At 47.6% G+C, this 106,025-nt stretch overlaps 3 protein-coding genes across 3 annotated transcripts; all 3 read left to right on the top strand.

The window, feature by feature from the left end:
* The first annotated feature begins 3,645 nt into the window (after positions 1-3,645).
* CD300E (CD300e molecule) lies at positions 3,646-16,824 on the top strand. Its single transcript, XM_055579805.1, has 4 exons — positions 3,646-4,808; positions 11,776-12,123; positions 12,497-12,608; positions 13,691-16,824. The coding sequence occupies exons 1-4, from the start codon at positions 4,769-4,771 to the stop codon at positions 14,004-14,006; spliced, it is 816 nt and encodes a 271-aa protein (XP_055435780.1). The 5' UTR covers positions 3,646-4,768; the 3' UTR covers positions 14,007-16,824.
* A 27,873-nt stretch (positions 16,825-44,697) lies between these two features.
* Positions 44,698-50,403, top strand: LOC129650776 (CMRF35-like molecule 5). The gene is made up of 3 exons (XM_055579582.1): positions 44,698-44,848; positions 47,181-47,510; positions 49,553-50,403. Exons 1-3 carry the CDS (start codon positions 44,794-44,796, stop codon positions 50,029-50,031), a joined length of 864 nt encoding a protein of 287 aa, XP_055435557.1. The 5' UTR covers positions 44,698-44,793; the 3' UTR covers positions 50,032-50,403.
* Positions 50,404-74,784: 24,381 nt separating this feature from the next.
* On the top strand, positions 74,785-81,429 carry LOC129650775 (CMRF-35-like molecule 4). The gene is made up of 4 exons (XM_055579581.1): positions 74,785-74,839; positions 77,389-78,004; positions 78,940-79,071; positions 81,294-81,429. Exons 1-4 carry the CDS (start codon positions 74,785-74,787, stop codon positions 81,427-81,429), a joined length of 939 nt encoding a protein of 312 aa, XP_055435556.1.
* The last annotated feature ends 24,596 nt before the right edge of the window (positions 81,430-106,025 follow it).

Here is a 106,025-nt window from a genome sequence, read left to right as displayed (position 1 = left end):
GCCCCCTCAGTTTGCACCTAGTTAGTCACAAATGCTGATGCTTCTGCTTCCCGGACCCCCCGGGACCGCAGCCTTGGGTGAATCACTGCGTCAGGCCGCCGTCACTGCCCTCCCGGCTGACAGCAGAGCCGGGCTCCTCCCTGCTTCTCCTTTTCCCACGTCTGCACAGCAGAGTGGTTGTTATAATACATAAACCAGAGCCCACACTGCCCTGAGCCCTGTGGAGGTTTCCCACGGCTGTCCCTGAACATTCCAGCTCTTTACCGCGCTTGACAAGGGCACCTCTCAGACGCTTGCGTCTCTCTTCCCCATGCTGTGCCAGGCTCTCCTGGTTTCCTTCCTGTTCTTTGAATTCATCCAGTGGTTTCTCATCTCAGGCCCTTCGTGTCTGCTCTTCCCTCGGCCTGGGATGCTTCTCCCTTAGCCCCGGCCCTGCTGACACTCTGGGCTGGGTAGCTCCTGGTGGTGAGGCCATCCCGCACACTATGAATACAGCATCCTTGACCCCTGCCCACGGGGTGGGGGTAACACGTCCCCCACCCCGACTGTGACAACCACCACTGTCTCCAGGCTTTGCCAACTGTCCCCTGGGGGCAGAAATCCCTCTGCTGAAACCCACTGCCATAGCTCTTTATTTTTCATTTAGTTTTAAATTGTATTTTGGTTGCTGTGAGCGGGCTTTCTCTGGGTGCAGAGCGCGGGGGCAGGGTGCCCTTGGTGGAGGTGCACGGGCTTCACAGGGCGGCGGCCGAGCTGCTGGTTTTGAGGAAGCAAAGCCCTGACTCGAGTCTGGCTTGGTTCCTGCTTGGCTCTGCAGCTCTGGACACCCAGCTCGGGACCTGCTCCTTCGCCACACGTGGTGCTGTTTACTGTTCTAGGGTCAAGCAGGTGTGTTGCCTTAAAGGTCCGGGGGCGAAGAGAATGCAAACAGAACATGAAATCTGGTGCAATGGGTCAGGGCACCTTCAGCCTGTATTGGACTGGAGGTGTAGCATCCATTCTGAGTCCAGCTTTTATTCCTGATTGCAGACTACCAAACTTTCTTTGATCTGTCTTTCCCAAGACACTGCATTGACACAGTCCAGAGCTCCTGGTTTTTTGCCACAGGCTGTTCCTGATTGTCTCTGGAACAGTCAGGAAGTGTGTGGGTGGTGTTCATACCTGATGCTGACCCGGTGTTCCAAGGTCCATGCTTTCAGGATCCCTGTCATACTCTTTTCTGGGTCTGGCCTTGGGGTTTGTAACAAGGCTCCTATTCTAAGAAAAACATGAAGAATAATCATAACACAGTTTCTTAACATATGCTGTTCTTCCAAGTGCTGTTCCTGTGAAATTTCTCAAGGCTGTGAAAGCATGTTATTAGGAATTCTCACTCCACAGGTGGACGTCCCCTCTGCCCAGGGGACAGTCTCCTTGAGTTCCCAGGGCCCACCCCGTCCTTGACTTTGTCCCTTCTCCTCCTCCTTGGGCGTCCAGGCTCCTTGTTGCCTGCCCGCCTGACCCCCTGCTCCTCTCCTCACCCACAGGCATCGGCTTCTCTGGGTAATTCTTGCAGGACACAGTAGTCTCCTTCCTGCAGGCAGAGGGGCCAGGAGGGAACCAGCTCCTCCAGCTCTATGCCTGGGAAATAGAGTCCTTTCCCCACTCTTGGCAGAAATACACTCTAAATCTCCATAAATTGGCCTATTTAGGAGCTTTTAAAAACATTAATTATACACAGCATTTTTTGCATGAAATATATTAAGGAGACTACTTTTAATATTAAATGTATTTATAATTATATGCTCAGTTGCTTCAGTCGTGTCCGACTCTTTGCAACCCTATGGATTGTAGCCTGCCAGTCTCCTTTGTCTGTGAGATTCTCCAGGCAAGAATACTGGAATGGGTTGCCATGCCCTCCTTCCGGGGATCTTCTGGACCCAGGGATGGAACCTGTGTCTCCTGCATTGCAGGTGGATTCTTTACCCTCTGAGCCACCAGGGAAGCCCTAAGCATATTTTACATCTCATTATATGTTCTTTCTTTTGATTACCTGCAATTAGTCTATCTGTATGAGAAGTAAACTTCAAGCTAGTAAGAGTGGTTTTTTCCATTGGCTGATTTCCCTTTTCTATCAAAGAGGGTGTCTCCTGGGCTCAGGGCAGTTTGGGGCAGCAGCACTTAACAACAAACATAAAAACAGGAAGTGAAAGGTCAGGAGAGGGGACCCCAGGGAGTGGAGGAGGAAACGCAGGATGCTGGTGGTGGTGGTGGTGGTGGTGGTGGGCGAGCGAGGGAGAAGGGCTAGACTTCGGTTGTGTTGAGTTGGAGATGCCAGTGGAATCAGGGTGGAGCCGTCCCAAGGTCACGGGGCTCAGCTAGGCCCTGGGGGCGAGGAGCTAGAGACACCAGGCAGGAATGCCAGGTGTGACTAGAGCTGCTTAGGGGGCCAGGCGCTGTCCGTAGGTAAAGACCACCTGCTTCCTCCAGAGCCGCGTGGGGTTGTACCAAGTGAATGGAACCCAGAAGAGAGTGCCCACATCTCGGGCCATCGAAGGAAGACGGTGGGGGCCAGGAAGAAGCACCCAGGTCTCTAACTGGCCTGGACTGAGCTGGGCTGGACTTGGCCTGAACCCTCTCTCTGGCCTGAGGTCACTTTCTGGGTTTTTTGGACCCTGAAAAACCATCGCACCACCTAATGTAGCTCGTATTACCCACGTGATGACTATCCTAAGGGTGTTCTGCTCTCAGAGTTCCGCTTCTATGATAATCACGGGTAAGAATGACTGCTTATGTCATTCTTAAGGCACGCGTGGGGAGGGTTCCATCCTGAGAGCAGAGGACAGCAAGCTCTTTTTGTCAGGACCAGGCAGTACACATCTTAGACTTTGTGGACATGTGGTCTCTGCCACAACCACTCCACTCTGCTGTTGGAGCTGGAAAGCCACATAGAGAACATGTAAATGAAGCAGGGTAGCTGTGTTCCCACACAACTTATTTATGCAGGCTAAAATTTGGCTTCCATGAAATTTTCACGTCATGAAATATTTTTGCTTTCTATCTTCCCCTCAACTCTTTGTAAATGTCAAACTGTCTTTAGCCCATGGGCTGTGCAAAAAAAAGGGAGGGCTGGAGGTGTGGCTGTGGGTTTGTGTTCATCTCTTACAACCCTACAAGCCTCATCGATTGCCAGCGTGCTTTTATATTTCTTTCTTTTTCTTTTTTTTTGGGAGGGGGTGGGTGTTGCACTGTGTGGCTTGTGGGATCTTAGTTCCCTGACCTGGAATTGAACCTGGGCCCTCAGCAGTAAAACCATGGAGTCCTAACCACTGGATCGCCGGGAAGTTTATCTATATTACGTCTGTATTTGTCATGTCATGAGAAACTGGGACTTTGAAGCTCACATTTGTATGTGGTCCAACCTAGGTCTCCGTTTCTATGGGAGACTCTTTAATACGTGGCTGTAAGGGGTCAGGATGGTGTCATGATTCCACGAGGCTTCCCTTCACTCTGATTTGAGGCTGTAGGGTCTCTTTACGGATCCCAGATTTTGGCAGGGAGCTCCAGCTCCTGCCTAATATAGACCTGAGACATCAGCTTCTGGCCCTGAGTGGTTGTTTCTTCATTTATTTGGATATTTATTGATTTATTTGGCTGTGTGTGTCTTAGCTGTGGCATGTGGTCGAACCCAGACCCCCTGCACTGGGAATGCTACTGGACTTCCAGGTCCTGAGTGGCTGTTTAAATGCCAGCCACTCTCCTCCTGAAAGAGAGCTATCCATTTCTAATAGTTTCCATTAGCTGTTCGGTATCAGGTCCCACTCCTGGTCTTGGCCTTCAATTCCCTTTACATTTCTGGCACTTGAGGATGTTCTTTGCATGATTTTGACCTCAGTTATATATGACAACTTTCAGGGTTGTGTTTTATACAGAATTCCTATTTGGGTCTAGGAGGAAGTCTCTGTATTGACTCATCTACCACAGTGGGTGCACTTTCTTATTGGATTTTAGTGAAATGTGACCACATTAGTCATATTTTATATATATTTTAAGGCATCAGCACTTGATTTTGCTTACTCAAATTTCCTTTACTTTATAAACAACTCCAGGATCATATTGAGGAATTAAAAAAAAGAAAGCAGAATAAAACAACAGAAAAGCAAGACTGAAGGGACTGGAAATTTGTTTGATCCTCTTGGTGGATCAAATAACGTGAGACCCATAGCCTCCCTCCCGCTGTTATCAGTGTTGAAGGAATGACACAGGAGAAGGGACTTCCCTGATGGTCCAGTGGCTAAGGCTCTGCACTCCTGGTGCAGGGGCCTCAGAATCGATCCCTGGTCAGGGAACTAAGATCCCACATGTGATGTGGTGTGTCCAGAAACAAAACAAAACAACAGCAACAACAAAAGTAGGCAGCCAGAGAGGAGGGAAGAAAGGGAAAGGCGAGGGGCCAGGGGGTTCTCTGTTGCTTTATATCTAGAGATTGAGATCATGAAGGCTCAAGGTGTGACTCAAACCTTATATTGTCACTGAATGGACAAAAAAATTGGTAGATTTCTCTCGTTGATTTGTCTGTTCTCTGAAGTGTCTCTTGCCACCCTTCCCCTTTTTCTAAGTAAGGCTTCAAATTAGGAAGTAGCTAAGAAACTATAAAGGAAGTAGATGAGCAAGTAACACAAAGGAATGTTGAACAAGTGGAAGGCGGGTGACCCAGGCTCCGTTGTCGGCGCCTAGACTTCAGCCGGGACCTGGATCCTCTGGGGCCACCTGCCAGGGAGATAGGACCATGTGGCTGCCCTCAGCTCTTCTCCTTCTCTGCCTCCCAGGTGAGTGGGGCTGGGGCTTTTGGGAACTTGGTACTGCAGAGGGCAGGACCGTGGAAGGGTAGAAGGTCTGTCCTGGGTTCAAGCCAGAGGCAGAGCATCAGCAGAAATGGGAGGGACACATCAATTCATCTGTCTGTATATCCTCTGATACATTCAAACATTCATCTTATGATCCTACACACACTTGTTGAGCACCAACTGTGTGCCTACACACACTTATTGAGCACCAACTGTGTGCCAGGACTGTTCTGGATGCAGTAATTCAGAGCAATTTCTGCACTCAGGGACTCGTGATTGAATGAAGGTGTCAAGTTACTATGCTGCTGCATGAAACTCGGGCTTCCCTGGTGGCTCAGACAGTAAAGAATCTACCTGTAATGCAGGAGATGCGGATTCGATCCCTGGGTTAGGAAGATTTCCCCAGAGAAGGGAATGGCAACTTACTCCAGTATTCTTTTTAATTTTAAAAAAAGAATTTGTTTATGGCTGCACTGGGTCTTTGCCACTTTCTCTAGTTGCGGCGAGCAGGGGCTGCTCTGTGTGGTGCATGGCTTATCATTATGGTGGCTTCTCTTGTGCAGAGCACAGGCTCAAGCTGTGCAGCCTCAGTACTTGCCCTGCAGCATGTAGGATCTTCCCTACCCAGGACTGAATCCATGTCCCCTGTCTTAGCAGGCAGATTCTTAACCACTGGACCACCAGGGGAGTCCCCTGCTCCGGTATTCTTGCCTGGAGAATTCCCTGGACAGAGGAGCCTGGAGGGCTACAGTCAATGAGGTTGTAAAGAGTCAGACATGTGTGGAACTTGCTATAGAAGAGGTTTGCTCATATGGTGATGAGCATGCACACAGGGCCCCTGGTTCTGCTCCTGGAAGGATACAGGTCTCCCTAAAGCATCACTGAGAGTTAGTCTGGAAGGATGAATGAGTCAGCTGAGTGGAAAATCGGAGTAGCTGATGCAAAAGCGTGGAGACCATAGAAAGCTCAGGAAGGAGCAGCCGCTCTGTTTGTCAGGGCTCAGTTGAAAGGGGTACAAAAGATTTGTCAGGAGGGATGAACGAAGAGTCTAGAAGGGCAACCTCAGCTTCCACGTTAACTCCCTCCTGGAAGAACATGATCAAATTGTTCCTCAAAGGTTGAACTTTCAGAAGAGAAAATCTTTAAAGAGACATTCAAAGTGCATGAGAGCACATTTTTAACATTAATTGTTATTGGAGCAGAGCTGATTCACAGTGATGCATCAGCTTCCGCAGTGCAGTCAGGCGAGTCAGGCGTATGTACACATATATCCCCTCTTTTGTGGGTTTCCTTCCCATTTAGGTCACCATGGAGCACTGACTAGAGTTCCCTGAGCTATACAGTGGGTTCTCACATCTACTTTATACATAGTGATGTGTATATGACTGTCTCCATCTCCCAGTTCACCGCATCCTCCCCACTTTCCACCCTTGGTGTCCTTATGTTTGTTCCCAATATCTGCGGCTCCGCTTTGCAAATAAGATCGTCTATACCATTTTTTCTAGATTCCACATATATGCATTAGTATATGATATTTGTAAGTCTAGGATAAAAATTAGAGGGTTTTCTTCATGCTTTTAGAATAATTTTTTTGTTAGGTTCCCTCACAAAATGTAGAGCCTGCCCAATGTAATGACAGACTCTACTGGAAAAGTGGGTGGAAAAGAAGGAGATTTAAAGGATCTATTGAGCTATTCCAAATCCTGAAATATGATGCTGTGAAAGTGCTGCACTCAATATGCCAGCAAATTTGGAAGACTCAGCAGTGGCCACAGGACTGGAAAAGGTCAGTTTTCATTCCAATCCCAAAGAAAGGCAATGCCAAAGAATGCTCAAACTACCGCACAATTGCACTCATCTCACATGTTAGTCAAGTAATGCTCAAAATTCTCCAAGCCAGGCTTCAGCAATATGAACCGTGAGCTTCCTGATGTTCAAGCTGGTTTTAGAAAAGGCAGAGGAACCAGAGATCAAATTGCCAACATCCGCTGGATCATGGAAAAAGCAAGAGAGTTACAGAAAAGCATCTATTTCTGCTTTATTGACTATGCCAAAGCCTTTGACTGTGTGGATCACAATAAACTGTGGAAAATTCTGAAAGACATGGGAATACCAGACCACCTGATCTGCCTCTTGAGAAATTTGTATGCAGGTCAGGAAGCAACAGTTAGAACGGGACATGGAACAACAGACTGGTTCCAAATAGGAAAAGGAGTTCGTCAAGGCTGTATATTGTCACCCTGTTTATTTAACTTATATGCAGAGTACATCATGAGAAACGCTGGACTGGAAGAAACACATGCTGGAATCAAGATTGCTGGGAGAAATATCAATAACCTCAGACATGCAGATGATACCACCCTTATGGCAGAAAGTGAAGAGGAACTCAAAAGCCTCTTGATGAAAGTGAAAGTGGAGGGTGAAAAAGTTGCCTTAAAGCTCAACATTCAGAAAATGAAGATCATGGCATCTGGTCCCATCACTTCATGGGAAATAGATGGGGAAACAGTGGAAACAGTGTCAGACTTTATTTTTCTGGGCTCCAAAACCACTGCACATGGTGACTGCAGCCATGAAATTAAAAGACGCTTACTCCTTGGAAGGAAAGTTATGACCAACCTAGATAGCATATTCAAAAGCAGAGACATTACTTTGCCAACAAAGGTTCGCCTAGTCAAGGCTGTGGTTTTTCCTGTGGTCATGTATGGATGTGAGAGTTGGACTGTGAAGAAGGCTGAGCGCCAAAGAATTGATGCTTTTGAACTGTGGTGTTGGGGAAGACTCTTGAGAGTCCCTTGGACTGCAAGGAGATCCAACCAGTCCATTCTGGAGATCAGCCCTGGGATTTCTTTGGAAGGAATGATGCTAAAGCTCAAACTCCAGTACTTTGGCCACTTCATGTGAAGAGTTGACTCATTGGAAAGACTCTGATGCTGGGAGGGATTGGGGGCAAGAGGAGAAGGGGACGACAGAGGATGAGATGGCTGGATGGCATCATTGACTCAATGGACGTGAGTCTGAGTGAACTCCGGGAGTTGGTGATGGACAGGGAGTCCTGGCGTGCTGCAATTCATGGGGTCACAAAGAGTCGGACACGAATGAGCGACTGATCTGATCTGATCTGATTGTACAGCACAGGGAACTCTGTTCAATGTTCTGTTCAATATGTAACAATGTAATTAGGAAAATACTATATGTATAGAATGTATTACACATGTATAACTAAATCACTTTGTTGTACAGCCTGAAACGAATGCAACATTGTTCATCAACTGTACTCCAAAATAAAATAAAAAAGTTTAAAAAAAAATAAAAAAGGAGAAAGAAACCAGTCAAGGGCTAGAGTATTCATACCTTGGAAACTGGCAAACACCACAAATCAGGCTTCTCCCCTAGGGAGCTTGTTTACCAGCATATCAGTGCTTGTTTAAATCTTCTTAGTAAAATCTAATAAAATGTCTAAGTGCCCCAGCCTCAGTGCAGTTAAACTGAAGATGGAAACTTCTTCCCACCCCTTTCTGTGGAACTGGCTGAACTCTCCAGACCCACAGCCTCATTTTTCCATCTTGAGAACATTTGCAGCTGATGTTTCATGTGGGCTCAGATTGGAACTTTGAAGTCACTTGTAAAGATTTAAATTTCAGTTCTTCTTTTTCATCCCAGCTCCCTCCTCCACCCTGTGCACCCGTCTGGGGTTACAACCACGGTCTGGAAAAAAGTGATTACTTTAAATTTAAGGCGGGCATCCAAGAGGGTTGTAAGGGATATAAAGAAAGATGGCAAGGGCGATTCCAGAGCAGAGAGGAAAAGAATGAAGGCAGAGGAAGTGGATTCCGATATAAAATGAGCAAGAACAGAACTTATATTTATTAAGCCCTTTACAACCTACAGACACTTTCAAATCAATGGCACAATTCAGCCCCCTGAGCAACTTTTCAAAAAACTTTATTGAATTGCAGTTGATTTACAATGTTGTGTACACCATTCAGGTGTATAGCAAAGTGAATCAGTCATACGGATGAAAGTCAAAGTCGCTCAGTCGTGTGTGACTCTTTGTGACCCCATGGACTGTAGCCCACCAGGCTTCTCTGTCCATGGAATTCTCTAGGTGAGAATATTGGACTGGGTAGTAGCCTTTCCCTTCTCCAAGGAACCTTCCCAACCTAGGGATCGAGCCTGGGTCTCTTGCTTTGCAGGCTGCTTCCCTGGCGGTCAGCAGTAAAGAATCTGCCTGTAACACACATACATGTATCCCCCTTTTTTAGGTTCTTTTCCATATAGGCCATTACAGAGTATTGAGTAGGGTTCCCTGTGCTATACAGTAGGTTCTTATTAGCTATCTATTTTATATACGGTAGTGTGTATATTGGGAGAAGGCAATGGCACCCCACTCCAGTACTCTTGCCTGGAAAATCCCATGGATGGAGGAGCCTGGTGCGCTGCAGTCCATGGGGTCGCACAGAGTCAGACACGACTGATGTGACTTAGCAGCAGCAGCAGCAGCAGCAGCAGCAGCAGAAGTGTGTGTATTTCAACCCCAACCTCCCAATTTATCCTTTCCCCAACTTTTCCCCTGGTAACCATAATCCTGTTTCCTACCTCTGTGACTCTATAAGCAATATCTATGATATTTGTCTTTGTCTGACTGGCTTCACTCAGTATGACAAACTCTAGGTCCATCCATGTTGCTGCAAATGGCATTATTTCATTCTTTCCTATGGATGAGTAATACTCCATTGTGTGTCTATATATTTACTACATCTTTACCCATTCCTCTGTCGATGGACATTCAGGTTGCTTCCAGGTCTTGGCTGTTGTAAATACTGCTGTTGTGAACACCGGGGTGTGTGCATCTTTTTGAATTATGGTTTGCTCTGGACATATGCCCAGCAGTGGGATGGCTGGGTCACATGGTAGCTCTATTTTTAGTTTTTTAAGGAAGCTTCCTACTGTTCCCCTCTGAGTAACTTCATGCAGGGCAGTTAGTATCATTCCCACTTTACAGATAAGACCGTGAAGGGGTTAGTGACGTATCCAGTAAGTGAAATTACTGAAAATTAAATCCAGATGAGCCTCCTCCCCAGGGCTCTTTCTGACGCCCACAGGGTATCTAGAACAAAGCAAAGCCTGTGATAGTCACAAAACCACTCAAGGTGCGTCCTGCAGATTGCTCTGCTGACCACCTAGTGTTTCCATTATGAACTCATTGCTCTCCGACTTGAGCTCCTGTGAACTTCAAGCAACCAGCAAACACTTTCCTTAAAAAATGCACACACGAATTTATATGGTCCCATGTAAGACCTGCTAATCTTGCATCCAGGCACATTCTAGCAGGACAGAGGAGAGTACTCTCTTGGAATTAGTAGAATCTTTTTTTTCCTTAACTTTCAGTGTCCAGACTGGGTTGGTCTTGCCTGGATGCCTTCTCATCATTGGTCCATACAAGGCCCTCTTTTATGTTAATCATATATAATTTAGCAAACCTCTGTGAGCTCACTGGCCAACCCAAGAATTGGCATGCTACCTATAACTTAGACCTACCAGCTCCTTCCCAATCCAATTCGGCTTCCTCATTCAAACACCAGTAACCTGGTAGCATTTGTCAACATATTTCATGAACATTTTTGATATATTTGTGGGTTAGGTAGAAAATTGGGCTGAGATATTATAATCCACCTTCTAAATCTGAGGGTCTGTGATGAGAGCCAGAGATTTATTTTTTCTCCCTTGAGAACATGGGGAGAGCAGAGTAAACAAGAAGTTATACTCTTAAAAAAAATTGATTTGCTTCTTCAGGCCTTCGCTGTGGCGCGTGAGGTCTCTGGTTGTCAGGTGGTGTCTTTTGTCGTGTCTCATGGGCTCTCTTGCTGCAGGGCGTGGGTTCTTCAATGCTAATGCTAAAGCATTTGGGATATTAGTTCCCTGACCAAGGATCAAACCCATGTCCCCTGCATTACAAGGCAGATTCTTAACCAGTGGACCACCAGGGAAAGCCCAAGAAATTATACTCTTAAAGAAATAGTTTGAATTACAAAACACCCAGGATGTAGAAATCTTACTCCAAAGGAAAGTGTTTTGGTTACATGCCCAAACCTCATGCCTGGCAGAGGTTGCAGGGTTAAGGACAGGGCGGGATATTAAAGAGAATGAAATAAGGCCATTTGCAGCAGCATGGATGGACCTAAAGAGTGTCATACTGAGTGAAGTAAGTCAGAGAAGGAGAAATATTGCATGACATCCCTTATATGTGGAATCTAAAAAGAAATGATGCAAATGAACTTACAAAATAGAAAGAGACTCACAGGCTTTGAGAACAAACTTATGGTTGCCGAGGGGACGGATGGGAGGAGAGGATACTTGGGGAGTTTGGGATGGACATGTACACACTGCTGTATTTAAAATGGAGAACCAACAAGGACCTACTGTGTAGCACATGGAACTCTGCTCAATGTTATGGGGCAGCCTGGATGGGAGGGGAGTTTGGGGGAGAATGGATACCTGTGTATTTACAGTTGAGTCCCTTTCCTGTTCACATGAAACAAATTGTTCCTGTTCACCTATCATGATGTTGTTAATCAGCTATACCCCAATAGAAAATAAAAAGTTTAAATTAAAACAAAACAAGCAAACAACAAAAAAGAACAGGGCAGGACTGCCAGCCCTCTCTACTCCCACCTCCAACCGTGGCCCGACTCCCCTTGTTCTCAGGGACAGGGTGCCCGTGCAGCCAGGCAGCTTGTCTGGGCTCACGGGGCACGGGTCTGAGCTGGCCCTGCTGACCGCCGTCTCCAGACCCTCTGGCTTAGGTCTTAAATCCAGGTATCTCTCCAGGTCCCCGGCCCCGAGCCTGGAATGGTCCACGCCTCCCTAGTAACCTTCCCCTGGGGCTTCAAGCAAACAGATGGGGCCTCTTGGGACGGAGTCCTGGGATCTGACTTGTGTTTTCCAGGCTGTTTGTCACTGACGGGCCCCGGCTCTGTGGCGGGCACCATGGGGAGCTCTCTGCGTGTCCGGTGTCAGTATGAGAAGGCATACAAGGGGCATAATAAATACTGGTGCCGAGGAAAGTATGGCACAGTGTGTCGAAAGATTGTGGAGACCAAAGGAGAAGAGAAAGAAAGGAGGAATGGCCGCGTGTCCATCAGAGACCACGCGGACAACCTGACCTTCACAGTGATCATGGAGAACCTCAGCACGAACGACGCTGGGTCCTACTGGTGTCGAATTCAGACCATCTGGATCCTGGATGTGTTGTCCAGGGACCCCTCCGTCCAGGTTGAGGTGTCTGTTTCCCCAGGTAAGAGCTCCCTTTGGTCCAGCAGCAGAGCTTATGGGAAAAGAGTGGGCTTGGGGACAAGGATGGGCGACAAGGATGAACAGTGTCCTGGGTCTTGTCTTGTCCTCTGTCTCAGTAGTGTTGGGAGGAGCCTAGGGTATGGTCAGGGAGAAAGGCAGCTGACTCTTCAGCTTTGGCATGGGCTGGGGGCCATAGGTACCCCACACAGGGCACCATCCTTGCCCTTACAGAGAGGCAGAGACCCCTGAACATACTGATTCGCTTCAGTACAAAGTGGTGGTCACTGGATGATTCTATGTGACATCAGAGCCACATGGGTGCTTAGTGTGGGACTGGGGAAAGAGTGATGCCTGAGCCATGCTTTGATCTCCAGCACCAAGTACCACCCCAGGGAGCACCGCCTGTCTGGCTGTACCGGCCAGCCCCCTGACAGTGAATGACGGACAGAACCTCAGCACCAAGGAGATATCAACCGGCTGCCCAGGGTAAGGGCACCAGGCCTGGAGACTGTGAGGGAGGAGGGTCAGCAGCCTTAGGGGCCCTGGGGCGGGGCCTGGCAGCACGCCATGACCTTTGTACCTCACCCTCTGCTGGGTTTCCCTCCAGCTCTGGTTCTGATGTTTATATTCTCCAAAGCTGCATGCAGAGTGGAAGATAGCACCCATTTTGTGAACCCTCTCCCCTGAGGGGCAGCTGCAGGGACACAGATGGAGGCCGGTTTCAGGTGGACTTGAAGCCCCTCCTCACATCCCCACCCTCCCCGTCTCCCTTCTCACCAGGCTCTGGATGCAGGGGCCTGATTCTGCGGTCCCTAACCCAGGCTCGCATCTAAAGTTCTTTGCTGTACCAGAGATTCTGTTTCCAGGAGCTGCCTGTGGGGTCTGTGGGAGGTGCGCTGGTTCCAGGCTGACATTTGGGTCTGTCTCCTCCTTCCAAAGATACCCAGAAGGGCTGTGATGCTGCTCTCAGACCCTGAAGGGAATGGGGGGCGAGAGCTTTAAAGTGTGGGTGAGGACTGGTTTCAAGAAGCCAGCCGATAACAGGGAAAATTACGTGTGCGGGAAAGGGATGGAGAGGATGAGTTTGGACACACGCTTCTGGAAGGGGCACTGCCTCGTCCCTCTCCTCCCTCTGCTCCCTCCCCTCCCCTTAAGAAGAGTCCCAAGGGCAGTTCCTGAGGCAGGAATGATGACAGGAGTCCCAGAGAGGGGCTGCCCTGACTTGGGTCTCTTCTGGGTTTGATCCTGAGTTATCTAGGAACTTCCCTGGTGGCTCAGATGGTAAAGCATCTGCCTACAATCCAGGAGATCCAGGTTCTATCCCTGGGTCAGGAAGATCCCCTGGAGAAAGAAATGGCAACCCACTCCAGTACTCTTGCCTGGAAAATCCCATGGATGGAGAAGCCTGGTGGGCTATAGTCCACAGGGTTGCAAAGAGTTGGAGACAACTGAGTGACTTTACTTTATCTAGGCTTTAGTTTTGGGGTGCAGGGAGAAGTGGGGTGGGAAGGGTCCTGGGACCTCCTCCAGGGGAGGCAGCTCATTTCCAGTCACTGTGTCTCCCACAGGTCCGAGCTCAGCAATGTCCACTTCCTGCTCCTGGTCTTCCTGAAGCTGCCCCTGTTCCTGGGCATGGTTGGGGCTGTCCTCTGGGTGAACAGACCTCAGAGACGCCCTGGAGGAAGAGAGAGACAGCTTGACCAGGGAGGTCCACTGTGCAGGGTGCTGTCCCCAGGAATGCCCTGTCCAGGAATACAGCTCTTCAGACTGGAGAAGAGAGACCTTCAGATTCTGGGCTCCAGGGCAGGGGGACAGCAGTTGCTAGATTCTGGAAGGACTCAGGTCTTCTGGGGGCGCTGGTCCAGGGAGGGTCCTGGATCTTAGAAGACACTCGTTCTGAGTCCTCAGGTGAGGAAGGGCTCAGCCACCCCTGCCCTTGCTTGGGGGTTCTCTTTTCTCCTCCCCAGATCTCCTGATTCCTGGACTTCACACCCACGTCCCAAGGGCCAGAATTCTCTGGAAGTTGTGTGCTCAGAGGCCTGACATTTTACTCTTCTCCTTGGCACAAAAGCTTCTTGGTTCAGCATTGCCAGGGAAATGCCCACCTCCTCCCTGCAGACAGGAGGCTCCCTGAGGACACAACCCTCCCAGCTTCAGTCCTGGGCTCACAGGGCTCCATCTGCTTCTCTGGGACAATTCCAAGGGAGTTTAGTCCTGATAGAGTTTGCTCATGCAGCTGTCCTGTGAGCTCAGGGTTATTTCCTCTTTTCCAACGCCTCTTGGGCTTCAAACCTTCTTGTGTCCTTGTGACCGGTGTGTGACTTGGCTGAGTGCATCTCTGTCTAGCTCAGCCACAACTGAGCAGCTTCAAGTTAAAATTCTGGGGCTGTTTGGAGCAGTAATGGTAGAAGGAGGCAGTGGATACCTCTAATATAACTCTGGGAATTCACTAACTTGGAGGGTCTCCCGTGCATAGAGTCAATGGAGAGTCCAGGTTTATCCAGTTTAGGAGAAGTCTGGTTGAGACCATCCATCAACAATTAACCATTTTTGCAGAAGAGGCAGACATAGCTTCAAACACAGGGTAGAGGACCCAGAGGAAAGGAGATGTTTCACCACGTTGGGATCGTACGACACCACCATAACCACAGACACCCTTAGCCCAGGGGAGTTGTCAGTTGGTTCCTGGATGCATATCCAATACTCCCTCCCTGAAGTATGCAGGCAAGAGTTGCACAGTCTGTCAACATTTCCACTCACCTTTCTGCATCCATAGTGACCCTTTTCCTTTGAGAGCTCCTCTGAGCACTGAGTTCTCAGGCAGGGCTGCTGTTCTCTGAACCTGAGCTCTGATGTGGCTCCCATAAGGGTGCGTACATTCATGGCATCTCAGGGAGAGCTGGGGCTGGCCTCAGACTCGGCTGAAGGAAAACCTCATTCTAAAGAGGCACATACTAATCATGACCATAAAATATACACAGGGTGGTATAGGAAGCATAATAATGGGCAAGAGAAGAGCTTGCAATGCACCTCATAAGGAAGATAAACTCACACGTCAGTAGAGCACAGGCAGGGCTAGCAAGCTCCACGGGGCAGTCATAGGCAAAATGCTACATGATGTCAGAGGGGAAAATATTATGTCACACCGGCTGGATCAGTGGGAGGAGGTGATATTTGAGACTGACCTTCAAGGAGGTATATACTTTCATTCAAGTGGGGTGGTAAGGTGGGGTTGGGGAGCCGTGGGAAGGAACATATCCAAAGCAGCAACAGCAGAAGTGAAAACAGGGAGGCAGAAAATACTCATTGTAATAGTCAGTCAGAGAAGACCAATCAGCAGAGTGTGAGGTTCACACACAGTTTCGCATGGTGGAGGTGTGTTTAAGATTCCGGTGGGATGAAGTTGTGGCAGTGCAGTTTTAACTGCAAAACCTGGGAAGGCCCAGGAAAACTAAGGTTGGGGTGTGCTGAAGGGGTTTGGACTCCAACTTCTACTCAGGCTTTGACTGAGACGCTTGGATGAATTTGAGCAGATCAACATGGAGTCATGGATATGTTTTAGGAAGGTTTACCCAGCTGATGAGTAAGATAGTCTGATAGGAAGAGTCTGGATGTACAGAGATGTCAAGCCTGAAAGACCAGAAGGGTAGGGCATCATTGAGAGAAATAGGGAAGTCGGGAGCAGGCTAGAGGGATACAGAGCTTGGTTTTCTCCATGACACTGGGATTACAGGCATAGAGGAACAGTCGGAAGCTAGAGACGTGGGTTAGCAGAGTATTCATGCTGCAGTGAAGATGTGTGGGGTGGTAAACTGGAGCCCAGGGAGAGGGAGAATCGTCAAGGGAAGAGTTCAGGACCAAGGACAGAGTCTTTGAAGCGCCTGCAGTTAGGAGGGACTGGGAGCTTCCCAGGAAGTGCTAGTGGTAAAGAACCTCCTTGCCAATGCAGGAGACAGTAAGAGAGGCCGGTTAGATCCCCAGGTCAGAGAAGAGCCCCTGAGGAAGGGCCTGGCAACCCACTTCAGTATTTTTGCCTGGAGAATCCCATGGACAGGGGAGCCTGGGAGGCTACAATCCATAGGGTTGCAAAGAGTCGGTCATCACTGACCTGACTGAGCATGGACACATGCAAGACAATAAACAAGCAATTACATAGATCAGTATTGGGGAAATTGACATTTTACCACGTTGAGTCTTCCATCCACAAATGAGGTGTAGCTCTCAATTAATTTAAATATTCTTTGACCTCTGTCATCAGCATTTTGCAACTTTTAGCACACAGATGCTATGCAGGTTCCATTAGATTTTTACCCAGGTATTTCTTCTTTGGGGGGAAGCAGTTATGAATAGTGTTTTATTTTCTACCAACTTGTTGCTAGGATCTAGAAATATGATTCTTTTGTGTGTGTATTGATCTTGTATCCTGTGATCTGGTTGAACTCATTTATTGGTTGAGCAGTTTGTTTTTTTGGTAGATTCCATGGGATTTTCTACATAGACAATTATGTCATCTGAGAAAAGGAACACTTTTATGCTTCCTTTCCAATCTTTAAGTTTTAGTGGTGTCCTGGAGGCCCGGGGGAGCCCAGGGAAGGTTTAAAACACTCTGATGCCATGTAGAGGATGTGGCACTGTGGGTCCACTGCTTTCAGCCATTGCTACTTTTAAAAGAGAAGCTGGGGGACTTCCCTGGGGTCCGGTGGTTGAGACTCCATGCTTCCAAAGCAGGGGGTGTGGGTTTGATCCCTGGTCAGGGAATTAAGATCCCACAGGCTGCATGGCATGGCAAATAAAGAGAGAGAAGCTGGAGGTGAAATCTCTCATGTTTATGTATGGGCAAGAGAGTCCATTAATAAAATACCATGATCAAAACAAAACATGTCCGTAAATCCATGCAAGTTATGGATACAGTCTGATTTCTGAGAAAAGCAGAGAATTTCAGAACACTGTGTATCTGCCTGGTATTTATGCCTGGGGCCATATGGTGCCCTCAGCAGGCTTAGGAACTGACCTTCTCAAGAGCACAGATGGATCTGTGGGGATGGTGAGTGAGCCAGACGCATGCTGGTCCGGGGCAGATTCGACTCTGCTACCTGGCTCTGTGACTGGGCACCCAGGGCCCTCACCCTTCACATCTCCTTGTTCTTATATGTGATGTGAAGGTGCTGGATCAAGACTTGTGTGTGGCAGCTTTAAAGTGTGACTTCAAAGTTCCTTGGCGCTCCTCCTATCAAGGCTTGGGGCTCACTTCCCCTCCTTGAGTCTGGGTGCACTAGGGCTGCCTCGGTCACAGACTGGAGCAATGTTTCTCAAGGCTTTTCCCATTATCATCCTTCCAAAGATCCCCTGGGGAGGGGGGAAATGGCAGCCCCCTCCAGTATCCTTGCCTGCGAAATCCCATGGACAGGGGAGCGTGGCAGGCTACAGTCCATGGGGTGGCAAAGAGTCGGACACGACTGAGCGACTGAGCCTCCAGCACAACCGTCGCTTTCAGTTTGCGTCTACATGTAGGGAGTCCGATCATGACCTCCGTGAGGGCATAAAAAGGTGTCTTCCAGGTCTCTCCCCTCTATTTGCTGCCAACTCACCACTGCCAGATATAGTCTAACTCTTGTGTTTGATTTAGGGTCACTTCACACCCTCTGGAATATATGGGTCGTCCTCTCACACATAAAAAATGAAACTAGTGTCCCAACGAAACAGTCTCAGAGGAGCGCAGGAAACCCATAGACTTTAATAGGAAACGTACAGCACAAACGCACAGCTCACAAACACAGGAGCTGGGCTCTGCCCCGAGCCCATCTTCATTCTCTGTGTTCAGGCCAGTCTTCCTCGAGGAGGTATGGGTGAAACAGAAGGTGGGCTTGGTGGACCCCTGGACACCCGGCCCATGGTGGGGGGTCTTTGCCAATCTAGACACACTTTAAAGCTTTTAAAAAATAATTTTTGTTAGTTTATTTATTTTTGGCCGCACGTGGTCTCTGTTGCTGGGTATGGGCTTTCTCTAGTTGTGGCGAGCAAGGGGGCTGCTCTCCGTTGCAGCGCACGGGCTTCTCATCGCAGTGGCTTGCCTTGCTGGGGGCTCAGGCTCTGGAGCTCAGGGGTTGTGGTGCATGGGCCTAACTTCCCTGAGGCATGTGGGATCTTCTCGGGCCAGGGATTGAACCCGTGTCCCCCTGCATTGGCAGGCGGATTCCCAACTACTGGACCACCAGGGAAGTCCCAAATCTTTTTAGTTTAATTCCAGTTTTATGTAAACCTATGGGTCTAGAATTTTGAAACCCATTGTTGGGTGGGAGCCCTGAACAAGGTCTTAGTCAATTATCTTCAGAAGAGCCGCCCTCCCTCCAGAGTCACAGGGACGGAGGCATTGGAAGGACACTCTCAACTCCAGGTGAGATCACAGGGGCCTCTGAGGACCCCGTGTATAAGGGGAACGCCATCTCCTCTCCTTTCTTTGAGCCTGCAGTGGAGGCTGCAGGAGGCAGAGAGGCCCCATCAGTTTTCCAAGGCCAGGATGAAAGGGATCTTCACCGCAGCAGGGATGCTCATCTCCTTTGGGACTGAAATCACCACTCCTTCTCTGATAAGAAGCCGGGAGCTTCTTCTCCATCTGCTCGGCAGGCGGGCGGGTGGGTGGGAGGGTGTTGGTGGTGAGCGTGCTGTGGTTCTCCCGCTCAGCCCAGCTCATTGCCCCCTGGGCTGCTGCAGACTCCTGCTCAGCCATGGTGCAGCACACAGCAGGCTCCCAAGCAGGAGCACCTCCACAAAGGTCAAGAGCACCACATGGATGTTGCAGAGGAGGACGCTTACGAGGCACAGGTAACAGGAGTGAGCTGTGTCTTTAGGGGAGCCCCTGGCCCTACCTCTCTGCCCCCTCCCTGAGCTCAGACCTGGGTGACAGAGGGGCAAGCCTGCATCCCTGCTGGGGAAGTCTCCTCAAGGGGCACAGCCATTCTGCTCAAGGGCTAAGCCTTCAGGGCCTCCCTACCAACCCGGCCCGGGGGCCGGCACCCTTTGCCGTCTGTTACCATCCTGCCTTGTGACTGCTCCCCCATGATCCTCCTCAAACCCCCCGCAATCTAGACCCTCTCCTGTCTTTCTGATTCGGCCTCAGCTCGCCTGGCCACCTTGTATTGCCTTTGGTAAACTCTGCCTGTCTTTCAAGCTCAGATCTAATATCGCCTCTTAGAAGCAGAGAAAGGTTCCTCAACCCCATCAACCTGGCTATTTACCTGTTCGGTTCTCCTGGGAGGAGTCTGTCCCTGCTCTGACCCCCATCAGATAGTGCGTATAAGAAGGAATATCTCACATAACACACACGTGATTTTTAAATTGGAGGGTAATTGCTTTACAATGTTGTGTTGGTTTCTGCCATACAGCAATGTGAATCAGCCATAGATACACATATGTCCCCTCCCGCTTGAGCCTCCCTCCCACCCCCGACCCCATCCCGCCCCTCTTGGGTTGTCACAGAACCCTGGGCTGGGCTCACTGGCTATCTGTTTTACATACGGTGATGGGCTTCCCTGGTGGCTCAGATGGTGGTAAAGAATCTGCCTGCAATGTGGGAGACCTGGGTTCTGATTCGATCCCTGGGTCAAGAAGATCCCCTGGAGAAGGAAATGGCAACCCACTCCAGTATTCTTGCCTGGGATATCCCATGGATGGAGGAGCCTGGTGGGCTACAGTCCACGGGGTCGCAAAGAGTTGGACATGATCGAGTGACTAACACGCACAATGCTTCCACGCTGCTCCCTCGGTTTGTCCCTCTGCTTCCCCTGCTGTGTCCACAAGTCTGTTGTCTATATCTGTGTCTCTACTGCTGCCCTGCAAATAGGTTCAGCTGTACTATTTTTCTAGATTCTATATATATGCATAATATACAATATTTAACACAATAATATATTTGTGTTACATATATACACATAACACATATTTGACACTTGGTCTAGTCACACTGCTGGGCCCGTGGTTGTCTCTGCTCCCTGGATAGCCCCTCCTGGTACAGAAGGGAGTCTGATCCCCTCCCCCACAGGCAGGGCCAGGACCCCCCTCTCCCCGCAACACCACCCCCCCCCCCGACCCCGGGGCACACCAGCCTTGGTCTCTGCCTCCATCTGCCCTGAGTGTGGTGAGTCATGTTGTCACTACTCGCTTTCCTGAGAGAGAGAGCGGGCACACTGCGATGCCAGCCTTAAAATAGCCCTTCACCCACTGCGCTCTTCTCACCAGTCCCAGCACAGAGACTGCCCCACCCTCCCCTCCCTCCACCCCCTGCCCACTGCCCCTGGCTTCTCCAGCTTCTCTCGAAGTCCTGTGTTCTGTGGCTGCAAGGCACAACTCCCCCCACAGCAGCGAGCAAAGCAGAAGCGGGGCGTGAAGCATCTCCCATAATCTCGTCCTGTTCAGACTCATTATTGAACAAATGAGAGCCAGGGGCCCAGGTTCCAAGCAACAGGACCCTCGAGAAAGGAAGCTGGACCACAGCAGGGGAGGAAGATGAGGGAGGGCGATTCTGGGAGGCAGGACCCAGGGAGAAACTGGACCTTGACCGTGGGAGCTGGAGGGCACCAGGCTGCGCTGGGAGGAAACTGGGGCAGCCTGTGGGGGGGGAGGCTCCCCTTTGATGAGAGAGCTGACCTCTGAAGGGGGTGGGCTTCAGGCTGCTGTCACGCCTCTTTCCCATGTTGTGAATGTGAGAAAGCAGGGACCCTAGCTCCCCACTCCCTCCTGGAACGTCCTAACACCTGGGGAGAGGAGGGCCAGAATATACGCCTGTGACTGTCCTGAGCAGATTAATGACCCTCCCCTTTCCAGGTGGCTCAGTGGTACACAATCCACCTTCCAGTGCAGCAGACTAGGGCTCCATCGCTGGGTCAGGAAGATTCCCTGGGTCAGGAAAGGGCTACCCACTCCAATATTCTTGCCTGGGAAATCCCAAGGACAGAGGACCCTGGTGGGCTACAGTCCATGGGGCCACAGAGACTGGGACACGACTCAGCACGTGCACACACACAAAAGACATCCTGACCCCCAGAACCTGCGAATGTGCTATTTTACACAGCAAGGGGGGCTTCATCGTGTAGACAGGTTTAAGATTGGTGAGCCACTGACTTTGAGAGGGAAGCAGCACAATGTAGGGAAGACTTGAGGCGCTACAGCTGGCCTTGAAGCCGGAGTGGGCCAAACGCCAAGGAATGCAGAGGCTTCCTGTTGTTTAGTCTCCTTGCTGTGTCCGACTCTTTGTGACCCCATAGACCATAGCCCGCCAGGCTCCTCTGTCCACGGGGTTCTCCAGCCAAGAATACTGGAGTGGGTTGCCCGTTTCTTCCTCTAGGGGATCTTCTTGACCCAGGGATCGAACCTGTGTCTCCTGCATTGGCAGGCGGCTTCTTTACCGCTGAGCCCCTTGGCAAGCCCGCAGTGGCCTCTAGAAGCTGGAAAAGGCAAGGAGGTGGATGCTACACCAGAGCCCCTGAAGGAACTCAGTCCCGCCAGCCCCTTGATTATAGCCCAGTGAGACTTATTTCAGATTTCTGGTCTCCAGAGCTAGGAGACAATAACATTGTGATACTTTAAGCCACCAATGGACATGAGCTTGAGTAAACTCCGGGAGTTGGTGATGGACAGGGAGGCCTGGCGTGCTGCAGTCCATGGGGTCGCAAAGAGTTGGACACGACTGAGTGACTGAACTGAACGGAACTGAAGCCATCAATGTTGTGGCGATGTTACAGCAGCCACAGGAAACTCACAGAGTGCTTCCCTTCTGGCACACTCGGGGCTGAACCCCAGTATGCCTCCTTTTGCTTCTCTGGGCTGGCGGGGGCAGGTCAGAGGGAGACCATGGCCTTGCCTCCTGCAGCCCAGCTGGAGAGGTTTGTTCTGGTTCCTCGCAGGGAGTGGGCAGCTCTGTCAGTCCTTGGAGGCATAAATGGGGAGGAGGAAGCCCAGGACAGATGGCTGTTTCTTCTCTCTGCATAGGAGACATCAGAGGGGCCACATGAGGGTCCCTGACTGAGCGCCCCCTGGGAAGCAGCCACCGGGCAGCCGTGGGGAAGGTCTGCAGGAGGCTGTCTCTGCTTGCCTGGTGGGGACGCTGCTCAGGGCCGTGGGTTGGCTGCTGCTGACGCTCTGGGGGGCTGGAGGCGAGGAAGCCGGGCTGGCCGGTGTGTCTGCTGTCACAGGCTCAGTCAAGTCTGTTGTCATGGATTCAGCCGTGTCTGTGGTCACAGGTCCAGTCGTGAATGTTGTTGACGGGGAGGGTGTTGCTTTTCCTGCTGAACACACAGAGCAGAGCGTGGCTCCCAAGGTGACCCAGGCGCCTCCCCTTGACCTTCTCCACCCCTGCCTCCTGCCCCCGGGGATTAAGAACCTTTCTGTCTGAGCACCACTGATCAGCCACCTTGGCCTTCTCCTGCATCTTTTTGATTTTTATTCAAAACATAACCTTCCTTCATTTACAGAGAATCCACTTACCACCGTGTGAGGGATTTGAGGGTGGTGGGCCAGGTGGGCATTTTACAAATATTCCGAGTCATTGCAGAGTCCTGTTGACATAGCTGAGTGTGTCAGAACCAAGTTCCCGCCCCTTGGGATTGTTTTCCTCTTTTTCTTCGGCTGCATCAGGTTGCAGTTGCAGCACGCAGGTCTCAGGTTGTGGCATCGGGGCTTAGCTGCCCCACAGCACGTGGGATCTTGGTTCCCCGACCAGGGATGGAGCCTGCATCCTCTGCATGGGAAGGCTGATTCTTAACCACAACCACCAGGGAAGTCCCTCCTTGGGGTTTTAAATCAGGCCAAGATAGCTTTTCTCTGAGTCTCGGCCTTGGCTGCAGCGGGCTCTGGGCCTCCTGCCCTGATGCCATGTGACCCTAAGATCCCTCTCCTGCACCCGACTGAGCACCAGTGGCCTCTTCGTCCTTCCATCTCCAGTGGCTTCCTGTGTCACCACCCTGCCTGTGAGGACTGTTGGGCTTGGAGGGTCTCAGCCTCCGATTGTCCCAGTGCCAACTCCTCTTCCACATATCCACCCTAGCTTGGCTGCCTTTTTTCAGCTAACTTCTGGAACATTCTAGAACCAGCATACTTGCCCACTCTATATACCATATTTGCATATATTACCAAAATTGGAAAGACTTCTCTGCTTTCTAAGTGGGCTCAAGAATCACAGATAGGGACTTTCCTGGTGGTCCAGTGACTAAGACTCCAAGCTCCCAATGCAGCCGCCTGGGTTGGAGCCCTGGTCAGGGAACTAGATCTCACATGCTGCAACCAAGAGTTTGCATGCGGCAACAAAGATTGAAGATCCTGCATGCCGCACCTAAGACCTGGCACAGTTCAGTACAGTTCAGTTCAGTTCAGTTCAGTTGCTTAGTAGTGTCCGACTCTTCTCGACCCCATGGACTGCACCACTCCAGGCCTCCCTGTCCATCGCCAACTCCCAGAGTTTACTCAAACTCATGTCCATTGAGTCGGTGATGTCATGCAACCACCTCATCCTCTGTCGTCCCCTTCTCCCGCCTTCAAACTTTCCCAGCATCAGGGTCTGTTCCAATGAGTCAGTTCTTCACATCAAGTGGCCAGAGTATTGGAGTTTCAGCTTCAACATCAGTCCTTCCAATGAACACCCAGGACTGATTTCCTTTAGGATGGACTGGTTGGAACTCCTTGCAGTCCAAGCTACTCTCAAGAGTCTTCTCCAACACCACAGTTTAAAAACATCAATTCTTCACCACTCAGCTTTCTTTAGGAGAAAGCAATGGCACCCTACTCTAGTACTCTTGCCTGAAAAATCCCATGGACGGAGGAGCCTGGTAGGCCGCAGTCCATGGGGTCACGAAGAGTCGGACATGACTGAGCAACTTCACTTTCACTTTTCACTTTCATGCATTGGAGAAGGAAATGGCAACCCACTCCACTGTTCTTGCTTGGAGAATCCCAGGGACAGGGGAGCCTGGTGGGCTGCCATCTATGGGGTTGCACAGAGTCGGACACGACTGAAGAGACTTAGCAGCAGCAGTAGCAACTTTGTTTATAGTCCAACTCTCACATCCATACATGACACTGGAAAAACCATAGCCTTGACTAGATGGACCTTTGTTGGCAAAATAATGTCTCTGCTTTTTAATATGCTGTCTAGGTTGGTCATAACTTTTCTTTCAAGGAGCAAACGTCTTTTAATTTCATGGCTGCAGTCACCATCTGCAGTGATTTTGGAGCCCAAAAAATAAAGTCTGCCACTGTTTCCACTGTTTCCCCATCTATTTGCCATGAAATAATGGGACCAGGTGCCATGATCTTAGTTTTCTGAATGTTGAGCTTTAAGCCAACTTTTTCAGTCTCCTCTTTCACTTTCATGGAGAGGCTCTTTAGTTCTTCTTTGCTTTCTGCCATAAGGGTGGTGTCATCTGCATATCTAAGGTTATCGATATTTCTCCTGGCAATCTTGATTCCAGCTTGTGCTTCTTCCAGCCCAGCGTTTCTCATGATGTACTCTGCATATAAGTTAAATAAGCAGGGTGACAATATACAGGCTTGACGTACTCCTTTCCTGATTTGGAACCAGTCTGTTGTTCCATGTCCAGTTCTAACTGTTGCTTCCTGACCTGCATACAGATTTCTTAGGAGGCAGGTCAGGTGGTCAGGTGTTCCCATCTCTTTAAGAATTTCCCAGAGTTTGTTGTGATCCACACAGTCAAAGACCTGGCACAGCCAAATAAATAAATATATAAAAAAAAGAAACTGGCCATTAAAAAAAAAGAATAACAGAGATATTACCTACCTAGTATCTGTGTGTCTATGTGGATGCTATGGAGGGGTTTCCCTGGTGCTGGAAGTGGAGATAAAACCTCGGTGTGAAGGTTCTAGACGAGGAGCTCAGGGTGGGAGCTGAGTCTGACTGTCTTTCCAGGCCTCTGTTTGAACGAGGCCCTCGTGCCTCTGGGGCACATACGGCTGAGTTGAGAATCTCCTCCAGGGCTTGGAGGCAGCCAGAGGAGGCCGGTGGAGGCTCCTAGGTTACAGTGGGTCCTGCCTTTCCTTGTCCTAGTTCAGAGTCCCTCATCCTCCCCGCCCTCATGTTGCCAGAGAAGGAGGGGGTGGGGCTCACTTGTTCAGCTGAGACACCCAGGATTATGGCTTTCTGGCCCCCACCCCTCTCTGCACAATGACAAGGCCCCCGGTCAGGCTGGGGCTACTCTGAGGGTGGACACGATGCTTGATGACCTGGTAAAGAGCCCCTGCCTTCCTGGGACAAGCCTGTCTGAGTCTCCTCCCCCTGATGACAACAGATGGAGATGTGCAGAGATGCCAGGTTCACGCTTTCTTTCAGACTTTCTAGAAAATCTACACACCCCCTTCCATGCACGTGTGTGCACACACGTGCATGTGAAACCATGGGCACACATGTAGTCTCAGGTGAGTTTCAAGGTTCCCCCCCAACCCCTCAGGCAGATAGAGGAAGAGCTCTGCACCCTCCACGGGTCAGTACCAGGGCCTCGGAGGACAGGAGGGTAGCTCCTACCTGGGTGGATGGCCGCGTAGACTTGGTGCCCCAGGTCAGGCCCGGTTCTCTGGACCGCACACCAGTAGGGTCGGTGTCACCTCTCCTGAGCCCTTCCACGGTCATGGTGGGCATGCGCCCCCTATGATCGTCCCAGATGGACACTTGGCCCTTCCACACTGGTTTCTCTGAGCCGGTGGTCTTCACGAGGACCTGTCAGGAGCCCCAGTTCTCTCCGCGGCATCCCCACTTGAAGTAGATCTCCCACCCGGGTCATAGTGACACTCGATGGTCACCAGACCACCGTTGGGGCTGCTCACCGACACCACGGATGCAGAAGCAGCCTGGAAAACAGGAACCCAACTCGCATCTCCATCTTCCTGCAGCCCAGGGCGGGCCTGGGCGCTGCTCCAGGCTTCGGCACCTTCCTCAGGGACTGACCAGGAGCCTCTGCCCTCTGCCCCCGGGGTGCTCGGATCCCACGTCCTACCTGTTTCCTACTCCCCTGCAATGTTACCTTTGCTGTCGCCTCTCATCAAGCTCTGCTCTGGGGTCCTAACTGCCCAAATACAGAAGCATCTGCAGACTCCTCATCCCACGGACCACTAGCCACACCCTCGTTTCAGAAACTCTCCCACCCTTTGCTCTCAGGCAAACCGCCTTCCCCTCCAGCCCGCAGTCCACAGCCTCAGTCCCGAAGCCCAGAGCTGGGGAGGTCGTTCTGCTGAGTTCCTGGAGCTCTGCCTCCCCGACACACGGCACCCACAACTCACCCTCTGACGAACAAGACACATACACACCCCCACACTAAACACTGTGCTCTTTTGTGTCTCCACATCTCTGCACAAGCTGCTTCCCACACCTGGAACGTTCTCTCTTCTCCGATTGAAGGAGTCAGACCCTAACACCCATCCCCCCAGGCTTGGCTCAGATAGCATCTCTTCTGAGGGCTCTCTGGTTCCAAAGTTGACTGGGTCTCTTCCAGGGGCTGCCAGGCCTCTTCGTCCTGTCTTGTCTGTCACACTCGCCCCTCTGGACCATGGGCTGGTCTTTGGCTCATCTGGAGCAGAAACTCAGGCAGCTGACGTGCAGGGTTGAAGGACACCCCGAGACCCTGCCCCGCCCTGGTTTTGCTGCCTGTCTTCCTCCCCGCTCTCCGAGCTCTTTTTAGAGGAAGGGTTCTCAGCTCTGGCTCCAAGTCCAGACCAGCTGTGGAGGCTTTGAAATGACCCAGATGCTGAGTCTTACCTTGACTACGCGGGTCTGAGCATCTGTGCTCTTTAAAAGCACCTCAGGACTTCCCTGGTGGTCCAGTGGTTAAGAATCTGCCTGTCAATGCAGGGGATGAGAGTTCGATCCCTGGTGGGGACTAAGAGCTCATGTGCAGAGGGGCAACTAAGCCCGTGAGCCACAAATACAGAGCCTGCATTCCCTGGAGCCCCTGTGCCGCGATGAAAGATCCTGATGATGCAGTGAAGAGCCTTTGTGCTGCAGCTAAGACCCGATGCAGCCAGATTAATAAATAAATATTAAAAAATAAAGCTCAGAGATGTACACATTCAAGCACGCACGTATGCACGTATGCCTCTGTCTATCTACCTATCTGTCCACCCACCCTTCTGTCTTCTTACCAACTATCTGCCGGCATTGAGAAACGGTACCCTAGAAAACAGATCTTCATGTTATTCATTTTCATTTTTTCCCCCAACACCTATCTTAGAACCTGTCAGAGAACACAAACGTATTAACCTTTCTTTAAAAAAATAAGTGCATGGATGAATGGATAGTCCCTGCTCTTTACCCCAGCACAGACCCTCTCTGTGTCCCAGCCCAGCCTGGCAGGTCCCAGTTCCTGAAGCCCAGCCCCTCTCATCTGGAGGACTGGCAGGACTGGTCCTGCCCCCGGGTCCCCGCCCTGTGGATCATCAATGCCAGCTGCTCTCCAGAGACTTGACCTGAGCCCACAGGCAAACCGCCCCCTATGTGTCCAAATCATTAGTTTTTAGTTTCTCTCATTTACTTCCCTTATGTTTCTCTGCTCTTATTTCCCAATTTCATGAATTGCTGTCCTTTAGAGTGTGTGATGGGTGTGATTACATGTCCTCCGTGGCTGGGGAGACACAGAGCATCCCAGTTGCCCAAGATCTCCCTGCAAGTGTGTGTGAGGGTCTGAGGAGGTGGCCAGTTGAACAGCATGATGTGTGTGGTGGGGCAGGCAGGAGAGCGCTGAAGAGCCGGGGAGACGAGTGATGGAACGATGGTGGTCTGTGATCAGGAAGAATGTAGCGCTCAGGGCTCAGGCCCAGTAGTTGAGGTGCATAGGCTTAGCTGCTCCGCAGCACGTGGGATCTTCCTGGGTCAGGGATCAAACCCGTGTCTCCTGCACTGGGAGGCGGGTTCCTAACCGCTGAGCCACAAGGGAAGTCTCCTCTCTCTTGGCCAAGTCCCTCTTCTCGCTCTCGTGACCCTCACCCTGGCGTCTCCCAGACTCTGTCCTTGTTGCCCTCGTCTCTGAGCAGCATCCCCAGCGCTCTCTCCAGCGTCCCCTCCATGCACAGGGCCATCACACGCACATCTCCGCCCCCATCTCGACTAGGCTCTTGGCTTTCAAAGCCAGTGCACTTCTGCAGAGTTACCCGCCCATTCGGTGTTCAGATATGCTCAGAATGAAATTCCTTGAAAGTCCCTGTGACTCCAGTCCTCAGACTGATCTCTTTGCAGCTAAGGCTTCTCCCTCTGGATTAGCCTTCCAAAGACATAGCCCCACCGAGTCTTCTTCCTGCCTCCTGTCACCCTCCAAGTGCCTTGCAGGGGAGGGGGACTTGGAGGTGCAGTGGCAAGTCTTCAGGAGCAGGAGAGGGGTGGTGAGCCGGTTCTGGGGAGGGAGCCCTGAGGAGGAGGAGGCTGAGCCGCTTCTGTGTGCGTTTATGTCCCAGGACTGAGGGTTCTTCTGGGAGGATGCAGGGGCAGGGTGGGGAGCCCAGTGAGCCCAGATGCTTCTGCCTGCAGCCAAGAACTCATGAAGGATGGAGGTGGGCAGGACTGCAGGGAACACCAGCTCCCTGTCTCCTTCCCTTCAGTTCTCAGTGGTTTTATCGAGGTGTGCTACTGTTCAGTCACTAACTCATGCCCGACTCTTTGTGACCCCATGGACTGTAGCCCGCCAGGCTCCTCTGTCCATGGGATTCTCCAGGCAGGAATACTGGAGTGGGTGGCCATCTCAGGTGACTAGGTGGTAAGTATTCTTGCCTGGAGAGTCCCACGTACAGAATACTGGAGTGGGTTGCCATTTCTTTCTCCAGGGGGTTTTCCTGATCCAGGGATGGGGACTGCATGTCCTGCACTGACATGCGATTCTTACCATCTAGTCACCTGGGAAGCCCCTTATTGAGCTATAATTGCGATAAAATAAGCTGTGTACATTGAAAGTGCCGAGTTGAAAACGTTTTTCTTTCTCTCTTTTTTTTTTTAATTATTTTTCAAATCTTGCACAGAGTAAGACTCACTCTTTCGTGATGTATACTTTGATGAATTTTTAACGCAGGCATCATATCTTGCAAACAGCACCACAAACATACAGCAGAATTCCATCACTTTCCTCCAGGGTCTTTAACTGTGGACTCTGCTTCTTTAATGTCAGGCCATCAAGAGCTTCATGTGCCGAAGGCTTCCCAGGACTGGTGTTCCAACGGAGTTCAGCTTTCAGAGGCTTTGAGGTGCTTTTGGACCTGGCCCGTGTGCGCCACCCAGCGGCTAGTCCGTGACACAGGGGTGACCTTTCCCCAGTTCTCAGTCTGGGGTACTGTCTCAGGGTCCTGCCAGCTTGCACAGCTTGGAGGGTGAGCTGGCTGCCCAGGGTCCCTTTCTGGAGCTGCTTCCTCTTCTTCAACTCCCTGACCCCTTCCCCCTGCTTCCTGGTCCTGTGGTTGGAAAGCTGAGGCTTTTGTCTTCCCTGTTGGCTTGGGTCAGCCTCCAGGGCCAGACGGAGGGAGCCTGAGGAGAAACACGCCCTGGCTTCCCTGCCCAGTCGCCCCCATGCTTCTTCTTCTATTTTTTTAAAAGATTTATTTTTTGGCCTGGCTGGGTCTTCAGTGCTGCACTCAGGCTTTCTCTAGTGGCGGTGAGCAGGGGCACTCTCTAGTTGTGGGGGCAGGCTTCTCACTGTGGTGTCTTCTCTTGTTGCGGAGCGGGGGCTCTAGCATTGCCGAAACCAGCACTCGAGAAACCAAGCACCACACTCGGAGAGCTGGAGAATCAGGTTTATTACGCTGGCGGGCCCAGAGGAGTTAACACTGCAAGCTCTGAGACCCGAACAAAGGGATTAGAGTTTTCTAGACAGACTGTAGTGGGCAACTCTAGCTGTTAGTAAGCTGGTTTAAACTAAGGGGTTTTGCGCATGCGGGAACAGTGGTCAAGATGGGGAGGAGGATGTCTGATCCGGACAGGCATGATTAAGCAGGTTTGCAGTGGCTGGGCGATTGCAAAGAGCAGGACAAGGGTGAGTGAGATAAACTCCAGTTCCTAGTATTGCAAGTCCCCACTTTCTGAGACTACATTACCTACTCAGTCTAGATTTTGCAAGGGGCAAACTGAGTTACAGAGGCAGAAGGAGAAGGAGGTGATGTAAAATTTTAACTTTTCCTCTTCATTCTCCCCCTTGATGCTTCTATCTCTCATTGTAGAAAGCATCATCTCATGTTTCAGTAGGACATTCAGAGCTCCCCATCATTTAGGGGGCTATACTGAGCTTTTACCATTTGTAACTTTATGGATTCAATCCAAGAGGTTATGAACTGGGTAATAGCATTGAGAATACAAGAGCCAAACAAGAGCCCTGCAAAGAGCATGATGAGAGGACCTGTTAAAGGGAGAAGCCACGATGCCCAGCTCCAGGTATTGCTCCAATTACCCCAGGAATTAGCTAGTTTTTCTCTCCATTTTATGATTTGTTCCCTTAGCTGTTGGGCCATGTCCCTGACTATTCCTGATTGGTGTACATAAAAGCAGCATTTTTCATTCAAGAAGAGGCAGAGTCCTCCCTTTTCAGCTGTCACTAGGTCTAGCCCTCTCCTATTCTGTAAAACCACCTCAGCCAGGGAGTCAAGTTGGTCCTGTAAGGCCACTAAAGATTTGGCCACTCTCTCAGTGTCGTCAGTGAAGTCTTTGGATAGGGTGTGGCAGAAGGTGGTTGATGAAGCAATTCCTCCTATTCCCATACCTGTCCCAGCTGTGATTCCCAGACCAACTAGTAGGGGTATAAGCTGGATGGCTGTTTTTGACCACGTATGTGCTGCCAGAGGTACTGTGAGAGTCTGGTTGTTAGGGACAATATTCATCTGGGGAGTGAGGAAAGCTAAGGTGAAGATACCCATCTAATTGACAGGTAGACATAAGTAAGCATCTGTCCCACAAAGAAAGAAAAGGCCTCGATGGGGGCGGCACCATCTGTTACGGCAAGGGACACCAAAAGGCTGCAAAGCAACCTGCACGTAACAGATAACTGAACACTAGCAAAAAGTTTTCTCCCCATATTTGGGTTGTCATGGCTATAGCAACTGAGCCTGTCGTTAAGGGGGGGTCAGCTATCCTATGGAGCAGTGTAGTTAGTACGGAGAATCGATCATAAGAGACTTTTAATAAGAATGAGGCTTCCCACTACAGTGAGATAGTTCAATTCAGTTCGGTCGCTCATCGTGTCCGACTCTTTGTGACTCCATGAACCACAGCACGCCAGGCCTCCCTGTCATCACCAACTCCCAGAGTCCACCCAAACCCATGTCCATTGAGTCGGTGATACCATCCAACCATCTCATCCTCTGTCATCCCCTTCTCCTCTTGCCCTCAATCTTTCCCAGCATCAGGGTCTTTTCAAATGAGTCAGCTCTTCGCATCAGGTGGCCAAAGTATTGGAGTTTCAGCTTCAGCATCAGTCCTTCCAATGAACATCCAGGACTGATCTCCTTTAGGATGGACTGGTTGGATCTCCTTGCAGTCCAAGGGACTCTCCAACACCACAGTTCAAAAGCATCAGAAGTGACATAACAGACAGCAAAAGGCAGCTTCTGACCCAAATCCCAGTCCTGGGGTGCAACTGAAGCTAGTCCTGTGGTGAAGAGCACAGAAATAACAGCAATCAGGGAGAGAGTCCGGTTGACAGTGAAAACCCATTGATATTTTGATAGCCGGATCTCAAGCTTCCACCTTGCGTTGACCAGCCAGCCACCGGATAGTGGCTGAAGCAAGGCTGAAGAACACTCAAGCTTCTGCTGTGCGTTGACTAGTCAGCTCCCAGAGTGACTAGAGCAGGGCTCAGCTTCCTTCATGGGTGAGGGTCGTTATTTTTGGAACCAGACCTTGAGCGGGTGTTTGGTGTCCGGAACTGCTTTCCAGGTGTCTTCATTACAGAAAGCCACTGCCTTCTTGAGTCTGGTGGGGTGGACCAAGGGATGACGCCTCTAACTCATCTCCTGGCTGATAGGGGTGAACCCAGTTGCCCAGTGGAATGGCTGTCCTTTCTCATGTTTCTCGGGTGACATGGCAGAAGACTTTCCCAGGGCCTGGAGGTGTCGGGACATCTCCAGGTCAGCTAGTTGTTGTTGGTTTCCCTTGAGCTTTTTCTTTTTTTCCTATCACTGTTGGTGGTCTCCTGTATAAGATCTCAAAGGGAGAATAGCCTGAGGACCTCAGGGTGCATTTACGGAGGGCGATGAGAGTCTGCAGAATAAGGCAGCTTGTTCTAGCATTGTTTGGGTGTTAGCCAGGGGATATTCTTGTCATACTACTACTTAGAGAAACAAACTTGGCAAGAAAGTTAGAGATATACGGTCCAAAGATTAATAGAAGTAGGAAAGCTGCTGAGGTGCTAGCTAGGAGAACCAGGTCCAGACATTGGTTCGTGACATTAGTGCTTCTCTAGATATGAGAAGATGCAAGAATTTGGACTCATAAAAATCTTTACCTGAAAACATCTGACTATCTGAAGGCCTGTTTTTCTGGGTTTTCCCAGAACAGAGTGCCTTATTTTTTGTCTCCACCCTGCACTCCTTTCAAGGAAGGTGTTGAAGGTCAGCGTGTTATAGTGGTTATGATTTAATCTTTGTAGAGGCAGCTGGCAAGGGCCAGCTCCAGTCAGCAAGGCCCCGTCATAGCCACATATTTGACCATGTTTTGGGGGCATTTCATGGTCATTGTGTCCCGCGGTGCTGGGAAGGCTCATTCCCAGGTCTAACAAAGATTCCGTTGACAGGCCACTCAATGTGTTGTCACTAGACCAGGCCTTGTAAGTAGCAAGTCTCTGGACCATACCTGTCTTACTAGCCTCTTGGTCCAGGAAAATATTTCCTCTTGTTGCTTCTTCCCATATCTAGAGTTACGTTATTACAATTACTGATCTCATATGGAATTGCATATCAGCATTTTATCACAGGCTCAGTCACACATTTGGTAACGTGAGAAATAATCTTCTGAAGCAAGCTACATAGAAAATAACATAGCTACCAGTTATTAGTAAGGTCACAAGCAAGAATTTAAGTCAAGAACTTTCATTGGGTATAGCCCGGTATACCCTGGGTCATCTGACTCAGTTAAATGATTATAACCAAGTGTTAATCTGGTTGTACATCATGGAGCATCTGACCTTTATCCAAAGACTGGTTATTGAGATAAGCTTTAGAACAATCTTAGAATGTCCTTTTTAATAACTTAATTAAAACTTTTAGCAATATAACATAACAAGGGACTATCTCAGAAGTGAGTCTTAGTAATCACAGACCTTAATTAACAAAACTAGACCTTAATATTTAGTGAAACATATTTATTTATTTATTTATTTTTTGAGAACTCACTGTGAGGGCATTAACACTGTAGCCAGGGAAAGCTTTAACCCATCAAATAAAAATGCAGTCTGTCAGGGAGCCAGGAAAAGCCAAGCAGCCGTCTTAGATTTCCCATAGCCCTGGCTCTTTGATTTTCAGCTGTTGTTTATCCATTTTTAATTTCCTGATTTAAGAGCAGACTATTGCCATGTTTTAAGGACATCAAGATAGCAAAAGTCTAACCATGAGGGGTTTTTTGTAGAAGCAGAATGAGCTTTGTCTACATGTAGCATAATCTTAAATAATGTTTATTTACTTTACCAAAGTAACAAAAAGATTTTAAAAACAAATATAAATCATTTAAAGGCAAAGAAATTTGTAATCTATTATCGAAAACTGCATTTTAAGAAAACTTTGTTCTCTAAACAGAGAAAAGACCAAATTCCAGCCTGATATCAACTTACTGTTTATAACAAAACTTGTTTATCTGTTTAATTGTAGAAAGTCTTTTACATAAATCTTGAAGAACTAGCAGTATTCTTCTAAAGGCATGAGAATAAAACCATAGAAGGCATGTTTAAAATCTGACTCTATTGCAATTGACAAAGAAACCTGGTCATAACACTTTAATATGATAACTAGAATTATAATCGACCATATTTTATCAGGGCATATCAGATCTATATGAATTTCACATAATTTTAGAATTCTATATTAGTAACATCAACATAACCTGAAAAAATTTTTTACCTCTTTAACGGTACTTCCCATGTCATTTAACATGTCCAATGAACCCAGGTAGCTTAATAGCTCTTTGGGATGTCTCAGGGGCCCTCTAAAGCATCCCGAAGTTAGCTAGAAGTCAAGTTATTTAGGAAGTTTTGTTGATAAATATTAAAAGGGTTTATAACACTCAGTCAGGTAGGATCACATAAGTTACTGCGAAATAATAGTTATTCACTTAGCCAAAGTTAACAAAAGATTCTAAAGGTAAATATAGAACAGATCAATTAAGAGGTTAAAAAAAAACCTTAAATCTATTATTAAAAGCAGTTCAACATGTGAAGAAAGTATGTCCTCTTAACAGAGAGAAAGGCTGAATTTAAGTTTTTGCACCAGCTGACTTTAAACTTATTTAGGTAAACTTAATTAAGTTTATTTTCAACTTAGTCTTAACCATGCACAAAACTTTTTCATGGTCCACCTTCCACAAACCTTTAATCACTTTCTGTAACAGTCTTCTGTAAGTCAAACCTACTTTCTTTCCCTTTATAAAATGCAATTTTATTTTTTTATATCTTCTTTATTAAAAACACATATCCTACTTTCTTATTAGATTAGCAAACAAACATTGATACTAGATATTTACTATTGAATATTTCACTTGAATCTGAAATTTATTTAGGTTAATTTTTCTTGTATTTAGAATGTTTGATTTTAAGTGCTTACTTTTCTTTGCTGCTAAGTCACTTCAGTCGTGTCCGATTCTGTGCGACCCCATAGACAGCAGGGATTCTCCAAGCAAGAACACTGGGGTGGGTTGCCATTTCCTTCTCCAATGCATGAAAGTGAAAAGTGAAAGTGAAGTCTCTCCGTCGTGTCCAACTCTCAGCGACCCCATGGACTGCAGCCCACCAGGCTCCTCCGTCCATGGGATTTTCCAGGCAAGAGTACTGGAGTGGGGTGCCATTGCCTTCTCTGTTACTTTTCTTTAGGCCAATAAAATTAGAATTCATTTACAACTTCAACAATATTATCAGAAAAAAGACATATATTGAGACATACCTAAATCCAGACAGACAGACTGACAGAAGAGATCTTATAGTTTTCTGTTTGAGATTTAAAATATCTCTTCAACCCCCTTTTTTTCTTTGCTTGACATTCTAATTTGCCCCAGGCTGAGGTCTCAGGCAAAGCTGGCTGTATTTCAAGGACATGGAAAGGGTTAACTTCAAGCTTTTCCCTGGGTAGTTCTTTTTAACAAGCTAGTTGTTTTTAATTGCATGTGCAAAAAGAATTGGTTTTGTAGTTTTCAAAAAGAAACTACACTCTGTTCAATCAGCAATCAGTTCAGTTCAGTCGCTCAGTCATGTCCGACTCTTTATGACCCCATGAACCGCAGCATGCCAGGCCTCCCTGTCCATCACCAACTCCCGGAGTTTACTCAAACTCATGTCTATTGAGTCGGTGATGCCATCTAACCATCTCATCCTCTGTCGTCCACTTCTCTTCTTGCCCTCAATCTTTCCCAGGATCAGGGTCTTTTCAAATGAGTCAGCTCTTTGCATCAGGTGGCCAAAGTATTGGAGTTTCAGCTTCAACATCAGTCCTTCCAATGAACACCCAGGACTGATCTCCTTTAGGATAGACTGGTTGGATCTCCTTGCAGTCCAAGGGACTCTCAAGAGTCTTCTCCAACACCACAGTTCAAAAGCATCAATTCTTCTGTGGTAAGCTTTCTTTATAGTCCAATTCTCACATCCATACATGACTACTGGAAAAACCATTGCCTTGACTAGATGGACCTTTGTTGACAAATTAATGTCTCTGCTTTTTAATATGCTGTTTCAGTTCAGTTCAGTTCATTTGCTCAGTTGTGTCTGACTCTTTGTGATCCCATGAATTGCAGCATGCCAGGCTTCCCTGTTCATCACCAACTCCCGGAGTTTACTCAAACTCATGTCCATTGAGTTGGTGATGCCATCCAGCCATCTCATCCTCTGTCGTCCACTTCTCCTCTTGCCCCCAGTCCCTCCCAGCATCAGGGTCTTTTCCAGTGAGTCAACTCTTCACATGAGGTGGCCAAAGTATTGGAGTTCCAGCTTCAGCATCAGTCCTTCCAATGAACACCCAGGACTGATCTCCTTTAGGATGGACTGGTTGGATCTCCTTGCAGTCCAAGGGACTCTCAAGAGTCTTCTCCAACACCACAGTTCAAAAACATCAATTCTTCGGTGCTCAGCCTTGTTCTCAGTCCAACTCTCACATCCATACATGACCACTGGAAAAACCATAGCCTTGACTAGACGGACCTTTATTGGCAAAGTAATGTCTCTGCTTTTCAATATGCCATCTAGGTTGGTCATAACTTTCCTTCCAAGGAGTAAGCATCTTTTAATTTAATGGCTGCAATCACCATCTGCAGTGATTTTGGAGCCCCCCAAAATAAAGTCTGACACTGTTTCCACTGTTTCCCCATCTATTTGCCATTAAGTGATGGGACCAGGTGCCATGATCTTCGTTTTCTGAATGTTGAGCTTTAAGCCAACTTTTTCACTCTCCTCTTTCACTTTCATTAAGAGGCTTTTTAGTTCCTCTTCACTTTTTGCCATAAGGGTGGTGTCATCTGCATATCTGAGGTTATTGATATTTCTCCTGCAATCTTGATTCCAGCTTGTGCATCTTCCAGCCCAGCGTTTCTCATGATGTACTCTGCATATAAGTTAAATAAGCAGGGTGACAATATACAGGCTTGACGTACTCCTTTTCCTATTTGGAACCAGTCTGTTGTTCCATGTGCAGTTCTAACTGTTGCTTCCTGACCTGCATATAGGTTTCTCAAGATAGGTTGATCATAATCAGCAATCACGCACTAACAATCATTCAGAGGCTATCAGGATGCCTCCCTTCCTCTGGAGTCCCCAGGTCTCCCCATCTGATGCTCCCTTCTGGGGAGCCCAAGGAGGTGATCAGTCTCCTCTTCTACCTGTTGGGGTAGGTTCCTGCCTGGGGACCGGTCCCGGAGCCTTGCCTTATCCTGTGACCATTCCTGGTGAGTTGGTCTGTCACTCCAATGAGTCCAGTTGGGGCTCAGCTGTCCAGAGTGTTGGAACACTGGTCCACAAGAGAACCTGGAATACTGTCAGGTGGCATGCCTCCTCGTTCATCTTCCGGTTCCTTCACTCCAGCCTGGCAGAGCCCGCAGTCTGGTGGCTCAAGGGACCGGCTTGGTTGGAATCTTGGTGGGGCCTCCAGAAATGTTGCAGAACCAGTACTCGAGAAACCAAGCATCACACTCGGAGAGTTGGAGAATGAGGTTTATTATGCCGGTGGGCCCAGAGGAATTAATAGTCCAAGCTCTGAGCCCCGAACAAAGGGATTACAGAGTTTTAATAGACAGACTGTAGTGGGCAACACTAGCTGTTAATAGGCTGTCTTAAACTAAGGGGTTTTGCATGTGCAGGAACAGCGGTCAAGATGGGGAGGGGGATGCCTGGCCTGGACAGGCATGATGAAGCAGGTTTGCAGGGGCTGGGCGATTGCAAAGAGCAGGACAAGGGTGAGTGAGATAAACTCCAGTTCCTAGTATTGCAAGTCCCCACTGTCTGAGACAACATGACCTACGTGATCTAGATTTTGCAAGAGGCAAGCTGAGTTACAGAGGCAGAAGGAGAAGGAGGTGATGTAAAATTTTAACTTTTCCTTTTCACTAGGAGCAGGGACTCCAGGAGCGGGGCCTCCAGGAGTGGATGTCTCCAGGGGCGGGACCTTTGGCAGCTGCAGGTCTCAGGCCCTAGGCTTCAGTAGCTCTTGCACACAGGTTTGCTTGCTGAACCAGTACTCAAGAAACCAAGCACCACACTCAGAGAGTTGGAGAATCAGGTTTATTATGCTGGTGGGCCCAGAGGAGTTAACAGTCCAAGCTCTGAGCCCCGCACAAAGGGATTACAGAGTTTTTATAGACATACTGTAGTGGGCAACACTAGCTGTTAATAGGCTGGTTTATCCTGGTCACAGGATAAGGCAAGGCTCTGGGACTGGTCCCCAGGCAGAAACCTACCCCAACGGGTAGAAGAGGAGACTGATCACCTCCTTGGGCTCCCAGGAAGGGAGCATCAGATAGGGAGACCTGGGGACTCCAGAGGAAGGGAGGCATCATGATAGCCTCTGAATGACTGTGACTGCGTGATTGCTGATTATGATAGCACACGGAACCTTCCCGGACCAGGGGTCAAACTCTTGTCCCCTGGATGGGTGGGTGGATTCTTACCCACTGAGCCACCGGGGAAGTCCTGATCCTTTCTGCTGGTGGGTGTCTGAGTCGTGTCAAGTTTTGACTGTTATGAGGAGTGTTGCCCTGACATTGCGGCACATGCCTTTGGTGAACATCTATATACCTTCTTCTTAGCAAAGCATCTGCCTGCAATGCAGGAGACCTGGGTTTGATCCCTGGGTCGGGAAGATCCCCTGGAGAAGGAAATGGCAATCCACTCCAGTACTCTTGCCTGGAGAATCCCATGGACAGAGGAGCCTGGTGGGCTACAGTCCACAGGGTCGCAAAGAGTCGGACACGACTGAGCGACTTCACTTTCTTGTTTTCTTTATTGGAAGAAACAATCATGTATAGGTCAGGCCAGGACCCAATTTTTATAATGGGTCTTTTCATTTTATTTATCTAATTGAAGTATAGTTGATTGACAATGTTGTACCAACCTCTCCTGTACAGCAGAGTGACTCAGCTATACGTATAGAAACGTTCTTTTTAAAAAAATATTCATTTCCATTGTGATTTATCACAGGTATTGCAGACAGTCTCCCGTGGTATACAGTAGAATCTTGCTGCTTGTCCATCCACACGTAACAGCTTACATCTGCTAATCCCAGACTCCAAGCCTTTTCCTTCCCTCCCTCCTCCTTGGCAACGACAAGTCAGTTCTCTACGTCTGTGAGTCTGTTTCTGTGTGGTGGATATGTTCATTTATGCCATATTTGAGATTCCACATATAAGTGACATCATCTGGTGTTCGTCTTTGACTTTCTGAGTTACTGCACTTAGTAGGGTAATCTCTAGTTACACCCATGTTGATGAAAATGGCATTGTGTTAGTTGTTCAGTTGTGTCTGACTCTTGTGGCCCCATGGACTGTACCCCACCAGGTTCTTCAGTCCATAGGACTCTCCAGGCAAGAATACTAGAGTAGGTTGCCATTTCCTTCCCCAGAAAATGGCATTATTCATTTTTTTTCACATGTGATAATATACATGTTTTAATGCCATTCTCTCAAATCATCCCACCCTCTCCCTCTCCCACAGAGTCCAAAAGACTGTTCTATACATCTGTGTCTCTTATGCTGTCTCACATACAGGGTTATCATTACCATCTTTCTAAATTCCATATATATGTGTTATTATACTGTATTGGTGTTTTTTCTTTCTGGCTTACTTCACTCTGTATAAGGGCTCCAGTTTCATCCACCTCATTAGAACTGATTCAAATGTATTCTTTTTAATGGCTGAGTAATACTCCATTGTGTATATGTACCACAGCTTTCTTATCTATTCGTCTGCTGATGGACATCTAGGTTGCTTCCATGTCCTGGCTATTATAAACAGTGCTGTGATGAACATTGGGGTACATGTGTCTCTTTCAATTCTGGTTTCTTCGGTGTGTATGCCCAGCAGTGGGATTGCTGGGTCGTATGGCGGTTCTATTTCCAGTTTTTTAAGGAATCTCCACACTGTTCTCCATAGTGGCTGTACTAGTTTGCATTTCCATCAACAGTGTAAGAGGGTTGCCTTTTCTCCACACCCTCTCCAGCATTTATTGCTTGTAGACTTTTGGATAGCAGCCATTCTGACTGGCATGAAATGGTACCTCATTGTGGTTTTGATTTGCATTTCTCTGATAATGAGTGATGTTGAGCATCTTTTCATGTGTTTGTTAGCCATCTGTTTGTCTTCTTTGTAGAAATATCTGTTTAGTTCTTTGGCCCATTTTTAATTGGGTCGTTTATTTTTCTGGAATTGAGCTGCAGGAGTTGCTTGTATATTTTTGAGATTAATTCTTTGTCAGTTGTTTCATTTGCTATTATTTTCTCCCATTCTGAAAGCTGTCTTTTCACCTTGCTTATAGTTTCCTTTGTTGTGCAGAAGCTTTTAATTTTAATTAGGTCCCATTGTTTATTTTTGATTTTATTTTCAATATTCTGGGAGGTGGGTCATAGAGATCCTGCTGTGATTTATGTCGGAGAGTGTTTTGCCTATGTTCTCCTCTAGGAGTTTTATAGTTTCTGGTCTTATGTTTAGATCTTTAATCCATTTTGAGTTTATTTTTGTGTATGGTGTTAGAAAGTGTTCTAGTTTCATTCTTTAACAAGTGGTTGACCAGTTTTCCCAGAACCACTTATTAAACAGATTGTCTTTTCTCCATTACATATTCTTGCCTCCTTTGTCAAAGATAAGGTGTCCATAGATGCGTGGATTTATTTCTGGGCTTTCTATTTTGTTCCATTGATTTATATTTCTGTCTTTGTGCCAGTACCATACTGTCTTGATGACTGTGGCTTTGTAGTAGAGCTTGAAGTCAGGCAGGTTAATTCCTCCAGTTCCATTTTTCTTTCTCAAGATTGCTTTGGCTATTCAAGATTTTTTGTATTTCCATACAAATTGTGAAATTATTTGTTCTAGCTCTGTGAAAAATACCATTGGTAGCTTAATAGGGATTGCATTGAATCTATAGATTGCTTTGGGTAGTATACTCATTTTCACTATATTGATTCTTCTGATCCATGAACATGGTATATTTCTCTATCTATTAGTGTCCTCTTTGATTTCTTTCACCAGTGTTTTATAGTTTTCTATATATAAGTCTTTTGTTTCTTTAGGTAGATATATTCCTAAGTATTTTATTCTTTTCATTGCAATGGTGAATGGAATTGTTTCCTTAATTTCTCTTTCTATTTTCTCATTATTAATGTATAGGAATGCAAGGGATTTCTGTGTGTTGTTTTTATATTCTTCAACTTTACTATATTCATTGATTAGCTCTAGTAATTTCCTGGTAGAGTCTTTAGGATTTTCTATGTAGAGGATAATGTCATCTGCAAACAGTGAGAGTTTTACTTCTTCTCTTCCAATTTGGATTCCTTTTATTTCTTTTTCTGCTCTGATTGCTGTGGCCAAAACTATGTTGAATAGTAGCGGTAAGAGTGGGCACCCTTGTCTTGTTCCTGACTTTAGGGGAAATGCTTTCAATTTTTCACCATTGAGGATAATGTTTGCTGTGGGTTTGTAATATATAGCTTTTATTATGTTGAGGTATGTTCCTTCTATTCCTGCTTTCTGCAGGGTTTTTATCATAAATGGATGTTGAATTTTGTCAAAGGCTTTCTCTGCATCTATTGAGATAATCATATGGCTTTTATTTTTCATTTTTTTAATGTGGTGTATTACATTAATTGATTTGCAGATATTGAAGAATCCTTGCATCCCTGGGATAAAGCCCACTTGGTCATGATGTATGATCTTTTTAATGTGTTGTTGAATTCTGATTGCTGGAATTTTGTTAAGGATTTTTGCATCTATGTTCATCAGTGATATTGGCCTGTAGTTTTCTTTTTCTGTGGCATCTTTGTCTGGTTTTGGTATTAGGGGGATGGTGGCCTCATAGAATGAGTTTGGAAGTTTACCTTCCTCTGCAATTTTCTGGAAGAGTTTGAGTATGATAGCTAAGCTATTCTCTAAAATTTTGGTAGAATTCAGCTGTAAAGCCATCTGGACCTGGGCTTTTGTTTGCTGAAAGATTTCTGATTACAGTTTCAATTTCCGTGCTTGTGATGTGTCTGTTAAGATTTTCCATTTCTTCCTGGTTCAGTTTTGGAAAGTTGTACTTTTCTAAGAATTTGTCCATTTCTTCCAAGTTGTCCATTTTATTGGCATATAATTGCTGATAGAAGTCTCTTATGATCCTTTGTATTTCTGTGTTGTCTGTTGTGATCTCTCCATTTTCGTTTCTAATTTTATTGATTTGATTCTTCTCCCTTTTTTTCTTGATGAGTTTGGCTAATGGTTTGTCAATTTTATTTATACTCTCAAAGAACCAGCTTTTTTTGCTTTGTTGATTTTTGCTATGGTCTCTTTTGTTTCCTTTGCATTTATTTCTACCCTAATTTTAAAGATTTCTTTCCTTCTGCTAACCCTGGGGTTCTTCAATTCTTCCTTTTCTAGTTGCTTTATGTGTAGAGTTAGGTTATTTACTTGACTTTTTTTCTTGTTTCTTGAGGTATGCCTGTATTGCTATGAACCTTCCCCTTAGCACCGCTTTTACAGTGTCTGACAGGTTTTGGGTTGTTGTGTTTTCATTTTCATTCGTTACTATGAAATATTTTTATACCTTTTTTGATTTCTTCTGTGGTTTGTTGGTTATTCAGCAGCGTGTTGTTCAGCCTCCATATGTTGGAATTTTAAATAGTTTTTCTCCTGTAATTGAGATCTAATCTTATGGCTTAGTAATATTCCAATGTGGAGAAGGCAATGGCTCCCCACTCCATTACTCTTGCCTGGAAAATCCCATAGATGGAGGAGCCTGGTAGGCTGCAGTCCATGGGGTCGCTGAGAGTTGGACACGACTGAGCGACTTCACTTTCACTTTTCACTTTCATGCATTGGAGAAGGAAATGGCAACCCACTCCAGTGTTCTTGCCTGGAGAATCCCAGGGATGGGGGAGACTTGTGGGCTGCCGTCTATGGGGTCGCACAGAGTCAGACACGACTGAAGTGACTTAGCAGCAGTAGCAGCAGCAGTATTCCAGTGTGTGTATATATGTGTACATATATACACGTCACCTTTTCCTCATCCATTGATCTGTTCATGGACATTTAGCTTGTTTCTATGTCTCAGCTCTTGTGAACAGTGCTGCTATGAACATAGGGGTACATGCGTCTTTTTGAACTAGAGATTTGTCCATGTATATTCCCAGGTGTGGGAATGCTGGATTATATCATAATTCTATTTTTAGTTTTCTGAGGAACCTCCACACAATTTCCATAGTCACTGCACCAACTTATATTCTCACTAACAGGGTAAGAGGGTTCCCTTTTCTCCGCCCTCTCGCCAGCGTTGGTTAAATCTAGAGTTTCTAATGATGGCCATTCTGACCAGTGTGAGGTGATATCGCACTGAGTTTTTATTTGCATTTCTCTACTTATTGGTGATGCTGAGCATCTTCTCATGTGCCTACATAGAACATTGGGATGTCTTCTTTGGAGAAATAACCCGGACCTACTTTTAAGAGAAGTGGGATTTCAGCCAGGGTTAAATCCTCAGCCACAACCAGTGATTCAGGACACACATTTCCTGGAGGGGAACTGAGTCCCTGAGACCAGTGCACTTAAGCTCTTCACCACCTGCCCACATGCTTGAACCCTCAGGGTGGGCAGAAGAGGTCCGAACACCCGTTAGAAGACAGTGGCTCCCTTGCTGCAGATAAGAAAGTGAGCTCCTTTCGTCATGACCAGAGGGTGTACTTGGGAGTGGATCTCAAGGCACAGATCCTGGTGGTGGAATCTCATGGTGACTGAGGAGGAGTCTTTCGATCTGGGGCTCACACACACACACACACACACACACACACACATACAGCATGGGGCACTCAGCGCACTTGCCAAGCCTGGGGAGCTGGGCCCTGTTCACCTCTGGGTAGCTCTTAGCAGCACAGAAGCCACAAAACCACACATTAAATGAAATAAGCAGAACTGGCCAGGACAGAGTGAGAAAGAAGGGGTCAGAGGCTCAGAGAAACTCGCCTCCTAAAATATGACAGAGAATAGGAGAGACAAAGAATCAGTCCAGAGAGGAGGGGGAGAGGGAGCAGGGGACACAGGGGCCCCCTGGAGGCAGTGGGGAAGGTCACACAGAGACAGAAAAATAAGCAGTGCCTATGCAGGGCGGTGACCAGCAGCCAGGAGCCGGGGGGCATGTACAGACGTGGGAGAGGAAGCCTCTGGGCAAAATGGGTGAAAGGAAAAGGGGCTTCTCCTTTCTGACCCTGCCCCAGGGCGGCCTCTGCTCGGCAGAGACTCAGGACCTCAAAGGCAGCTGAGCCCAGGGAGGGGCAGGGGTCAGGCTCAGGGCAGGAAGGTGGTCTGAGATGCAGGTGGGGGTGCTGCCTGCAGAGAGGGAAGGGTGGGACTGTGTCTGCAGTGAGGCTGAACCTGAGCCCTGAGCTCCGCCTTCTCCCCAAGTGCAGACCCAGTTGAGTCCATTCCTGCCTCTGACCCCCTGCTCTGGGGTCCTCTCTATTCACCCACCACCAGCTCTGCCCTCTCCCCCCAGCAGCGATGTCTTGGCTCCTCGTGGGCAACCCGCCCAGACCCGGACCACTTGTTCTCCCCAGAGGCACAGAGGTCGGGACACAGCTCTCATCACGTGCTGCAATTCATCCTCTCAATGAGTGACAGCCTTTTCTCCTAATCTGTAAAATGCAGAAGTAGGTGCTGACCGTGGGAAGTGAACCAGAGACAAGTGCAAAGAAGATTCAGGAAACATCTCTCAAGGCTTGAGGGACATCTGGCACGTCCACTTCTGACCTTGGCTCCGGGTCCTTGAAGGGACCGAGAGCTCGTTAGCTCCAAGGATGGGAGGCAGGACCACGTGTCTGCTCCCGGCTCTGTTTCTTCTTGTCATCCCAGGTGAGTGGGGTGGAGCTTCCGACCCTGGCGTGACTGAGGCAGGAGATCCTGAGGGTCTGTCCTGGGGGAACATGGCAGGGTCCATTCGTTCATCCAGACACTTATTTGTTAATCAAATATCATGTTTACTGTTAACACCTCACAGCTTCTATGTTAGGTGCTGGGAAACAAGAAACCAAACCAAACCCAAGTGTCCCCACCGTAGGACAGTGTTTTTCAACCTTGGCCATTCTAGACACACAGATGAATGAATGAAAATGGGGGTGATGAAGGAATCCACTCCTGAAGAGCTTTTTAAAGCTTTATTTCTGGCTGCACTGGGGCGTGGGGGTGCTCAGGATCTTTCTCTAGGTGCGGTGCGCGGGCTTCTCATAGCCTATTTTGCAGCTGCTGCTGCTAAGTTGCTTCAGTTGTGTCCGACTCTGTGCGACCCCATAGACAGCAGCCCACGAGGCTCCCCCATCCCTGGGATTCTCCAGGCAAGAACACTGGAGTGGGTTGCCATTTCCTTATTTTGCAGCAGGTCTCTTTAATGGTCAATTTTTGTAAATGTTCTCTACATGCTTTAAAAAAACGTGTTGTTTGAAGTTGTTAGATCATGTTGTGCATGCTTCTAGTTCCATCCCAAACTCATGCTGAACAATCATGCTGAATGTTTATTGACTCTAAAGAAGTGGTCAGAGTTTCTGTGAATGGGTTTACATTTGCATGCATGCATGCTAAGTTGGTAAATCGTATCCGACTCTTTGTGACTCCATGGACTGTAGTCTGCCAGACTCCTCTGTCCATTGAATTCTCCAGGCAAGAATACTGGAGTGGGTTTCCAAGCCCTCCTCCAGGGGATGTTCTTGACTCAGGGATGGAACTTGTTTCCTGTGGCTCCTGAATTGCAGATGGATTCTTTACCCCTGAGCCACTGGGGGGCTCCGGGTTTGCGTTGACTTCAGTAAATTTAAGTAATTTTTAATGGAGATTTGATTTAAGTGATTTCCAGTGCTCTGAGTGCCTTTACGCAAGTTTCAGTTCAGTTCAGTTCAGTCACTCGGTCATGTCTGATTCTTTGTGACCCCATGGACTGCAGCACGGCAGGCCTCCCTGTCCATCACCAACTCCTGGAGTTTACTCAAACTCATGTCCATTGAGTTGGTGATGCCATCCAACCATCTCATCCTCTGTCTCCCATTCTCCTCCCAGCATCTTTTCCAGCATCAGGGTCTTTTCCAATGAGTCAGTTCCTCACATCAGGTGGCCAAAGTATTGGAGTTTCAGCTTCAACATCAGTCCTTCCGATGAACACCCAAGACTGATCTCCTTTAGGATGGACTGGTTGGATCTCCTTGCTGTCCAAGGGACTCTCAAGAGTCTTCTTCAACAACACAGTTCAAAAGTATCAATTGTTCATCACTGAGCTTTCTTTATAGGCCATCTCTCACATCCATACATGACTAGTGGAAAAACCATAGCTTTGAATAGACAGACCTAGACTGAAAGTAATGAGCAAGTGATCGCTGACCTAGAGCAGATGGTTGCAGAGCAGAGAGAAGTAGTTTTTTTCTGGTTTACTCAGTGTTGATCTCTTGATAGAATCATTTCCATTAGATTTAATAAAAAGCTTACAAGACACCTGAAGACATACATAGGTGTTGCTCTGTTTCATACCTAACCTGTCCTTGCTTTTGTCCTACAAAAGCACTTCTCCCAGGGATTTGGGAGTGGAATTTACAGTTCAGTGAACATAATGGGACATGTCCTGTATGGAGTCCATAGCACATGGAGCCCCGGTAGCAACCACTGCTTTGGTCAGCTTCAAGGAGGCCCCTGCCAGCACATTCACTACACCACACTCAGTTTACCGCTTTACTGCATCGTAGCCAGTGGGAACAGCCTCCCCACAGACGTGTTAAGGGGGTGTTTCAGCTGGACCTCCTGAGGTCGTCAGTGCAGAGTCATCCTCTATGGAAATGGGTCCTCTGGTCTTTCCTCTCCATCAGAGCAGAATAACACAGGGATGGCTGCAAATGGATGTGGCTGGAATGGAAAGACTCACTGGCCGCAGACAGGGGAAGTGGGGATGATCTCAGGAAGTTGCTCTTGCTCTGTGTCAGTGTTTGTGTTTCTTCGAGATCCGCAGTTGTGCTTTTATGGGATTTTCCTGGTGGCTTTGACTAGGATTTTGCAGGGCAAAAGGTCCATCTTGTGGAAGGTGTATCCCTTCCTTGACTGTTACTCCGCTCAGGAGGCCCTTGGGTCTGGTTGCACTATTCACAATGCAGGAGGCTGTGGCCCTGCCCCCAGGGCGGGAGGTGACAGGTACATGGATTTGTGTTTCCAGGCTCATCTGCCATCTCGGGTCCCAGAGCAGTGAGAGGTGTGGAGCAGGGCTCACTGACTGTGCGGTGTCGATACGACCCTGGGTATGAGCGCCACGTGAAGTGGTGGTGCCGGGGGGCTGCCTGGAACAACTGTCCCTTCATTGTTAAAACCACTGGATCAGAGAAGGAGGTGAAGAAGGACCGCGTGTCCATCAGAGACAACCAGAAAGACCACTCCTTCACCATCACCATGGAGGAGCTCAGGCTAGATGATACAGACACTTACTGGTGTGGGATTGAGAGACCTGGAACTGACCTGGGGAACCCAGTAGAAGTGACCATTGACCCAGGTAAGAGTATGTGTGTGTGTGGACGTGTCTCTTTAGGGCCTGCTCTGTCCAGGGACCCAACTGTCCCTCAGAGGGAATGTCCCATGTGTGGGGGAGTCCTGAGGGCTCACGGAGCCCCGCTGACCACCTGGGCTGGGAGGGGCCGGGCTTCCCCTCGACGCTCTCCTGGCTCCAGGGCCGCCTCCGGGCCGGGATCAGGCTTTCCCAGCACCCTGTTTCCCTGCGCACAGTCAGTGCCCGAGTCTGCTCCCAAGGAGATGAAGGTGGTGGGACCAGTGTCAGCCTGTGGGCCAAGGGACCTTCCTCTGTGGGACCTGGAGACCCCGATTCCTGCCAGCGCTTTCCTGGGACCCCTGCTGCCCTGGGGGTGTTCCTGCTCTTTCTGGAATTCGGGGTTGGGACTTCAGAGCTGCCATGCCCACCGCATGTTCCATATCCCATCTCAGAGGGAAGTCCCAGCCCAGTGAGGGATGCTGTGCTTAATTTCAGGGTCTGGACAGGGCTCCACAGTCAGAAGGCTGCATTTCTGGTGCATGAAACCCCATCATGAGCCATTTATACGTTTGTGTTGAATGACACTCTTCCTCAATCCTTCTAGAAGGCAAGCACTCCTGGGCATGTTAGCGGAGGCACCTTGGTTTGACCAATTTTGTCTGTTGGTCTCTGCTTCCGCTGATCTTCGGACCGGGTGACCCAGCTCACTGGGCACCTCTGGCAGAGAGGGGTGGGCACACAGTCAATAGCTCCCCTACACATACACCCTGAACCTGGAGGCTCATTATACTTGCAAAGCAGAGCAGCTTCATCTCCTCAATCCTGACAACACTCCTGAGAGTAACTATCCCCATCGCGGGAGCTTAATAACATCCTCCAAGAGCAGGCTTTCCATGAACCTTGGGATTTTACTGAGGTCAGGGCTGGCCCTGACCTTTGAAGTCGCAGATCTTGGCTGTGTCAGCTGCCTGGTAGCCCCCATTCTACTCCTGTCCTCGTGGATAAGTAGATGGAGGAGGCACTGGCTGCGGCCCAGTCACGAGCAGCTGGAGCATTTGAATTCTGCTGCCCTCCAGCTGCCCTTGGCCTGAGGTGACCCTGGGCCCCTTTAACCTCCCTGAACCTGTGCCAGCCCCACTGCCTTTGAGGCTTTGAGTCTCCTGGAGGCCAGGGAAATATGAGTAGTCTGGGCTCTCGGCCCCTCCCTTGGCCCTCCTCCAGACACTCAGGATAGGGAGGCCCATGCTTCCCAAACCCAGATCCCCCAGACTCAGAGGCACTTTCGGTCTGCAGGTGGGTGAGCAGATAGAGTGCTGTGTAACCTGGTGTGTGTGTCTTGCAACCGCAGGGTCGATCTTCACCCGCCCCACCACCAATGCCAACATGTTCACAGCACCAGTTGCCCCGGAAGGACACCTGTAAGTAACAATTAGGGCTTTTGATCTTCATGAGATGGCTGATACACTCATTTATCCAACAAATAAGCGCTGGGTGGGTACCCACTCCTGCCCATCCCTTTTTTCAAAAAATTTTTTTATTTATTTTATTTTTTGGGGGGATATGCTCGGTCTTCATGGCTGTGCACGGGCTTTCTAATGGTTCCTGCATTGGCAGTGGATTCTTTATCACTGGGCCACCAGGGAAGCCTGCCCATCCCTGTTTTAAGAATATGAGGGGATATGAGGATTATCCAAGTATCCAGCTGTCTGCCTTCCAGGTACGTACATTACATAATTAACGTTCCAAACAGAGTTAAGTGATTAATTGATAAATGACTTCATTTGACAAATTTCTGTGAAGAGTGAAGAATAAGGGATGATTCTTGTATTAGCTTGGCTGCCATGGCAAAGTAACACAGGCCAGGCGGCTTACACAACATTCATTTTTCACAGCTCTGGAGGCCAGGGTCTGCAGTCAAGGTGTCAGCGTATCTCCTTTCTCCCAAGGGCTCCCTCCTTAGCTGTGTAGGCAGCTGTCTTCCTCGTTGTGCATCTCGTGGTTTCCCCTTTGTATGTGTCTATGTTCTAAGCTCTTCTCCTTCTGATGAGGACACTGGTCCTTTCCTGCCCACGAGAGCAGCAAGGGTCAGAACAGGGAGACACGAAAAAGGAGAGTCTGGGGGGTGAAGGCTGTTGTCACCCTGGGGTCCCAGGCTGGCCCTCCTGTAGGTTATTGGAACCTGGGACCCGGGAGAGCTGGGAGGAGGGGGCCTGGGGGGCATCTCACTTCCTGTCCCTGTGTTCCCTACAGGCCCCTGCTGGGCAGCGTCCACTTCCTGCTCCTGGTCTTCCTGAAGGTGCCCCTGCTCCTGGGCATGCTCGGTGCTGTCCTCTGGGTCAACAGGCCTCTGAGGAGCTCTGGGGGGAAGCCCCAGGAAAACCAGCAGCCCCCATGCTCTTCAACATTCCCCGAGCAAAAGACCCTCGAACAGAAGAAAAAGGCATTTTTCTCAGGCAATGACAGTGGTCAGTGGCGACTGTGGTTCTCGAGGCAGCGTGGCCCCCTGCTTCAAGAATCAGTCCCCTAGTCCCTGGAAACCTGCTGCTCTGATGTTCCAGTCTGGCTCTAGTTTCGCCCTTCCCTGCACAGCCTCTGGCCTTCTTCATCCTGAGGCCTCCAACACAGGAGAAACTACAGGAAGGAATGGAAGAGCGGATGCCTTCTTCTGGGCCCAGTTCCTTGGAGGACATATATGATCTCAAGTCTGTGCCACACACAACGTAATACACTTATTTTTGCAGTGTGTGCGGGGCAGGGGTCAGCCAATCGTGGGTTTGAGATTCTCTGTGTGTGTGCTCGATCGTGTCCGACTCTTTGTGACCCCATGGACTGTAGCCCGCGAGGCTCCTCTCTCCATGGGATTTCCCAGACACGAATACTGGAGTGGGTTGCCATTTCCTCCTCCAGGGAATCTTCCCGACCCAGGTGTTGATCCCATGTCTCCTGCATCTCCCACATTTGCAGGTGGACCACTGAGCCACCTGGGAAATGCTAGAGAGCATGAAAGTAGAAAAATGTGCAAAACGATGATAATATGCCAACTGCATGTGAAGATATGAAAGTATAAGTGGACAGAGGGACTTTGCTGGTGGTCCAGTGGGTAAGAATCTGGCTTGCAATGCAGGGGCTGTGGGTTCAATCCCTGGTTGGGGAACCACGACTGTGCAGTGCAACAAAAGATTCTGCATGACTCATGAAGATCCCGGGGAGGGGTGGGGGGCAATGCGGCCAAATAAATAAAGAAAATATTTTCTTAAAAAGTGGTCAGAAGACTCTGGCATCCCTGCCCTGATGTATTTTGTGTGTTTGAAATGAGATTCTAGTACCAGCGCCATCCCTCACGTCCTGGACACACCTGAAGATGAGAACGACCTCATAGCCTCTCCTTGTCACCATAAGTTCCCACCCCGTTAATATCTCCATTTTCTTCCCTGTCTTGAATGTATTCAGTCTGGCTGTGACTCTCACTTGGGGTCTGTGAGGAGATCCTCCATGCATTTTGGGGACTGTGGAGTAATCCATCAGTCAGACGCTGGAGTTAGCACAGATCTGCAGCTATGAGCTAGGGTGGGCTGGGGAGGGTGGGGCTTGGAGAAGACTGTATTCTCAGGAAGATTCCCTAGACTAAGAGTCCTGGGATATGAATTAAGCTCTTCCTTTTGGTTCATTGTGGAGGAAGTGGGCAGGACCTCAGGGAGCTAGTTTAGAAAAGGTCAACTTTTCTTCTAAAGCTAGAGGCCAAACCTTGAGACACTCTCTTACCCTCTGAGAGGTGAGGGGCATATAGGAGAGAGAGTTTCAGCCTCCTGTCCTGCCATCCAGCTGATGATTTTTGCCTCCGTGTACCTAAAGCTCAGGTGGGAAATTGACTGTATTCAAAGGCAAAATGAGGTTGGGGAGGCCCACCTCAGACTTCCCAAAGACTCTGCTGACACAAGGAAACATCAGAGGGACCATGTGTGGGGGCCCCAGCCTGAGTACCCCAGAGGATAGAGTTATCAGGTTTAACAAATGAAACTGTAGCATACTTGGGGCTTCCCAGGCTTCCCTCCTGGTTAAGACTGCACTTTTCAGTGTGGGGGTGTGGGTTGGATCCCTGATTGGGGAGCTAAGATCACACATGCCTTGTGGCCCAGAAAGCAAGAAATATAAAAAACAGATGCAACATTGTAAACTGATAAAACTTTAAAGTGGTATACATTTTAAAAAAAAGTCTTGGAAAAAGCTCCACAGGACACTCAATTATAATTGAAGTTTGACTAAACAGCAAATACTTTGAAAATATAAGTATATCCCATGAAATATTGGGAAAATCCTTGCGATAAAAATTGGAGGTTCCATTGCAGTAGGACTGTCAGGCTTGCCCAGTTCCAAGGAAGGCAGAGTGGGTGCCATCGATGATCAAAATGGGGACTGGTCTTTTTCAAATTCTCCTACCTGAGCTGAGCATGTCCTGCTCCGAGAGGCTAAGACAGTCATCTTCTGATGTCACACACTCACTCCTTCCCTCACCCACACTCGTACACATGGTCTCAGGGAAGCGTTCGGGGATTCATTTTTATAGTCTGAATAAGAATGAAGGGGATCCTGAAACCTCAATTCCCCAGCAACATGATACAGGGAGGAAGACTCCTTATCTGGGTCAGTGGTCACTTTAGCTTAGACCCCAGGGTCCGCTTTGATTCTCTCAGCCCCATATCAGTAAGTGTCTGCATTGTTTGCCCTGAGCTCCTGCAGATGTGTTGAGAAGCTGGAGCTAGTGTGTCGAAAGAAAACTATGCAGATCATAGAAGGAAACAGTGCCCTTTGCAGCAACGTGGCTGGACCTCTAGAGATGATGATACTAAGTGAAGTAAGTCAGAGAAAGACAAATATCATATGATATCACTTATATGTGGAATCTAAAAAATGATACAAATGAACATATAAAAAACAGAAACCAACAAAGAGACTAAAAAAACAAACATAGCTACTAAAGGGGAAAGAAAGGGGAGGGATAAATTAAGAGTTTGTGATGAACATATACGCACTACTATATATAAAATAGATAACCAGCAAGGACCTACTTATAGCACAGGGAACTCAACTCAATATTTTGTATTACTAATAACCTATAAGGGAAAAGATTCTGAGAAAAAATATGTATTATGTACAACTGAATCACTTTGCTATACACCTGAAATTAACACATCATTGTAAATCAACTACACTTCAATAAAAAATTAATTTAAAAAAGAGTTTTAAACCCCCAAAATAAAAACAAGAGAATATGCAGATGATAACCCATTGAATGCAGAGGTACAAGCAACTCACCCAGGGTCGGCAGGTAGCTGACTGTCAGTACCCAAATATCCCACTTTGGAAGTGAAACCCACGAGGTCCTTTTGGTTGAAGTTGTTTAGTCCCTAAGTCCTGTCCAACTCTTTGCAACACCATGAACTGTAGCCCAGCAGGCTCCTCTGTCCTTGGGCTTTCCCAGGCAAGAACACTGGAGTAGGTTGCCATTTCCTTCTCCAGCGGATCTTCCCAATCCATGGATTGAACCTGCATCTCCTGCATTGCAGGTGGATTCTTAACCGCTGAGCCACCAGGGAAGCCTTTGATTGAAGGCAAAGTGTCACTACACCTGCACGAGGGAAGTAGAATCAAAAGATTTATTACTGACAGATCTCAGAAGAAGGGTTGGTGAGGTGGGGTGGCAATGAGCCAAGGAAAGGGTGCTTCTCAGTCCCAGGTCATGAGAGAGGAGAAGACAGAGAGCAGGGTAGCAAGCACCTGTTACTTAGTAGGTGGTTAGAGCAGAGGTCGCTAATTTTTAGCAGGCTTAACTCGAAGTGGTTATTTTTCAAAATGTGTTTGGCTGCTCTGGGTCTTAGCTGCAGCACGCGGGATCTTTAGTTGCACCATGTGGGATCTAGTGCCCTGACCAGGGATCAAACCTGGGCCCCCTGCCTTGGGAGTGCAGAGTCTTCCCTGGACCACCAGGGAAGTCCCTAAGTGGTTATTTTTAAAGGTGCCCTGGGAGCAGTAAAGCAGGAACTTCTGGTGGGAATCTTAAACTCAGATCTTTATCTGACTGTCCAAGCTCTGAGTGTGAGAAGGGTTATCTTCCTATAAAATGCCTAGGTAGCAAGTCAGAAAAACAAGTGTTTTTCTCAAAAGACGTGGTCATGGTGATCACGCGTTTGTTCTGATTGCAGCACACACGGCTCGCCGTCTCCTTCTGCTTGCATGACATGGTTTGAATCAGGATGATACAGTTCTGCTGATCAATGTCTCGACACCACCTCTTCACATGGTTCTTCCCACCCTGGGCCGTAATGACAGTCAGTAGTCACTTGCTCAGGAAAAAGTAGGAGGAAGAAAATACTGGAAAAAAAAAGAGCAAAAGTTAATGAAGTAGAAAATAAGATAAAATAGAGAAGATCCTCAAAGTCAATGACTGCTTTTTAAAAAGCTCGTGAAAGATATTTACAATAGAAAGATTGGGGGTCTGAATAATCAATTGTGAGATAGGAGACATCACTATATATTCTGCACATATTAAAAAGTTAACCTGGACAGCATATTAAAAGCAGAGACATTACTTTGCAAACAAAAGTCTGTCTAGTCAAAGCAATGGTTCTCCCAGTAGTCATGTATGGATGTGAGAGTTGGACAATAAAGAAAGCTGAGCGCTGAAGCCAAAGAATTGATGTTTTTGAACTGGCATAAGTGGTGGTGCTCCAACCAGTCCATCCTAAAGGAAATCAGTCCTAAATGTTTACTGGAAGGACTGATGCTGAAGCGGAAGCCCCAATACTGTGGTCACCTGATGTGAAGAACTGACTCACTGGAAAAGACCCTGATGCTGGGAAAGATTGAAGGCAGGAGGAGAAGGGGACGACAGAGGATGAGATGGTTGGATGGCATCACCGACTCGATGGACACAAGTGTGAGTAAACTCCAGGAGTTGGTGATGGACAAGGAGGCCTGGAGTGCTGCAGCCCATGTGGCTGCAAAGAGTCGGACGCGACTGAGCGACTGAACTGAACTGGACTGAATACAAGGATAAGATGATATGCGGCTACAATAATGAAATGACACTAAACAAAGTTATGCCAGTAAATTAGAAACTTCTGATGAAATGACAAATTCTTTGAAAAATAATATACAAAAGCTAGCACAAAAAGAATTAGAAAAGCTGAAATAATCTTACAACTATTTAAATGAATCAACTCCATTATTAAAAATATCCCCCAAAGGAAATGCTAGATTATTTATTAAAGTTCAATGTCAACATTTACTAAACATTTAAGGAAGAAATAATGTCTATCTTATATATTGAAAAAAATTCTGGAACAGAGGAAAGAAGATGTAATTCCTAATCCATTCTGTAAGACTGGCATAGGTTTGATGCCAACCTGACAAGGCAGTGAAAGGAAGAAATATGATAGGCAGTTATCACTCATGAGTGTAAATGCAAGAGTCTGAAACAAAACATTGGCAAACTGAATCCAGAAATAGAAAAAACATGCCTCATGACCAATTTGGGTTTATGCCAAGCAAGCAAAACTGTTTGAACATTAGAAAATCAGTAAGTGTGATATACCGTATTCATGAAGTAAAGAGAATATCATATGATTGTCAGACAAATGAATTTGGTAGATTTCAATGCCCTTTGAGTGTGGAGGCCTTTCCAGACCAAATAATAAACCACAGCACTCTTACTATGCTGGGTCTTTCCCCCGAGATGGGATATGGAACAGGGGGTGGGCATGGCAGCTCTGAAGTCTCAGACTTAAACTCTAGAAAGAGTAGGAACACCTCCAGGGCAGCAGGGGTCCCAGGAAAGCACTGGCAGGAATCGGGGTCTCCAGGTCCCACAGAGGAGGGTCCCTTGGCCCATGGGCTGACACGGGGACCACCACCTTCATCTCCTTGGGAGCAGACTCGGGCACTGACTGTGTGCAGGGAAACGGGGTGCTGGGAAAGCCTGATCCCAGCTGGAGGTGGCTCTGGAGCCAGGAGAGCATCAAGGGAAGCCCTGCCCCTCCCGGCCCAGGTGGTCAGCGGGGGCTCCGTGAGCCCTCAGGACTCCCCTACCCCTGGGACATTCCCTCTGAGGGACAGTTGGGTCCCTGGACAGAGCAGGCCCTGAAGAGACATGTCCACACACACACATACTCTTACCTGGGTCGATAGTCACGTCAACATGGTCCCCCAGGTCAGGTCCAGGTCTCTCAATCCCACACCAGTAAGTATCTGAATCGTCTAGCCTGAGCTTCTCCATGGTTGGGTCTTCCCTGATAGCTCAGTTGGTAAAGAATTCGCCTTCAGTGCAGGAGACCCCTGTTCAATTCCTAGGTTAGGAGGATCCCCTGGAGAATGGTAAGACTACCCTCTCCAGTATTCTTGGGCTTCCCTTGTGGCTCAGCTGGTAAATAATCCACCTGCAATGCAGGAGACCTGGGTTTGAACCCTGGGTTGGGAAGATCCCCTGGAGAAGGGGAAGACTACCCACTCCAGTATTGCAGCCTGGAGAATTCCATGGATTATATAGTACATGGGGTCACAAAAAGTCAGACACGAATGAGCAACTTTCACTTTCATTTCACTTTTCTCCATGGTCATGGTGATTGAGTGGTCTTCCCAGTTGTCCTTGATGGACATGTGGTTGTTTTTTACTTCCTTCTCTGATCAGGGTTTTAACAACGAACTGGCAGCTGTCCCAGTCAGCCCCTTGGGACCATCACTTCATGTAGGTCTCCCACCCAGGCTTGTATCGATACCGCACAGTCGGTGAGCCCTGCTCCAGGCTGCTCATTTCTTTGGGCCTGGAGATGGCAGGTGAGCCTGGAAAACCCAAATCCGTGTACCTATCACCTCCCGCCCTGAGGACAGGGCCACAGCCTCCTGCACTGTGAAGAGTTCAACCAGACCCAAGGGCCTCCTTGAATAACAGTCAAGGAAGGAATACACCTTCCGTAAGACGGACCTTTTGTCCTTCAAAATTCTACTGGGTCAAAGCCAATAGAAAAGGAAAATTCCATAAAAGCACAACTACAGATCAAAGAAGTAAAAACATTGACCCAGAGCAATAGTAGCTTCCTGTCGTTCACCCCATCTTCCCCTGTCTGTAGCCAGTAAGTCTTTCCATTTCCAGTCATGTCTATTTGCAGTCATCTCCAAGCCAGGCAATACGTGAACCGTGACCTTCCAGATGTTCAAGCTGGTTTTAGAAAAGGCAGAGGAACCAGAGATCAAATCGCCAACATCCGCTGGATTATCTAAAAAGCAAGAGAGTTCCAGAAAAACATCTATTTCTGCTTTATTGACTATGCCAAAGCTTTTGACTGTGTGGATCACAATAAACTGTGGAAAATTCTGAAAGAGATGGGAATACCAGACCACCTGACCTGCCTCTTGAGAAACCTATATGCAGGTCAGGAAGCAACAATTAGAACTGGACATGGAACAACAGACTGGTTCCAAATAGGAAAAGGAGTATGTCAAGGCTGTATATTGTCACCCTGCTTATTTAACTTATATGCAGAGTACATCATGAGAAACGCTGGGCTGGAAGAAGCACAAGCTGGAATCAAGATTGCCAGGAGAAATATCAATATCAATAACCTAGATATGCAGATGACACCACCCTTTTGCCAGAAAGCAAAGAAGAACTAAAGAGCCTCTTGATGAAAGTGAAAGAGGAGAGTGAAAAAGTTGGCTTAAAGCTCAACATTCAGAAAATGAAGATCATGGCATCTGGTCTCTCACTTCATGGGAAATAGATGGGGAAACAGTGAAAACAGTGTCAGACTTTATTTTTGGGGCTCCAAAATCACTGCAGATGGTGACTGCAGCCATGAAATTAAAAGACGCTTACTCCTTGGAAGGAAAGTTCTGACCAACCTAGATAGCATATTCAAAAGCAGAGACATTACTTTGCCAACAAACGTCCATCTAGTCAAGGTTATGGTTTTTCCAGTAGTCATGTATGGATGTGAGAGTTGGACTGTGAAGAAAGCTGAGAGCAGAATGGATGCTTTTGAACTGTGGTGTTGGAGAAGACTCTTGAGAGTCCCTTGGACTGCAAGGAGATCCAACCAGTCCATTCTGAAGGAGATCAGCCCTGGGTGTTCTTTGGAAGGAATGATGCTGAAGCTGAAACTCTAATACTTTGGTCACCTCATGCGAAGAGTTGACTCATTGGAAAAGATTCTGATGCTGGGAGGGATTGGGGGCAGGAGGAGAAGGGGATGACAGAGGATGAGGTTGCTGGATGGCATCACCGACTCGATGGACGTGAGTTTGAGTGAACTCCGGGAGTTGGTGATGGACAGGGAGGCCTGGTGTGCTGCAATTCATGGGTTCGCAAAGAGTCAGACATGACTCAGTGACTGAACTGACTGTGTTATACTGGTCTGATGGGGAGGAATGAGCAGAGGACCTATTTGCACAGAAGATGACTTTGTACTGATGACCTCAGGAGGCCCAGGGGAAACCACCCCATCACCCAGCTCTGGAGAAACTGTTCCTAATGATTCTGTTTCTACTGGATCTACAGTAAACCAGCCTGGTAGAAGAACTTTTGAAATTGACCAAAGCAGTGATGCCAATCGGTCTCCCCATGTTCTGGAATTCTTATTACCCAGATCCCATTTCTTCCCATTGAATTTCTTTAGATGGGTTGTCAAAAAGCAAACATGTGAGTTCTTTATGGATGCTCCATTCTTTTCCAATGATCAATTTGTCTGTGCTTATGCCAGTCCATACTATCTTGAATACTATAGCTTTGCAGTAAGGCAGGTATTATAGAATTAAACAGCATTTTCTTATATAATCTTCTTGTTCTTTCTTTCACTTTCTCACTTTTGGAAGGTTCAGGGTACAGTGAAATGCTTCTTTATTATAAGAAAAACACTCCATGCATAAAGAAAAGTGGCATCAGTGTCAGAGCCTAGGAGGGAGGGAGATCATGGCCATCTGGAAAGCCGTAACTAGAAAGTCCATGGGCTGTAGTGGAAGATCTCACATGACTCAGTGAAGATCCTTTGTGCTACAGCTAAGACCTGATGCAGCCAGATGAATAAATAAATATAAAAAAGAAAGCTCCTCAGATTCACACATTCATGCACACATCCATACATGCATGCCTCCCTCTATCTATTTGTCCACCTATACTTCTGTCTTCTCATCTATCTGGCAGCCTTGAGAAACGGTACCCTAGAAAACAGATCTTTATTTTGTTCATTTTCATTTTTTCTCCCAACACCTAACTTCGAACATGTCAGAGAACAGAAATGTATTAACCTTTCTTTTAAGTGCATGGATGAATGAATAGGCCCTGCAAGGTAAAGGAACTAGAGAAGGCGAGGTTCGAAAAAAGAACGAGACTGGCACTTTACAGGAACAGATCACCTTTAATGAGGCGAGAAGGCGCAGCAGTCAGATTAGTGGGCTGCTGCACCCATGGATGGAGGAGCCTGGTGGGCTGCAGCCCATGGGGTCTCGAAGAGTTGGACATGACTGAGTGACTTCACTTTCACTTTTCACTTTCATGCACCAGAGAAGGAAATGGCAACCCACTCCAGTGTTCTTGCCTGGAGAATCCCAGGGATGGAGGAGCCTGATGGGCTGCCATGTATGGGGTTGCACAGAGCTGGACACGACTGCTGTGACTTAGCAGCAGCAGCAGTGCTAAGTCAAGAAGAGAGTAGGTATATATAGAAAACATATATATGCGGAGATACATTGTTTTGAGGGGGTCTGTTTTTCCTCAAGATTACTTTTGATTAGTTAGCTTTTAACAACTGGGGCAAGGAATTCCTGAGACCGGCCGGAGACTGGGATCAGCTGGGAGCTGAACGTAATCAGTCTTAGCGTCCATTCCTTTCTTCAGGGGAGAAAGTTCTTTATTCTGTATAGGATGGTGGGAAGAACCTGGAGGGGAGTTTTAACTCCAGGCTATTTTGAGCTGTGTAGCTTTCCTTCATTCCAGACCCTAAGGAATATATAAAAAGAGAAAGAGAGGTGGGCATTGTCAATGTTCAGGGCTTCTTCATGCTGGTAAATGAGGGTTGGGGGTTTGCGGTCTGGGAGGAAGGAAGTCTAAGGCCCGTAGTGTTGATTTTCTATTCTAGCTGCCAGGGTCTCGAGCAGAAGAACAGTTTTGACTTGATGTTGAGAAATGGCTCGGATTCGGTCCTGGAGGAATCACTGGAAAAGATTAAACCAACAATGTCCAAATGTGAATAGGATGATAATGAATATGAAGGATTTGGGGGCAAAAGCCAAGGCATCCAGTTCCAATCCGTCAACCGTGACTGCCAGGAGTTGCTTAATCTCTGGCGGATTCGAGAGGCTCGATCTGGAAGGTATTTTTCAGCTTCCTGAACAACACCCGACTAGTTGGCATAGAAGCAGCAGGATTCGTCCAGAAAAAGGCACAAACCTCCCTTTTCTGCCATTAGTAGATCTAATCCTCTTCTATTTTGTAACACCTCTGCCACCAAGGAATCGAGTCGATTTTGGATAGTTACTAGACCTTGGGCTATTTCCTGGAGGCTGTCTGATGGGTAGTTTTGGATGGAGGTCGTTAGGCCCACGGTTCCTGTTCCAATTCCAGCTGCTATTCCTAGTCCCACTAAGAGGATAATGAGATGAATGGCTCATTTCATTTTTTTGTGAATGAGAGGAATAGGTAGGGATTGATCACTGGGGGCTCTAAAAATGTTTGGACTGCAGTATACCAGGGTGCAGGTTCTGGTCCAATTAGTAGGTAAACAGAGGTATGTAGGCGTCCCACACAAGAAACCAGGCCAGGTGTCACCGTACAACAGCTAACGTTGATGGCGAAGAGGAGTCTTGGGGTGGGGGGGCAGGGTTGATCGCTCATTCAAGAACGGTCAGGGACTCCGCTAAGGTGGCCCTAGTGAGGGGAGAAGCGGATGAGTGTGCTGAGGGAAGCCGTGCTGTGAAGGCAAAGTGTCCTGCAGGACCAGGAACATCATATATAGCCTCTCCAGTGGCAAAGAGCAAAGTGGAGGGATGACTACACATGGGTTTAGGGATTATGCCCACGGCTTGGTCATATGAACTGTTTCGGGAATTTTTAGATATGCAAAAAGGAGCTGGTTGTAACAGTGTAATAATAGGGCTTCCCTGGTGGCTCAGAAGAAGGAAAACTTCTGCCTGCAATGCAGGAGACCTGGGTTTGATCCCTGGATTGGGAAGAGCCTCTGGAGAAGGAAATGGCAACCCACTCCAGTGTTCTTGCCTGGAGAATCCCATGGATGGAGGAGCCTGGTGGGCTACAGTCCATGGGGTTGCAAGCAGTGGGACATGACTGAGCGACTTCACTTCACTTCACTTCACTTCAATTCATAGTGTTACTCTCTGGGCGACAGGGCCTCCTATTGGAGGTTTTCCATTGTTGGAGGGAAGGTCAGTGAATAAAGATTCTAAGAGTTTGTCCGAATTCCAGATTTGATCACTAGTGTGAAGATTTAAGATATGAGACGAATAAAGGCTCTCCGTGGTATGTGTGGTGTAGGGATATGTTACCAGTGGTCCAGTCTAGGATGGATGTGGGGAGGGCTGAATCTCCCGGAGGAGTTATGGATAGACATATCCAGCAGTCTTTAGCCAACTGTGGGTTAGAAACATTGGGGAGAGTATGGGTTAAATTAAGGGTCCAGAGTAGACAGTTGAGTGTAGGATTTCGAAAGAGTTCTTGGGTCAGAGGAAAGAAAGAAGATAAGAAGAAGATGTTAACCAACATTTGGGGAAGTGAATATAAGATAAACTACTATGGAGAAGAATTGGATTTCAAAAGGGTAAAAGTTATAAAAGGTTCCCTGCAGCCACAGGGTGGAGATGTAATCTTCAACGTGTTTGAACGTGGATCCTTGAGGACTCGAGACCCAGATATCTGCCAGGAGTTGTTCTGGAAATAATTGTAGCCATGAAACCGATAGGCTCATTCATCGTCATTTGGGGCCAATGGAGGCCATGAAAACTCTAGAGTTGTAGGGCCTGGGTGAGAAACTTGATAAGTATTAGTCTGGTAAGCATTCTCATCATTGGGCTGCATAACCTTTTTCAGTTGAGTAATGTGCACCCAAGGGGTGATTTCTTTTAATTTTGCAGCAGTAGGGGTCAGCAGTATTACTGTGTAGGGTTCTTGCCATTTGGGGGTTAGATCTGAGTGGGACTGAACTGTCATATAGACTTTGTCTCCTATTTGGAGGGATGGGTACGGGAGATAGGGATGTGGTCATGGGAGTAGGTTATCCATATGTCTTCAAAGGGCATCTCGCATCTGGGCAAGTAAGGGAAAAGGAAGGTGGGATGGCAGTCTGGGACCGTCATGAGAGTGGGGGAGTCCTAAAGCTATTATGGGCCTCCCATACGTGGTCTTGAATGGACTGACGTTTAGAGGCTTTTTTGGTAAGGCCCAGACCTTTAAGAGGGCTAAAGGGAGGGGTTTAGTCCAATCTTGATGAAGTTCGATTGTTGATTTGGTCAGAGTTTCTTTTAGGACTCGGTGGGCTCTCTTAACCTTACTGGAGGACCAGGGGTGATAAGGAATATGAAACCTCCAAGGAATTTGAAGGGTTCGTGCAGTATTTTGGGTGATCTGGGATGTGAACTCGGCCTGTTGTCAGACTGGAGGGAGGAAAGCGTTCCAAACCTGGGCAGGATTCAGTAAGAATAAGGCGAGCCACAGGAGGGGCTCATTTGTTAGTAGTCGGGAAAGCTTCAATCCACACAGAAAATGTATCTACGAAGACTAGGAGAAATTTACCCCTTTTTAATGGGTGGCTTGTGAGTGAAATCTACTTGTGCGGGAAGATGTCTGCAAATTTGGTGGGTGGGGAAAAGAGGGGGGCGAATGTTAGAATTATGGTTTGTCTGCTGACAAGTGGTACAAGTTTGGGTCAGATTATTTAAATAAGTCACATCATCCTTAGTCAGCCCAGTAAAGTTCTGAAGGAAAGTCTTAAGTACTCTTGCAGAGGGGTGGAAAAGGGAGTGTAAATATGAAAGCAATGTGCGGATGTTAGGCTCGTCAATCTGGACTATAGTAAAGACAGGACTAACAGAGGCGGCCTGACGCTTTGCTTCGTGATCTGCTATGTTGTTATAAAAGGAGATAGGGCCATGTCACTGATGTCCCCGGCAACGTATTGCAGCAGCTTGTTTTGGGAGCTGAGCCATGTGGAGGAGTTCAGAAATAAAAGAAGCATTGAGAATAGGCGTGCCCTTCTGAGTCAGGAATCCCCTCTCCCTCCAGATTATAATGTTAGAATGTAATATGTTATAGACATACTTGGAGTCAGTGTAAATGTTTACCTTCTGGTCTTTGACCGGGGTCAAAGCTTGTGTAGGAGCTATCAGTTCAGCCCGCTGTGAGGATGTGTGAGCTGGGAGTGTGGCTGACTTGATGAGGCGAGGGGGATAACTTTGTCAGGCTGCCCCTGCACTATAGTGTATCCAGCCCCAAATGGGGCTTATGTCTGGGCACTGCCGTCTATGAACCAGTATTCTGGGACTTTGGGGCCAGTAAGGGGATGACCAGTTATATATTCAAAGGGATTAAGTATCATATCTAAGGTCTGAACACAGTCATGAGATAGGTGTTCTGCTTCTGGATCTGGTGTAGGGAGTAAGCTAGCAGGATTAAGAGGTTTACAAGGCATAAAAGAAAGGGATGGGTCGAGGAGGTGTGTGTGGAGGATCTGTAGTCGAGCAGTGGGCAGAGAAAGGAAAGCCTGATGAGAGAGTAAATCTTTGAAGGAAGGAGGTGAGCATACATTTAGAGGAGCCTTTTGGGTTAGTTTTTGGGCTTCAGGCACTAAGAAGGTAGTTTCAGCTAAGACCTGGAGACAAGGTGGCCATCCGACGTGATGAGATCGAGTTGTTTGGATAAGTAAGCTAGAGGGCCCCATATGTCCCCCAATTTCTGGCACAGAATCCCTAAGGCATGTCCTTGTCGAGAATGTACAAAAAGGAAAAAAGGCCTGGTGTAATCAGGCAAGTAAAGAGAAGGGGCCTGTAGTAAATGTTTGATAAGAGTCTGTATTGGGGTGTGGAGAGAGGTGGGGGCCAATAAGGGTTCATCTAAGTTTCCTCGAGTAGCTTGGTAGAGAGGTTTTACGTGGAGGGGAAAGTTTGGGACCCACATTCGGAAGAAGTTTAATACACCTAATAGAGAAAGAAGTCCCCTCCTGGTTTGGGGCCTGGGTGTCTGTGTCAAGGCTTGAAGTCTCTGAGCTGGGATTATTTTGGATGTGGGAGTGAGAAGCAATCCCATGTCACTGACAGTGGTGGAAGCAATCGGTGCTTTGGAGAGCGAGACGCTGCAGCCCCCGTTGCCTAGGGGATTTAATCTGTTGCAGTGTGGACTAGGACTAGGTGAGGGAAACTACCTAACAATAAATCGTCTACATATTGGAGTGAGGTAGTAGAGCCTAGGTCTGAAGTTTGTAGGTCTCTTTGGAGGGGCCTTTCTTTCCTTTTCTTTTTCCTTTTTCGCTTCTTCCTCCCTAGTACTGAAAACTTTAAAGGCTATTTCTAGGAGCTCTCGCTGAGGGGTTTCGGGGCCCTTTTGTAACTGATGCAGTCTTCAACGAATATCGGGGACTGACTGGCTTATGAACTGGACGTGTAGGTACAAGAGTCCGGCGGGGGTGGAAATATCTAGGTTAGTGTATTTCTGGACTGCCTCAGTAAGCTGTGGAAGAAAAAAGGCAGAGTTTTCATCCTTTTCTTGAGTCACTTTCCTAATCTTATTGTAGTTCACATGAATGTGAGAGCTTTTTAGCATTCCTTCTAGTAAACAGGTGATCACACGATGCAGGTACCGGATGCCGGCATTGCCGGCTTGATATGTCCACCATGGCTCAGTTAAAGGGACCGCACCATCAGCCACCGGATTACCCCTGTCTTGGTTATGGAGCTGATCAGCATGAGCTCGGGCTGCCCGCTATATCCCTTCCTTTTCATCAGGGGTTAAAGCGGCATTTAGGATGTAATAGAGATCATTCCAGGTTAAATTATATGCTTGTGTAAGACGGAGGAATTTCTTCCTGTATCTAGTAGGGTTTTCTGAAAAAGATTCCACTTTTTCTTCAATTTGGTTCATATCAGAAATTGAAAAGCACATGGACCCGGGCAGGCCCCTCCAGTCCCTTCCTCTCTGGGAGGAAATCTGTGTTTGCTTCGGGTCCTGGTCGATGGAGGGGGGGAGTGGAAATCTCTTTTGGGGTTTTGGAGTCATTGCTTCCTGATTTGGAGGAGGAAGGGCTAGAGGGTGGGGTCTCGTCTCCGGAAGCCTCACCTCTGGAGCGGTAGGGAGGAGGTCCATCTGCCGGGTCCAAATTGGGGGCTGAGGGTTTAGGGGGCCTTTTAGGGGCTTTAGAGTCAGATTCTTTTGTAGTGGAGGGGGATAGAGAGCAGAGGAGGATTTGATAGGTAGAACAGTCCTTGCAGAGAGAAGGACGGCTTCGAAGGTTCCAGAAGGCTTGAATATAGGGGGCCTCCGACCTTTTGCTCTTCTGTTTGAGGAAGTTAGTGAGATCTGATAAAATATTGAAATCTGAAGTCCTGAACTCAGGCCAGTGGTTTTGGTTATCCAATTTGTATTGAGGCCAAATTTGAGTGCATAGTGACTTGAGGTTATGAACCTTAATTTCGGTCAAGGGTAGAGGTTTGAGGCTTCATTTTACACAGGCCAAGAGAGAGTCCCGCGGGATGGATTGGCTTGACCCCATAGCAAATGGCTAACGACAGTCCAGTCGAGAGAAAATGTCATCCCCTAATCCTTCGACCTGGCAAAGGGAGAGAGACGCTGAAGGAGGGAGGGGCTTCCCCCAAGTGCCTCCCCAGTGGGTCTTTTGGCCAGAGGGCTCCCAGGGAACCCGGAAATCAATAGTCTATGGCATCCTAGATTACTGTCTGAGCTTCCCTGGGCTACTGGGTCAGGCAAGAATTTGTGGTGGATGGAGGGAGGTCGAATGGCAAAAGGCCTCTGCCCTGGGGTTGGTCAGTCTCATAAAAAAGAGAGTGTAGAGAAAAGAGGAAGAGAGAGAAAGAGAGAGAGAGGCCAATAATTCCCTGGGGTATGTGGAAAACCAATAAAGCCCTTATTCGGGGCTTGTACCGCTCATGAAGGCGCAGGGTGTCCTCTTGAGGAGGTCTTGAAGGCCTGGGCAGGAAAGTGAGCTTGGCAGGCTTCCACGATCCGAAGAGCCGGCCATGGAGAATGAGAAGGAACCTCAACCTCCTGGGTTTTGGCACCAAAAATGTAAGTCAAGGGAACTAGAGAAGACGAGGTTCAGAAAAAGAATGAGACCGGCACTTTACAGGAACAGATCACCTTTAATTAGGCAAGTAGGGGCAGCAGTCAGATTAGTGGGCTGCTGTGCTAAGTCAAGAAGAGAGTAGGTATATATGGAAAACATATATATAGAGAGATACATTGTTTTGAGGGGATCTGTTTTTCCTCAAGATTACTTTTGATAGCTTTCAACAACTGGGGCAAGGAATTCCTGAGACTTGCCAGAGACTGGGATCGGCTGGGAGCTGAACGTAATCCATCATAGCGTCCATTCTGCTCTTCGTGGGGAGAAAGTTCTTTACTCTGTATAGAATGGTGGGGAGAACTTGGAGGGGAGTTTTAACTCCAGGCTATTTTGAGCCATGTCGCTTTCATTCAGGAAAGCTGTTTACCCCATGCACAGACCCTCTCTGTGTCCCAGCCCAGCCTGGCAGGTCCGAGTTCCTGAAGCCCAGCCCCTCTCATCTGAAGGACTGGGAGCAGCCACATGGTCCTGCCCCGGTCCCCTCCCTGTGGATGATCAATGCCAGCTGCTCTCCAGGGACTCAAAGTGAACCCACAGGCAAAGCGCCCTCAATGCGTTGAAACCGTTAGTTTTTAGTATTTCTCATCTACTTCCCTTATGTTTTTCTGCTCTTACTTCCCCATTTCATGAATTGTTGTCCTTTAGAACATGTGATGGGTGTGATAATGTGTCCTCCGTGGCTGGGGAGACACAGAGCATCCCAGTTACCCAAGATCTCCCTGCGAGTGTGAGTGAGGGCCTGAGGAGGTGGCCGCCAGTCGAACAGCATGACGTGTGCGGCGGGGCTGGGAGGAGAGCGCTGCAGAGCCGGGGAGACGAGTGATGGAGAGACGTTGGTCTGTGATCGGAAAGAATGTAGCGCTCGGGGTTCAGGCCCAGCCTCGCTGGACAAACAGCCCCATCTTAGCCTCCTTGCAATCAGCCCCGCCCCCCTCCCCCAACCGTGCATCTCAGATCACCTTCCTCCTGGGCCAGGGTCCCTCCCTGAGCCCCATACCTGCCCTCTTTTAGGTTGGCCTCCTAAGGTCCAGAGTCACTGGGAAGCAGAGGCCGCCACGGGGGAGTTAGAAGGAAGGAGAGGTGCCTTCCCCACCCCTCATTCTGCTGCCCCTCCCACCTCTTCGCATATTTCTCCTGGCTCTGGGCTGCTGACCGCTGAGCTGCTTATTCCACTGACTCTGCACTCCCCTCCCCACTTCCCTGCGGGCTGCCCCGCTGCTCTGTGCCCTGCCCCCTGTCCTTTATCTAAAAAATGCATTTATTTATTTATGATTGTGCTGCTCGTCGCTGCCGTGCGGGCTTTTCTCTGCTGTGGAGAGCAGGGGGCTGCTCTCTGGTTGTTAATCACGGGCTTCTCGTCCTGGTGGCTTCTCTTTGTCCCAGGGCACAGGCTCTAGGCCGCTCAAGGCCTCAGTAGTTGTGGCGCCCAGGCTCCAGGGCTCAGGCCCAGTAGTTGAGGCGGGCTTAGCTGCTCCGCAGCACATGGTATCTTCCTGGGTCAGGGATCAAACCCGTGTCTCCTGCATTGGGAGGCGGGTTCCTAACCGCTGAGCCACAAGGGAAGTCTCCTCTCTCTTGGCCGAGTCCCTCTTCTCGCTCTCGTGACTCTCACCCCCAGCGTCTCCCAGACTCTGTCCTTGTTGCCCTCGTCTCTGAGCAGCATCCCCAGCGCTCTCTCCAGCGTCCCCTCCATGCACAGGGCCGTCACACGCACATCTCCGCCCCCATCTCGACTTAGCTCTTGACTTTCAAAGCCAATGCTCTTCTGCAGAGTTCAGATATGCTCAGAATGAAATTCCTTGAAAGTCCTTGTGACTCCAGTCCTCAGACTGATCTCTTTGCGGCTAAGGCTTCCCTCTCTGGACTAGTCTTCCAAAGACATAGCCCCCTGAGTCTTCTTCCTGCCTCCTGTACCCTCCGAGGGCCTTGCAGGGGAGGGGGGCTTGGAGGTGCAGTGGCAAGTCTGCAGGAGCAGGAGAGGGGTGGTGAGCCGGTTCTGGGGAGGGAGCCCTGAGGAGGAGGAGGCTGAGCCGCTTCTGTATGCGTTTATGTCCCAGGACTGAGGGTTCTTCTGGGAGGATGCAGGGGCAGGGTGGGGAGTCCAATGAGTCCAGATGCTTCTGCCTGCAGCCAAGAACTCATGAAGGGATGGGGGTGGGCAGGACTGCAGGGAACACCAGCTCCCTGTCTCCCTCCCTTCAGTTCTCAGTGGTTTTATTGAGGTGTGCTACTGTTCAGTCACTAACTCATGCCCGACTCTTTGTGACCCCGTGGACTGTAGCCCACCAGGCTCCTCTGTCCATGGGATTCTCCAGGCAGGAATACTGGAGTGGGTGGCCATCCCAGGTGACTAGGTGGTAAGTATTCTTATCAATAAGAAGCCCCTTATTGAGGTATAATTGGGATAAAATAAACTGTGTACATTGAAAGTGCCCAGTTGAAAACTGTTTTCTTTTTGTTTTTCTTTTTTATTATTTTTCAAATTTTGCACAGAGTAAGACTCACTCCTTTGTGATGTATACTTTGATGAATTTTTAACGCAGGCATCAGTTCTTGCAAACACCACCACAAACATGCAGCACAATTGCATCACTTTCCTCCAGGGTCTTTAAATGTGGATTCTGCTTCTTTAATGTCAGGCCATCAAGAGTTTCACGTGCTAAAGGCTTCCCAGGACTGCTGTTCCAATGGAGTTCAGCTTTCAGAGGCTTTGAGGTGCTTTCAGACCTGGCCCATGTGCTCCACCCAGCGGCTGGTCCGTGACACAGGGGTGATCTTTCCCCAGTTCTCAGTCTGGGGGAAAGACTTCCCTGTAGCTCAAATGGTAAAGAATCTGTCTGTGAGGCAGGAGACCAGGGTTCAATCCCTGGGTTGGGAAGTTCCTCTGGCGAAGGGAATGGCAATCCACTCCAGTATTCAGGGAATGGCAATCCACTCCAGTATTCTTGCCTGGAGAATTCCATGGGCAGAGAAGCCTGGCGGCCTACAGTCTGTGGGGTCACAAAGAGTCGGACTCGACTGAGTGACTAACACACACACACACACACACACACACACACATAGAGTCTGGGGTTCTGTCTCAGGGTTCTGCCAGCTCGCACAGCTTGGAGGGTGAGCTGACTGTCCAGAGTTCCTTTCTGGAGCTGCTTCCTCTTCTTCAACTCCCTGACCCCTTCCTGGTCCTGTGGTTGGGAAGCTGAAGCTTTTATCTTCCCTGTTGGGTTGGGTCAGCCTCCAGGGCCCGGCAGAGGGAGCATGAGAAGAAGCACGCACTGGCTTCCCTGCCCAGATGCACCCATGCTTCTTCTTCTATTTTTTTTTTTTCAGTTCAATTCAATCGCTCAGTCATGTCCGACTCTTTGCGACCCCATGAATTGCAGCACGCCAGGCCTCCCTGTCCATCACCAACTCCCGGAGTTCACTCAGACTCATGTCCATCAAGTCAGTGATGCCATCCAGCATCTCATCCTCTGTTGTCCCCTTCTCCTCCTGCCCCCAATCCGTCCCAGCATCAGAGTCTTTTCCAATGAGTCAACTCTTCCCATGAGGTGGACAAAGTACTGGAGTCTCAGGTTTAGCATCATTTCCCTTCCAAAGAAATCTCAGGGCTGATCTCCTTCAGAATGGACTGGTTGGACCTCCTTGCAGTCCAAGGGACTCTCAAGAGTCTTCCCCAACACCACAGTTCAAAAGCATCAATTCTTCAGTGCTCAGCTTTCTTCACAGTCCAACTCTCACATCCATACATTACCACTGGAAAAACCATAGCCTTGACTAGATGGACCTTTGTTGGCAAAGTAATGTCTCTGCTTTTGAATATGCTATCTAGTTTGGTCATAACTTTCATTCCAAGGAGTAAGCGTCTTTTAATTTCATGGCTGCAGTCACCATCTGCAGTGGTTTTGGAGCCCAAAAAATAAAGTCTGACACTGTTTCCACTGTTTCCCCATCTATTTCTCATGAAGTGATGGGACCAGATGCCACGATCTTAGTTTTCTGAATGTTGAGCTTTAAGCCAACTTTTCCACTCTCCACTTTCACTTTCATCAAGAGGCTTTTTAGTTCCTCTTCATTTTCTGCCATGAGGGTGGTGTCATCTGCATATCTGAGGTTATTGATATTTCTCCTGGCAATCTTGATTCCAGCTTGTGCTTCTTCCAGTCCAGTGTTTCTCATGATGTACTCTGCATATAAATTAAATAAACAGGGAGACAATATAAGCCTTGACGTACTCCTTTTCCTATTTGGAACCAGTCTGTTGTTCCATGTCCCGTTCTAACTGTTGCTTCCTGACCTACATACAGGTTTCTCAAGAGGTGGGTCAGGTGGTCTGGTATTCCCATCTCTTTCAGAATTTTCCACAGTTTATTGTGATCCACACAGTCAAAGGCTTTGGCATAGTCAATAGAGCAGAAATAGATGTTTTTCTGGAACTCTCTTGCTTTTTCCATGATCCAGCGGATGGTGGCAATTTGATCTCTGGTTCCTCTGCCTTTTCTAAAACCAGCTTGGACATCTGGAAGTTCATGGTTCATATTGCTGAAGCCTGGCTTGGAGAATTTTAAGCATGACTTTACTAGCATGTGAGATGAGTGCAATTGTGCGGTAGTTTGAGCATTCTTTGGCATTGCCTTTCTTTGGGATTGGAATGAAAACTGACCTTTTCCAGTCCTGTGGCCACTGCTGAGTTTTCCAGATTTGCTGGCATATTGAGTGCAGCACTTTCACAGCATCATCTTTCAGGATTTGAAAGAGCTCAATTGGAATTCCATCACCTCCACTAGCTTTGTTTGTAGTGATGCTTTCTAAGGCCCACTTGACTTCACATTCCAGGATGTCTGGCTCTAGGTCAGTGATCACACCATTGTGATTATCTGGGTCGTGAAGATCTTTTTTGTACAGTTCTTCTGTGTATTATTGCTATCTCTTCTTAATATCTTGTGCTTCTGTTAGGTCCATACCATTTCTGTCCTTTATCGAGCCCATCTTTGGATGAAATGTTCCCTTGGTATCTCTAATTTTCTTGAAGAAATCTCTAGTGTTTCCCATTCTGTTGTTTTCCTCTATTTCTTTGCATTGATCGCTGAGGAAGGCTTTCTTATCTCTTTCTGCTATTCTTTGGAACTCTGCATTCAGATGCTTATATCTTTCCTTTTCTCCTTTGCTTTTCACTTCTCTTCTTTTCACAGCTATTTGTAAGGCCTCCCCAGACAGCCATTTTGCCTTTTTGCCTTTCTTTTCCATGGGGATGGTCTTGATCCCTGTCTCCTGTACAATGTCACGAACCTCATTCCATAGTTCATCAGGCACTCTATCTATCAGATCTAGGCCCTTAAATCTATTTATCACTTCCACTGTATAATCATAAGGGATTTGATTTAGGTCATACCTGAATGGTCTAGTGGTTTTCCCTACTTTCTTCAATTTAAGTCTGAATTTGGTAATAAGGAGTTCATGATCTGAGCCACAGTCAGCTCCTGGTCTTGCTTTTGTTGACTGTATAGAGCTTTTCCATCTTTGGCTGCAAAGAATATAATCAATCTGATTTCGGTGTTGACCATCTGGTGATGTCCATGTGTAGAGTCTTCTCTTGTGTTGTTGGAAGAGGGTGTTTGCTATGACCAGTGCATTTTCTTGGCAAAACTCTATTAGTCTTTGCCCTGCTTCATTCCGTATTCCAAGGCCAAATCTGCCTGTTACTCCAGGTGTTTCTTGACTTCCTACTTTTGCATTCCAGTCCCCTATAATGAAAAGGACATCTATTTTGGGTGTTAGTTCTAAAAGGTCTTGTAGGTCTTCATAGAACCGTTCAGCTTCAGCTTCTTCAGTGTTACTGGTTGGGGCATAGATTGGATTACTGTGATATTGAATGGTTTGCCTTGGAAACAAACAGAGATCATTCTGTCATTTTTGAGATTGCATCCAAGTACTGCATTTCAGACTTTGTTGACCATGATGGCTACTCCATTTCTTCTGAGGGATTCCTGCCTGCAGTAGTAGATATAACGGTCATCTGATTTATTTATTTATTCTTTGGCTTGGCTGAGTTGTTGATGCACTCAGGCTTTCTCTACTTGTGGTGAGCAGGGCCTACTCTCCAGTTTCAGGGGGCAGGCTTCTCACTGTGGTGGCTTCTCTTGTTGCCGGGCAGGGCCTCCGGGGGCGCGGGGCTTCCAGGGGCGGGGGCTTTGGCAGCTGCGGGTCTCAGGCCTTAGGCTTCAGTAGACCTGGCACACAGGTTTGCTTTCTCCACAGCACACGGAACCTTCCCGGACCAGGGGTCAAACTCATGTCCCCTGCATAGGTAGGTGGATTCCTACCCACTGAGCCACCAGGAAGTCCCGATCCTTTCTGGTGGTGGGTGTCTGAGTTGTGTCAAGTTTTGACTGTTATGAGGAGTGTTGCCCTGACATTGTGGCCCATGCCTTTGGTGAACATCGATATACCTTCTTCTTAGCATCTAAAGGGACCCTTGTTTTCTTTATCGGAAGAAACAATTGTGTATAGATCAGGTCAGGACATAATTTTTATAATGGGTCTTTTCATTTTATTTCTCTAATTGAAGTAGAGTGGATTGACAATGTTATGCCAACCTCTCCTGTATAGCAGAGTGACTCAGTTATACATATGGAGACATTCTTTTTTAAAATATCCATTTCCATTGTGATTTATCACAGAATATTGAAGACACTCCCCCGTGGTATATAGTAGGATCTTGCTGCTTGTCCATCCACATGTAACAGCTTACGTCTGCTAACCCCAGACTCCGAGCCTTTTCCTTCCCTCCCTCCCCCTTGGCAACGACAAGTCAGTTCTCTACGACCGTGAGTCTGTTTCTGTATGGTGGATATGTTCATTTAAGCCATATTTGAGATTCCACATATAAGTCATATCATATGTGTTTGTCTATGACTTTCTGAGTTACTGCACTTAGTAGGGTAGTCTCTAGTTGCACCCATGTTGATGAAAACAGTCAGTTGTGTCTGAGTCTTGCAACCCCCATGGACTGTATCCCACTAGGTTCTTCTGTCCATAGGACTCTCCAGGCAAGAATATTAGAGTGGGTTGCCATTTCCTTCTCCAGAAAGTGGCATTATTCATTCTTTTTTATGGCTGAGTAGTATTCCAGTGTGGTTATGTATGTGGATATATACACGCCACCTCTTCCTCATCTATCATCTGTTCACAGACATTTAGCTTGTTTCCATGTCTTGGCTATTGTGAACAGTGCTGCTATGGACGTAGGGGTGCATGCATCTTTTTGAAACAGTGTTGTCCAGGTATATGCCCAGGTGTAGGAGTGGTGGATCATATTGTAATTCTATTTTTAGTTTACTGAGGAACCTCCACACAATTTCCATAGTTTCTGCACCAACTTATATTCTCACTAACAGGGTAGGACATTTCCCTTTTTTCCACTCTCTCTCCAGCATTTGTTAAATGTAGACCTTCTAATGATGGCCATTTTGACCAGTCTGATGTGATATCTCATTGAAGTTTTTATTCGCATTTCTCTACTAATTAGTGATGCTGAGCATCTTCTCATGTGCCTACATAGACCATCTGGATGTCTCCTTTGGAGAAATGGCCAAGAAGTAGAATTTCAGCCAGGGTTAAATCCTCAGCCACATCCAGTGATTCAGAACACAATTTCCTGGAGGGAAAGTGAGGCCCTGAGACCAGGGCACTTGAGCTCCTCACCGCCTGCCCAGGTGCCCTGAACCCTCAGGGTGGGCAGAAGAGGCCCGAACACCCATTAGAAGACAGAGGCTCCCTTGCAGCACATGCGGGTGTTTGAGAGGGAGCCAGGACATGATCCTGCCCCCACAATCTGCCCTCCCCTCCCAACCCCAGACCAATGGGTGAAGTTGAGTGTGGGCATGGTCCCCGGGGAGTGTGGGGCTACCAGGGAAGAAGAAAATGAGTTCCTTTCATCACGACCAGAGGGCGTGCCTGGGAGTGGATCTCAGGACACAGATCCCAGTGGTGGAATCTCATGGTGACCGAGGAGTCTTTCAACCTGGGGCTTACACACACATACACACACACACACAGCACGGGGGCACTCAGCACACTTGCCAAGCCTGGGGAGCTGGGCCCTGTTCACCTCTGGGTAGCTCTTAGCAGCACGGAAGCCACAAAGCCACACATTACATGAAATAAACAGAAGTGGCCAGGACAGAGTGAGAAAGAAGGGGTCAGAGGCTCAGAGAAACTCGCCTCCTAAAATATGACAGAGAAAAGGAGAGACAAAGAATCAGTCCAGAGCGCACGTGCAGACATGGGAGAGGAAGCCTCTGGGCAAAATGGGTGAAAGGAAAAGGGGCTTCTCCTTTCTGATCCTGCCCCAGGGCGGCCTCTGCTCAGCAGAGACTCAGGACCTCAAAGGGAGCCGAGCCCAGGGAGGGGCAGGGGTCAGGCTCAGGGCAGGAAGGTGGTCTGAGATGCAGGTGGGGGTGCTGCCTGCAGAGAGGGAAGGGTGGGACTGTGTCTGCAGCGAGGCTGGACCTGAGCCCCGAGCTCCGCCTTCTTCCCAAGTGCAGACCCAGTTGAGTCCATTCCTGCCTCTGACCCCCTTCTCTGGGGTCCTCTCTATTCACCCACCAACAGCTCTGCCCCCTCACCCCAGCAGCGATGTCTTGGCTCCTTGTGGGCAACCTGCCCGGACCCCGACCACTTGTTCTCCCCAGAGGCACAGAGGTCTGGACACAGCTCTCATCACGTGCTGCAATTCATCCTCTCAATGAGTGACAGCCTTTTCTCCTAATCTGTAAAATGCAGAAGTAGGTGCTGACCGTGGGAAGTGAACCAGAGACAAGTGCAAAGGAGATTCAGGAAACATCTCTCGAGGCTTGAGGGACATCTGGCACGTCCACTTCTGACCTTGGCTCCGGGTCCTTGAAGGGACCGAGAGCTTGTTAGCTCCAAGGATGGGAGGCAGGACCACATGTCTGCTTCCGGCTCTGTTTCTTCTTGTCATCCCAGGTGAGTGGGGTGGGGCTTCCGACCCTGGCGTGACTGAGGCAGGAGATCCTGAGGGTCTGTCCTGGGGGAACATGGCAGGGTCCATTCGTTCATCCAGACACTTATTTGTTAATCAAATATCATGTTTACTGTTAACACCTCACAGCTTCTATGTTAGGTGCTGGGAAACAAGAAACCAAACCAAACCCAAGTGTCCCCGCCATAGGGCAGTGTTTTTCAACCTTGGCCATTCTAGACACACAGATGAATGAATGAAAATGGGGGTGATGAAGGAATCCACTCCTGAAGAGCTTTTTAAAGCTTTGTTTCTGGCTGCACTGGGGCGTGGGGGTGCTTGAGGGCTTTCTCTAGGTGCGGTGCGCAGGCTTCTCACAGCAGTGGCTGCTCTGGTCCCAGAGCACAGACTCCAGGGGGTGCAGGCTCCACAGCTGTGGTGCAGGCGCCGAGTTGCCCGCCCCACCATGGAATGGGGAATCTTCCTGGGGTGGAACCCGTGCCCCTGCATTGGACCATCGGGAAGTCCTTAAAGTTTTTATTGTGATTTTTTCCCCTCACTATTTTGTTGGTTTGGGGCATCCCTGGTAGCTCAGATGGTAAAAAAAATTCACCTATAAGGCAGGATATCCTGGTTCAACCCCTGGGTCAGGAAGATCCCTTGGAGAAAGGAATGGAAACCTATTCCAATATTCTTGCCTAGAGAATTCCATGACAGACCATGGGGTGGCAAAGAGTCAGACTCGACTTAGCGATAACACTTCCATTTTATTTTCTGAGCATGTGGAAATGTTTAACTTCTGTTTCATTATTAATTTCTACCTTAGTTGAATTATATCCAGAGAACATTCTCAATGACTTCAGTCCTTGGAAAATTTCAGTGACCTATTTTGCGGCAGTCTCTTTAATGGTCAATTTTTGTAAATGTTCTCTATGTGCTTTCAAAAAACATGTTGTTTGAAGTTGTTAGATCGTGTTCCACATGCTTCTAGTTGCATCTCAAACTCATGCTGAACAATCACGCTGAATGTTTATTGACTGTAAAGAAGTGGTCAGAGTTTCCGTGAATGGGTTTGCATTTGCATGCATGCATACTGCTGCTTCAGTCGTGTCCGACTCTTCGTGACTCCATGGACTGTAGTCTGCCAGCTTCCTCTGTCCATTGGATTCTCCAGGCAAGAATACTGGAGTGGGTTGCCAAGCCCTCCTCCAGGGGATCTTCCCGACCTAGGGATGGAACTTGTCTCCTGCAGCTCCTGATTTGCAGGCAGATTCTTTACCCCTGAGCCACTGGGAAGCTCCGGGTTTGCGGTGACTTCAGTAAATTTAAATAATTTTTAATGGAGGTCTGATTTAAGTGATTTCCAGTGCTCTGAGTGCCTTTACGCAAGTTTCAGTTCAGTTCAGTGTCTCAGTCATGTCCAATTTGTTGTGACCCCATGGACTGCAACACGCCAGGCCTCCCTTTCCATCACCAACTCCTGGAGTTTACTCAAGCTCGGGTCCATTGAGTCAGTGATGCCATCCAACCATCTCATCCTCTGTCATCCCATTCTCCTCCCACCTTCAATCTTTCCCAGCATCAGGGGCTTTTCCAATGAGTCAGCTCTTCACATCAGGTGGCCAAAGTATTGGAGTTTCAGCTTCAGCATCAGTCCTTCCAATGAATATACAGGACTGACTTCTTTTAGGATGGACTGGTTGGATCTCCTTGTAGTCCAAGGGACTCTCAGGAGTCTTCTTCAACAACACAGTTCAAAAGTATCAATTTTTCAGCACTGAGCTTTCTTTATAGTCCAACTCTCACATTCATACATGACTAGTGGAAAAACCATAGCTTTGAATAGACAGACCTAGACTGAAAATAATGAGCAAGTGAGTGCTGTCCTGTCCTTGCTTTTGTCCTACAAAAGCACATCTCCCAGGAATTTGGGAGTGGAATTTACAGTTCAGTGAACATAATGGGACATGTCCTGTATGGAGTCCATAACACATGGAGCCCCGGTAGCAACCACTGCTTTAGTCAGCTTCAAGGAGGCCCCTGCCAGCACATTCACTACACCACACTCAGTTTACCGCTTTACTGCATCGTAGCCAGTGGGAACAGCCTCCCCACAGACGTGTTAAGGGGGTGTTTCAGCTGGACCTCCTGAGGTCGTCAGTGCAGAGTCATCCTCTATGGAAATGGGTCCTCTGGTCTTTCCTCCCCATCAGAGCAGAATAACACAGGGATGGCTGCAAATGGATGTGGCTGGAATGGAAAGACTCACTGGCCGGAGACAGGGGAAGTGGGGATGATCTCAGGAAGTTGCTCTTGCTCTGTGTCAGTGTTTGTGTTTCTTTGAGATCCGCAGTTGTGCTTTTATGGGATTTTCCTGGTGGCTTTGACTAGGATTTTGCAGGGCAAAAGGTCCATCTTGTGGAAGGTGTATCCCTTCCTTGACTGTTACTCCGCTCAGGAGGCCCTTGGGTCTGGTTGCACTATTCACAATGCAGGAGGCTGTGGCCCTGCCCCCAGGGCGGGAGGTGACAGGTACATGGATTTGTGTTTCCAGGCTCATCTGCCATCTCGGGTCCCAGAGCAGTGAGAGGTGTGGAGCAGGGCTCACTGACTGTGCGGTGTCGATACGACCCTGGGTATGAGCGCCACGTGAAGTGGTGGTGCCGGGGGGCTGCCTGGAACAACTGTCCCTTCGTTGTTAAAACCACTGGATCAGAGAAGGAGGTGAAGAAGGACCGCGTGTCCATCAGGGACAACCAGAAAGACCGCTCCTTCACCATCACCATGGAGGAGCTCAGGCTAGATGATACAGACACTTACTGGTGTGGGATTGAGAGAACTGGAACTGACCTGGGGAACCCAGTAGAAGTGACCATTGACCCAGGTAAGAGTATGTGTGTGTGTGGACGTGTCTCTTTAGGGCCTGCTCTGTCCAGGGACCCAACTGTCCCTCAGAGGGAATGTCCCAGGGGTGGGGGAGTCCTGAGGGCTCACGGAGCCCCCGCTGACCACCTGGGCTGGGAGGGGCCGGGCTTCCCCTCGACGCTCTCCTGGCTCCAGGGCCGCCTCCGGGCCGGGATCAGGCTTTCCCAGCACCCCGTTTCCCTGCGCACAGTCAGTGCCCGAGTCTGCTCCCAAGGAGATGAAGGTGGTGGGACCAGTGTCAGCCTGTGGGCCAAGGGACCCTCCTCTATGGGATTGGAGACCCCGATTCCTGCCAGCGCTTTCCTGGGACCCCTGCTGCCCTGGGGGTGTTCCTGCTCTTTCTGGAATTCGGGGTTGGGACTTCAGAGCTGCCATGCCCACCGCATGTTCCATATCCCATCTCAGGGGGAAGTTCTAGCCCAGTGGGGGATGCTGTGCTTAATTCTGGGGTCTGGAAAGGGCCTCACAGTCAGAAGGCTGCATTTCTGGTGCATGAAACCCCATCATGAGCCATTTATACATCTGAGTTGAAGAACACTCTCTTCCTCAATCCTTCTAGTATATGTGCTGCTGAAGCGAGCACTCCTCAATCCTTCTAGAAGGCAAACGCTCCTGGGCATGTTAGCTCAGCAATCTTGGCTTGACATAATTTATCTATTGAGCTCTGCTTCTGCTGATCCTCAGATAGATGGCACCAGCTCATGGGGCACCTGTGTGGCAGGGGGGCTGGGTACACAGTCAACAGTCACCGCCCCGCCCTGTCCCCCCACGCTCACACCTGGAACCTGTGAGGCTCATTATACTTGTAAAGTACAACACGTACATCATCTCATTCAATCCTGACAACATTCCTAAGAACTGTCCCCATTGTGGGAGCTTAATAACGTCCTCCAAGTGCAGGCTCTTCCTGAACCTCGGGATTTTACTGGGGTCAGGGCTGGCCCTGACCTTTGAAGTCGCAGATCTTGGCTGTGTCAGCTGCCTGGTAGCCCCCATTCTACTCCTGTCCTCATGGATAAGCAGATGGAGGAGGCACTGGCCGCGACCCTGTCACGAGCAGCTGGAGCATTTGAATTCTGCTGCCCTCCAGCTGCCCTTGGCCTGAGGTGACCCTGGGCCCCTTTAACCTCCCTGGACCTGTGCCAGCCCTACTGCCTCTGAGGCTCTGAGTCTCCCATAGGCCAGGGAGATATGAGCAGTCCAGGCTGTTGGCCCCTCCTTGGGCCCTGCTCCAGACTCCTCAGGGCAAGGAGGCCATGCTCCCCAAACCCCCATCCCCCAGACTCAGAGCCACCTTTAGGGCGGCGGGCAGGTGAGCAGGCAGAGTGGTGTGTAACCTGGTCTGTATGTCTTGCAGCAGCTACAGTGTTGATCTCCACCCTCGCCACCTCCAATGGCAACATGTTCACGGCACCAGTTGCCCCAGAAGAGAATCAAGGGCAACTGTAAGTACCATTTGGGCTTTTGATCTGCACAAGATGTCTGACTGTCTCATTTAACCAAAAGATAAGCACTGCGTACCCACTCCTGCCCATCCCTTTAAAAAAAATTATTTAATGTTTTTGGATATGCTCGGTCTTCATGGCTGTGCACGGGCGTTTTGTAGTTGTGGCCCTTTTGGTCCCTGACTGTGACCAACCCCAGCTCCGACAGCAGGTCATCCAGCTCTGTTGCTACAGTTCCCTGTGGCCGAGCCCTCCAATGGAGGCGCCCTTTAGAGTCTGCCAGAGCTTGTCTCCCGACCCTCAGGCTCTGTGAAGAGGGCAAGGACTCTGGGCTCTCTTCCCACTTGCTCTTGGGCCGCAAGTGTCCTTGGAGCCCCCAGACCCTTCGTCCTGGGCTCAGTGCCTTTTGCCGGCGTGTTGCTTCCAACATCCATCCGTCGCATTTTTACTGTGTGAACTTCCACGTGCCCTGCACTGTGTGGGGACACAGACAAGGAGCATCTCCTGCCGAGCTCAGAGATGGAGACTCTGAGTCTGGGACTCGGTTGGGACGGCAGCCAGTGTGGAGGGCACGGCTGGTGTGTGTGGGCCCCAGCGGGGCTCCTGGTCCAGATTCTGGGAGAGCAGGGAAGGCCTGATGAGTCCCGTTTGCCCTAACTTCTGCTCTGGCAACAGCAGTGACGCTCATATCTCCTGGCGGCTCACAGAGGCTTTCCTGTCATTATTCTGTTAATTCTTTGCCCCTGCCTACACTTACGAGAAGGAACGGACAGATAGGCACGTTCCCCATTCACAGAGGAACAAACTGAGTCTCACCCATGCCCCTTAGTGCCCTGCCCAGCTGTTGCAGCCAAAGGGGCTTTCTGTATGCTGCGAGGTCCCTTTCACTCCCTCCTTCACTCTCCCTGGCCCTCTCTGCTTCTAGATCTGCCCCATTTCCTATTGCTGGGCCTTCACACAGAATATCTGTGGGCCGCCCCCCACCTTCTTCCTCCGGGAACACTTACCTTTCCCTGTCACTTTTGCTCTGTGTTTGGAAAGTTTCTTTCTACCAAACTGCTGTGAATAAGGAATCACTAAGGATCACTAAGGAATATCTTCATTGAATGGATCAAAGCCACCCGTAAGTGTCAGGCAGGGTCTTTGATGCACATGAGATGGCCAATTCACTCACTTATCCAACAATTAAGCATTGAGCACCCACTCCTACCTATTCCTGTTTTTACAATTAATTAGTTTATTTATTTTTGGCTGCTCTGGGTCTTCATCGCTGAACACAGGCTCTCTCTAGTTGTGGTCGGTGAACTTCTCTTTGCAGTGGCTTCTCTTCTTATGGAGCATGGGCTCTGGGGTGCATGGGCTTCAGAAGATGTAACACATGGGCTTAGATGCTGTGCAGCATGTGGGATCTTCCCAGACCAAGGATCCAACCCGTGACCCCTGGATTGGCAGTGGATTCTTTATCACTGGACCACCAGGGAAGCCTGCCCATCCCTGTTTTAAGAATATGAGGGGATATGAAGATTATCCAGATATCCAGCTGTCTGCCTTCCAGGTACTTATATCACATAATCAACGTACCAAACAGAGTTAAGTGATTGACTGGTGACTTCATTTGACAAATTTTTGTGAAGAGTGAAGAATAAGGGATGATTCTTGTATTAGCTTGGCTGCTATGGCAAAGTAACACAGGCCAGGCAGCTTAGACAACGTTCATTTTTCACAGCTCTGGAGGCCAGGGTCTGCGGTCAAGGTGTCAGCGTATTTCCTTTCTCCCAAGGTCTCCCTCCTTAGCTGTGTAGGTGGCTGTCTTCCTCGCTGTGCATCTCGTGGTTTCCCCTTTGTATGTGTCTATGTTCTAAGCTCTTCTCCTTCTGATGAGATCATATCACTGGTCCTTTCCTGCCCAGGAGAGCAGCAAGGGTCAGAACAGGGAGACACGAAGAAGGAGAGTCTGGGGGGTGAAGGCTGTTGTCACCCTGGGGTCCCAGGCTGGCCCTCCTGTAGGTTATTGGAACCTGGGACCTGGGAGAGCTGGGAGGAGGGGGCCTGGGGGGCATCTCACTTCCTGTCCCCATGTTCCCCACAGGCCCCTGCTGGGCAGCGTCCACTTCCTGCTCCTGGTCTTCCTGAAGGTGCCCCTGCTCCTGGGCATGCTCGGTGCTGTCCTCTGGGTCAACAGGCCTCTGAGGAGCTCTGGGGGGAAGCCCCAGAAAAACCAGTAGCCCCCATGCCCTTCAATATTGTCCAGAGATTAAAGACCCTCAAACAGAACAAAAGGGCATTTTTCTCAGGCAATGACAGTGGTCAGTGGCGACTGTGGTTCTCGAGGCAGCGTGGCCCCCTGCTTCAAGAATCAGTCCCCTAGTCCCTGGAAACCTGCTGCTCTGATGTTCCAGTCTGGCTCTAATTTCGCCCTTCCCTGCACAGCCTCTGGCCTTCTTCATCCTGAGGCCTCCAACACAGGAGAAACTACAGGAAGGAATGGAAGAGCGGATGCCTTCTTCTGGGCCCAGTTCCTTGGAGGACATATATGATCTCAAGTCTGTGCCACACACAATGTAATACACTTATTTTTGCATTGTGTGCGGGGCAGGGGTCAGCCAATCGTGGGTTTGAGATTCTCTGTGTGTGTGCTCGATCGTGTCCGACTCTTTGTGACCCCATGGACTGTAGCCCGCGAGGCTCCTCTCTCCATGGGATTTCCCAGACACGAATACTGGAGTGGGTTGCCATTTCCTCCTCCAGGGAATCTTCCCGACCCAGGTGTTGATCCCATGTCTCCTGCATCTCCCACATTTGCAGGTGGACCACTGAGCCACCTGGGAAATGCTAGAGAGCATGAAAGTAGAAAAATGTGCAAAACGATGATAATATGCCAACTGCATGTGAAGATATGAAAGTATAAGTGGACAGAGGGACTTTGCTGGTGGTCCAGTGGGTAAGAATCTGGCTTGCAATGCAGGGGCTGTGGGTTCAATCCCTGGTTGGGGAACCACGACTGTGCAGTGCAACAAAAGATTCTGCATGACTCATGAAGAACCCGGGGGGAGGGTGGGGGGCGATGCGGCCAAATAAATAAAGAAAATATTTTCTTAAAAAGTGGTCAGAAGACTCTGGCATCCCTGCCCTGATGTATTTTGTGTGTTTGAAATGAGATTCTAGTACCAGCGCCATCCCTCACGTCCTGGACACACCTGAAGATGAGAATGACCTCATAGCCTCTCCTTGTCACCATAAGTTCTCGCCCCATTAATATCTCCATTTTCTTCCCTGTCTTGAATGTATTCAGTCTGGCTGTGACTCTCACTTAGGGTCTGCGAGGAGATCCTCCATGCATTTTGGGGACTGTGGAGTAATCCATCAGTCAGACGCTGGAGTTAGCACAGATCTGCAGCTATGAGCTAGGGTGGGCTGTGGAGGGTGGGGCTTGGAGAGGACTCTTTTCCTAAAAAGATCACTAGACTAAGAGTCCTGGGACATGAATTAAGTTCTTCCTGTGGTTCATTGTGAAGGAAGTGGGCAGGGCCTCAGGGAGCTAGTTTAGAAAAGGTCAACTGTTTTCTTCTTCTCAAGTTGCTCCCTGGGAATTTTAATTCTGGGTTGCCTTAAGACCAGAGAGGGAGGCTACTCATGTTGTCACTCTGTACTTGGGGGAGGGGGCTGCACCAGGAGCAGATGGGAAAGTAGCCTCTTTTTCATTTTTAAAAGACTTCTTATTTTGTATTGGAGTATAGCTGATTAACAATATTGTGATAGCTTCAGGTGAGCAGCAAAGTGACTCAGCCATGCTTATTCATGTATCCATTCTCCCCCAAACTCCCCTCCCATCCAGGCTGCCACATAAGATTGAGCAGAGTTCCCTGTGCTAGACAGTAGGTCCTTGTTGGTTATCCATTTATTATTTTTTTTAATTAATTGATTTATTTTAATTGGAGGCTAATTACTTTACAATATTGTGGTGGTTTTTGCCATGCATTCACATGAATTAGCCATGGGAGTACATGTGTTCCCCATCCTGAACCCCTCTCCCACCTCCCTCCCCATCCCATCCCTCTGGGTCATCCCAGTGCACCAGCCCTGAGCACCCTGTCTCATGCATCAAACCTGGACTAGCGATCTGTTTCACATATGATAATATACATGTTTCAATGCTACTCTGTCAAATCATCCCACCCTTGCCTTCTCCCATAGAGTCCAAAAGACTGTTCTTTACATCTGTGTCTCTTTTGCTGTCTCGCAGATAGGGTCATTGTTATCATCTTTCTAAATTCCATATATATGCATTAATATACTGTATTGGTGTTTTTCTTTCTGACTTACTTCATTCTCTATAATAGGCTCATTTCATCCACCTCATTGGAACTGATTCAAATGCATTCTTTTTAATAGCTGAGTAATATTCCACTGTGTATATGTAGCACAGCTTTCTTATCCATTCATCTGCTAATGGACATCTAGGTTGCTTCCATGTCCTGGCTATTGTAAACAGTGCTGTGATGAACATTGGGGTACACGTGTCTCTTTCAATTCTGGTTTCCTCAGTGTGTATGCCCAGCAGTAGGATTGCTGGGTTGTATGGCAGTTCTATTTCATTTTTTAAGGAATCGCCCCACTGTTCTCCATAGTGGCTGTACTAGTTTGCATTCCCACCAACAGTGTAAGAGGATTCTTTTTCCTCTACACCCTCTCCAGCATTTATTGTTTGTAGACTTTTTGATAGCAGTCATTCTGACTGCTCATTGTGATTTTGATTTGCATTTCTCTGATAATGACTGATGTTGAGCATCTTTTCATGTGTTTGTTAGCCACCTGTATGTCTTCTTTGGAGAAATGTCTGTTTAGTTCTTTGGCCCATTTTTTGACTGGGTCATTTATTTTTCTGGAATTGAGCTTCAGGAGATGCTTGTATATTTTTGAGATTAATTCTTTGTCAGTTGCCTCATTTGCTATTATTTTCTCCCATTCTCAAGGCTGTCTTTTCACCTTGCTTATAGTTTCCTTTGTTCTGCAAAAGCTTTTAAGTTTAATTAAGTCCCATTTGTTTATTTTTGCTTTTATTTCCATTACTCTGGGAGGTGGGTCATAGATGATCCTGCTATGATTTATGTCAGACAATGTTTTGCCTATGTTTTCCTTTAGGAGATTTATAGTTTCTTACATTTAGATCTTTAATCCATTTTGAGTTTATTTTTGTTTATGGTGTTAGAAAGAGTTCTAGTTTCATTCTTTTACAAGTAGTTGATGAGTTTTCCCAGTACCACTTGTTAAAGAGATTGTCTTTTCTCCATTGTATATTCTTCCTCCTTTGTCAAAGATAAGGTGTCCATAGGTGCATGGATTTATCTCTGGGCTTTTTATTTTGTTCCATTGATCTATATTTCTGTCTTTGTGCCAGTTCCATAGTGTCTTGATGACTGTAGCTTTGTAGTATAGCCTTAAGTCAGCAGTTTGATTCCTCCAGTTCCATTCTTCTTTCTCAAGATTGCTTTGGCTATTTGAGGTTTTTTGTATTTTCATACAAATTGTGAAATTATTTGTTCTAGTTCTGTGAAAAATACCGTTGGTGGCTTGATAGGGATTGCATTGAATCTATAGATTGCTTTGGGTAGTATACTCATTTTTACTATATTGATTCTTCTGATCCATGAACATGGTATGTTTCTCCATCTATTTGTGTCATCTTTGATTTCTTTCATCAGTGTTTTATAGTTTTCTATATATAGATCTTTTGTTTTCTTAGGTAGATTTATTCCTAAGTATTTTATTCTTTTTGTTGCAATGGTGAATGGAATTGTTTCCTTAATTTCTCTGTTTTCTCATTGTTAGTGTATAGGTATGCAAGGGGTTTCTGTGTGTTAATTTTATATCCTGCAAATATACTATATTCATTGATTAGTTCTAGTAATTTTCTGGTGGAGTCTTTAGGGTTTTCTATGTAGAGGATCATGTCATCTGCAAACAGAGAGAGTTTTCCAATTTGGATTCCTTTTATTTCCTTTTCTTCTCTGATTGCTGTGGCTAAAACTTCCAAAACTATGTTGAATAGTAGTGGTGAGAGTGGGCACCCTTGTCTTGTTCGTGACTTTAGGGGCTGCTGCTGTTGCTAAGCTTCTTCAGTTGTCTCTGACTCTGTGTGACCCCATAGATGGCAGCCCACCAGGCTCCTCTGTCCCTGGGATTCTCCAGGCAAGAATACTGGAGTGGATTGCCATTTCCTTCTCCAGACTTTAGGGGAGATGCTTTCAATTTTTCACCATTGAGGATAATGTTTGCTGTGGGTTTATCATATATGGCTTTTATTATGTTGAGGTATGTTCGTTCTATGCCTACTTTCTGGAGGGCTTTTATCATAAATGGATACTGAATTTTGTCAAAGACTTTCTCTGCATCTACTGAGATAATCATATGGTTTTTATCTTTCAATTTGTTAATGTGGTATATTACATTGATTGATTTGTGAATATTGAAGAATCCTTGCATCCCTGGGATAAAGCCCACTTGGTCATGATGTATGATCTTTTTAATATGTTGTTGGATTCTGTTTGCTAGAATTTTGTTAAGGATTTTTGCATCTATGTTCATCAGTGATATTGGCCTATAGTTTTCTTTCCCTGTGGCATCTTTGTCTGGTTTTGGTATTAGGGTGATGGTGGCCTCATAGAATGAGTTTGGAAGTTTACCTTCCTCTGTGATTTTCTGGAATAGTTTGAGTAGGGTAGGTGTTAGCTCTTCCCTAAATTTTTGATAGAATTCAGCTGTGAAGCCATCTGGTCCTGGGATTTTATTTGTTGGGAGATTTCTGATTACAGTTTCGATTTTCATGCTTGTGATGGGTCTGTTAAGATTTTCTATTTCTTCCTGGTTCAGTTTTAAAAAGTTATACTTTTCTGAGAATTTTTCCATTTCTTCCAAGTTGTCCATTTTATTGGCATACAATTGCTGATTATAATCTCTTATGATCCTTTGTATTTCTGTATTGTCTGTTGTGATTTCTCCATTTTCATTTCTAATTTTGTTGATTTGATTCTTCTCCCTTTTTTTCTTTATGAGTCTGGCTAATGGTTTGTCTATTTTATTTATCTTCTCAAAGAACCAGCTTTTAGCTTTGTCGATTTTTGCTATGGTCTCCTTTGTTTCTTTTTCATTTATTTCTGATCTAATTTTTATGATTTCTTTCCTTCTACTAACCCTGGAGTTCTTCATTTCTTCTTTTTCTGGTTGCTTTAAGTGTAGAGTTAGGTTATTTATTTGATTTTTCTCCTGTTTCTTGAGGTAAGCTTGTATTGCTATGAACCTTCCCCTTAGCACTGCTTTTACTGAATCCCATAGGCATTGGGTTGTTGTGTTTTCATTTTCATTCATTTCTATGCATATTTTGATTTCTTTTTTTATTTCTTCTGTGATTTCTTGGTTATTCAGAAGCATGTTGCTTAGCCTCCATATGTTTGTATTTTTAATAGTTTTTTTCCCTGTTGCTGCTGCTGCTGCTAAGTCGCTTCAGTCATGTCCGACTCTGTGCGACCCCATTGGTGGCAGCCCACCAGCCTCTGCCATCCCTGGGATTCTCCAGGCAAGAACACTGGAGTGGATGGCCATTTCCTTCTCCAATTTTTCCCTGTAGTTGATGTCTAGTCTTACCGCATTGTGATCAGAAAAGATGCTGGAGATGATTTCAATTTTTTTGAATTTACCAAGGCTATATTTATGGCTCAGGATGTGAACTATCCTGGAGAAGGTTCACGTGCACTTGAGAAAAAGGTGAAATTCATTGTTTGGGGGTAAAATGTCCTATAGATATCAATTAGGTCTAACTGGTCCATTGTGTAATTTAAAGTTTGTGTTTCCTTGCTCATTTTCTGTTTAGTTGATCTATCCATAGGTGTGAGTGGGGTATTAAAGTCTCCCACTATTATTGTGTTACTGTTATTTTCACCTTTCATACTTGTTATCATTTGCCTTACATATTGTTGTGCTCCTATGTTGGGTGTGTATATATTTATAATTTTATCTTCTTCTTGGATTGATCCTTTGATCATTATGTAGTGTCCTTCTTTGTCTCTTTTCATCGCCTTTATTTCACAGTCTATTTTATCTGATATGAGTATTGCTACTCCTGGTTTATTTTGGTCTCCATTTGCCTGAAATATCTTTTTCCAGCCCTTCACTTTCAGTCTGTATGTTTCCCTTGTTTTGAGATGGGTCTCTTGTAGAGAGCATATACAGGGGTCTTGTTTTTGTATCCATTCAGCCAATCTTTGTCGTTTGGTTGGGGCATTCAACCCATTTACACTTAAGGTAATTATCAATAAATATGATCCTGTTGCCATTTACTTTGTTGTTTTGGGTTCGAGTTTATAAACCTTTTCTGTGTTTCCTGTCTAAAGAAGATCCTTTAGCACTTGTTAAAGAGCTGGTTTGGTGGTGCTGAATTCTCTCAGATTTTGCTTGTCTGTAAAGCTTTTGATTTCTCCTTCATATTTGAATGAAATCCTTGCTGGGTACAGTAATCTGGATTGTAGGTTTTTCTCTTTCATCACTTTAAGTATGTCCTGCCATTCCCTTCTGGCCTAAAGAGTTTCTATAGAAAGATCAGCTGTTATCCTTATGGGAATCCCTTTGTGTGTTATTTGTTGTTTTTCCCTTGCTGCTTTTAATATTTGTTCTTTGTGTTTGATCTTCATTAAATTGATTAATATGTGTCTTGGGGTGTATGGATGTGAGAGTTGGACTGTGAAGAAGGCTGAGTGCCAAAGAATTGATGCTTTTGAACTGTGGTGTTGGAGAAGACTCTTGAGAGTCCCTTGGACTGCAAGGAGATCCAACCAGTCCATTCTGAAGGAGATCAGCCATGGGATTTCTTTGGAAGGAATGATGCTAAAGCTGAAACTCCAGTACTTTGGCCACCTCATGCGAAGAGCTGACTCATTGGAAAAGACTGATGCTGAGAGGGATTGGAGGCAGGAGGAGAGGGGGATGACAGAGGATGAGATGGCTGGATGGCATCACTGACTCAATGGACATGAGTCTGAGTGAACTCTGGGAGTTGGTGATGGACAGGGAGGCCTGGCATGCTGCGATTCATGGGGTCGCAAAGAGTCAGACACGACTGAGCAACTGAGCTGAACTGAACTGAACTGGGGTGTTTCACCTTGGGTTTACCCTGTTTGGGACTCTCTGAGTTTCTTGGACTTGGGTGGCTATTTCCTTCCCCATTTCAGGGACGTTTTCAATTATTATCTCCTCAAGTATTTTCTCATGGCCTTTCTTTTTGTCTTCTTCTTCTGGGACTCCTATGATTTAAATGTTGGGGTGTTTAACATTGTCCCAGAGGTCTCTGAGGTTGTCCTCATTTAATTCTTTTTTCTGCTCTGCTTCATTTATTTCCACCATTCTATTTTCCACCTCACTTATCCTATCTTCTGCCTCAGTTATTCTACTGTTGGTTCCCTCCAGAGTGCTTTTGATTTCAGTTATTGAATAATTCATTATTGATTGACTATTTCATTTCTTATAGGTCCTTGTTAAACTTTTCTTGCATCTTCTTAATCCTTGTTTCCAGACTATCTGTAACTCCATTTTGTTTTCAAGATTTTGGATCATTTTTACTATCATTATTCTGAATTCTTTTTCAGGTAAACTCCCTATCTTCTCCTCTTTTGTTTGTTTTGGTGGGCATTTATCATGTTCCTTTACCTGCTGAATATGTCTCTGCCTTTTCATCTTATTTAGATTGCTGTGTTTGGGGTGGCCTTTCTGTAGGCTGGAAGTTTGTGTTTCCTCTTTATTGTGGAGGTTCCTCCCTGTAGGTGGGGTTGGATGAGTGGCTTGTCAAGGTTCCTGGTTAGGGAAGCTTGCATCAGTGTTCTGGTGGGTGGAGCTGGATCTCTTCTCTCTGGAGTGCAATGAAGTGTCCAGTAGTGAGTTTTTAGGTGTCTATGGGTTTGGTGTGACTTTTGGCTGCCTGTATTTTAATGCTCAGGGTTATATTCCTGCATTGTTGGAGAATTAACTTGGTATGCCTTGCTCTGAAACTTGTTGGCTCTTGGGTGGAGCTTGGTTTCAGTGTAGGTATGGAGGCTTTTCGGAGAAGGCAATGGCACCCCACTCAAGTACTCTTGCCTGGAAAATCCCATGGATGGAGGACCCTGGTAGGCTGCAGTTCATGGGATCGCTAAGAGTCAGACACGACTGAGCGACTTCACTTTCACTTTTCACTTTCATGCATTGGAGAAGGAAATGGCAATGGAGAATCCCAGGGATGGGGGAGCCTGGTGGGCTGCCATTTATGGGGTCTCACAGAGTCGGACATGACTGAAGTGACTTAGCAGCAGCATGGAGGCTTTTGGATGAGCTCTTGTCTATTAATGTTCCCTGGAGTCAGGAGTTTTCTGGTGCTCTCAAATTTTGGATTTAAGACTCCTGCCTCTGGCTTTCAGTCTTATTCTTACAGTAGCCTCAAGACTTCTCCATCCATACAGCATTGATGATAAAACATCTAGGTTAATGTGAAAAGATTCTCCACAGTGAGGGACACCCAGAGAGGTTCACAGAGTTATATGGAGAAGAGAAGAGGGAGGAGAGAGAGGTGACCAGGAGGAGAGGAGGGGGAGTCAAAAGGAAAGAGACCAAGCTAGCCAATAATCAGTTCCCTAAGTGTTCTCCACAGCCCAGAACACCCAATGAGATTCACAGATTTAAGTAGAGAAGAGAAGGGGGAGGGAGGAGACAGAGGTGACCTGGGGGAGAAAAAGGAGAGTCAAAAGGGGAGAGAGCAATCAAACCGGTAATCACACTCCTAACTAAAAATGGGTACTGAAGATTGGATTCTTAAAGGTACAAAATTAATAACAAATACCAAAAAGGAAATTAAAAATCTAGAGTAGAGGTTAGACTCTCAAAAATACAGTATTAAAAAAACAACAAAATTGCAAAAATTATAAAATATATATATATTTGAAATTTGCTTTAAAATAGGGTCTTTTTTTTGCACGGTAATAGTAGGTTTTAAAAATTAAAATTAAAGGAGTAGTAAAGAGCTTAAAAATTAAAAAAAATTAAAAATAATAATAGTAAAATACATTCAGGAATTTCTCTGGAGCTGTTGAGGGCAGTGTGGGGTCAGTTCAGTTTCAGATAATTCCTTGTTCCAGCTTATATTTTTTCTCAATGTCTATAGGCCCCTTCCAATGTAGTCAATGCTAACTACAGGTTTTAATATGTTGCACCTGTCACTTCCAAAGCGGTTCCCTTTTCTTTATTTTGGCTCCCTCTGCTTGCAAGTCTGTTTAGGGTCTAATTTCCATCCTAACACAAGGGGACAAAGGCAGTCATTTATTTAGGCTCACTTGTTCAACTGTGCTGTGGGAAGGGAGGAACACTGCAAACAAATATCACTGGCATGTGTGGGCAGTGCTCACAGTGTCTGGGCCACATTGGATTTGCCCCCACTCACGGCATGTATGCTTTCCCAGTCTACACTGCTCAGGCTCCAGGTTGCTCTGCAGGGGAACTGTCTATAGTGGGCCCTGAGTTACGTGCACTTCCCAGGTCTAAGCCACTCAGGTTCAGGTTCTCAGGTACTCCACAAAGGCACAGACTCAGTTGGGCCTGAATTTTGTGTCCTTCCCAGGTCCGAGTGGCTCAGGTGTCCAGGTGCTTGGCGAGTGCACTCTCCCTAGGTGGGTGATGCATCTTATCAACTCCCCGGTCCCAGCCGCTGGGTTTCCTGGGTGCACCTCAAGAATGCTGTCTCAGGTGTGCCATGTATCTCCTCTGGGGAGCTGATCTCTGACCGCAACCCTCCTGGTGGATGTCAACTGTCCAGGATCCCAGGAAGACTTGGTTAGCAACTGGGAGCCTGCTCACAGTTTGGTGGAGGATGCCGTCTCTGGTGCCGAGATTGCCCCTCACCTTCCGGCTCTGGATGTCACACGCCTGCCTCTCTGCCTCCAGCGGGGGATGGGCCGGTCTGCAGCTGGCTGGCTCTTTTCTGGTGTTCACTCAATCCTCTGTTCGGTGAGCGGGCCAGCTTGTGCCTTAGAGCTTTTCTCGGAAAAATTCTCTCTCTCTCTGTCTCTCTCTTTTTTCTCTCTCTGGCTCTCCCACAGTTTATATCGCTATCTCACATTAGCTCCCTCAGATTGTCCTCAGGGCATTCAGGCCTGGCCCTTACCCTTAACATGCAGTCGGCGTCTCTCTGTTCAGGCCCCGTTCACTGGTGGTGGATGTGAGTGTCTGGGCTACTTCTCTGTTGGGAGTTCTGATTAGGCGCATAATCTGTGGGATTTTCCCCCCCCTCCCAGTTATGTTGCCCTCTGAGAGTCCAAAACTCCCCACAGACCCACCTGTGAAAGGGTTTCCTGGTGTTTGGAAACGTCTCCTCTTTCACGACTCCCTCCCTGGGACAGGTCTCTCTTTTTATCTTTTATATTTTGTCCTACCTCCTTTCAAAGAGAATGGGCTGCCTTTCTGCATGCGTGATGTCCTCCACCAGCATTCAGAAGTTGTTTTGTGGAATTTGTCCAGCGTTCAAATGATCTTTCGATGACTATGTGGTGGAGAAAGTGGTCTCCCCGTCCTATTCCTTTGCCATCTTATGACCACCCCTGGTTATCCATTTTAAATATAGCAGTGTGCACATGTCTATCCCAAACTTTCTAACTATCCTTTCCCCATCCTTTCCCCTGCAACCATACATTCATTCGCTAAGTCTGGGAATCTCTTTCTGTTTTGTAAGTAAAATAATTTGCATCATTTAAGATTCCACAAGGATATCGTGTGATATTCTCCGAGAAGTCTTTTTTTTCTAATCTGTTAGAGGTGAAACCTTGAGACTCTCTCTTGCCCCCTGAGAGGTGAGGGGCACATAGGAGAGAGACCAGGGTTTCAGCCTTCTGTCCTGCTATCCAGCTGAAGATTTTGCCTTCATGTAGCTAAAGCTCAGGTGGGACATTGACTGTATTCAAAGACAAAATGAGGTTGGGGAGGCCCACCCCAGACTGCCCAAAGACTCTGCTGACACAAGGAAACATCAGAGGGGCCATGTGTGGGGGCCCTGGCTTGAGTACCCCAGAGGATAGAGTTATCACATTTAGCAAATAAAATTGCAGCACACTGGGGCTTCCCTGGCTTCCCTGGTGGCTAAGAGTCCACCTTCCAATGTAGGGGATGTGGGTTTGATCCCTGATTGGGGAGCTAAGGTCCCACAGGCCTCTTTGCCGAAATAGCAAGAAATATAAAACAGAAGCAATATTTTAAAGTGATGAAGACTTTAAAGTGGTCTACATTAAAAAAAAAAAAGTCTTGAAAAAAAAACCCACATGGTAAAGAATCCACCTGCAATGTGGGAGACCTGGGTTGGATCCCTGGGTTGAGGAGATCCCCTGGAGGAGGGCATGGCAACCCACTCCAGTATTTGTGCCTGGGAAATCCCATGGACAGAGGAACCTGGTGGGCTACAGTCCATGTGGTAGCAGAGAGTCGGACATTACTGAGCAACTAAGCACATCACCTCACCATGGTATTCACAGGGTGAGATATTCTCATAGCTCACACAACAGTCTAGGCACTCCAGCACTATTGCAACAATGCAGTCAGGCCCCTGAGTCCTTGCTCATTTTACACTAGTCTCTGCCCAGCATCCCCGTCAAGGCCCCTCCGCCTGGAAGTCAGCTGGGACTCTTGTCCGTCCTTCAGTGGCACGTGAAGTGACACTCTCCTGGCACAATGTGCATTCTTTTGCTACAGTGTTTATGAGACCTTACAGATTGTGTTGTTTGCCAAGGCATCTCCTGACCTGAGAACACTGAAGATCAAGAATCAAGAGGAAATCCTCTGTGTCATATGGGGACCAGGCAGGTCCTGGAGGCACCAGCTGGTCGCATTCATGAGTAGACCAGATCTTGTGATCTGGGGCATCAGTGGACCGCAGAAGGAAGGCACACGGCGGATCAGATGGTTCCGCGTAGTGTGCTGAACCTCTGTAAGTGAATAGCTCCAGCACTTGGATAAATGTAGGGGCGACCCGAAAGTAGTGGTTCTCATGGAGGTGTTTTGCCATCACCCCTTCCCCTGCTCCCAGAGGACATTAGGCTGGGTCTGGAGACATTTTTGATTATCACTTGGGGAGGAGGTGCAATCAGCATCTGGTGGGTAGAGGCCGGGAATGCTGCTTACCACAGGAATGTCCCTATGAAAAAGAACGATCTGGCCCCAAGTGTCCACAGTGTCAAGGTTGAGAAACCCACTGTAAACCAAGCATGGAAGAGGGGAACTTTTTTTTCTAGTGGATATAACTTCAAGCAGTGGACATGGTTGCTAACTCCGCCTGAGTGGGGAGACAGCCAGAGGAATGAGGCTGCGTGGGGTCCTGAGCAGGTGTTAACACTCCTCTGAATGGTCAGGAAAGTTGATAGTGTGCTCACAGTCAAAAGTTCCAGAGTGAATTTCCTCAAGAGCTTGTTAGAATTCCCTGGAGGTCCAGACTCTGTCTCTCTCTGCATAGACACAGAGGCAGGGTCACAGTAAGAAGTTGCCTATCTGCAAGCCAGGACAGACCCTCATGATCTCCTGCCCAACCTCAGTCACTTCAGTGTCTGAAGCACCAGCCCCACTCACCTGGATGACGAGAAGGAGCAGAGCTGGGAGCAGCCACATGGTCCAGCCTCCCATCCTTGGTGGTAACACACGCTCAATACCCTTCAAGGATGCAAAGCCAAGGTCAAGAGTGGACACCGTGGATGTCCTTAGGGTTTAAGTGAAGCTGCTTGAATCTCCTTTGCACTCATCTTTGATTCATTTCCCACTGTCAGCACCTACTTTTTGCATTTTATATATTAGGAGGAAAGGGTGTCACTCTTTGAGAAGATGAATTGCAGCAGGTGATGGGAGCTGTGTCCAGAAAGACAAAGACAAACACCATATGATTTCATATATAAAGGAAATCCACCCTGAATATTCATTGGAAGGACTGATGCTGCGGCTCCAAAACTCTGGCCATCTGATGCAAAGAACTGACTCATTGGAAAAGACACTGATGCTGGGAAAGATTGAAGACAGGAGGATAAGTTTTGGTAATAGAGGATGAGATGGTTGGATGGCATCACCAACTCAATGGACATGAGTCTGGGCAAACTCAGGAAGATAGTGAAGGACAGGGAAGCCTGGCGTGCTGCAGTTCATGGGGTCATAAAGAGTTGGACACGACTTACGAACTGAACAACAACAACAACAATCACTTATATGTGGAATCTAAAATATGGGACAAATAAACATATCTACAAAACAGAAACAGACTCACAGATACAGAGGACAGACTTGTGGTTGCCAAGGGGGGAGGGCGGTTCAGGAGGGAAGGAGTGGGAGTGTGGGTTTAGCATATGTAAACTTTTTTTTTTGTAGGGGAATAAACAGCAAGTGTATTCTACTGTATAGCACAGGAACTATTGAAATATCCTGTGATAAACCATAAGGGAAAAAGAAAAAAATATATATATATTCTACATGTGTCCAACTGAGTTACTTTGCTGTATAGCAGAGATTGGCACAACATCATAAATCAACTATACTTCAATTAAAAAAATATAATTGAAAGAACCATTAAAAAAATTTGGTCCTGGCCTGATCTATAGCACAACTGTTCTTCTTGATAAAGGAAATGAGGGTCCCTCTAACTGCTAAGAAGGAGGGGCACAGATATTTACTGAAGGCAAGAACAGCATGAGGACTGGCATCTAAGCAGGGTTAGTAGGATGAGGTGGAGACATCGCTAGGCTTGATGTGCCCCCCAGCCTCCTGACTCTGTGACCAGCTCTAGGTCAGAACCAAGATGGGACTGAAAGAGGGAACAGAAGGGCACACGGCACACACACACATTCACAGTAGTGAAAGAGTTGTGTGTGTGTGTGTGTGTGTGTGATCAGTCACTCAGTCATGTCCAACCCTTTGCAACCCCATGGGCTGTAGCCCACCAGGTCCCTCTGTCCATGGGGTTGAAAGAAATATAGCTTTCCATTTACTTATATTTCTATCTCTCAATAGAATTTTAAAGTGATTAATAATAAAAACATATTTCCCATGTGAATCACCCTGTGATTCCTAGATTCCTGAGATTCCTAGAATGAATCAAACTTGATCATATTGTATTATTCTTTTAAAGTACTTCCCCAAATTTATCTTCGAGTTTTTAATATAAGAACCTTTGCATCAATGCCTATCAATGACATTGGACGATATTTTCTTTCTCATAAATGTTCCCTTGGTCAGGTTGTCATATCAGTATTATGCTGACTTCACCCCAAAACGTCCCTTCTTTCTGGATGGCCTGGAATGGTTTCCACAGTGTTGGAAGTATCTGTTCCTTGAAGCTTTGGAAGGATAAATCACTGGAGTTTGTCCATCATTTTGAGGGTTGGAGTGGGGACTGGAGGGAATAAATAGTTCCTTGGTAACATTCTCAGATTTTTCCATAGCATTTTTAAGAAAATAATTTTATTTATTTATTTGGCTGCTCTCCTTGCTGCATGGGCTTTTCTTTAGTTGCAGAGACTGGGGGCGACACTCCACTGGCAGCACACGAGCTCCTCATTGCTGTGGCTTCTCTTGTCGTGAGTGCTGCTCTAGAGCACAGGCTCGGTGGTCGTGGCCCACGGGACATGCAGGATCTTCCGGGACCGGGGATCGAACCCGTGTCTCCTGAAGTGCCAGAAGGATTCTTTACCACTGAACTATCAGGGAAGCCCTTTCTACAGTATTTTGAAGATTTCTATTCTGCAGTAAGCTTAGGTAATGTATATTTCCCTAGAAAATTGCTGGTCTAATCTCAGTTTATGAGTATACTTGTAAATATTTTTTTTCAAAATGCTCACGTGAGATTCTTTTAATTTTTTCTTTATCTGGGAATATTCTCTTTTTTAATTCCTCTGTTGTATTATCTTTTTTTCCTCACATTTTCCTCCACTCCACAAAAGGTCAGCCCTTGGGTTTGTTCATGGTTTTACTGCTTTTCTGTTTTAAAATTCACTAAATTTGCTATTATCTTTTTGAGAGAGAGAGAGAAAGAAAGAGAGAGATGGAGGGAGAGGAAGAGAAGTCTTCCTCTTGTAATAAGGTCGCCATCCTATCAGAACAGGGCCCCACCCTCATGACCTCATCTAATGTGGTTACCTTCCCCAGGAGGGTAAGGTCACCTAGAGGGTCAGGTCTTCAACATATAAACTGGGGTTGGAAGAAGACACAGATGTTTGGTCCATGATGGATGACTGACAGACATCTTAAAACATAAATCAGGGACTTCCCTTGTGGTCCAATGGTAAAGACTCTGTGCTTCCAATGCAGGGGGGCCTGGGTTCAATTACTGGCCAAGGAACTAGGATCTCACAGGCTGTGCAACCCAGCCAAAAAATTTAAAGACAACAGAAACAACAAAACAAGTCAGACTAGGATCTCATCCCCAAACCAGCTTTTCCCACTTCAGTTTATTTGGATTCCATTCCTCCCATTGCTCCCCAAACTGGAGTGATACCCTTGACCTCTCTCTTTTGCTCATACACCATATCTGATCTGTTAAAATATCTTTCCTTCAAAATACCAATCTGCAGGATCTAAGCACTCCCTCCCCTGCTCTTAATTTGAGAGCCAGTCATCATCAACTCTTGGACTTTTGCAGACTAACTGGTCTCCCAGTTCTCATGTTAGACCCCCTTCCTCAACTGAACAGTCTACTCAGTTCAGTTCAGTGGCTCAGTCATGTCCGACTCTTTGCAGCATGCCAATCCCATGAACTGAAGCACGCCAGGCCTCCCTGTCCATCACCAATTCCTGGAGCCTACTCAAACTCATGTCCATTGTGTCAGTGATGCCATACAATCATCTCATCCTCTGTTGTCCCCTTCTTCCGCCTTCAATCTTTTCCTCACATCAGGGTCTTTTCCAGTGAGTTGGCTCTTTGCATCAGGTGGCCAAAGTATTGGCGTTTCAGCTTCAATATGAGCCCTTCCAATGAATATTCAGGACTGATTTCCTTTAGGATTGACTGGTTGGATCTCCTCACAGTCCAAGGAACTCTCAAGAGTCTTCTCCAACACCACAGTTCAAAAGCATCAATTCTTCAGCGCTCAGCCTTCTTTATAGTCCAACTCTCACATCCATACATGACCACTAGAAAAACCATAGCTTGGACTAGACAGACCTTTCTTGGCAAAGTAATGTCTCTGCTTTTTAATATGTTATGACCAATAGGTCAGTCAAAACTTTTCTTCCAAGGAGCAAGCGTCTTTTAATTTCATGGCTGCAATCACCATCTGCAGTGATTTTGGAGCCCAGAAAAATAAAGTCTATCACTGTTTCCATTATTTCCCCATCTTTTTGCCATGAAGTTATGATTCTACAGTGGAAGTGAGAAATAGATTTAAGGGCCTAGATCTGATAGATAGAGTGCCTGATGAACTATGGACTGAGGTTCGTGACATTGTACAGGAGACAGGGATCAAGACCACCCCCATGGAAAAGAAATGCAAAAAAACAAAATGGGTGTCTGGGGAGGCCTTACAAATAGCTGTGAAAAGAAGGGAAGCGAAAAGCAAAGGAGAAAAGGAAAGATATAAGCATCTGAATGCAGAGTTCCAAAGAATAGCAAAAAGAGATAAGAAAGCCTTCCTCAGCGATCAATGCAAAGAAATAGAGGAAAACAACAGAATGGGAAAGACTAGAGATCTCTTCAAGAAAATTAGAGATACCAAGGGAACATTTCATGCAAAGATGGCCTCAATAAAGGACAGAAATGGTATGGACCTAACAGAAGCACAAGATATTAAGAAGAGGTGGAAAGAGTACACAGAAGAACTGTACAAAAAAGTTCTTCACAACCCAGATAATCACGATGGTGTGATCACTGACCTAGAGCCAGACATCCTGGAATGTGAAGTCAAGTGGGCCTTAGAAAGCATCATAACGAACAAAGCTAGTGGAGGTGATGGAATTCCAGTTGAGCTATTTCAAATCCTGAAAGATGATGCTGTGAAAGTGCTGCACTCAATATGCCAGCAAATCTGGAAAACTCAGCAGTGGCCACAGGACTGGAAAAGGTCAGTTTTCATTCCAATCCCAAAGAAAGGCAATGCCAAAGAAAGCTCAAACTACCACACAATTGCACTCATCTCACACGCTAGTAAAGTCATGCTCAAAATTCTCCAAGCCAGGCTTCAGCAATATGTGAACCGTGAACTTCCTGATGTTCAAGCTGGTTTTAGAAAAGGCAGAGGGACCAGAGATCAAATTGCCAACATCCGCAGGATCATAAAAAAGGCAAGAGAGTTCCAGAAAAACATCTATTTCTGCTTTATTGACTATGTCAAAGCCTTTGACTGTGTGGATCACAACAAACTGTGGAAAATTCTGAAAGAGATGGGAATACCAGACCACCTGACCTGCCTCTTGAGAAATCTGTATGCAGGTCAGGAAGCAACAGTTAGAACTGGACATGGAACAACAGACTGGTTCCAAATAGGGAAAGGAGTACTTCAAGGTTGTATATTGTCATCCTGCTTATTTAACTTATATGCAGAGTACATTATGAGAAATGCTGGGCTGGAAGAAGCACAAGCTGGAATCAAGATTGCCGGGAGAAATATCAATAACCTCAGATATGCAGATGACACCACCCTTATGGCAGAAAGTGAAGAGGAACTCAAAAGCCTCTTGATGAAGGTGAAAGAGGAGAGTGAAAAGTTGGCTTAAAGCTCAACATTCAGAAAACGAAGATCATGGCATCTGGTCCCATCACTTCATGGGAAATAGGGAAACAGTGGAAACAGTGTCAGACTTTATTTTTTTGGGCTCCAAAATCACTGCAGATGGTGACTGCAGCCATGAAATTAAAAGGCGCTTACTCCTTGGAAGAAAAGTTCTGACCAACCTAGATAGCATATTCAAAAGCAGAGACATTACTTTGCCAACAAACGTCCGTCTACTCAAGGCTATGGTTTTTCCAGTGGTCATGTATGGATGTGAGAGTTGGACTGTAAAGAAAGCTGAGCACTGAAGAATTAATGCTTTTGAACTGTGGTGTTGGAGAAGACTCTTGAGAGTCCCTTGGACTGCAAGGAGATCCTACTAGTCCATTCTGAAGGAGATCAGCCCTGGGATTTCTTTGGAAGGAATGATGTTAAAGCTGAAACTCCAGGACTTTGTCCACCTCATGCGAAGAGTTGACTCATTGGAAAAGACTCTGATGCTGGGAGGGATTGGGGGCAGGAGGAGAAGGGGATGACAGAGGATGAGATGGCTGGATGGCATACTGACTCGATGGACGTGAGTCTGAGTGAACTCTGGGAGTTGATGATGGACAGGGAGGCCTGGCGTGCTGTGATTCATGGGGTCACAAAGAGTCGGACACGACTTAGCAACTGAACTGAACTGAATGAGACTGGATGCCATGATCTTAGTTTTCTGAATGTTGAGTTTTAAGTCAACTTTTTCACCCCCGTCTTTAATTTTCAAGAGGCTCTTTAGTTCTTCTTTGCTTTCTGCCACAAGGGTGGTGTCATCTGCATATCTGAGGTTATTGATATTTCTCCCAGCAATCTTGATTCCAGCTTGTGCTTCATCCAGCCTGGCATTTGGCATGATGTTCTCTGCATATAAGTTAAATAAGCAGGGTGACAATATACAACCTTAACATACTCCTTTCCTGGTTTGGAACCAGTTTGTCGTTCCATGTCTAATTCTAACTGTTGCTTCCTGACCTGCATACAGATTTCTCAAGAGGCAGGTCAGGTGGTCTGGTATTCCCATCTCTTTCAGAATTTTCCACAGTTTGTTGTGATCCACACAGTCAAAGGCTTTGGCATAGTCAATAAAGCAGAAATAGATGTTTTTCTGGAACTCTCTTGCTTTTTTTATGATCCAGCGGATGTTAGCAATTTGATCTCTGGTTCCTCTGCCTTTTCTAAATCCAGCTTGAACATCAGGAAGTTCATGGTTCATGAAGCCTGGCTTGGAGAATTTTGAGCATTACTTAACTAGCGTGTGAGATGAGTGCCATTGTGTGGTAGTTTGAGCATTCTTTAGTGTTGCCTTTCTTTGGGATTGGAATGAAAACTGATCTTTTCCAGTCCTGTGGCCACTGCTGAGTTTTCCAGATTTGCTGGCATATTGAGTGCAGCACTTTCACAGCATCATCTTTCAGGATTTGAAATAGCTCAACTGGAATTCCATCACCTCCGCTAGCTTTGTTCATAGTGATGCTTTCTAAGGCCCACTTGACTTCACATTCCAGGATGTCTGACTCTAGATGAGTGATCACACCATAGTAGTTATCTGAGTCATGAAGATCTTTTTGGTATAATTCTTCTGTGTATTCTTGCCACCTCTTCTTAATATCTTCTGCTTCTGTTAGGTCCACACCATTTCTGTCCTTTATTGTGCTCATCTTTGGATGAAATGTTCCCTTGGTATCTCTAATTTTCTTGAAGAGATCTCTAGTCTTTCCCATTCTATTGTTTTCCTCTCTTTCTTTACATTGATCACTGAGGAAGGCCTTCTTATGTCTCCTTGCTATTCTTTAGAATTCTGCATTCAAATGGGTTTATCTTTCTTTTTCTCCTTTGCCTTTAGCTTCTCTTCTTTTCTCAGCTATCTGTAAGGCCTCCTCAGACAACCATTTTGCCTTTTTTCATTTCTTTTTCTTGGGGAGGAGATGGTCTAAATCTTGGGGAGGGGACGGTCTACTCTCCATTTATTAAAAATATATGTATATTTTTATCTGGACTGTTTTTAAAGTTTCGACTGAATGTGTTACAATAGTGTTTCTGTTCTGTGTTTTGGGTTTTTGGCCACAAGACAGGTGGTATCTCAAGTCCCCAACCAAAGATTGAACCTACCCACCTGCATTGGAAGGCGAGGTCTTAACCACTGGCCCATCAGGGAGGCCCCCATTCCCCACTTAACAGCAAGAACGATGCTTTGAAAACAAACGTGGGATCATGGCACTCCTCTGCTCAAAACCCTCCAAGGTCCCCACTTCACTCTTGAGTTTCTCTCTGACATCATGTCCAACTAATCTCCCTCCATCCCGTCCTTGGCAGCCTCACTGGCCTCCACAACGCCCTTGATCTGTGCCATCAAGGGCCAAGACAGAGCCAGCCTCACGGGTGTTGTATCATCAGGCTTCACACTTAGAAGGGCCACACGCTTGGCTGATATTCCATTGCCACCATCTTGAAATTCTTTTTTTTTTTTTTTTTTTTTTTAGTATTTCTTTGTTTATTTGCCTGCACTGGGTCTTAGTTGTGGCACTCAGGATCTTTGATCTTCATTGCGTCAGTCTTAGCTGTGGCATGTGGGATTTAGTTCCCTGACCAGGGATCAAACCTGGGCTCCCTGCATTGGGAGCACAGAGGCTTAGCCACTAGACCACTCCTGAAATTCTTAATATTTCCAGAATGAGGATGTTTTCTTCTTGCACTGGGCCCTGCAAACAGCCGACTGTGCCCAGACAAGGCTTAGTCAATGCTTGATCACACGGGACTGCCCATGCCAGCCACAGGAAATGGACTCTCTTGACAAAGAGGAGGACTTGCTCAGAAAATCTAGATGGAATTTAACCGAGACTGGCCTGGCTGTCTGGGCAATTTGGATTTAGAGAAGGGGGGATGGGCCCATCAACCACAGGCAAGGAATGGGAAGGGCATCATCTTCACAAGGAACAGAAACTGGAACTGCACATTCAAATGTGCTACATGAGAATGACTTTCAACAAGTTCTCAGCATCGTCATCTGACGTCCCAAAGCCCCAGCTTCCCTCATTTTCTGACCAACTGAGAACAGCTCTAGGAGGCTGACAGAGGAAGTGGAAAAGTGCCAAGAAAAGCAGAAAAGTGCCAAGAAAAGCAGAAAAGGGAAACAGTGAGTGGAACTGGGTGAGGAGGCTCCAGGCTCTGCAGGAGCCTGGAGAGATCACCAGGGGCCCGGGCCATGCGGCTGCTGGCGGTTCTGCTGCTTCTCTGCGTCCCAGATGAGCGGGGCTGGGCCTGACATGGGGAAGTTCATTCGGGCGAGTCAGGGCGAGCACGGTGTGAGCAAAGGGTGCTGATGGGAAGGAGAAGCATAAGGAAACAGAGGGCGTAATGTGCCCCTAAAAACCCCAGTTCAGTGTATTTGCACACTGGGAAAGGAGGAGTATGAGATGTAAAGCTTGCTTCCCACACAGACAGTACATACTGAGCCCTAAGTTTATATCTGGCCACTTGAGTCTTTATCCCCAACATGATTAAAATCAGGAATGTCGTCTTGATACACCAGAGAGAAGTGCAGGGGTGGGGGGCAGAGAACTAATACTAATTGGACAAATCAGACAAGATTTTCTCCTGTTACTTAATCCAATCCTTAATTCTTATTAAAACAAGAGACTGTAGGGTGGAAGGGAGGCTGAAAAGGAGGAGATATATGTAGACATATAATAGATTCATGTTGCTGTACAGCAGAAACTAACACAACATTGTAAAAAATTAAAAAATAATAATTATATAAAATTAATTATATTATTTATGCATTCAGTTCAGTTCAGTCGCTCAGTCGTGTCCGACTCTTCAAGACCCCATGGACTGCAGCCTACCAGGCTCCTCCACCCATGGGATTTTCCAGGCAAGAGTACTGGAGTGGGTTGCCATTGCTTTCTCCGCCCCGCAATGGTGATCCTCAAAAATGTCTTCAGACATTGCCGGGTATCTCCTGCGGGGACTATTGCTGCTGCTTGGGAACCACTGCACTAGGGGATGTTGGTGGGAGGAGCAGACATCGTTCTGTTGCAGAATATAGGTCAGTGGGCCACTTGGACTTGCTGGGAAATAAAGTGTCCAAATTCAAGATATTAAAAGTGAAGAAGTGGGAATTCCTTGGTGGTCCAGTGGTTAGGACTCGGCACTTTTCCTGCTGAGGGCCCTGGTTTCGATCCCTGGGGCAGGGTGGAGGACTAAGATGCTGCAAGCTGGGCAGCTCAGCCAAAAATGTTTTTTTAAATGAAGGAGCAAAAAATGTACTTTTTTTGTTAATTTGAACATTAAACAAAAGCAAAAGGCTCCCAATCTGTGGGTGACAGTATATTGCCTGAATGGTTGGTTGGAAGGGTGGATGGGGAGAGAGAAAGAAAGAGAAAGGGAGGGAGGGAAGGATGGCTGGATGGACAGACAGATAGGTGATCAGTAAGTAGATTATTTGGGCTTCCCTGCTGGCTCAGATGGTAAAAAACCTGCCTGCAATGACAGAGACCCGGGTTTGATCCCTGGATCAGAAAGATGCCCTGGAGAAGGAAATGGCAACCCACTCCAGTATTCTTGCCTAAAGAATTCCATGGACAGAGGAGCCTGGTGGGCTATATAGTCCATGGGGGTGCAAAGAGCTGGACATGACTTAGCGACTAAACAACAACAGTCGTCACAGAGTTCTGGCCTCCTTCACACGTTTGTTAGTCAGTTTGATAGCTTGTTAGTCGCAGAGAGTCAGACACAACTGAAGCAACTAACACACACACACAAGTATATTACACACACAATTCTTTTTCAGCAGTTTGGTACTTTGCCAAAACCGTTTCTCACCCGACCTTTACACTGGGTTAACCCGCTGCCTCCTTGGCTTCTGATCCCTCCTTCCTCTGGCCTCAGGGTGACTTCCAGGCTCCCAGAGGACCTGACCCCCCAGGCTCCCCTGGCCCAGGCTCTTTAGGATGAAGACAAGACGTACTGTGTCTTCCAGGCTCTTTGTCCCTGAGCGGCCCCAGCACCATGACGGGCGCCGTGGGGGACTCCCTGAGCGTGGAGTGTCGCTACGAGGAGGAATACAGGGAATTTCACAAATATTGGTGCAGACAGCCATGCTTCCTGCTTTGGCAGCGGACTCTGCAGACCAGCAGGCCCGAGGTGGAGGTGAAGAGCAGCCAGGTGTCCATCACGGACCATCCGGAGGACCTCACCTTCACAGTGACCTTGGAAAGCCTCACTGCAGATGATGCAGGGAAATACAGGTGTGGGGTTGCAACGATGCTGAAGGAAGAAGGACTCCTCGGCTTTCTGCCTGATCCCTTTTTCCAGGTTCAAGTGATTGTCTCCGCAGGTAAGACCCTCCTTCTCTCTGGTACTGGTGGTGAAGGAATCTGAGCTCAGCTCTGTGGGGCGTCCCAGGAGATCTCAGCCCAGGGGAGAGGAACTGGGCCTGGTGTTTGTGTGTCAGAGCTTCAGGGCCAAGTGCGTCGTGTGCATGTGAGTGTGTCCGGTGTGTGAGAGTGTGAGTGTGTAAGCGGCTGTGAGAGTGAGGGGGGGACACCCGGGTTCCTGCCAACGCCCAGGCCCTGACAACGTCTGTGGGCCTCGGGGATTCTGAGGCTGGTTGGCGGGGAGGGCCCGCTGTTATCCTGGATCCGTCAGGACTAAAGGGCTCTTGCCATCTCCCTGTGCCCACAGGGCACAGGGTGTGTGTGAGGGGGTGGGGGGGTCCACTCCAGAAGACTCTCTTGTCACTCTCCCCTGGCTTCCGCTGTCAGAACTGGGGCCTCTCAACAACCCAGATCCTCATCCAGGAGCCCTGAGTGACCCAGGCTCAGAGATGGCTGAGCCTGCCAGGCTCACCCCTCTGACCTTGTGATCCCAAAGGGCAAGCCCCAGCCCCAGCTCCTCCCCTGGGCCTTTCCTCAGCCTCTGACCACTGTGCTGACCCAGGGAACACCTGTTTCCCGGAGGCACCAGCAACTGGGCTGGGGGCCAAGGGGATTGGTTTGTAGGCAAGGGAAAGCCCTAGAGGGAGCCCCCAAGCCTCTGGCCCCTGTCTGGGCCTTAGGAAGCATCACTACGAACAAAGCTAGTGGAGGTGATGGAATCCCTGTGGAGCTATTTCAAATCCTAAAAGATGATGCTGTGAAAGTGCTGCACTCAATATGCTGTGCATACTGTCTGTGCTGTGCAAAAGTGCTGTGTCTCTGTCTGTCTGGCTTCCTCTCTGTCTCCTCAGCTTCCCTCTGCTTTTGCTCCCTTCCCTTCTGGACTCTGAGCCAGAAGGTTCAGAGTGGTGGGCAGGAGGGAGCCCACAAACCCCTGGACTGGACAAGGTGGAAGTGGGCTGGGGGACCACTAACAGAATATTTTTAAAATATTTACTTATTTATGGGTGTGTTGGATCTTCATTGCTGCACGCGGGCTTTCCCCGGGCAACCCTCCAGCTCTGGCGCACAGGCTTCTCGCAGTGGCTTCTCTGGTTGCTGAGCACAGGCTCCAGGGTGCTCAGGCTTCAGTAGCTTCTGCTGTACTGTCTTCTGCCAGGGTGGACAGGGTGAGGGAGGGGTGGTATGCGGATGCACTGGCTAGGCGGTGGGACCTGAGGTCCAACTCTTGTGCTGACCTTCACGCACTCCTGTTTTCAACGAGGTGAGGAGAAGGAAAGCGCTTAATGCTAGAGGCAGTGACGCCGGTCCTGGTTGTCTCCACCTGGACGCAGAACAGGTGGGGGTGGAGTTGGGTGCAGATACTCCTATATGCTGGTCAGGCCTGGGTCTGAGCATGAGGAGGTGATGGTCCCAGAACACCTGTCCAGTCCCTTCTGTGAGTTTCCTCTCCTCTGTGGACTGGGAACCATGCAGGTGACAGGCAACTGGCTGGGAAGAGTCGTGGACAGGACACCGTTCTTCACCCTCCACAGTTCTTCACTCCACCCTCCATCACAGCCTCCAGTAGCAACAGCTCTACATGGACTTCTGGATCGCTCAGCCAGCAGCAAGGGTAAGGTGCATGCCTCCTGGTGTCTTCTGTCATCTTCACAGCTTCTTCCCTAGGGTAGG

Source organism: Bubalus kerabau, chromosome 4 (genome assembly GCF_029407905.1).
Source record: "Bubalus kerabau isolate K-KA32 ecotype Philippines breed swamp buffalo chromosome 4, PCC_UOA_SB_1v2, whole genome shotgun sequence".
NCBI classification, from domain to species: domain Eukaryota; kingdom Metazoa; phylum Chordata; class Mammalia; order Artiodactyla; family Bovidae; genus Bubalus; species Bubalus kerabau.
The sequence above is the reverse complement of the archived record's forward strand: the minus strand, read 5'-3'. Positions and strand labels throughout refer to the sequence as shown.

Bases quoted from the DNA above. Each gene is read 5' to 3' on its own strand.
- LOC129650775 (XM_055579581.1), top strand. From the start codon at position 74,785: ATGGGAGGCAGGACCACATGTCTGCTTCCGGCTCTGTTTCTTCTTGTC. The intron at 74,840-77,388 runs GTGAGTGGGGTG...TTGTGTTTCCAG, and splicing joins GTTTCTTCTTGTCATCCCAG to GCTCATCTGCCATCTCGGGT. The intron at 78,005-78,939 runs GTGGGCCAAGGG...AGTCTCCCATAG, and splicing joins GGTGGGACCAGTGTCAGCCT to GCCAGGGAGATATGAGCAGT.
- LOC129650776 (XM_055579582.1), top strand. From the start codon at position 44,794: ATGGGAGGCAGGACCACGTGTCTGCTCCCGGCTCTGTTTCTTCTTGTC. The intron at 44,849-47,180 runs GTGAGTGGGGTG...TTGTGTTTCCAG, and splicing joins GTTTCTTCTTGTCATCCCAG to GCTCATCTGCCATCTCGGGT. The intron at 47,511-49,552 runs GTAAGAGTATGT...CCTTCTGATGAG, and splicing joins AGAAGTGACCATTGACCCAG to GACACTGGTCCTTTCCTGCC.
- CD300E (XM_055579805.1), top strand. From the start codon at position 4,769: ATGTGGCTGCCCTCAGCTCTTCTCCTTCTCTGCCTCCCAG. The intron at 4,809-11,775 runs GTGAGTGGGGCT...TGTGTTTTCCAG, and splicing joins TCTCCTTCTCTGCCTCCCAG to GCTGTTTGTCACTGACGGGC. The intron at 12,124-12,496 runs GTAAGAGCTCCC...TTTGATCTCCAG, and splicing joins TGAGGTGTCTGTTTCCCCAG to CACCAAGTACCACCCCAGGG.